The following is a 121,896-nucleotide window of genomic DNA, read 5'->3' on the forward strand; positions in this document are numbered from 1 at the left end:
CTGTGACCTGCGGCCCGAATGCCCAGGCAGCACCGGCAGGTGGTGGAGCAGGAGGCTCCCAGCCCTCAGCCCTCAGTGCCTGTGCACAGGCCCGCCTCAGGCCGCGGTTCCAGGCCCTGCCTTCTCTTCTGAAAGGTGGTAGTTTGACTTGGAATGAGATGCGTCTGCACCTGCCAAGTTCAACACATAGTGGAGACAAACACAGCTCTATCCCCAAGAGGCCCCGCCTAAGGCAAGGCACAGACAGGGCAGTTCATCTGGCGAACAGGGCGAGGGGGGGCGGGGGACAGGCTCCAGGGCAGCCGGAGGGAGGTGGTTGGAGGGCCCGCCTGGCTGCAAACTGAGGCTCTGTGCGAGGGGCAAGGGGCCAAGTTTCCACTGCGGCCCACCTCCTTTCTCCAGTTAAGATACTTTCCATTTCGCCTTAAAATCACCCCATAAGGCTTGATGGATCTCTTTTGTTGTTGTTGTAACTGGCTCTCCTCAGGGAGGGTTTTCAGCGGTTCCAGGAGCTGGCGCAGCCTCAGAGAGAAGCAAGCTCTCCCACACCCACTGGCTTCCTCGGAGCACCAGGCCGGCCCTGGGCCACAGCTCAGCCAAGTCCTCCCAGGCCCCCTTCTCTGCCACCATTTCGCCAGGCGGGAAAATCACCACTAGTGAGAGATTCAGCCCAAACCAGCGACGTCCCTGGAATGGAGAAGAGAGCCCTGCCCTGTAAGATGTCCAGCAGCTCTGAGTCTGTGGCCTGGGGAGAGCGAGGAGAGAGCAGATATACCTCCTGGATCAGCAGTCGCCAACCGGTGGTCCATGGGCCACTGGTGGTCCGTGAGGTCCGAAAGGTTGGCGACCGCTGTCCTGGATGGCTCCTACCCGCCCTGGAGAATCACCAGCTCTGGCCTCCTTGGGGAGCTGTTTAAATCCGTCTCCACCTGGCTGATTGGCGTGTAGGTGCTGTTCTCTAACAGAGATGAGTCAGAGACCCCAGGCCATCGCCCACCCTGGTGGCAGGCACCTCCCTCACAGGAAGGGTCTGGAGGGTCCATGTCTAGACGGGGCTGAAGCTGAGCTGAGACAGTAAGGGGCTTTATAGTTACAGTTGCACTTGGTTAGCTGTTATAAAAATTACTCGTTATACCAGTTCTGACACTTCTAATAGCAACTTAATGGTTATTTATTAAACTTTCTCCAATTATGGCTGCTTAGCATATCAAAGGCTGGGAAAATACCTCCCAGATAACCTTGGGAAGAGGAGACAGGCACAAGTGTAATGGGTGGACTTGGCTGGGCTGAACAAAGACCTCAGGAGGACAGCAAGCTCAAATGAAGGTGAAAGCCATCCTTTAAAGAAACAAACCGAGGATTGAGGGGGGGGAAGTGCTAAAATAACAGACATGCAGAGGAGCCGCTGTACAGTTTTCAACAACTCCCCCTTCTAGGTCATTTAAAATACTGCACCATATGTTTTGCACTTGGACTCAGCATCATGTAATTGCCACTGTGACAAGGAAACTCTCATCTGACAAGCTTCTGAACACAAAACCCATGTCCCGTACCCTCTGGGCAAGCGAAGTGATTTTAATCCCTAATGCACACCAAGCTTGATCCTCACCTGTCGTTAGAATGTGCAACACAGTTGAATAGAAATGGGATCCCACTGTGCTACCAGCAATATTTCAAATTAAGATTGTACTGTGTGTCAGGCACCTTGCATACATACTCATTTCACCCTTAGAACATGTCTTGGAGCCAAAACCGGTTTGGCTCAGTGGATGGAGCGTCGGCTTGTGGACTGAAGGGTCCCGGGTTCGATTCCGGTCGAGGGCATGTACCTGGGTTGCGGGCACATCCCCAGTGGGAGATGTGCAGGAGGTAGCTGATTGGTGTTTCTCTCTCATCGATGTTTCTAACTCTGTATCTCTCTCCCTTCCTCTCTGTAAAAAATCAATAAAATATATTTTTTTTTAAAAAATAACATGTCTTGGGTTTTGTTATTATCCCCATTTTACAGGTGATGCACTGAGGTTCGGAAATGATCATGGAACATGCCAAGGTCATGGAGCTAAAGTGGCAGAAGCCAAGATTTAACCAACGGGCAGCAAACGTCAGATCCCATGGCTTAATCACGGTGTATACTCCCCTCAATGTGATAGTCAACTAATCTGTTGACCACTGATTTACCGTGTTAGCTCTCTGACTTAGCTTTCTAATTTGGAGGGGACAGACGTAGCTGGGACACCCTTGGATCCCCATCAGATCCCCTTTCATTAGTTTCCTATTGCTTCTGCAACAGATGGCCACAAATGTAGTGGTTTCAAACACCATACATGTATTATCTGGAACTCAGAAGCACGGAGGGTTTCATGGGCTAAAATCAAGGTGTCACGGGGCTACATTCCTTCCGGAGGCTCCAGGGGAAAGTCCATTTCTTGCCTAGAACCAGGTCGTGGGCAGAGAGTGATACGACAGGAAGGGACAGCTCAGCCTAGGTGATGCAGGAGCAGGAAATCTCAGAGTCAAGCCTTGAAGAATCAGGAGGAGGCTTCGGCCTCAATAAAAATAGACAATGTAGCAGGAATTCCAAAAAGGGCTTTCAGAGTTGGAAACTAGAACTTCTTTTTAGTGTTTGTTTCCCTGTTTTGCCAAAACAAAGCAACAAGATCACTAAAAAGTTAAATGATATGAAATCAGGTATACACAGAAGAGCCTCTGGAACATCCCTCCAGGATGTCGGCAAACTGTGGCTCGCGAGCCACATGCGGCTCTTTGGCCCCTTGAGTGTGGCTCTTCCACAAAATACAGACTTCTGCGCATGGGCCACGAAGTTTCAATCGCACTGTACGTGCGCACCCGCACGTGGTATTTTGTGGAAGAGCCACACTCAAGGGGCCAAAGAGCCGTATGTGGCTCACGAGCCGCAGTTCGCCGACCACGGCTCCAGGCCAACTTGATCTTCCTCTTTTTCTAAAATGGTACAACTAGTGGCTCATTCTCTTGGACTAAGTGCTGCTGAAGGAGAGAGGGATTGCCTTTTGTGTTTAAAGGCTTTGCCTTCCCATCCTAGGCACACACATAATATGCATAGAACAAAGGCAAGAGGAACACACTCTCAGATGTTCATTGTCATTTTTTGAGTTCACAAGATTACAGCTAACTGATTTGTCCTTTCTGCTGCTCTGTATGTTTTCAAATTTTCTGCCCCAGTCTTTAGTTTTGTCATTTGGAGGGGGAAAGTTCAGACCATTCGTGGTTTTCTGGGCTGTCCAAAGTTAGATTGTTCTCACTTTCGCCTCGTCAAGGAGGGAACTTTATGAGCCAGTGCCCCTCAAGCTCTAAGTGCTTGTGAATCACCTGGGAATATGGTTAAAATGCAGGTTCAAGGTCAGCAGGGCTGGGGCAGCGCCTGGGAGTCTGCATCTCTGACAAGCTCCCAGCTGATGCTCATAGGCGGGTCTGTGGACCACACTGTGAAAAGCCAGGTTTCAGTCTAATGCCAGGTAAACTCAGCCCAAACATACACAGGAAACAAAAGCAGGAAGAGAAGGTGTGCCAGTGGGCACACAGGCACCTGCTGGGAGCCAGTCGATCCTTGCTGCTTGACACAGTCGCTGCAGGGAAGAAACATCTGCACAGCATATGTTTCAAGGGACCTGGCATATATGGCATACTGTTCTTAATATGTTTGCTCCCCTTCTTGGCGCTATGTGTTTTAACCAAGGTCACCTCTCTGAGAAAGGTTGTTTCCCCAGGTAGAAATTTTCTCCTGAAGTTAGGGAGGGAATAAAACCCCTTAACTAAGTGCCAGGCAGGTAGTTAATCACTTTAACTACAAACAATCACGCTTAAGCTACATAATCTTTACTCCCTGGAATGGAGATAAGAAACGCCCTAACCTTTGGAATAGAGATTGATAGGATTGGAATCAACTGGTATAAATACAGATGTAACAAGACAACAGGACACAGAACCTAGCGAGAGAACATGGCAAAAGATCCTGGACAGAACCTAGAGACAAAACCTAGATACAGAACCTAGAAACAGAACCTAGGGACAGAACCTAGAGACAGAACCTAGCGAGAGAACATGGCAAAAGATCCTGGAGAGAACCTGGCTGGAGAACCACCAGAACTTCGCTGGAGATCCTGACCAGAACTTGGCTGGAGTTCCTGGCTAGAGATCCTGGCTAGGCTACTGATCAACTGAACGCTGTCTCCATGTCATTCCTTCATCACAGACTCCGTCCACACCTTTGGGGACCCCTGGACCTGCTGGGGCTGGACCTCAGCAGGCACCTCATCCTGAAACCAACTCGACTTCTCTCTTGCATGGTGCATTCCGCCCTGAGGAGTCTACTTTGCTCACCTGGTCCATCTGGAGGCTGTACTGCCCCAAAGAAGGTATTAGAATCTCCTGAGACCCTGGGGATACTCATATTTTCTCAACAAAAGGATGGGCTGTGGCAGGCCTGGCTCATTTTTTTTGCTCGGCCTTCCGTTAAACACCTTCACGGCTGTTGTCAGTTGAGTTCTCTTTAGATTAATGTCTCCTAAATTAATTTTGTGTTCAATAGACCTCCTTAAATATGTTTGTTCAGCAGACCAAATTGGAGCCTTCGATTTAACTGAGGGCGGAAGCCCAGCCACGTAATGCTCCTCACCGTTCACACGCTGTTGGCCCTGCTCTTTCATTAGTCACTGTCACCGCCTTGCTCACTGGTTCCCGGCCCCCAAAGCTCCTCCACAGAATCAGATGTTGCTCCTATTGGAATATAATCCTCCCGGAGCAGAGAGGGGTATCTTCTTAATTGGCTGAAGAGGATTACAAAGCACCGGAGAAGAAAATAAGTGAAGGGAGAGGCAATTCCTTCATTTCAGGTTTCCTGACAGCAGCCAAATCTTCACCATTTTTTAACCCTCAGTTTCTCCCAGGAATGTTTTTTTTTTTTTTTTTTTTTTTTTTTTTTTTTTTTTTTTTTTTTTTGGTTCTCAATTTATTTTTTTTTTTTTTTTTTATTTTTTTTTTTTTATAATTTTTTTTTTTTTCCTTTTTTTTTTTTTTTTATTTTCCTTTTAAAGTATTACAAAGGGTATTACATAAGTATCCTTTTTCCCCCCCCCGCCCTTGACAAACCACTACCCTCCCTTACCCCCCAGTGTCTTATGTCCATTAGTTATGCTTATATGCATGCATACAAGTCCTTCGGTTGATCTCTTACTCCCCTCCCTCCTGCCCCCCAACTCTCTCTGGCCTTCCCACTGCAGTTTGACAATCAGTTTGAGGCAGCTCTGCCTCTGTATCTATTATTGTTCAAAAGTTTGTAATGGTCTTTATTATCCATGAATGAGTGAGATCATGTGGTATTTTTCCTTCATTGACTGGCTTGTTTCACTTAGCATAATGCTCTCCAGTTCCATCCATGATGTTGCAAATGGTAGGAGTTCCTTCTTTTTAACAGCAGCATAGTATTCCATCGTGTAGATGTACCACAGCTTTCTAATCCATTCATCTACTGATGGGCACTTAGGCTGTTTCCAGATCTTAGCTATGGTGAATTGTGCTGCTATGAACATCTGGGTGCATATATCCTTTCTGATAGGTGTTTCTGGTTTCTTGGGATATATTCCTAGTAGTGGGATCACAGGGTCAAATGGGAGTTCCATTTCCAGTTTTTTGAGGAACCTCCATACTGCCTTCCATAGTGGCTGCACCAGTCTGCATTCCCACCAGCAGTGCACAAGTGTTCCTTTTTCTCCACATCCTCTCCAGCACTTGTCGTTTGTTGATTTGTTGATGATGGCCATTCTGACAGGTGTGAGATGGTACCTCATTGTTGTTTTGATTTGCATCTCTCGGATGATTAGTGACTTTGAGCATGTTTTCATATGTCTCTTGGCTTTCTGAATGTCCTCTTTTGAAAGGTGTCTATTTAGATCCTTTGCCCATTTTTTGATTGGATTGTTTATCTTCTTTTTGTTAAGTTGTATGAGTTCCCTATAAATTTTGGAGATTAAGCCCTTATCCGATATGACGTTGGCAAATATGTTTTCCCACGAGGTGGGTTTTCTTGTTGTTTTGTTGATGGTTTCTTTTGCTGTGCAGAAGCTTTTTATTTTGATGTAGTCCCATTTGTTCAGTTTCTCTTTAGTTTCAACTGCCCTAGGAGCTGTATCAGTGAAGAAATTGTTTTGGCATATGTCTGAGATTTTGTTGCCTTTGTATTCTTCTAGAATTTTTATGGTTTCCTGTCGTACATTTAAGTCCTTTATCCATTTTGAGTTTATTCTTGTGTATGGTGTAAGTTGGTGCTCTAGTTTCATTTTCTTGCATATGTCTGTCCAATTTTCCCAACACCATTTATTGAAGAGACTATCTTGGCTCCATTGTATGTTCATGCCTCCTTTGTCAAAAATTAATTGAGCATATTGGTTCGGGCTAATTTCTGGACTCTCTATTCTATTCCACTGATCTATATGTCTGTTCTTGTGCCAGTACCAGGCAGTTTTGAGAACAGTGGCTTTGTAATACAGCTTGATATCTGGCATTGAGATCCCACCTACTTTGTTCTTTCTCAGGATCGTTGCAGCTATTCGGGGTCTTTTTTTATTCCAGATGAATTTTTGGAGAGTTCGTTCTAGATCTTTGAAGAAGGCCATTGGTATTTTAATGGGAAGTGCGTTGAATGTATAGATTGCTTTGGGTAGTATGGACATTTTAATGATGTTGATTCTACCAATCCAAGAACATGGTATGTTCTTCCATCTGTTTATGTCTTCCTCTATCTCTTTTTTCAACGTCCTGTAGTTTTCTGAGTAGAGGTCTTTAACCTCTTTAGTTAAGTTTATTCCTAGGTACCTTAATTTTTTTGGTGCGATGGTAAATGGGATTGTTTTTCTGATCTCCCTTTCTGAAAGTTCACTGTTGGTGTATAGAAATGCCTCAGATTTCTTGTCTCCCAGGAATGTTAATATGCCCCCTCCCACCCACCTGGTCCCCTTCCATTCCCATGTCTATTCCAATCCTACTAATTCCTAATATTACAGGCTCTGGAGTTGGCCCCAACTCCTCATTTTACAGGTAAGGAATCTGAAGCTCAGGGAGGCAGGACAAAGCCCCCAGGGCCCACCCAGATTCCAGGGCTTCCTCCCTTCCCAACCCCCAGCTGCCTGCTTAGTTCAATTGCTAGAGACCATAGACTCGGGAGTGAGCAAATCAGGTTTGTTGTCGTTTTACCATCTGGGTATTCTGGGTAAACAGCTTTGAAAGTCAATGGCGCTTTAATAATGATAACAATAAGAACAATGGGCACTGATTTTCTAATTTTTAATCATGGATATTTTCAAACGTGCCCCAAAGAAGAGACCATGGCATGATGAATCGCCATATACCTGTCACCCAGTTTCGATGATGATCAACGTTTGGCCAGTCTCATTTCATCCTTTCCCCCACTTCACCACTTATTATTGTTCTGTAAGCAGTCACTCCTCATGCTTCGGGTTACTTTTCTCCAGGCTTTACTGCTATGTCTCAAGTGATACGCATTTGCTGTTACCTCTAGATTTGTCAGTTTTCAGCTATCACTTATTGACTTCCTGTTAAATCAAGGCAGAGCTCTCTTCCCCAGCCCAGCAGCCTATCCTGCCTGGCTCAGTTTCTCCAAAGAACAAATTCTAGGTCTCCCACAGAAATGGGCTCAGAATCTAGTATCTAACTGCTTCTTCCACAGACTTCCAAACAACTACTCTCCCAGTGCCCACTCTCACCCAGCATTTTAAGGCTCCTGGACCCCCCATATTTGAAGCTTTCCTGTATTCCACATGACAAAAGCAAACACAAAGCATGTGTTCCCCCCTACACACACACACACACACACCTTGCAACCACTCAGTTTTAAGCTTCATCCTCTCAGCTAAAAAATAAACCTTCTTCCCTCCTCTCTCTGACTTGGTGTTTGTGGTTCAGGGTTCCAAGTGATTCATGATTTCCTATTTCTTGTTCTGCCTATTGATTCTGAATCATTTTCAGAGAAGATAAAAATCAGAGAAACAACCTTACTCCATCTTCCAGAATATTCTTCTGGCTGAGATTTGAAAATGGCTCCATCAGTTATTAACTACGGCATTTTGATTTTAAATTTCCTATAGATTCCCTAGTAGAAAAGACATTAAAGACAGAAAGAACTGCACAATTCTTCAATTGTTTTCCGTAATAACATGGTTGATGGGAGTACTGGTTTTATCATCCAACAGACTCTGAGTCTGTGTATTGTTCTAAAAAGGAGGGGGTGGTACTTATGATGGTGTCATTGAGAACAGAGTGATTCAGAGGAAAGACAACACTGATGTCAGATCAGTGAGGTTTATTCTGTGATCCTAACTCTGAATGGACAGTATCGATGTAAACTAATAAGATATTTTACTTGTTTTCATTTTCTTAAACTTTTTATTTTTGAAATAATTCTAGATTCACAGGAAGTAGCAAAAAACAGAGAGGCCCCATTTCACCTAGTTTCCTCTACTTGCTACATAACTATAGTACAGCGTCAAAACCAGGACACTGACATGGGTACAGTGTGTATATACAGTGCTGTGCCATTTTATCACATGTATGCATTTTTGTGGCCACCACTACAATCAAGCTACAGAATTATTCTACCACAAAGAACTCCTTCATGTTAGCCCTTCATAATCATACCCACCTCCTCCCACTCATCATCTCCCTGACAACCACTAATCTGCCTTCCATATCTATAATTTGGTCATTTTGAGAATGTTCTATAAATGGAATCATACAGTACATAATTGGCTTTTTTCGTTCAGCATAATACCCTTGAGACCCGCCCAAATTGTGTGTGTCAATAATTTGTTCCTTTTTATTGATGGGAAGCAGTCCATGGTATGGATGTACCCCAGTCTGTTTAGCCATTCATCCATTGGAAAAATATTTTGGTTGTTTCCTGTTTGGAGCTATATAAATGAAGCTGCTGTGAACATTCCGATTCTGGTTTTTCTATAGATATAAGTTTCCTTTCTCTGGGCTAAATGACCAGGAACATGATTGCTGGGTCATTCTATAAATATATGTTTCATTTTTTTAAAAAACAGCCAAATTGCTTTCCAAAGTGGCAGTATCATTTTACATTCCCACCAGCAATTTATGAGAACTAGTTTCTCTGCATCCTTGCCAATGTTTGCTATAGTCACTTTTTAAAATTTTTCTGACAGTTCAAATAGCCATACAGTAATATCTCATTATTGTCTTAATTTGCATCTCCGAATGGCTCGTATTGAACATCCTTTCGTGTGCTTATTTGTCATCTATATATACTTTTCAGTGAAATATCTCCTCATGCCTTTTGCCCATTTTCTAATCAGATTATCTGTGATTTTTCTGTTGAGTTTTGAGAGTTCTTTGTCCTACAATATATATCCCTTGTCATATATGTTATTTGCAAGTATGTAGCTTGTATTTTCATCCTCTTAATGGAGTCTTTGCCAGAGCAAAAATTTACATGTTAATGAAGTCCAATTTTTTTAATGGATCATACTTTAGGTATTGTGTCTAAGAACTTTTCACCAAGCTATAGGTCCCAAATACTTTCTCCTATGTTTTCTTCTAAACTTCTTATAGTTTTATTAATGGTCCCAGTGCATGGATTTGTGCACATTGAAAGGAAATTATAATTAGGAGGAATATTTTAATATCACTATTTGCCCTTTCTCTATAACAGAAGTGTCAACCAAATTCACAATCGACAATGACAGATCGAAACACATGTGTCAACTGGCGCCAGTGAGAGCTTTATATGTATCATGCACGCCCAAGTCAATTTAGCCTTTTATAAATATAGAATAAATTTGCTTAACTAAACCTGCTTTCTGATGGGGCTAAACTTTTTCCAGCCAAGTAAAGCACCCCAACTTCTCTTTCAGGTAATTGTCAACAACAGCAGTAAATAGTAACACAAAGCAGATTATTATTGTAGATCACGCAGGCAGAACAAAGGGTGAAATATTTAACTGCAGCAGTGTTTAACCATATTCTGCGCAGTGAGAAAACCTGAAGTCATTTTCAAGGTCCACCATTTCTTACTTCTTTTCAGTCAGATCAAGTTTCTAAACTTTCTAAATCGATGTTTTTCGGCTAATGAAAAGAAAATAGGATTCTACGGAGTCTCCTATCTACCTACTCCAGGACTTCTGTGAGGATCAAATGAGATGAGGCACGGGAAAATGCTTCACAGACATTTGGTTAAAGTGTGAAATGTTTGCACCTGGCTATAAAGCAAGTCGGGTTCCTGGGCTGAAGAAACTCCAAGGAGGCTAGTTGCTAGGGAGAGAAAGCCGGGCGTTGCAATGTGACGTCATTACCTGGTGCCCACAGCAACAGTCTGGGCTGTGGGCCGCATTTTGCACCATGGGGTCTTGGCAGTGTTGGCTACGATTTAGTGGAGTGTCAAAAACCAATATGGCTTATTTTTGGGTTTCTATCCTATTTTATGATCTGTGTGCCTATATACCTCTGCCAATAACACTTGCCTTAATTATTGTAGTAATATAGTTTCTCTCACTTCTTCTTTTAAAAAATTATTTTAGCTATTGTTGTTCCTTTGACTTTCCATATAAATTTTAGACTAAGCTTATCTATTTCTTCACACACAAAAAAATTTTCCTGGCATTTTAATAGTGGTATCTTTTCTATGTTGAGTCTTTCAATCCATGAACATGGTACGTCCCTCCATTTATTCAGATCTTCGATTTCTTTAACATTTTTTGTAGTTTTTAAGCACACAACCTTGTACAAGTTGTTCGATTTATACATAAATATATTTTTTAAAGTAATCATAAATGATGTTTGTTTCAGTTTCCATGCAGTCATTGCTAGTGTAGAGAAATACAATTCATTTTTGCATGTTTGTCTTCTACCTTGCAATCTTACTCAACTCATGAAATTTTTTTTTTTTTTTTGTAGATTTATAGGGATTTTCTACATAGGACATCATGTCCTTTGCAAATAGAAAGTTCAATCTATATGCCTTTTATTTCCTTTTCTTGCCTTATTGCACTGGCTAGGAATTTGAGTACTGTGTCTTCCAGCCATTCAAATTTAGTGTGTTCAAATTTAAACTCATCATCTTTCTGCCCCCACCTCCCAAAATCTGTCTCCTCTGGATTTCTCATCTCAGTAAATGGCACCTCATCCAAGATGCTCCAAGCAAACCAGGAGTTCTCCTTTGACTAATCCTTCCTCCTCACCCCCCACATCTAATTAGTCATCATCACCTATCAATTCCATCTCCCAAATAATCCCTCTATCCACCTCTTTCCATTTCCACAGTCACTCCCATAGTCCAAGGCATCATCTTTTCTTGCCTGCATCATGGAAATGGTTTCCTAACTATTGTCACTGCTTCTACTGTTATTTCCTTCCAACACATGATCCTCTTCTTAGCCAAAGGGATTCTACTAAATATGCAAATCTCATCGTATCACTCCTCTACTAAAAGCCTCGCTGGCTTTTCATTGCTCCTTATGGTAAACTATATGATATGGCTTCTAAATTCTCCATTACCTGACCCCATGCTAGTTCTCCAGTTCTGGTTTTGTCAATCCTCATCCCACCCTCTATAATGCAGGCATATTGAACGTTAGTTCATTCTTCCCATACCTACCCTTTCTTCCCTTATTTAACTCTTACTCAATCATCAAGTCTTAGCTTTCATATCTGATCCTCCAGGAGACCTTTCCTGACTCCCTAGACAAGAGAGACTTCCTAGCAACCTCATCAAATGTATCACAGCATCCTGCACTTCCCTATCATAATAGTTATCATACATTGCTGTGCTGAAAGCTCCTTGAACAAACACATAGCCACAGCCACTCTCCTCAGTGCAGCCACTGAAGCAGTGGGTAAACTATATCCTTCCAGAAGTGGTAAGTGGCCGAGTGTCCCAGAGACAGTTCTTTGCTAGATCTAGCATGAGAGGTGTCACAAGAAATGAATTCCCTCAGGAATAGAGACACAGTCACTAGGACTTGAGCAAACAGAGAGGTTTTTTCCTGAATGAAATATGATTTTAATTTGCACAATATGCACATTTGTAATAATAATAGTTGCATGAGACATGCAATAATAAGTCCCTAATGCTAACCTGGGGCAAAATATTTAATACAAATTAAACTGGCTCTGTTCCTAGGAATTTTAGTATATTGCATTGTGGATTTCTGGCCAAAGTTGTGCAGAGAATAGCTGATTAATATTCTAATTAAAATCAGAATAGGACAATAGGAAATTATTGGTTTTCCCCAGTAATGAATAAATAAATGCCTTCCCAATAAAAGTAGACTTCCAACAGACATTTGGCTGGACTAGGCCAGTGATGGCGAACCTTTTGAGCTCGGCGTGTCAGCATTTTGAAAAACCCTAACTTAACTCTGGTGCTGTGTCACATATAGAAATTTTTGATATTTGCAACCATAGTAAAACAAAGACTTATATTTTTGATATTTAGTTTATATATTTAAATGCCATTTAACGAAGAAAAATCAACCAAAAAAATGAGTTCACATGTCACCTCTGAAACACGTGTCATAGGTTCGCCATCACTGGACTAGGCTCTGTCTTCTGTGGGAAACCATACGGCAGACCTACCTAGAAGGTTGTAAGGCCTTGAAATGCTAATGTCTCCAAAATCAACGCCATTATTGCCCTCTTAACTATGGCGGTATTTTGGCCTATGGAAGAATTCTAGATACATGCAGTCATTTTCTTCTCTCTTCTATCCCAGTACGGAGAAACTGTCTCACTTACAATCTTGAAGAGACAGCTCACTATACAATGTGATTTTGCCTTTGGCCACAGATGGTTGAAACAGATGTGGATACTTGTACCAAACTGGGTCAGTCCAAAGGGTCCGTGAACACAGGGAGCTGAGCTGGAAGGCCAGTGGCCTTGGAGTCTGCGGGAAGTCCTTGAGGGAAGTCATGATGGCTCAGTAAACCCCAATGAATGAGCAGAAATGCAAGCCTGCACAGCCTGGCAAATGCAGCAGTCACCACAGCAGACATAGAAAACTATGAGGACCCAAATGGCAGAAAGAAACCAGAGTGCATGAAATTTCCCACCGTGCTTAAAATAAATCCTCCTTTCCTTAAGCTAGTTTGAGAGGTTTTCTGTTCCTTGCTATCCAAGACCTCCCAGAGCTCCTGAGATAAAGGGAAGCAGTGTCCCAGGTCCCATGATTCCTGCCCAGGTTCTTAACTTCACTCCCAGATAAGAACTGTGCCAGTGCCTTGGATGAGGACAGAGACGATGTCCTGAAGAAAATTGTGGAGGATGTGAAGCTGGGTGGAGCAGCAAGAGTAAGGTAAAAGGATCAGCACCAACAGAACCCCAGTAACTGGAAATATAGTAAATCTAACAAGAAAAAGGTCAATATAGGTGAGAGTAAAGACCTGCACTTGGACCGGGGAAAAAAACAATCAATCAGACAGTTCAGGATGAACGGTAGGGTGGAGAACTGATGCCTGCTGAAATGACTGAGGGGACTTAGCTGTCAAACACTGTCTGACACATCCATCCTCACGAATTCAACAACTACTATATGCACCTACTATGTGCCAGGCACTCTATTAGATGCTATGCTGCCATGCATGCTTTCTAGCCTATGGACAATAAGAATAAACAAATAAATATTAAGAATGAATAAGTAATAAAAATAAAGAAAGCATATCCTTAAGAAAGCATAATAGTTACGACTATGAAGGCAGGGTTCTCTCTTCAGGCTTCCGATGCACAAGATCACCCTACAACGTGTGTGCTCAGATCTGCTTTACAAATCCTGCTGGGTAGCCAAGGGTGGAAGTCAGTTGGCAGCTGAGCACACCTTTGTGTCTTCTCTCAAAAGTGGAGTGGGTCATTGCCTTCAAAAGGACTGAGCAGGGCTGCATTTAACTGCTGACAACGTCAGAGTAGGAGGCGGGGCTAGGGCGCAGGGTAAGGGCAGAGGCCACTGGAACTGGGCCCGTCCTTGGAGCACCAGGCTTGTTCACCGACTTCCTTCCTGTCCCCGTCCTCACCAGTGACGTGAGATGTCCGACAGCAGTGGGGTAGGTTGAAGGTTAGGCTTATGGCTAGGTTACTGATTGGGCTTCCTGTGTTTTATTCTCATTCCTATTTGGTGCTGCTTTTTCATACCTGAATCAAAGCAGGCAGAAAATATTCAAAGCTGCACTTTCGAAAGTCGGTAAGGATTCTAGAGCAAAGTTGTTACAGAGCCAAACAACTTGTGACCTTTCAAACCCTGCCAGATGAAAATGTTCTCCAACTGAAAATTAAATAAACAATATAGAGCATTGGCGCCTCCATATGCCCATCAGCCCTGAGCACTGGGCCTTCACGCAGTCAGCACTCAAAACGTACTGGCTATTATATAAAACCAGCTCTTGGCCAGAGGAAATAATGACCTGTGAAGTAAAGCCAACAGTGGAATGAAAACTAATACTCTCCATTGGTTCATTCATTTCTTCATTCATGTTTATTGAGAACCTACCATCCTTTGAGCATACTGTTAAATTCTGAGGATAAAAAGATGATCTTCAATGAGAACCTGAGGTTATAGCTCCTCTGAAAATGACATGGACCCCGGAATTATAACAGCGGCGAGATCATCCACCATGGACACCCATCTACAAAGTCCATCTGTCTAAATCAGATGTGCCAGAAACTACTGGCTCTCAATTTTCCTCTGTGCTGTATAAATGACACTTGGTTTAGCCAAATTAGAAAACAGCTTAGAAGAGGGAGGGAGCATTTGTTTATGAATTTATCATTCTTTTGAGTTATGAGTTTATTTCATGTTTGAGTTGATGACTTTCAAAGCAAAAGCCTTCACTTGAAATACACCAAGACTGTCCTAGATCAGTCTTTTATCAAGAAGAGTTGATCAAAGGAGTAAGTATGACAAAAACTAGGAACTTTCTGATGGCCTATAATTTAACCATAGTTGTCATGAAGAGAGTTATGAGGCCAGGAAGAATGCAGATTAGGAGAATAAATCATGCTTACTGACTCGTCAAGATCATTTAACGTTATTTTGAGTAATGTGCGCCATTCACTGTACTAACTGTTTTACCTACATTATCCATAACCCTCACAGCAACTCTGTTATTGTCTTTCCCATTTTATAGCTAAAGAAACTAAGGTTTTCTCAAAAAGTTAAATACCTGCCCAAAGTCACATAGTTAAGAAAAGATGGAGCCAGGGATCAAACCCATCTAGTTCAAGTCCGGAGCCCCAGCTCTGAACCACAGTTTCTGCAGCTGTCATACACATCCATCACTTCACTTGAGCGTCACGACTAACCCTGTGGCAGCCAGAGAGCCTCTATTCCCCATTGAGAGACGGGGAACTACAGCTCAGATCTCACAGCTCTAATGGGCACCAAGGCCAAGAGCACAGAGCGTAGATGCATCACCTCTGGATGGCAGAGACCTCATTTACTCTGAGCCTCCATGTGGCCCAGGATAGAAAACAGAATCACCCATCTCTTAATTCTCTCATCAATGTTTCCTCGTTCCCCTCAGGCTTTGTCTTAGGGCGCCATCTGTTTAATGGCACCAGGGCAGCTTCAGTGACCAACCGTGTGTTGCTTTCTTGACGCACCTGACTCCAATTCCAGCACACATCTCCACAGATTGCCCGGTCTGTCCAGTGCCTTCCCGTGTGCTTACACATGCATGCACGCCTGTGTGCACACATGTGCATGCACTGAGGCTCTGATGTAGCTATTCCTGTGCCCAGACCCAGGGAAGCACAAGGAGGAGGATGCAAGGGAAGAGAGAAACACATCAACAGGTATCTGAGGAGCAACAATCAGGGATAGGTTTGGAGCTGAAATATCTCTGCCAAGTACCTAAAGCAACACAGATGTGCTCTAGTCCATGAAATTTAGCAGGTGGAAGCAACAGATGCAGATTTTGGAGGCTGCTGCATTAAACTAGAGCAAACAAAAGCAAAATTCAACCGACCATGTAACTCCAGGAATTACTCACTTTTCCACCACCATGCGCTTGTTTAATTATTTACATACATCACGTGGGCTCGTGTTTGCAAAGATTTTTCCTCCCAGAGAAATTGCATTTATTAGACGGTGACATTTTCATTTCCCCTGTGTCTTATTAAGCAAAGACACATGCAACTACCAAGCAGGGTTTCTGATCTTTCATTTGTTCATTCAACAAACACTTACTGAACCCTTACTGTGTGCAGGCACTGGGGATACCGTGGGGAACATAGACAAGGTCCCTGCCTTCCCATTCTTACCACGGATGCAGAGGTTCATCAAATGATCATAAACATATAAACACCAATTAGAAAGGAGAATAAGGGAGAGAGCGCGAGGTGAGATTTGCACGAAGTGGGGCTTCAGGGAATGCATTGTTGCCTAAGGGACCCCCGAGCTGGGACCAGATTCTCAAGAGGTGTGACCCTAAATTCAGTAATTCTCTCTAAAACAGACGAAGACACTGAACTTATAAAGGAAGCTGATGTCTGCCCTGTGCCACATACAGAGCTGGGCCATCTCTCTGCAATATTTCTTTCTTTTTTTTTTTAATCCTCACCCGAGGATATGTTTTTATTGATTTCAGAGAGAGAGGAAGGGAGAGAGAGAAACATCAATCAGCTGCCTCTCATACGTGCCTCAACTGGAGATGAACCCCCAACCTAGGTATGTGCCCCATCAGGAATTGAACCCATATACAACCTTTTGGTGTATAGGATGACACCCCAACAAACTGAGCCACCTGGCCAGGGCTCTCTGCAGTATTTCATCTTTCCTCTGCCCAGCACTTCCTGCTCCCCAATTTTTGCACATTAAGAGCGAGGCTCTCAAAGTTTCAGTAGCTTGACTGCATCTCCTGGGGAGTAAGAGGTAGATCAGAGAGTCAAACCTGGATCCAGGCCCTAAGCAGCCAGTAGAAGACAGGGATGCTTGTGGGGATCCCACTTTACCACTGGAATGAGAGCCAGAAAGAGTCACCCATACCTGCAATGAAGGGTGAATGGATGCACCCAGGTGACACGCACGTTCTTAAACCCCCAGAGGGGGCATGTCTAACCACACAGGCCCCTCCATCCCTTGGACCTTCACATCTGCTTCCCAGGCTCTGCGGACAGGTCGCCTATGAGAGTAGCCCAGCCAATGACAGAACATTGTCCTTTTGTACAGATTTCTATAAATGAAGTCTTTGCTTTGACAGAATTTGACCTCTCATGCAGAGTCCTTCGCAGGTCCCATCATCGTTTCGGGCAAGACTCCCAACCTCCCATAAAAAGGAATGTGTGGCCTATTTTAAAATTCCTCCTGGGAAAGAGTCAGTATGTTGCCTTGGCAACCAATGCAGGCCCTTTCAGGAGTCCCACTTGGTTCTTCCTTCAGTCTAACCTACTGCTGCCCTGATGTAATTCCAAGCCCATTCACTAAATGCTGGACTTCCAGAGGTGGATGGGCAGACAGCAACGATTCCCTAGGGCCACACCCTCCCACCTAGCCCTTGCTCCGTGAGAGTTCTCAGGGATGGAGAAAGAGAAGGAGAAGACAGGAGAGGGGGAGGGGGAGAGGGGGAGGGGTGGGGGGGAGGGGGAGGGGAGAGGGAGGGGGAGGGGGAGGGAGGCGGAGGGGGGAAAAGGAGGTCATTTATAGGAGGACCCTCTCACCCAGGAATGGAGGCAGGGCTCTAAGGCCTGGGCAATCTTGTGGACACCACCTTCCCACCTTCCCCTCCACTGCCCCCTCTTCCCCAGCTTTGGAAGCCTGCCTCAGTTCCCTGTCTGAACTCCTATAACCCTGACTGACCATTTAGTCTCCCACCAGGCCTTGCACTTGGGCTTGTCTTTAGCTTTATTACACGTGCGTCCTATCACCCTTTCTCCAAGTCCCTGGAGTTAGAGCCCATGTGTGATGCCCCTCCAGCCCCCACATCTCTGCACGGTAAGACACATTTCTGCTGACTTCAAGGGGAGTTCTGAGACGCCGTTCCCCTGCTCTGAGTTGTTGAGCACATGCCCACTTCCTCTCCACCCACTGTCTCTACGGAGAAGAAATGCTTGGCATCAGTAGGTATCAAGACCTTAATGGACCACCACAGAGCAAAGTCCTTCTCTCAGGAAACAGATCTGTGTTGGAAGGAGTGAGAGATCCACATAATTGCATCCCCCAACTATTTTGGCTGCAAATGACAAACGCTCAAATCAAACTGACTTAAGCACAAACAAAGGGGGAGAGAGGAAATGTATGGACTCATTTAACTGAAAAGGCTGGTCCAGTGGCCCCAACAATGTGCTCCCATGTTTTAACTTTACTGTATTTTACCTTCATTCTCAGCAGGTAGGTCTTCTCCACATGGTGACAAAGCTGACCACCAGCAGAACCAGCTGTCTACCCTACCAGGGTTGCAACTCCAGCAGAAAAAATAAACATAAAAGCCACCTTCCCCAGAGTTCCAACCAAGTCCCAGGACTGACTCTCCTGGGTCCTGTGTCCAGTCCTGACGTTCCCCCTGGCCAGGCCTGAGAGGTGTATCTGCTCCCTGGAGTGGGCGGGGTCATCTCCATGAACCTCGTGGCCTTGAATAAGGGAGAGTCCAGTGCCATCTGCACCCTCTCTTTTTTCTTCCTTTTTCTTGTTCAGAATAGTTAGAAGTGGATTTGGAAGTGTCTCTCTTTAAGAAACATCTTTAGTTCTGAAGGATTGGGTGGGGCCAGAGAGAAACTGGGTTGAGGAAAAAAAAAAAAAAGTCACCTAAAATTGGCACTGACCCTACATTTACAGAGAGAGGAGTGAATGGGGGTCTCACTTATTCATTTTCTCATTGAAATCCCAGCTCTGTTTCACCTTGAGGCCTTTCTCACTGGCTGTCCGTTGCCAGCTGGACTTTGCAGACATCAGAACGTTTGGCTTAATTGTATGTCTGCATTTTAAAAAATAAATGGTGGTGCTTATCACTCTGCCTGCACATGGGGACCTGGATGAGCCGCTGACGCAAAGCAGTTTCTAGGCAACTTGTGAGCTGGTGCCTAATGCAGCAGCCACAAGATTTGGAGGAAAAATAAAATAAAGCCCATGGAAACTCAATGTGGAACCAAGAGTGATTGGTGCATGAAGGCTGCCCAGGGTCCTCTGGGAGGTTAATTCCATCTCAGGCTGATGGAAAGAGCCCTGTTTCCGGAGAGCTGGGCTCTCTGCTGTGGGGCGCTTGATAAGTGGGCTTCTGGAGGATTCCAATCAGCACTCTGTCCCAGGGAGACCGGGGGCTGATACCGTGTGATGGCAGAAACGCTGACAGTCAGAACCAAGGAAGGCTCCGAGCATTGCCAGCAATTCTAGGGAAGAAGGTGAGGAGAGGAGGGCAGGGCAAGGTTTCCTTGTACCCCTACTGCCCCGGGCCCAGTGCGGCATTACTGGCAGAGAGAGAGAGAGAGAGAGACAGAGAGAGACAGAGAGAGACAGAGAGAGAGACAGACTCTGACTGAGAGAGCGTAAGGACTCACCTCTATAGGACTAACCTCACAGCGTACAAAGAAAGTGGATAATCTCATGCCAGTTGGCGGCATGAAAAAGTGCACGTGGTGCTGGCCAGGTTGCTAAGTGGTTAGAGTGTCCACCCAAGCACCAAAGGGTCACGGGTTCGATTCCCAGCCCCAAGGATGAGAGAGGCAACCAATCTATGTGTCTCTCTCATGTTGATGTTTCTTTCTCTCTCTTTCTCTTTTCTCCCCTCCCCTTTGCCCTCCCTTCCCTTTCACGCTCTTTAAAAATCAATGGAAAAAAATATTCTTGGGTGAGAATTAACAAAACAAAAAACACCAAGAAGTGCATGGGCTTTCCCGTCAGTGACGCCAACACTTGCAGCTGGCGATGGCGCTCACCATCCGCGTGACTCTGGGAGAGTCCTTGAACCTCTCTTGGGTCGTTTTCCTGGTTTTTCATGGGAATAGTAACAGGATTGTCATGGGGATTCAATGAGGTAATGACAAGAAAGCTTCTTGTTCCTTGTAGGTGCTGGGCAAATACCTTTCTCTCACAACTTTCCCTTAGTGATGAGAAAATGGCTCATACAGATCAGTGTTAGAATTGGCCTTAGAGATGACTTAATCCAGTGGTGTTCAAACGTGTGTGACTTGGAACCAGGGGGTTCCAGAAAGGTGATTCGTGGTTCCCTGAGGGGAAAATCAGAAACCAAACAGCACGGAGAGGACATCTGGGCCTCCCCACCCCTGCTTCACTCAGGGCACCCACAACTTTCTCTAACAAAGAAGCCATTAGCCACCTTATTGCAAAAGTCCCTCTACTCCTTGTACAAATCTTCTCCTAGAATAGACCTATGTTTATTTAGATTCATTCTATTTTTATTACTTGGCATCTTTGGGGGAACCAATATATGCTGAGGGCCTACTGGACACAAAGCAGGAACTTCAGTGGGAGTCTGATCCCCTCTGCCACGAGGCTCAGGGGTCTTTCAAAGGTCTTCCCCATGCCTGCCTTTATTCTTGACAGCTGCTTGTCACTTCACCTTCTGGTCAAGCATCTGCTCCGGCCCAAGTTCCCAGTCTTCATCACCACCCCACTCGAGGGCCCTTTCCTCCTGTGGTGAACATCAACCTGCTTTTTGATCCAAGGATCACCCAGTTTTATACTGTCAGTCAGCTCTAGCCCACCCAAGTCTCCAAGAGCTCCCAGTCTGAGGAGCAGGAGATCCTCAGTAAGTCCCCTGCTCCCACTGTCTACCTGGAATCATGGCCCTTCTTTCCTAACACCTGCTCCAGGCCAACCTGGTATTAATAACATACACCCATCTAGGAGGCAGTACCATTTCTCTTTAAGCCTGGTATGCTCGGACTCACATGACGTCACCAAAATCTTTATTTTGATACAAACATCTCACAATGCAGTGTGAGGTCAGTTGCTATGAGACAGACTTGTACCATCTGATCATCTAAAGTTCAATTCTTGGCTCTGCCATGGACCTGATCAGAAGCATTAACTGAGTCGCTTTATCCCACTGGGCCTCTAGTCCTTCTCTCCCTGCTCAGTTCCCCACATCAGATGGAAGAGGGCTGCCAGCTGCCCACCACCTCCCTAGATCTCCAGCTCCCAGGCCAGGTGGTGGGAGGTGCTGGTGAACAGAGATTCTAAGGGTTAACAGGAATGTTCCCATACCAAGAGAATGCTGGAACTGCTTGACCAATTCTAAGGTGAGAGACTGACATGCCTTAACTGCTGATGCTCCATCAAGGTCAGAAGTTAGTACCCAGCCCTAGTTAACGAGCAATAGGGTAGTGTGTCTAGCTGGTCAAATGCAATGGGAGTTCCCACGTGCATTAATAATATCTACCTCCCAAATGGTGCTAACTGTCATAGAAAACAGTATGGAAGCTCCTCAAAAATGTTAGAGAGCGAACTACCATACGATCTGTGTATTTATCCAAGAGAACTGAAAGCAGGATCTCGAAAAGACATTTGCACTCCTATGTCCACTGCAGCAGCCTTCACAATAGCCAAGCGGTACCAACACAGGCTTTGCTCACCATCAGCTTTGCGTGACCCAATGTTAGCCACGCTGCCACTGTGAACTTAAAGAACGATTTTCTACAAAATTATCCCCTCCTGGCGGATGATTAGGAAAAGGCATCTGCTCTGGATTGGCACAGCCACGGCCCACAGCCAGGATCCACAGCTTAAACGCCAGGGCCTACTCACCCCAGGTACCTCTGTGCCATGCACAAAGTGAACAACTAACCTAAGTGGCTCTGATTAGTTGTACGATGAAGCAAATGCTATTAACACGGGAGGAGACAGAATGTGGCTCCGTGGTTTCCCAGCCTCCCTTCTCCAGCGCCGTTTTGGGCTCGTGAATCAGGCCATGGCAGCCAGTGGCCCTAGCTGAGCACACAGAGGTGTTCTGGGAAAGGGCCAACCTGAGCTCATAGAACCAGAGGAAAGAAATCCTGTGAAACCTCTACCCAGATCAAGATAAACAACATTTCCATTACCCACTGAGACAGCTCCCCTGCCCCTTTCCTGTCAGTGCCCCCACCCCAGCTCTCTTGGCAACCATCATTGTGACCTCCATCACTATATTTCCACTTTTATCTGTTCTTTCATAAACATGGAATCACAGCCTGTTCCCTTTTGTGTCTGGCTTCTTGAACTCAACATAATGTGTTTGAAATTAATCTGTTGTGAGTAGCAATGGTTCATTCCTTCTGGCTGGAGGAAGGGATTCAAACGGCCAGACCACATATGAAAAGGTGTTCAAGGTCATTGGTCCTCAAGGAAATGCAAATTAAAACCACAATGAGACACTCCAAACAGCCAGAAACAAAGACTGACAATACCAGGAGCTGGTGCGGACATGGAGAAACCAGAACTCTTGGACATCACCACGCGTGGGAGTGCAAACTGGTCAATCACATGGAACGCTGTTGGGCTTTCCAATAAACATTCACCTCTTCTACGACCTGGCTAGTCCACCTCTAGTATTTACTCAAGAGAAATGAAAACATAAATCTATGAAGAGACCTATACAAGAATGTTCACGGTAGCCTTATTTACACAAATCCTACGTGGAAAGAGCTGAAATGTCCATCAATAAGAGAATAGATAAGTAAATTGTGGTATATCCATACCACGGACATGTCACTCAACTGTCTGAGGCTCAGTTTACGGGAAGAATAATGTTTATTCCATACACAGAATTGTTAGAGGAATAAGGTGGAAAGCAGCTTACAAATACAGGATTTGTTTTTGTTGCATAAATAAGAGAAAAACAAAGAAAAAATAGGTGAGAAGAAGCCACAAATCAACATGCTTTTGGCTGCCAACTCCTAAATCGATTTAAATTTCTCATCTTCCTGGATTAAGCTGCCATTTCTCTGACTTACTGCAAGCAAGAAATAGTCCGGAAATAACACCATTTTTGTCAAAACAAAAACAAGGTAATTAGAAGGGTTTGTTTTAGAACCTCAACTTTCAAGAAACAGCCAAATTTCCTGCACATGTTTAGACTGTTCAACTCAGAAATCTTAAAGTATTGACTTCTGAATCCTTCCCATAATCTTTATTCTATTATTTATCTTTATTATCAAACAACTCCTCTTCTATTCTGCTTTAATCGGGAAACCACCTCAAAACTATCTGGAAACAAACGGGAAATTAATCACACACGCACACTCAAACATGGACATGCACATATGTGACCTTCTCCAAATTTGTATATATGAGGTCTTCATGTTTTCTACATCTATGTACAATAAGCACAATATGAAGCAGTGAGTCACTTCGTAGCAAACGTGCCAGAACATATACATTCAAATACGGTTCCCAAAGTAGAGAACTTCTTTCCTTATTCGGCCTACGGTGTTCTTGCTCAGAACATCTTTGGCGTTTGAAAGTTATGTTATATAAAGAACTGTGAAAATGACAGAGCCCAGTGAACCGGGAGGAGAAAAGCCTGCCGTTCACTATTTGAAGAGCCACTGTGCAAAAAAGGGAGTACATTTATTATCCCCATTTTACACATGAGGAAACTGAGGCTAAGCGATTTGTCCAAGGTCACAGTCAATAAGGGGTGACGGCTGGACGGGAGCTCAGGCCATCGGTCCCTGATCTGCTTTATGATCGGCCCTCTCGGAATAGCATGGGACAGACTAGTGGTGAAGAGTGATAATGCATCCCAGGTGAGCTGGTGGAGGGGACTGGACACAGGGGGTGCTTCAGGGCGAGAGTGCTCATCAGGCCCTGGGGGGAGGTGGATGAGGGGTTGGTGTCGGGAAGGACTTCATGGAAAAGCTGCCACTCGCAAGGAAGGAACTTTAAAAAGTGGACTCAGTTCTTTGCAGACTGATGGGTTTGTATTTTCTCACCTTTTTCCAGGGTCGATTCGGAAAAAGCCAGGTGGGACTTGGAACATCCTGTTCCTCAGTCACTATCCACTTGCTTGTCTGGTCTTCCCAGGGGCATTTTATGTCTCTCCTACAGACAGGACCTTGAGGAAGCCTTTGGAAGGGGGACGACAGCAGGGATATATGTGCCCAGCCAATACCTTCTCCCCTCTGCCTCCCAGACTCCGGAAGTTATCATCTGATCTTTCCTGAGCAGTCAGGGGGTGGTCCAAGGAGTGCGCATGTGCCTGTGTGGATGCGGGTGCTCTGGCATGGTTCATGTGCATGTGGGTACGTGTATGTGTGTGTGTGTGTGTGTGTGTGTGTGTGTTGGGAGACAGGTGAGGAGGGGGCGGAGGCCCAAGGCCGTTGCTCCCCCACCTCAGAGCCTCCAGCGCCTGCACAGGAAGATGAGCTGCCTGGCCCTTTGATCCCGACCTCATGCTGTGCCTTGTTCAGGGAATTTTTAAATTCTCTTTCATTTTATTGAGCGGCTTCCCTCCCCACCACCCATCCTGGAATCAGGTCTCAGAATTATTGGGTCCTTCTCCTCATTGATTTGTTTTCCTGACCTTTGTAGCAGATACAGAAATACACTGATGGAACAAGGAAGGAAGGAACGGAAGGGGAGGGGGCCTGGCGGGGGCGGGGGGGTGCATGGTGAGGGCCTGGGGTCTGGACACATTTTACAAAAAAGAGGCCAGTGGGGTGGCATGGTACCCAATATGGGGAACCGCTGGCCACTGAAGGCCAGGCTAAGGCCACCACCCCATGGTCCCCCGCCAGTGCCAGAGACTGACGCTGTACCTCAGCACCTCTACGCATTTGCTTCCTGCTGCAAAGGTTCCTGTATCAGCTCATTTTTCATTCTTTCAGTGAATCGAGGCTCTGCACTAGGAGCCAGAAATGCACACGCCCTTTCCTTCCCCTCTCTCTGCGCCCCTGTGTGCATTAAACCCGCCACCCCGCCTGGTGCATGTTCCATCCGCGACACTGGGAGGAGAATATTTATGGAGGACCCACTGCCCAGCCCTAAGAAAGTCGTTCTATTTATATTAGAAGGTGCTGGATGAGACTTTTCCTGCGGCTCCCGAAGTTGGAACTCACGGCAGAGCCACCAACTGGAAGGCGGTGCTGGGTCTGGGAAATGTGATTCCTCCCAACGGTGTGAGTGCTGTTCCCACCTCAAAGCCAAATGTTAAGGCTCCAAGAGTCAGTGGTCAAGATCTGGGATTCCGGCAAGAGTCTGCCCCTCAAACCCCAAGGATGTACTCTGTCCACCTGAGCAGGGACGCGCTGGACGGGACACGCATGGCAGGAAAGGAGAGCCTGGAACAGCCTGTGCTCAGCTGTTTGGTGAGGCTGACGATGTGGGGCCCCCAGAAGTCAAGCAGACATCCCGGAAAGGGGCTGGACTCGTCTCTCCTGTGCTCTGCTCAACTGGGCTGCCCGCCCAGCAGCGGGAAGCTGGGGGTAGACTCCACAGAGAAAGCTGAGTCGGGGGTGGAAGAGGTCAGCCTCCATCAGGCAGTTCTCACGGGGCCCTTTAAGGACCTAGACATGCACCCTACAAGAAAGTCTAACCTTTGGACTCAAGTCACGGAGACTATCAACTGCCAGTCAGTGTTGGCCCACAAAACACCAACACCCAGCAACGGGAGCATGACGGAAGGGCACGGTTACGTAAAAAGATGCTTGACTTCTCTTCCTTCTACAGCAGCGGTTCTCAACCTGTGGGCCGCGACCCCTTTGGCGGTCGAACAACCCTTTCCCAGGGGTCGCCTAAGACCATCCTGAATATCAAGATATTTACATTACGATTCATAACAGCAGCAACATCACAGTTATGAAGTAGCAACGAAAATAATTTTATGGTTGGGTCACAACATGAGGAACTGTACTTAAAGGGCCAGAAGGTTGAGAACCACTGTTCTACAGGGATAACATCTGGAGGAACTAGGTCTGAAGACAGAGGAAGGGAAGTGATGTAGATGAGATTTAAATTGAGTTGGAGAGTTAGCAGGCCTGTGAACCTCCCTCCTTAGATCCCTTCATCTCTAAAAGCATATGTCTGTACATGTGTGTTAGAAACTGATGCGAAATTCATTTCTTACTGTGGGACAGAGCTAACGTTTTGAAAGCCGTTGTGGTAAGCACTACAGGACTTAAAGAACACGAGTTGCTTCATTTGACCCTGATGAAATGTAGAAAGACTAGGCCTTAGAGGAGATTAGAGAGAAGAGGAGGAGGTAGAGAGAAGGTCAAGAAATATGGAAAGTTGGAAAGCACATTGTAATCTAGAAACTGACATGTAAACCTGGGCTGTTATTTCTTGAGTTAACTCCTCACTTATCTTCCCAAGTCACATTTGTATTTCTACCTGCTCATCTCTTCCTTCAATGGAAGCCTTGTGTCATGGCCCATATTCCGCCTGAGCTCCAGCCAAGCCTCATGCCTAGGAAATACCTTATACTCTCATGAGGGAGACTTGCTCTATAACCAAATTGTAGAGATGAAATGCAAAAAAAAACCCCCACAATTCTTAGTATTAGGGGGGTGATGGGGATTCCCAGGAGGAAGCTAAGTCACTTGAAACAACTGTACATTTTCATACATTTTTCAAAACTCACTTTGAGACTGACTTTAAATAGACAGGTACCAAATGACTCTTGACCTCTATGTACCCCCAAAAATGCCCAGGAGAAATCAAGGCCTTCCCATGCACTCAGTTGTAGGTCTATCAAGGGCTGGCTAGAGAAGCTTAAGTCCAAATTAATTACCCAGACATCTCTAGTTCAGAAGCTGGGCCACAGACACGCTCATCAGCATGCAAACGCCGCACCATTCCCACGGTGAGAAGAGAAGGAAGCGGGATAATGAGGACAGTAGATAAAAGGGAGACCATGGAGGAGGATCTTCATTGTATCTTAATTGAGTCACACACTTTCTCCCAGCCCTCAAGACAAAAAGAGATTGGCCTCTCGGCTGGGGTGCTTCCTGTGCCCTTGCCATGTCTGGTGTCCAAGGTCAATATACGGTGGCATTCTATTAGAAGACGAATGTATCAGTTAACTGTTGCTGCAATAATGCCGTTTAACCTTTATAACAATCATGCATTTTTCACTTCTGTGTCTGTGGGTCAGCTGAGAGTTGGCTGGACCAGGAAAGATTTGGCTGGGCAGCTCTACCTCAAGCTTTGGATGCATCTCGTTTTGGCTCTCACTGAGGTTTGGTTCTTCTCTACTATACAGCATATTCATTCCAGGGCCCATACCTAAGAGGGACACTGATGCCTAGAAGATGGTCTCTGAACACAAGAGAAGAATCAAAATCCTCTGAGGGCTCTTAAGGCCCAGGTTAGAACTGGACTTTTATCATTGCCCAGATAATTCTGGCCTAAAGAAGTTCCATGGTTGAGCCCAAAGTCAAGAGGTGGGGACTTCATCCCACCTGCAAGGGGGCCACAGCAAGGACGAAGATAGAGGGCAAGGTGAAGGACGCAGAGCCAACAATTTCATCTACCAAAGCCTGGGTCTTGCCTTCAAGCTCAAATTAAAGCCATGCTGTTGATGAAGACTGGAATTCCCATCATTTGTGGTACTAATTAGGAAGTCTGAAGGTGCAAGTGACATGTTCACACACCTGACCACCACCCAAACTGGAGGACCATAATGGAGCACACTGCCCACGTCATTTGTACTGCAGGACCAGTCAATGTAGAATTGCACTCAGGGGCCTGCATCGTCCAGCTCATCCCCTCTCACCTACAGGGATCCCCTGTAATCACCTCCCAGATAACCTACCCACACTGGAACCCTGGTCTCAGGGTCTGCCTCTGGGGAACCCAAATCAAGACAGGCTACCTTGCAGTTAAAAGTAGGGCTTTAAAAAAATCAACTACCTCCCTTTTCCCAGGTGTTGCTGCAGATTTATGAGACCAGATTCTTAAAGGCAGAGGAGAGAAAGGTGCCCGATTAGGGGCAGACACCAGCTGTATTCAAAATCCATGAAACATGCTACATCCCATACAAAATGTTATGTGCGGCCATCTTCAAAAATGAGGAAGATCTCAATATATTGATATGAAACCATATCTAAGACATATTGCATAGTGAAGGAAGCCAGTGACAGAACAGTGCATTTAGGATGCTGCCATGTGTGGATGTAAAGGATTTATATATAAAGTAGAGACCCAGTGCACAAAATTCATGTACTGGGGTGGGTGTCCCTTAGCCCGGCCTGCGCCCTCTCGCAGTCCAGTCCGGGAACCTCGTGATCGATGACCCCAAAGAGGGCAGAGGGAGGCCCCGCCCACCCACCACAGTGCAGCCACCGGCCAGGTAGCCTGGGCCTTCCTCTGTGGGGCAATCATGGGGCGATGGTGGGCCTCCCCCCAACCAATCGCATCGCACCTGCCTTGGCTGGCCTGGCGCCAGTGCGTGTCATAGCATGGTTGCCCGGACAGTCCTTTTGCTGTTCAGCTGTTCAGTCAATTTGCATATTACACTTTTATTATTATAGATGATGCAAAGAACATCTCAGGAAAGATACTTTTTAAAAATGACCAGGTAGGAGTGCCTAAGGACAGAGTCTGAGAACTAGGGACTATTTCTTCACTATATTCCTATATTGCTTTTTGGCGGGGGGGGGGGGGGGGGGGGGGGGAGGAAGCACTATTAAATTAAACAAAGAGCCCAGCCAGTGTGGCTCAGTTGTTTAAGCATCATCCCATGAACCAAGAGATCATGGGTTACATTCCTGGTCAGGGCACATACCCGGGTTGCAGACTCAATCCCTGGTGGTGGGAGTGCAGGAGGCAGCCAATCCATAACTCTCTCTCATTGATGTTTCTATCTCTCGCTCCCTTCTCCTTTCCTCTTTCTAGAAAAATCAATAAAAACATATTTTTTTAAAAAATTAGAGGTTTACCAAAAAATCTACGTGCATTCTCTTTACCAGAGGAACTTGTTGAAAATGCCTGCTCCAATTGGTCAGGGGACTCTCAAATCTGTTTCTAATCAGTCCCCAGGCCAGTCTCCGGTCATTGGACTGTGCTGAGAAAACCTATCACAAGAGGCTAGCCTGCCACTGGGATGCAGTGCAGGCTGCCCAGGGCTCTGGAGGGTCCGGATTGGGGATGGGCAGTTCTGGGGCCCTCTGTGTACCATAGGCAACTCCCCTGCTCACCGTGACACGAAGCTCAATAATAAAACCACATGCCATCTCCTTTCCCCGACCACCACTCAGGTCCACGGCCACCATCCACTGGATGGCACACTCAGCAGCGGTTGCCTTGTTTGCTTCCTCCTTTCCCTTTGTAGAGGATGCTCTCCTAACCCGAACAGTGAGCAAAATTGGAAACACCTTAATTTAAAGAGAACGGGGAGGATGAAAAGCACAGGCTGCATGAAATCCAAACTTGAGCCCCAAGGACCTCCGCAGTGATCTATAAAAGACCCAAGCAGAGAGAGACAATGAAAGGAATGGCCAACAATCTCCAAATTGATTTACAATTAACTGGACATCTGGTCCTCAAGTGCGTCGCCAGATGCCCAAACCCGATGGTGGACTTTCAATGTGTCTCGGGGGCGCACGGGATTGTACTGACCCCTGGGAAATAAAGAAGTCCCCATTAAATGGTGGTCACGATGCAAAGCTACTATTTGGTCCTTTAGCTTGGTTTCCCCAGGCACAGACTGGGCAAGAGAAACAGGTGCAGAGGAAAGAGAGGAAGTGATGGTTTTCAGGCTCCTCTGGAACTATAGTTCACGCAGGCCCCAGCTGCCTGGGCCAACACAGTGCTCAGGCACTAAGTGATTCACAGGCTGTGGCAGACTTAGAGTGGGCAAAGGCAGCAGGAGCCCTGCCCAGCCCCGTCCTCCTGTATCTGCCTTCCTGCTCCCCCTCACCGCCCACCCCCACCCCCCCACCAGAAGGGCAGGCAAGGAGGAGAGAGTAACCAAATAACAGGTGCATGCTGGGAGTCAGTGATCCAGCTTGGAGCTGGAGCTTGGGACCCCACTGGACCCCAGGCCCACAGCAGAAAGGAGAGCAAAAGCCAACTTCTCCTCAACCTGATAATGAGCCAGCCTCATTATAAGATTAGCGGCTGGGATGAACAACACTCTCTTAATAATGCACACATCGCTATGACAACCACCCACTTTGGTTCCTAAAGATAACTTCATTGGGCAGCCATGTTTCCTGGTTTGAAAAGAAATGCTGTTTACCGAGAGTTCCACCATTCTGCTCCTCCTGGCTTCATGCCAAGTGTGTGCCTGTAAGTGTGTGTAAGCAGGCCCATGTGCACATATGTGTGCATGCATGTGGGCGCACTGCGGGGAAGCCCAGGCCCCGTGCCAGTCCTGGGTGCAGAGATTCTATCCAGTGCTCAAGGTTGGTAAGATTTCTATTGGGCCAGCCACTCGAGCGCGTTGACATAATTATTCAGGCAGACAGGCTTGGCCAGGATTAATACTGTACTATGATTAATTATGGTGGGAGCCTCAACAAGCAAGTGCATGCTGGGGAGGGCTGGGGAGGGCCGTGACAGCCCCTGCTCGCCTGCTTGCCGGCAGGACGGCTGGGGAGGGTGTGGAGCGGGGAGCCGCTTGGGCCTGACTGTAATGAGAAATGAGAAAAGTGCTGAAAAATTGATGGCGCCTGCAGATTGCGCAGGCTGGCACACAGCAGGGGGCCCCCTGCAGCCGGCTCGGTATGCTAATGCGGGCGCAGGGGCCAGGGGAAAGGGAGGAAGAAAAGCCGGCACAAAGGAGAGAAATGCAAATGACAGGCACAAAGATCAGTGCTGAGAATCCCGGATTAACTGCAGGAGCTGGTGCTCTCCCGAATTTAACCCTTTCTGGACTGTGGCTGGACTGCGGGGGCGGGGTGTGGGGGCGGGGAGGGGGGGGAGGACCTGCCCGGAGCTCTGTTCTGGATCTGGGTCCACCCTGAAGCTGAAGGGAAAAGGCCGTTTCCCCAGGGTGGTGACTTCTTTGGAAAAGTCCTGGGAAGGGATGGGGAGTGTTAGGAAGTGACATCTGGGGAGGAGATGCAGTGGCCCAGCTGTGCGCTTCTTGGGACCGGTGGCCTGACAGACAGCCAGACCTTCTGCAACATGGGCCAGTGGAAAAGGCAGCCCAGAGGAGAGAGAGGCGGGTGCTGGCACGTCCGGCACTCTGACCCCGGTGGGCGGTGGATTCATGGATGGTTACCCCCTCATCTATGTGATGCTGTAAATGACCGATGTGGGCACTGTCCTGCATCTGTTAGACTCCAGTCCACGATGACATGAGGAAGAAAAGAAAAGAAGGCCAGAGCAGAGGAGCAGACACGGGCTCCGAGCTCTGCGGACTTTTCTTCTCTGGGAGAGAACAAGAGAGGAAGCGGTTCATGGCTGCGGAGACCCCCAAAACACAAGTCAGGGTCTCGACACTGTGCGGGGGGGACCTTCCTGCTCTGGGGCGTGCACTCTTTCTTAGAACGTCCACCCTGGTTTGTACTTGGGGAGAGGAAAACATGTGCTCAACACAGATACACCTGTGCCAACCATCCTTCTTAGGGAAGCTTGTTGGGGTAAGACGTCAGCAAGAACCCCACAAGGAAGCCCCACTGCAGGTGGGACCTCAGGTCCTCAGACCAGCGGAGGAGGGAGGAGGACCCAAAATTCCAGACCAGGGAATTCCACATGGAGATGGGCAGACCTGAGAAGATGCTGGGGCTACAGGGTCAGCCCGACACAGGGGAAACGGAAATCTGTACATAGCGAGAGAGAACGGAATAAAAGGGATTCCATGCGTGTAATACAATTTAAGTCACTGACATGTCTACATATTTACTGCTGAAGTCTGAACGACTGTACATCCAGCTGTGAACGTGGTTCCCTCCGTGGGATAAGAGCATTTGAACTTTCTCTGTAGTTTTGAATTTTATTTTATTTTTTTACAATATTCAAGTATTAGGGAAACATGAATAAATCGATTTCCTTGTGAAAGGAAAAACATGGCAAAGTAAGTGGGAGTCAGGGGAGCCATGAGCACTGCCTTTCTGGTGCCTCATGCCCAGGACGGGATTCTGGGTAAAGCGTCTTCTCCAACGGCTTCCCAATCCTGAGGTCACAGCTCCTCCCTGCTGGGAGCACTAGGCTTCCTGTCTGCTTCCCCAAGCAGCATTGCGCCTGATCCCCAATCTCACTCCATTTACACGGAGCCGTGGGATCCTAGAATGGCCTGCGTGGGGGCCTGGCTGGTGAGAAGCTGGTATTTATATATCAACAGCCTCACTGTGCCCAGACCATGCAAGACACTTAGCGAGCAGGACTCTCCCCAGCTCCCCCTCATCGTTTTCCTGGTAAGAAAACTTTCGGTGAGCAGTTGTGTCTTACCTACAGAGGCTCTCTGGGGAAGTGTGGAAATGACCCTCCACCCCGGGGATGTGGCCACACCATCTGCATCCCAGCCCCACAGCTCCGGGCCCAGCCCAGGGTCCAGGACACAGCAGAGGGCGCACCCCTGTGTTGAGAAAGGAGCGAGATCTACATCCCTGGAGGAGCAAGAGAAGGTGCAGACTGATGCACCCCCACCAGGGAAGGAGGCCACTCTGGGGTGTTGGTTGTTACTTGATCCCTGGGACAAGCAAGGCAGAATGCTTATGCTTGAGTTCCTCTGAACCAGAAACTGCAAACTTGGCTCCAAGAGATGAGAGGATTAGAAAACATTTTAAATGTCCTCTTTTTCTCCTTTCCACTGCAAAGCTCCAGCGAACTCCAAACCCAGGGGTATTCACTGTAACACCACAGATTAACCAAATAGGACTGGAGAGTCATTTGCAATCTTTTTCCTTTACACAGTCCCATGTGAGACAGGGCTTTGGGGGAGTGCGGGGGCGTTGAGGGGGGCTGTGCTAAGGCAGACACAGCAATTATTCTAGGAACATCTGGAGCATAAAATTTTAAACTGCCCGAATGGCAGTGGGTCAAGCTGGCGGCCAGGATATCTATTCTCTGGGCAATGCCACAGGAGCAGGGGGCGGCTTTCCCAGGAGGCGAGGTCTGCCTCTCCCTCCACCTGTCCTGAAGGGAAGGCTTGGGGTTTGAATCCATTTGGTGCAGGACCCTCCTGTCCTGACTCCCAGACAGGAAGAAATCCGGGAAGCACAGTGGATGGCTTATGCATCAGTCCCCTTGAAGGGCAGCCGGCTCTTTTTGCTTTCTATTTCTCAAATATGTTCAACTGATGATTAAGAAAACAAGCAACAAACAAACAAACAAACACAAAAAAAAACCTGACCTGTGACACCTGTACCAACTCCTTACCCTGAAAATTAACAGAGGGGAAGAATTAAGCAATTCTCTGCTGCTTAGGAATAATAGTTTACATCTAGTTGATGATTTTAAAAAATAAAGAAAGAAAGAACTTCTTTACAGAAGAATTCTAGCTAATCAATGTGGAAGGAATGAAGAAATTAGAAAATCTACCAGTTTGCAGCCCTGAGTGAAATGTGATTCACGCAGGGATGATCAATGAAAGTTAAGGCCGCCAGAGGAGAATAACGTCATTTTTAGTGATGTGGAAGTGAGAAAAATTACCTCCCATCCGTCCTTTCTTAGGAATCTCTGGGATGTGAGCACCCCCCACCCCCAAAGGGAGTAGAAACCTGAGAGTCAGCAGAGAGGGTGGGGGAAGGCCTTGGAGAGACAATCAGCTCGAACAGGAACCCAGGGTGGAAGCCGTGGGTTGGGGGTGAGATTTCAGAGAACTTACACCTTTCCTGAGATTTTGGACTCAAGGAGACAATGAAAGCAAACAATTTTTTAAAAAAGAGCCCAGCTGGGGTGGCTCAGTAGTTGACTGTCAACCTATGAACCAAGAAGTCACTGGTTCCACTCCCCGTCAGGGCACAAGCCCAGGTTGCAGGCTCGATCCCCAGTAGGGGGTGTGCAGGAGGCAGCTGACCAATGATTCTCCCTCATCACTGATGTTTCTATCTCTATCGCCCTCTCCCTTCCTCTCTGAAATCAATAAAAATATATTTTTCAAAAATTTTTTAAACAGAAACCAAAAAACATTGATTTTTTTGTTCCACTTATCTGTGCATTCATTGGTTGCTTCCTGTGTGTGCACTGACCTGGGATCAAACCCACCACCTTGCAGTATGGGGACGATGCTCTAACCAACTGAGCTATCGGCCAGGGCTATAATTTGATTTTTTAACCAAGAACATATATTACCTCAATTAAAAGACCTATGTTAAAAATATAGTTAAAGACCATTAATTGGGGGATTACTGTCATCCATTAATATGTATCATGTTGACTAAAAAAAATATTGACAGAGTTAACAGAATTGCAACTCAACAATAATATGGGAATTATTGACACCTACACATAGTGGGTCTTCCCATTTTTGAGTAGTTATGTCTCTTAAATTGTTTTCTTTTATGTCTCTCGTTGTAGAGCTGAGTGTAGAACATCCTTTAGTTGGTTCTTCCTGCCTTCCCCATCTCTCTGAGTGTCCCCAACCACTCACTCAAGCTAGAGACCTAGGGACACCCTCAGAACTTTCTTTGTCACCCCTCTATTGAATTGATCAACAAGACTGTTGATATCATTTTCTAAATCACCCCCAAATATGCCCACTTCCTTTCCCCTCCATCTTCAATGCCTCCTGAATTACAACTGGCTCCTGCTTGGTCTCGGTGTCACAGTCTTTCCCTCTCTGATCCATTTCCACCAAGTAGCTTAGGGGATTGTGCATTTCCATGCCACCACAAAGGGTACATTCCAAATCCTGAGCATGATATACAAGGCCCTGTATGATCTGCCTCCATTCACCTTTCCCTGCCTTCCTGGTGTCCCCAGGGCCACATCCAGCCAGGTTGAGTCTGGTCCAGCTCTATAGCACTCATCACCTTCTCCCTGACTGTCCCCACTTCCTCTAGCCAACCCCTCTGGTTAACTCCCATTCACTTCAGCTCAGCTCAAGTGTCATGACCTGGGGACACCTTTCCTGGCCCCACCCACACTGAATGCTAGAGCCACTGTGCTGATACCCACCTTCCTCTAGCAATTGTTCAGGAGTGTGGGGTGACATACTTCCTGATTGTTTAAGCCAGTTAGGGACACGTGTTCAGATATTTCCTGAAGAACACATCCCAAAAGATACAATCTCTTTCCCAATTACCTTTCATTACCCTTAGGGGAATGGCATGGGGACCCAGAGGTGAGAGAAGCATAATGAAACCTGAGCATCTTGGAGGGCAGTAGTTAACAACGTGGACTCAAATTGTGTTCTAACCCCAGCTAGGACGTTCGCTAGCTCTGCTACAGGGCATGTTACTTAACCTTTTGAAATTTCAACTCCTTTAACTGTGAAACAGGGATAACTCTTAGCTCATTGGATGGTTGTGAAGAGTAAATGAGATAATGCATAAAAAGAACTTTGTGCCCTAACTGGTTTTGCTCAGTGGATAGAGCATCAGCCTGCGGACTGAAGGGTCCCAGGTTCGATTCCAGTCAAGGACATGTACCTTGGTTGCGGGCACATCCCCAGTAGGGAGTGTGCAGGAGGCAGCTAATCGATGTTTCTCTCTCATTGATGTTTCTAGCTCTCTATCCCTCTCCTCCCTTCCTCTCTGTAAAATATCAATAAAATATATTAAAAAAAAAAAAAAAAAGAACTTTGCACAGTGCCTGGTGCGTAGTAATAGCAGCTGCTACCATTTAGTAATAGTGGTAGAATGGAGGTTAGGGGTGGTGTTTAGGAGTAATAATTATTCCGAATGTATAAAGCACCCCATGAGACCTCCAAAGTCATCCTATGCATTGTTCTGCCCTGGAAGTGCTGATGGAATTTAGAGTGGCTCTGACTCAGAGTTTGAGCTCATTGCCCCTGACAGTTGAAACTCCAGCTCTTTGCAAACAGATATTAATCTCCAATGAAATATTGGAGAGCTTTAATTAAGGCAATAGGGCTGATTAATGATCCCCTCTGGGCGAGTGCTGAGGCACCCAGAAGGAAGCAAGGATTTTTTTGAAATATTTGTACTTATTTCCAAGAGGAAGGCAGAGGGAGACAGTAACATCAATGATGAGAGAGAATCATGGATCAGCTGCCTCTGGCATGCCCCCTACTGGGGATTGAGCCTGCAACCCTGGCATGTGCCCTGTCCAGGAATCTAACCATGACCTCTTGGTTCACAGGTCGACGCTCAACCACTGAGACACAGCATCCAGGCAGGAATAAGGACTTTATGAAACAGAGCAATCCATCCAGCAGTTTACAAATGACACCAGGTCTTCCCAGGCTTTTGGCTCTCGAGGCTGTATCTCCATCCGGGGTTCTTGTGGCTACTTTTACAACGAATGATAAACACTGTTGACCTAAAATAGACCGCTAGATATTTTCCCAGCAAAGTGAGTTTATTCAGGAACAACAAAGAATTGCAATTTGAGACGTAGGTAGGGAATGGGTAGAAAGGCCCCGCTTAACTCTCCCCGGGCCCAGTGTCCTGTCTCCCTTCACTGCTGTGGCCACAGGTGCTCACTCACACCTGCAGTCCCTCCCACCCCCTCTTCCTCCCTGGTCTCTGAAGACTCCCTTCACTTTCTTGTCAGGTCATCCATGCATTTACGATTCTGTTTCTTAGGTTTTATCTAGCATTTTCCATTATTTGCAATTAGAAGGGTTTTAGAAATTCTAACCTTCCATTTTGCCAGGAACTGAAATTTCCTCTTGTTCTAAACTCGCAGGGCTTAGGAAAGATGATGAAGTGTCACACCCACCACGCAGCAAGCAAACTACCAAGGTTGTTTGCCTTGTTAAACGGAATAAGAGGTTGGCTATTACCCACATTAAGGTGTCTAGGGGGTAATACTGCTCCCAGAGCTTCCCCAGTAAACACTGAGAGGAAAAAGGCATCATCGGGAGAACATTCCATAAAGTACATTCCTGGGAGAAGTTCCTTCTTGGAACTGTGACAAGAACTTGCATCCAACTATCACTGGGAGGGTTCTCTACACTCCATTTGAGATGAATAAAAACACTCCACTGAAGATCAATGTAATGGTAACTGTTACAACAGCTTAAAGTTGCATACAGGGCATTGCTGACAAAGTACTTTGATGATACTTATTTTTTTCCCCTTCTGATAGCTGACCCCAAAGGCAAGGAGCTCTGATGGGAATACCAGGGCACGTCCTCTGGGGTCAAGAGGCCCCATATCGACAACAATACATTGAAGGCTTTTTGAAGAAGGCTTTGGACAAGCCACCTAGAGGCCAAGAACCTCTGCTTCCTCCCCTCCCTGGGGGTAGCTCCATCATAGATGCTGAGATATATGGGGAGGCTGGGACCCTGTCACAGTCACTGGTGTTTGCCCAACTCAGAGTTCCTAGGGTCCTGGCCATTCGTACATTTTACCATAGATTCAAACCAGGAGTTCATGTCCAGCACCCTCCCATTCCCATTAACATCCATCCCCAAGGCTCTCAAAGCAGGACGGGCTACTGGGAGACACTGTCTAAGAGGAAACACAATGAGACTCCCCCCGTCTCCCCACGAGCCTACCTCCTGTGAAGGAATCTCAAACAGCGGGCTCTGCACAGCTAGGACAGCCCCGGGGCAGGGACAATGACTTGTAGAATAAAACTAGCCCCACGCAGACTGTAGTACCCGGCCACCCCACATAGAACAGCAAGGTTTGGGTCAGATTGGTATTTCCAGGACTGGCAAGAATGACCTGTGGCCATGGGTCTACACTCCAGCGAGTGTGGTGTCTTTATTCTGTCAATGCTCTGATTCTAGACATTAAAAATGAGTGTTATTCATTGGTCTTTCCTTATTCCAAAATCTTCAGTTCCTCTCCATCTTGCCCAATGTAAAAACCTCAGGAAATTGTTGGCCTTTTCCCTGACACCCCGACATGAGCCAGACATTCCAAAATATGATTACAAATAATCACCTAACATTTCAAAATGGATGTTTGGTTTTTATTCACCTTCAAGACGTATCACAACTCCCGTTTCAACCAGAACATAAATATTGCAGAAGAGTGAGGCACATGTGAAAAGTGAGCAGAGCAAGGTCACGGACACATGGGAGGACACTGAGGCTCAAAGCAGGTGAGTCATTTCCTCCAGGTCACACAGCCCCAGAGCTCGGGGCAGGACACACACTCAGGCCAACTGTGGTCAAATCCATCGACTTTGCCAGTACTCCCTGCTATGCTCTCACCCCAGGCAGCTCATCCATCAAAACAACTCCATCCTATGAGGGAAAATGACCCTGTTATAACCTTCATGGAGAATATAGCAAGGCCAAGATTTTACCAAAACAACAGAGACTGAGGGAGATGGAGAGATGGAGAAAGAGAGAAAGAAAGAGAGAGGGAGAGAGAGAATATTTCTTCTTAAAGTTATTATTGCCTTTGCTTCTTTTTTTGTTTTGTTTTGTGTGGAGTTTTTGGAGGGATCTCCTACTAAATCAGATCTCCTGCTAATCTGATTTAGGTCACACACACACACACACACACACCCCACACCCTGAGTCATCTAAGAGATATGGGGCCATAGAAGTCTCTCGGAACAGCATCGTTAGGGGCGCAGTGCCCTGTCCAGAAGGGAGGGTCCTGAGCCAGGGACACTGAGGCCCCATCCAGTTACACCCAGGACCCAGATAAGCAGAGGTCAGATCAACAAGGCTGCCCCGTGCTCAGCTTCCTCTCAAAAGCAAGGTGGTTGAGGGTCAGAGAACAAAACACACCTATCCCCAGGGCTAGCTGGGTTTCCCCCAGTATTCAGGCAATGGCTTATCAAGAAGCTGGCTTTTTAATGAAACTAGCCAATGCACAGGCACCAAGACCTCCGTTCTCAGCCCTGCCTTTTTCTTCTTGTCTCCCTTCCCCAGGGCCCTCACAGAAAATGCAGATGGCTGTCCACTGGCCTTTGGCACAAGGCGGCAATCAGGTGTGTGATCAAAATAAAAACAGCTACAACCAGCATTTATGAAGACCTACTATGCGCAGATTCTTCACATACAGGTCTTAACCTGCCAACGGCTATCTGAGGTCATTGTTCTTCTCTTTGCCCGCATGAGGAAGCCAAGGCTCCAGGCCCGAGGACTGGCCTCAGGTCACATGGCTGGTAAGCAGTAGGACCTGGATTTGAACCCAGGCCCTCAAAACCTCTGTCCTGGTGCCAAACTGTTGCTCTTGCCTTCTTCACATCAGTTTCTCTCCCCAGAGAAGGGCAGTGGCTCCACTGGGAGATGGGCACAACCACTTTCTTCTTCCTTTCCTCTCCTTCCTCTATTCACCACCCTACCCCCTCAAGTGCGTTTTGATGTTGGATGGGGGGGGGGGGGGGGGCGCTTAAGACCCAAACATGGGGAGTCAAGCCCATCGATGCCTCCTCCTTCCATTGCGGGCTTAGGAGACCATTTTTAACATTATTTTTCAGAAGATGCCCCTGTTCCCTGCAGGGGCGCAGACCGAAAGGGATTCCTAACAGGGTTTTCGGAGCCTGTTTGCTGTCGCTGTTTCTGCAGTGGGCGGACTTCAAGAGCATGGGAGAAACGGGCCCCCCTGCACAGCGGCCTCAGCCCTTCTCCCAGCTGCCGGTTCCCCAGGACTCAAAGGTGCCTCTGCCCAATCGACAGACATTGCAAAATAGTATGATGGGAAGGAAAGGGTCCCGAACTCAGCTGCTGTGCAAACGGCAGCGCCTGGAGTGCCTGGCACAAGGGCAGGCTGTCGTCCCTCTCACTTGCTCTCCTGGCCTGAGACCTTTCCCATAAGCCCTTGGGCTGTGAGTTCAATGTTAATGAATCAGTAACGTATATCAGATAAGGTGTCTTTAAACAAAAACACATGAAACAAAGTCATGTGTTTATTGGCTGATGGAAATGTGGCCGGAGCTTTGCAGGAACCTCACCCAGGGAGCAATGGCTCAGTATTTGCTGGTTCAGTGTTTGAAGTGACTTTATAGAACAGAACTACCTTAAGCAGAATCAACTGTACTCAGTACTGGCCTCTGTGGCCAGTGGACAGAGCCTCGGTTTACACTCCAAAGGGTCTTGGGTTTGATTGCCAGTCAAGGGCATGTACCTGGGTTTGCAGGTTCCATTGGCCCGGTTGAGGCACATGCGGGAGGCAACCAATCGATGTGTCTCCTTCACATCGATGTTTCTCTCTCTCTCTCTCTCTCTCTCTCTCTCTCTCTCTCTCTCCTCTCTCTCTCTCTCTCCCTCTTTCCCTCTCCCTCTCTCCCTCTCTCCCTCTCTCCTTCCCTCCCTCCCTTCTACTCTTTCTTAAAGTCAATGGAAAAAATACCCTCAGGTAAAGATTAACAAGAGAAAAAGATTCAACTGTACTCAAACAGTTGTAGATTATACGTGGCAAAAACACTGTGCAATGTCAATCAAAGATGTCTGAGGGCCTGGATTTGACACACAGGACCCGATGTTTAGCCCCTGGTCTAGTTCATTCTCCTTGACCTCTGCACAGTACAGAATTCCTCCGGAGTTGCGTGGTTTCCAGTCTCGCTGCTCTGATCCGTGTTGCAGTGAACGTCTGCACATGTGCACAAGTTCCTCCCGCGGAGACACGGAGCAGTGTGACGGCTGAGTCACAGGGTCTGCACATGCTACACTTGCATAGATGCTGCCAAACTGCCTTCCCAGCCGCTGCACCAATTAACACTCCCACCAACAGTCTGCGCGAGTCTGGGTCTCCCACGCACTTGCCAACACTAATTCCACAAGTATTTTTGGAATCCGGATCCTGCGTGAGGCACTAACGAGGTTGTGGGGGTGGGAAGGAAGCAGAGCAGGATAGAAACCGAGACGTGGTGTCACAGGCCCAGAGACAAAACGCTGGTCCTCTCCAGAGTCACCAGAGATGCACAGAACAGGAGGGCGGAAGTAAACAGCAAGCAACGATGCTCAACTCTTACCCAGTGGCCCACTTATCTTACACAATAATCCACAAAAATATCCCCTTGAAATGTAAACTACCCAACTGTTCAAAGGTAGGGCATTAAGTAGTTCTATATATCAAAACAATTTTGAGCTGTTAGTAAAGAGTTAAATAAATTGAACTATGAGGAACTATTATGCCACCATCAGAAATAATGTCTGTTGTCACGGGAAGACCTTTGGAAAACAGTATTGTTGTTTTCAAAAAGCCACCACATTTTCAAAAAGCCACCACCGTGTGTCCATTTGTTCATTCACTCACCACGTACACGCTGGACACCGCTGTGTGTCAGGCACAGTGCTGGGCTCCGGGGACAAAGTCATCTCGACGCAGGCAGAGTCCTTGCTCTGGGGGGCCACGCCGTCCTCTGTCCCTCCTGCCTGCACTGTGAATGACACAGATGACAAGTTTCTCAGGCCTGGATCTGAGCAACCCGCTTGCTCTCGGCTATTAAGCTTTCTGTGGTTACACAAGCATCGATGGGCTGCTTCTAATTCTTAACGCCACGTATGACGATGCCCCACTTGCTTAAAGTTGTTCCTTCCCAATATCACAGGACTCAGACCAGGGGGAAGAGTCTCTCTTATCCACAGAACCCACAGGTCAGACTGCCCTCTCCAACACCATCTCCAAAGGAAGCATCTACAACGGTGGAAACACCATGGCCCAGGGCCCAACAGCCCGGGCGCCAAGCCCCTGTCCTGCCTTTTTCAGCATCTGAGGTAACACCTCCCAGACTCAGGGGAGCAGTGCCCGGTTGACTTTAAATGGATCACAGTGGCCACGCTCCAGATATTAGCTCCCTTCCCACCTTCTATTTTCTTGTCAAAGACTGGTTTCTTCTACAGAAATCACTAGTCGGAAAAGCAGAGGGATGCACTACTTCAGCTGGGATGTTCACTTTCCTTTTACCTCATAACGTGGCGGGGAAGAGTGGTCTGGCTTACCCACAGACACTGAAAACATTCACCAATGTCGTCTGAAGGTCAGCAAGGGATCCCATTCTAGAGGTTCAGGTAAGTTCAAGGCCCCTCCCTTCTACAGCTGGGCATCAGCACGTGCACACGGGCAAGCACCTGCCCTTAACTCCCTCCAGAACACGAGTCCCGTCCCTGCTTCCGGTCCCTGCAGGATATGCAAAGGAGTGGGCGGGAACACAGAATGGGAGTGTGCAGAAGAGGACCTGAAAGGGAACCACAGGCCCAGGACTCGGGACTGGCCAATTGGACCATTCCACCCACCCGGCCTCAGGGATGGCTCAGAGATGTGCAAGTCGGGATGGTGATTTGCAACTCTATGATTTTCATGGAACTACCAGCAAAAAAAAGTTCTCCTTTTATTCTGCCACAGTGGTTTAGTTGGGAGAGTATCAACCTGGAACTGCTGGAGGCCACTGCGCTGAGAATTTCTGACTCAAAAGAAAGCAGAGCCAAGTGATGTGAAGAGAGAAATCAAGTCCTAATAGTATTTGAGTCTGCTGGGTCCAACCCTACCTGAAGCCAAATCTATGCCTAGATTCGTTATATGGGGCTAAATCAATCTCTCTCTCTCTCTCTCTCTCTCTCTCTCTCTCTCTCTCTCCCCGAAGGCTTCCCCTAAAACATTCATTTGCAAAGAGTTTATTTGAGAAGTGATGCCAGATAACCCAGCAGGGGAAGAGGTGAGACCAGGAAGACAAGGTGCATTACTGAGCAGGTAACAGCGCAAGGCCAACTTGGGCTGAGTCCCACTAGGAACTCCGGGAGACTGTCCAGGGCACACATTTCAGAGCCAGCCTGCCTGAGGGGCAAGAGAGCTGGGGCACTGACCCACTCCTCCTGCCTGTCACTGTCAGGCTGGGCCTGGGGGGCAATGGGTACCCCTTCATTCCTGGACGGCCATGAGAATGGGCGAAGCAAGCTCCTTAGGCAACCATGGGGGCTGGCAGTGGGCAGATAAGCTGGTGTGCCCTGTGCAAAGGAAAATGGGTGGGGTACTGCTGTTTTGTTCTGTATTTTTATTTCATTTTGTGAGGGGTGCTAGGTTTTCTACCATCTCAAAGGAAAGGCATCCTGACCTGACTAATGTATGTGATACTTCCACCCAAGTTAGAGGTGATCCTAGAATATCCCTGAGATTTAAAAAAAGCCCTGGGCCCAGCTGGTGTGGCTCAGTGGTTGAGTGTCGACCTATCAACCAGGAGGTCGTGGTTCAATTCCTGGTCAGGGTACATGCCCAGGTCTCGGGCCTGATCCCCAGTAGGGGGTGTGCAGGAAGCAGCTGATCAATGATTCTCTCTCCTCATTGATCTGTTTTTTAAAAAAGGCCTGGATTTCTTCCTTGACTTAACCCCATCCTAGACATGAAAGCACCCTGGTTACAGGAGAAACCCCTGCCGATGGCATCTTCTGTGCCCAGCACTCACCCTGGCAGGCCAGCTTGTCCATCGGGACACCCCAGAGCGGTCAGAGTGGTCAACCCTGTAGCCTTCCAGAGCCAGCCGGGCTCCAGGAGATAGCGTCACATACTCAGGCTCCCTGCTCCAGCCGAAGGCCTGCTCCCCAGCCCTGTCCAGGCGCGGTGACCACCCACAGCAACCACAGCGGGCAGCCCGCAGGCCCAGCAGCCCCTTGGCAGCTTCCCAGAGCAGCTGTCATGAGCTTATATCTTCAACATGCGCTGGAGGAAGCAAAAACACTCCCACCAAGGGAGCCCAGGCGGGGCAATGCCGGTTCCCCATCGTCCTGCCCCGCGGCAGAGGTGGGGACCAGGCCCCCAACCATAGTCACAACAGCTCTCTCTGCCATCACAGAGGGGTGCCTGGGACAGAGGGAGGAGGGTGTCGCCCTTGTGTCTTCTCCCAGAACATGGCCTGGAGGTGATAAATATCTTTTGTTTCTATTGTGAACGAGATCTTTCTTTTCCATTATTTTTTTCCTCAGTGGTTACTGTTGGAAATAGGAAAGCTATTGATTTTTGTACATTTGTTTCGTGACAGGCTGCCTTACTGAACTCTCATTATTTCTAATAGTTTTTCAGTTCAATTCTCCCAAAGGGGAAAAAAAACAACAGTCCAAGAGCGGGTGAAACCAGCCACCGTTCTGTTTGTTCCGAGACGTGTGAAAAACAATAAAGATAGAAACAAAATCCCACTCTGGCCAGATTCGAGTCCTCTGCTCCCACCCCACCCCCACCCCCAACATTTCCGTGCCCCACTCCTTCACCCCACCCCTGGGGAAAGGCCATTGCCCTGTGTGGCAAAGAAAGTATTTGAAACCCAGACTCAGAAAAGTCCTTTTTGGGGGCAAACGCTCAAACTCGAAACCTTCCTGGATGTCAGGTGTGCGCAGGTGTCCCAGCTGTGAGGAGAGGCCTGAGGCAGGCTGGCCCTCTGCCTCTGATCCCAGCCTGTCGCCCATCCTCCCAACCCCTCCCCAATCATCCACTCAGCCACTCTCCAAGCAGCCCTCCAGCCTAACTGAGCACCTACTGTGTGCCAGGTCTGGGAATGCAAGAATGCAAAAGGTTTAGTCCCTTCCTCAGAGGACTTCACGCATTCCTGCAGATGTGCCAAATCCCATTCTGCCAGATTGCTCCTGGGCACTCTTCATATGCATCTTGTTACTGGCTCGGGCTTTCCTTTGTGGGATGTAGTCCCGCAGCCAATGCCCTGCCCGGATGCCCTCCTGTCCCTTTTACAGCTGCTGTGTGGCCCTCCCTCCCCATGCTGGCTCCTGCGTGATCTTGCAGCTCCCGGTGAGGGACTGTGCTCAGGCCACTAGAGCTGCTCTGCCCACACCTGCAGAGATTGGAAATGCCGGGGACTTACTGTCCCCCCAGGGCAGCCCTTAGGCAGTGACTGACAGGTGCAGGTGTCTCAGGCTCAGGAGATGGAACTCACACTCCAGCCCTCCCCTGCAGGGTCAGGATGAAGCCACCCCCTGCGGGGACTCGCCTGAGCTCTCACCTTGCCTCTCCCTGACTCCCAGTCCCCCACGAAGCACATCTCCAGTGCATCACTTGCACATAAGTCCTCATCTCAGGGTTTGCTTCTGGGGAAACAGTCCTAAGGCTCAGAGCAAGCATCTGACCACCTCCTCTCCCCCCCCGCCCCCCCCCCCCCCCCCCCCCCCGCCAACACACACACTGCCTTAGCTTCCCCATCTGTCCTGTTGGCATAATGAGAAAGTCTCCTGAGAAAAGGAGTAAGGTTCTGTTATGGACTGAATTGTGTTTCTACCCCCGGCCTCCCCACAAATTCATATGGTGAAATCCCAACTCCAAGGTGACTGTATTTGGAGATGGGGCCTATAAGGAAGTAATTAAGGTTAAACAAGGTTATAAGGGTGAAGCCCTAATCCAACAGAATTAGTGTCCTTCCTTGTAAAAAGAGCATCAGAGAGCCAGCATGTAATCAACTCCCTCTCTCCCTCCCTCTCCCTCTCTCTCTCTCTCCCCACACACACACATACCAAGAAGAGACCATGTGAGGCCACAGTGAAATGGCAGCTGCCTATGGACCAAGAGAGAGACAGAATTTGCTGGCATGATCATGGACTGCCAGGCTCCAGAACAGGGAGAAAATAAATGTCTATTGTTTAAACCACCCCATCTGCGTATTTGCTATGGTGGCCGAGCAGACTAACAGAGTCCTTCACCGGCTCTCCGGCTGGGATCCTGGAAAGCCTCCTCGGCCTCATTCAAGTGCCTTGTCACCGCAAAGTATAATTACAGTCGCTCTGGGAGCAACTCCGCCTCAGTCCAGGGGAAATAAATAAGACTGAGCCACGGAGCAGAGTTCGGCAAACTCTGTGGAGAACCAGGTGGTAAAACCTAGGGCTCTGTGGGCCGCGCAGTCAGTCCCTGTCACAACCACTCATTCTGCTGTTGCAGGTGTAGACAAAGGCAGCCACAGGCAGTGCGTCTGCGATGGCGGGGCTGTGTGCCAATAAAACTTTATGTAGACAAATAGGCCGCTGTGGACAATAGCTTGCTGGCCCCTGCCACAGGCAGTTTGAGCTGAGAGTTGAGCGAACCTCAGATCCAAGCTGAATCCTAAAGATGAGGACAAGCACAGAGGGGGGGAACGGACTCGCCCAAGGTCCCACAGGAGTTAGGGGCAGTCAGACTGGAAACAGACACCCACTCCTTGTTTGCATTCTGCTGTTCAGTGGGTGGGGCTGAATCCTCAAGGCTTCTAGAATGCTGGCAATAGAGGGTGCCATGATGCATCAGGGGGAGAAGGGAAGGGCCAAGGTTCGAAGACACCCAGGCATGGGGACAGCCATCAGCACCCCTGCCTGTGGGTCACCTCTGGGCCGTGCAGCTCGGGGCAGGGCCCACAACAGCCCTAAGATGGTGCCCCAAGAGATCCAGTCCCCTGCTGCTCGGAGGAAAATGAAAGGCCGGCCACGCCCACCTCCAAGGCCAAGGTGAGTATGAGGGAAAAGATGAAGAGATGCCCCGGGTGGCCGAGCAAAGGGTAGGGAGGGACTCCTCGCCTGCAGTGCTCACCGCACAGGTGTGACTGATTTGTGCTCTCTGCTTCAGGCTGGAAGCTGTGGGCCCGTTTGGAGACACCAGCTGCACAGACTTCAACCTACAGCTTTTCATTTCACAGAGGCAGGAGGGCCTGGGGAGAGGCAAAGGCGAGAGGCAGCTGTCAGGACCCGCGTCCTCCTCGCTCTCTCCTCCGTTGCCATGGACCCCTGGGCCCTGACGACAGCCTCTCACACCTTCAGGGGAGGGAGCAGCTGGCTCACAGCAATGACCCTCCTCGGGCCTCCAGGCTCCCTGCAGCCGCCAGGGGTGCCTGAGGCCCCCTCAGCAGCCTCCATCCTTAAAATATCCCAGGTCACAGCCTCAAGTTTGAGAGAAGGAAACGTTCAGGTTTGGAAAGAGAAGGGCAAGGGGACATCAGGGCCCCCCACCGAGGATTGCTTCCATTCGGAATTCTGTTTGACCACCTCAACGTCAAGGAAAAAGGAACCAAACATGCCACCAGCACCCTAGAAACAGGTCTTTTAAAATCTCCCTCTCAACAAGACTTCAGTCTCCAATCATCTCAGATGAAATAAAACCTCGGCAGCAGGAGTTATTGTAGATACGCTCGATAGAGAGAGGGGAAGGGGGTGGGGGCTTTGTCACGTGACTGCTATGCTGCAGAAACTTAATGAGAAACACACCACATTTCCAGAATCCTCTTTCTAGTCGGAGCTCCCGCTGAGATAAAAGGTCACACGAAGAGAAGGAGGGAGGGAGGGCGGCGGCGGGAGCAGGGAGGCAGGGAAAGGGGCCCGCATTTCAGACAAGCTGCTATCGGCCGGAGCGTCTAGACGGGTGGTTTTCTTTGAATGCCAGATGTGGAGGGCTTTCAGAAAGGAATCTCAAACATCACCCGTTTGAAAACAAATCCACCCAAACTGCATTCACTGACGCAGAGAACTTTCTATCCCAGACTGCGAGGGACGCAGCCAGACAGCCTGGGCCGTGCGTTGCGTTGCTGCCCCCTGCAGGCCACCAGCTGCAGAGCGGCCGGAAAGCGGCCCAGGCTGGGGTCCCTGGGCGGAACCAGAGAGGCAGGAGAGGCTGGAAGAACTGAGCTGGGCCTCGTCTCATTCAATGTTTAACCCTGCGAGGGGAGGCTGGCCCTCTTTATAGATGAGAAACCACAGGTCCCAAGGAGTTGAGCGAGATGCCCAGGGATGCGCCTCGTTTATCCGGCACTGGCATTTGACACCAATGCCTCTTCTAGGACCCTATGAACTGTGCTGGGACTCCCTTCTTAGGGAAAATCAAGTGAGCTCCGTTACACAAGCTGGACCAGGCCAGCGAGGAGGCCGCCCTGCCCTCGAGGCCCACAGGGCCAGGCGGGGGCCTTGCACCCCAGTGTTCTCACCCTGTGAGTGGCCCAGGATTCGGGATGTTACACCTGCTGTGAGGCCGAGGGAGGCTCCTGGATTCCCACACACCAAGCAGGGCTGCGGAGGGTTTGCAGAGCAAGGAGCATCCAGGCCATCCTCTGGCCTCCGGGATCTCCTGACGGCCCTGCATGTCTTCCCCTGCCTCGCTGCCTTGGGCTGCGGCACCCTCGCAGGGGGCCGACTGCAAATAGGACGCTGACCCCTGACCAGGGACTTCCCACCGGACCAGCGGCAGCTACAAATTCTAATGCCAGACTCTGGGGGACCCGTGACCTTTAGAAGGGGCCGGGCGTGGCAGGACCCTCCGAGTGATTCATGTCTAATTTGGCGTGAAAGGACCTCTGGCCCCTCCGCTCCAGCAGCCCAGCCTGCTCTGCGGGGCTGCCTGCTCCCACCGGCACGGGGGCAAGACCAGACGCCCGGCAGAGCCTGTGGCTTTCTGCCCGCTGGCGATTTAAGACTCTGTCCTGGACCCCGGGTATTCCTTCCTTTTCTTTCTGTTTTTTGTTAATCCTCACCAGAGGATATTTTGCTATTGATTTTTATTTTGTTTTGTTTTTGTAATTATGATTTCAGAGAGAGGAAGGGAGAGGGGAAGAGAGAGAGAAACATCAATGATGAGAATCATGGATCGGCTGCCTCTTGCACGCCCCCTACTGGGGAAGGACCCTGCAACCTAGGCGTGTGCCCTGACCAGGAATTGAACTGTAACCTCCTTGTTCGTAGGGTCCATGCTCAACCACCCAGCCATGATGGCCTGGCTCCATTGATTTTTAGAGAGTGGAAGGGGGGGGGGGGGAGACAGAGAGAAACATCGATGTGAGAGAGACACCTTGATTGGTTGCTTCCTGCACGAGCCCCAACCACGGCCGGGGGCAAGCCTGCAAGGGAGGTAAGTGCCCTCTGCCCGGAATCGAACCCGGGACCCTTCAGGGCACGGGTCGACGCCCTATCCACTGAGCCAAACTGGCTAGGGCTATTCCTTCCTTTTCTGAATCTCCCCGAAGTGGCCACTCACCTCTCCGACCCCCACCCCCAACCCCACCCCCCAGGCAAAGCCGCCTGCCCAGCCCAGCCCAGCGCACGCGCCTGGCTCCCACCTCTGGGCGTTCGCACAGGCCGCTCCTCGTGGGAGCCCGTCTGCCCCTTCATCGCTTGCCTGACTCCGACTCGCCCCCGAGCGTCGCCCCTGCACAGATGGCCCTTCCATTTCCTCCCGTTTCCCCCAGGCTGGGCCCCGCCCTGACCCACCACACCTCGCACCTGCGCGGTCGGCCCTCCCCGGCTACGTCACCACGCAGGCCCCTGCGGGGTCCTCCCCGGCTACGTCACCACGCAGGCCCCTGCATCGTCCTCCACGACCACGTCACCACGCAGGCCCCTGCACGGTCCTCTCCGGCTACGTCACCACGCAGGCCCCTGCACGGTCCTCTCCGGCTACGTCACCACGCAGGCCCCTGCACGGTCTGCCACGGCCACGTCACCACGCAGGCCCCTGCGCGGTCCTCTCCGGCTACGTCACCACGCAGGCCCCTGCGCGGTCCTCCACGGCTACGTCACCGAGCAGGCCCTTGACCTGGGCTTCCCCTTCCCGCGTACAGACCACCTGGAAACGCTTAGCAACGGTGGTGTGGATTCCTGGCCTCTCCCACCTGGACCTGACTGCCCCGTGGTCACGGACCACGCTCGCTGGGTTGGAAACGGACCTGGGATCGGACCGCGGGATGAAGTGATGGCCTTGGGGACGGTCCTGGGAGAAGAGGCTTCCTTCCGGCCCTGAGCCCTCCCAGCACCAGGCGGCAGGGAGAGGCGCCAGCTTCGCCATTTCAGTGGAGTTGGCCAGAGGGACCCGTCCGGCCCCAGGGGGAGCGGCCACCCGGGGGGCTGTCCCTGAGCCCCGGTTCCAGGGCCACCGGCCTGCCTGACCCGGAGCCAGCCCCTCTGGAAGAGGTGGCTGAAGGCCCTTGCACACTTCAGCTGGGGGCCGGCGGGGCAGAGAATCTCCCGGCGGGGCAGCTCCCTGTGCCCCCGGATCTGCTGTCCCGAGAATGTGGCCGAGAGCAGCCTCGCTTATAGCTCCTGTGAAAAATCGAAGGACGGTTCCCTACTGTATCAGCCATTCACACTGTAATGAAGACAAATGAATACAACTGGGTCATTGATCCCGGAATCGGAGGACAAAGGGGGCCTTAACCACCGGCGCCCGCTCTGTCTAGCTGGCTTCCTCCCTTTCAGGCAGCGATGGCGCTGCAGCCAGAAGCCTGTACAAAACACATCTCCTACCCTCCCTGCGCACACCCTCCTTTCTTAACGAATTTAAGTCAAACGCCACCCGGGAACCTTGTTAAAACAGGCATCCCTCCGTGAAATGACAAAACCTGAAAAGGTACCAGGTCCAACGCCCACCGGCACAGACCCTGCCTGGTCTCCTAGATGAAGCCCTTGACCTGGGAGGGACCATTACCGGCCGCCTCACTGGCCCCAGGTGGGAGGTACCAGCTCTGCCAACATGAGGGGAAATGCATTTCCTGATTGTGCATGTCCAGTGTGACTCCAGTCAGCTGGGCCTGGACAGGTCAGTGACAAATACGCCCTGAAGTGTTGCTGTCCCTAACAGAAGCCAAATGGCGCCTGGGGCTGGGGGGGCCCCCTCGCCTGTTGGAGCCTCGGCCGCAGGCAGGACACACAGAGAGCTGCACCCCCATCCTGCTTTCCCAGCTCTGCCCTCCACCCTCCTCCTGTCTCCGGCTCCATCTCGGAGGCAGCAGGAGACAGGGAGTGAAGAACAGCTGGGCCCAGGGAGGGGCCTTGAGGCTGCAGGTGTGTGCAAACAGAAGTGAGAGCCGCAGGGGACTCGACTCTTAAGCCTTCGCCTGGAAGTAAATGAAAATGTGGAAAATAAGGCACGTGCCTTTTGCATCGCAGCGACTTGACTTTGAGCAGGAGAGGCCCTCTGGGGTAGTGGCGAGGGGTACATTTTAAAGCCACAGCCTGGGTCTGAAGGGCCCCTCTGCCACTGACTAGCCTGCTGGGGTTACAGAAGCACCGCCTTACAGGGGTCGACACCCGTGTCTGGCCTGTGATGCATGCTCTCCAGGAGTAGGAAGAGGAGTAAATGCCATAGAGAGACAACGAGCATATAGGGCACTTTAGAGTTGGCAAAGCTCCCTTGGTTCTTCCGTTCTTTCCTATGATGCTCACAGAGCATCTCCACTAGGAGGCGAAAGCTGTAATTATCCCCACATCGCAGAGAAGAAAACTGAGGTTTCCAAAGGCCAAGAGACTTGCTTGGCATCCACAGGATTTCCCAATGGACAGAACATCAGGAACAGAGACTACCTCTGATGAGGCTGTCCAGAATTTCCCCATCAGAAAACCTAGAAACACTCCTTGCCATTTTGCACCATGCATATTGGGGCTTGTAGGTCCAGGGTTGTATTTACATGTGTGGGGGAGGGGATCTGTCCAGTGTCCAAATCCAGCTGCCTGTGGCTCCCTGCAGGTAAATGCAGATAGGGCAAGGATGGGACCCCACCCTCCCACTTCTGGCTCCCTGCTAGTGTCAGGGCCTACAGTCCTCCTGAGGCCAAGGACATCAGCCCTGGGCTTGTGAATGGACCGAGACAGATCTTGGCAGCCCCGCAAGTGGAGATTGTCACCTTGAAGGTGTCCAATTCTCCCTGCCTCCATCACCGTTTCTGTTAGAGACACCAGCACAGTCACCCACCCTCCACAGGTGCAGCCACTGCAAAATCCTCAATGCCCTGTATGCCTGCATCCGAGCTCCATCTAGTGGCACAATTTGGGTATAGCATCCAAGTGTGCATTTTCTTTTTTTAAAAAAAAATATTGTTTTAAATGAGAGGAATGGAGAGGGGAGAGAGAGAAACATCAATGATGAGTCATTCATTAGTCAAGCAAATGCAAATTAAAAACCACAGTGAGATATCATTTCGTGCCCATTAGAATGGAAAATCATGAAGACTGGCAACACCAAAGATTGTTGAGGATGTGGAGCCAGCAAACTCTCACTCACGGCTCATAGGAAATAAAAATATGCAACCGCCTGAAAAGTAGCTTTGCAGATTCTTCAAAAGTTAAATGTGTACCGACTATCATCTAGCCATTCCATTCACAGATAGTTATCCGAGGGAAATAAAAACACAGCCCACTGTGTTTGTTATCTATTGCTATGCCACAAAGCTCAGACTTGGCAGCTGGCAAAGCATGTATTGCTTATCTCAGTTTCCGTGAGTCCAGAGTCTTGGCATGGCTTAGCTGGTCCTCTGCCTCAGTATCTCTCACAAGACTGCCATCAAGGTGTCGGCAAGGGTGGAGGTCTCATCTGAGGCTTGACTGGGGAAGGAACCACTTCTGAGGTCACATGGTTGTTGAAAGAACTTGGTTCCTTGAAGGCCCTCAACTGAGGGCATCAGTTATTTGATGGCTATTGGCCAGAGGCTGCTCTCTGTTCCTTGCCATGAGGGCCTGTCCAGTGGGCAGCTTGTTTCATCATAGGCAGCAAGAAGGTCAATAGAGTGTGCTAGCAAGACAGAGGACACAATGTGACGTAACAGTCACAGGAGCGACATCCCATTACCGTTGTCATAATCTATGGGTCAGAAGCAAGTCATGGGTCCTGCCCACACTCAAGGGAAAGAGGTTATACAATGGCATGAATGCCAGGAAGGGGAATCACTGGTCCCATTTTACAGTCTTCTGCCACATTCATGCAAAGGCTTGTACACGAATGTTCATAGCAACTTTGTTTAAAATAGTCCAAAACTAAAAACAACCCCAATGCCCATCAACAGATGAATGGATAAACAAATTGTGTGGATATACAACAGAACATTCAGCTATACAAGGGAATGGACTAGAGATACACACAGCATGTGTGGATCTTACAGACATGATAGCGTGAAGAAAAAAACCCAAACACAGCCCTAGCTGGTTTGGCTCAGTGGCTAGAGCAGCAGCCTGCACACTGAAGGTCCCAGGTTCGATTCTAATCAAGGGCACATGCTCTGGTTGTGGGCTCAATACCCAGTATAGGACGTGCAGGGGGCAGCCAATCAATGACTCTCTCATCATTGATGTTTCTCTCTCTCACTCTTTCTCCCTTCCTCTCTGAAATCAATAAAAATATATTTAATAACCCAGACCAAAAGCATTCATAATGTATTTATGCAATATTCAAAAACAGGCAAAACTAAGGTGTGGTGATAGAAATCAGCATAGTGGCTGGCTCTGGGTGGTGGGTATTGACTGAAGGAGACAGGAAGGAACAGTCTACCATGATAAAAATATTCTATATCTTGTTTTGATAATGGTACATGGGATGGGTATATATAATTGTCAAAACTCATCAAGTGACTCATCAAGTCACTGTATGCTAATTATATTTCAATAAAAACTAGGTCTAGTCTCTTGCCATCATAGTAGTTACATTTTTTAGCTTGAAGAAAACCATGGTTGAGTGTCGACCTATGAACCAGAAGGTCATGGTTCGATTCCCGGTTGGGGCACATGCCTGGGTTGCAGGCTTGATCCTCAGTAGGGGGCCTGTGGGAGGCAGCCGATTGATGATTCTCTCTCATCATTGATGTTGCTGTACCTCTTCCTTCCTCTCTGAAATCTATTTTAAAAAAAGAAAACTTATTCTGGCCATCAACTAGAACAATTCTAATTTTTAAATACTCTTTTCTCTTGAGAAGGGAAATGATTCAATACATAATAGCAAATAAAAAAATGTTAGAACAAAAAAATGTTAGAATATAACACTCACAATATAATCTATAGACCTTTTTGAGTATTGTTGAAAGATAATATATTGCCAAGGAAGAGGGGCTAAAAGTTTGTGCTTTTTCTATTATTATTATTACTATTATTATTATTATTCTTCCATACAGAACACAGATAGCACTTCATTATTGGTATGGGCTTTTGCACCCAAAGCAGAATATGTCATTCAAGGCACCATAAGAAAGACATCCTAAGCTCATCTTCATGCCACAGAAAGAGACGGCATTCAGTGGGGGCTGAAAAAGAGTCCAATCCCTGAACGGCCCAACCACAGTGCAGAACCACAGCCCAGCTTGAAGGGCCAGATGCGACGGGGAGACCAAAATGAAAGCTATCATCAGAATGAAAGGACACACGGGCAGGGAACAGCAGGAGGGCTGCAGAATGCGGGCCAGCCTGGGGAAGCATCCCCAGAACACGGAATGTGCTGCGCCGGATTTGCATGTTGGGTTGGCTGATACACAGCATTTTTGAAAGAGAAAATTGAATTGAAAGATTTTTTTTTTAATGCACAAGAGAAGACAGTATGCAGGCAGATTCCAAATAACCTGGGAATGAGACCAATCTCTTCTAGTCAAAATTAAATTCCAACAAAAAGAAGGGGTGGGTGTGTGAATAAAGAGCCATTTTAAACAAAGAAAAGGTATTTGGAGTTGAGAGATACTGTGTGTCATAAGGCAGGCTAGTTGAATCTTTAAGCATAACAAACACACCTCAGACTAAATGCTTCTTAAGGTATATGCTCAGTGGCTGGGAATCCCAGAATAAAAATCAGAAAGAATAGAAAATGGTGTTTTGCCACCCATGATCCCTGATGCCATCCATGGTCACTCACTTATTCCATATACATTTAGCAAGCCCCAAGTCCCCGGTGTTCCTGGCTCAACCTGGACCACAACCCCCAACATCGCCACCAGACAGAGGACTAGAAATACATCAGAGCCTTTGTGCTGATTTCTTTTCAATGTGACAACGTAGGGTCTTTTTATTTTTAAAAATATATTTTTTTATTGACTTCAGAAAGGAAGGGAGAGGGAGAGAGAGAGATAAAAACATCAATGACGAGAGAGTATCATTGATTGGCTGCCTCCTGCACGCCCCACACTGGGCATGTGCCCTGACCAGGAATCGAACTGTGACCTCATGGTTCATAGGTCAACACTCAACCACTGAGCCACACCGGCTGTGCTGTAGGGTCTTTTTAGACTACCTATCTTTTAGAGTTGCCTACTGAATATTTATGGATGGAATGATATGATGTCTATAATTTGCTTCAAGATAATATGGGGGAATATTACACGGCAATTTTTAAAACGTGACAACTACATGGATGAATCTCACAAAAAAATACATAGTCAAGAAACTAGATCCCAAAAAGAGTACTTATTGCATGATTCCCTTTATATCAGTGGTTCTCAACCTGTGGGTCGCGACCCCTTCGGGGGTCGAATGACCCTTTCACAGGGGTCGCCTAAGATCATCGGAAAACACATATATAATTACATATTGTTTACAGTAGCAAAATTACAGTTATGAAGTAGCAACAAAAATAATGTTATGGTTGGGGGTCACCACAACATGAGGAACTGTATTAAAGGGTTGAGGCATTAGGAAGGTTGAGAACCACTGCTTTATATGAAGATCAAAAACAGGCACAACCAATCTTTTGAGCTACAAGTTAGAACAGTGGCCAGCTTGCAAGGAAAGAGGGCGATGGGAACCAGAACGGTCCCTGCCTCTGGGTGCTGGGTGTGCACTGGAACTCTCTGGGTGTTTGAAATGTTCTCTATCTTATGTTGGTGACAGTACACAGTGTATGTAATTGTCAAAACTCATCACATGCTCAAGATATGTGCATCTCATTGGATGTTAATTCTTTTTCAGTAAAAACTAGGTTTGGCCTCTTGCTGTCATAGCAGTTCTTTTCTTAGCTTGAGGAACATATACGCCGGCCACCAGCTTTCTTGACGACTAATGCAATGAAGTCTCTCCTTGAACTTGAATCTTTGTACAAGCCCGCAGGCATTGATTCTCCCTGCTGGTGACTAAATGAATAACTGCACTGCTGTTTAGCTGTGAGAATAACTCCATCCGGAGCCACAACTACTTAGAAAAGCCCAGCAGGACTTTGTCACTGACAAATCACCCCATTCGGGACCTTCTGTGGGAAGCACCATTTTTCATTATGCTGTGTATATCGAGGAACCGTACCGCCCAGGACCAACAAATAGAAAGCAAAGGTTCGCTTTTGAGAGGAGTAAATGCACCATATGCAGGGAGCCAGGGGAAGTCCAAGCCCCTTTTGCCCCAGTGAAGCCAGGGACCCTCGGCCCTTCACTGCCTGGCGCCGGAGGGGCAGGTGGTACGACCAGTACATGTTCCTTATACGTCCAAGGATTCTTCGTGAAGACGGGAAGCTTGCCCAGCCAGTGAGGCTCAGTGGTTGAACGACAATCTACGAACCTGGAGGTCACGGTTTGATTCCCAGTCAGGGCACATGCCCAGGTTCTGGGCTCGATCTCCAGTGTGGGGCGTGCAGGAGGCAGCTGATCAATGATTCTCTCTCATCAATGATGTATCTATCTCCCTCTCTCCCTCTCCCTTCCTCTCTGAAATAAAAAATCTATTTTAAAAAAAAGGTGGGGCGGGGGGAGGTGAAGCTTCTCCCTAGGAAACGACCTCACCCTTAGAAACTAAGTAGAATTTGAAAATAAATATTCAGGAATTCAACAGAGGGATGAAGGGTCTTCCCAGTCCTAAGAATAGTGGCGGATCACCTACAGGGGCAACCTGGCCCCGCGTCACAGGAGAACCATCACCTGAGGACTCAGAGGCCCCAGGCTCAGCCTGAATTTATTCTGTCTTCCCCTGCGGTTGTTTATAGCTCCGTTTAAAAATATCTGGCAGCTCTCACCTGGCTGGCTGGGCTGCCAGTCTACTGAATAAAGAGTGTGAAGCATGCTGGCGCTCTGCAGCCATTTCACCTGCCAAGGATAATTTAATAAAATCATGAAACTGGATCCAGGTGCTGTCTTCTGCTTCACAGATGATGCTGATAGATCCATACCATCTCCATTTAGAAATCAGGGTATGACTCAGGCAAGACTAGGTGAGAGTTTGCTAAGGAGTATATTTACATAAACTCAAAATACCTCCCACAAAAGTACCTATGAACCACACAAGGGAAAGGAGTAATTTGACAGTGGAAAATCTAATCAACACAACCTTAACTAAATGGTCAACGTCCTTATTTTCAATAATGAAATCAACCCACAAGGTATGCCTCAAGATGTACTGAGGACGCATTATCCCTTCTGGGATATTGGGGCCAAAATGCATAATCTGAATCTAATAATGAGGAAACATTAGACAAACCCAAATTAGGTAAAGTCGAAGTCATGCAAGACAAAGGCAGGCTGAGGACGTGTTCTAAATCAAAGGGCCCCAGAAAGACATGAGAACTAAATGTAATCTGTGATCCTGGATTAGAAATACAGATAGCTGTAAGCAACATTAATGGGATAGTTGGCAAAATCTGAATATAAAGTAGGAAATAGTATTAGATCGGTGTTAAATTTCATGAATATGATAACTACACTGAAGTTACATTAAGATTCTTGTTCTTGGATATACCCATGGAAGTATTTAGAGATAGCTAGATAGCTAGCTAGATAGGGTAGAGGAGGAGGAAGAGGAAGAGGAGGAGGAGGAGGAGGAGGAGGAGGGGAGGGGAAGGAGGAGGAGGAGGAGGAGGAGGAGGAGGAGGAGGAGAGGGGGAGGACCACCAAATGTGGAAACCAAACAATTGGGGACTGTGTGAATCTTTTGTCAAATGGGGTGAAAATGAGGGTGGAGACCTGAACAGGGCTCAATCCCCTCTCTGGATTACTAACATCCCAGAAAGGTCAGAAGACCGCTCAAGTCAATCTCAATAGAAACAAATTGAACTATTTGAGGAGGCGGGGTATATATGTATCCAGCTAGGAAATGAAATAACTCCAACCATCTTTTTCTTTTCCCTTTGCTTCCATGGCTAATGCTCGCTGTGCTCTCTAAGATGACAATTTCACTCTTTCTTAGAAATGCCACTTTCCCACCTGGCTGGCGTGGCTCGTGGTTGCGTGTTGACCTATGAACCAGGAGGTCACGGTTCGATTTCTGGTCAGGGCACATGCCCAATTGTGGGGTCAGTCCCCGGTGTGGGGCATGCAGGAAGCAGCCAATCAATGATTCTCTCTCATCATTGATGTTTCTATCTCTGAAATCAATAAAAATATATTTTTTAAATGCCACTTGCTTAAAATCTAGGCACAGGTAAAAGTTTATAAACAATGCTGAATTTTGCCCCTTTCTGCACTAACAAAGACTAAACTTACTGCTTCTCACATTGTTCACTTCCCTCTTGCTAGTGACAAACATTTATCTACCAATATACACTAATTATTTTAAGATCACTTTTGTTGTAATCCTGTAATTATGACAATAACTTCTTCAATTTATAAACAAAGATCCACAGATATTATGATGTATTTTAATACATAATAAGGCCTCTTTTACAATTTATAGCTCATGACTCTCTATATTGCTTAGCCCTCTGGTGACATTAAACTACATCTCAATAGAAACAAATTGAATTATTTGAGGAGGTGAGGTATATATGAATTATGATGAAGGCAATAACTATTTATACAAAGATGCTTTGGTAATTTATTTAAAAAGCACTTATTGAAGCTTTCAACATTCAGGCACTCTGTCAATTATTTGGAAATCGAATGAATTAGACATGGCAGCCAATCATAGATTATTTACTCTTTTCTTACACACACACACAGACACACACACACACACACACACAATGGCGACAAGTTCAAATAAGAACCAGAAATCAATGCCTCTTGTCATATTTTAGCACCAAGATCGCAGAGATCCATCTGATCATTCATTTTGCATTTTCACATGAAAGCCAGGTCAATGTCCAACAGCCCCCCAGCCCTGAACTAGCTGACATGTGCAAATCCCAGCCTCGGGCCACGCATGTTCAAGATAGCACATCTGGTCCCCAGCTCTTGGTTTCTAAGTACCATGTCCCACATCAGGACTCCTTGGAGAAATGGTTGATTCCAGGGCCAGGGCTGGGAAGTAACAGCTAAGCATGGACATCATATTGTAACTAGAAAGCCCAAAAGCACTTTTTAAAAATAGAAACTGTTGTCCAGACAGTGTGGCCCAGTGGTTGAGCATCAACCTATGAACCAGGAGGTCACTGGCCCGGTCAGGGCACATGCCTGGGTTGTGGGTTCAATCCCCAGTAGGGGGCATACAGGAGGCAACTGATCAACGATTCTTATCTTGATCTATCTCTCTCTCTCCCTCTTCCTTCCTCTCTAAAATCAATTTTTAAAAATTTTTTTAATAAAAAATAGGAACTGTTCATAAAAAGATTTATGGAGACAGGAAGTAGATTAGTGGTTGCTTGGGCAGGAGGGACCTTACTGATTTATGGTCATGTTTAATGTTACTAAAAAAATCATTGAATTGTATACCTGAAACGGGAGAATCATTTACATGTAAAATATACCTCAGTATATGTAAAGCAACTTTTAAAAAGTCAGTATCATTTTGTTTTTAATCAGGGGACTGTTCTAGAAGAGATGTAACAACCAAATCCATAGGAAACCTTCATTGGATCTTGGATTGGGGGGAAAAATCAGCTTTAGAAAAGGTACGGAGGAAATCAGATTTTTTAAGGGACTGTAAATGAGATGGTACCCCCACATTGTGGTACATTTTCTTGGGTGTGAGAGTGCTATTGTGATTATGTGGGAGGATTGCCTTAAATTCTCAGGAGATACAGCTGAAGAAGGCAGGGGCGAAGTGTATGATGCCTGCAACTTACTTTGGAATGAGTTAGGAAACTATATGTACGTACGAAGATAGAAGATGCAAATGTGAAAACAATGCTAACAGTTGTTTAATATATAGGGAAGGTATACAGTTATTCATTGTACCATTCTTTCAACTTTTCTACAAGTTTAACAATTTCAAAATAAAATGCTTGGGTAAAATATTTGGGCCACATTTATTTGCTTTAGGGTGGACCTTGAAGAATCTCTGTGTAATGAGTGAGTGAGTTGTGCTAGTAAAACAACTGGGTTATACAGTGGGGCCTTGACTTACGAGTTTAATTCGTTCCGTGACGGAGCTCGTAACTCAAATTACTCGTATGTCAAATCAAAAAGTGAACGAGTGAGACACGTGATGCTGGGCTGATGTTGTGGCGTTCACTGTGACGTTCGCTGCGCCAACTAGCGGTGGGGTATCTGAAGCTGGCTCGTAACTCGAATTTTAGCTCGCAACTCAAAGCAAAAAATCGGCCGAGAGACGGCTCGTATCTCGAAAAACTCGTTAGTCGGGACACTCGTAAGTCAAGGCCCCACTGTACTATTTTCTCCATCCCTCACTTATCACCCCGCCAGATTGGGTTTCCTTTAGCATCTGAGATGAGCCATGTGTCTTCCTACTCCAGGACCTTTGCTGTTCCCTCAGGCCCTCCTTTTTCCTGGATTCTCGCACAACACCCCACACATTTCCTTCACATTTGAATAATCTGTTAAAGTATCTGTCCCACTTCCTTCCCCAAATAACTGTAAGATTCAGGAGGGTGAAGACGTCCGCCATCATTTCCCTGGTTTTCCTACGGTGCCTGGAACACAGTAGATACCCAATATTTTTAAGAGAATGAATAAGTGGTCCCACCAATGTGGCATCCACTGTGGTGAATCTCACTATTGTTAGGGAAGCACCACTTTATCTTAGAATAGCTTTGTCTCTAGGGAACAGTTAACACTTTAGATTCGGGTCTGCTGATGTCCCCTGGAGGTCTCTGCCAGCCTGCTTCTCAGTCTCTCCACCACGGACACTGGTTTGGGGGAAGGCAGAGAATCAAACTGGTTATCTCACACGAGCTTTGGCATAGATGTATGAGATCCTCAATGATCCGAGCCAAGGACAATGCAACTTCAACTGCGTTACTACACCATCTCGAGCTATTCTCAACAATCTACACTCATTTCTAAAGTCTGTTGTTGCAAATTTACTACAATTCTCTACTCTCCTCCATTTCTCTCAGGTTGCTTCTCTCTAATGGCCTAACACAGGGATGTGCTCTCCCAAACTTCTCTAACACCCCAGTGTCCGACCAGCACCCCCACAGATACAGCCATTACTATTCAAGCCAGAAAGGGGCCAAGGCAAAGATCAAGCATTTCCATCCCCCGAAGAAAAGACAACATACTATATAAACACAATCTTTAAATATATAGATTACAATGCAGTGTGTGCTGAAACAGCTGAAACACATGTCAGGTGAAGAAAAAAATACAAATGAAACTCCAATTAGGTTGGAGATTTGCTGGCTGTGAGCGCCATGGGCGTGGCAAGATAAAGCTCACGAGAGGCGAGATGAACCGGGGAAGGCTTGACAGTGGGAGCAAGGCCCGGGAAGACCTGCACTATTTGGACAGGTGGCGAAGGCATTCCAGATGTGGGCAGCAGCACGAACAAAGGCCCAGAGGTAGGAAGGAGCACAGCCTGCGGGAAGGTCAGCGAGGGTGTGGCCACAGCAGGAGCCAAGCACAGGCTCTGGAGAGGACCCGGCGACAAGGCTGAAGAGGGGCACTGGGGACTCGCCAGGACGGGCTTTTTCTCCACGGGGTGCAATTTCTGATGCTGAACAAAACTGCTGTACCATCTGAAGGCTTTCCCACACACCTTACACTCATAAGGCCTCTCTCCAGTGTGCACCCTCTGGTGCTGAATGGAGGCTACCTTCTGTGTGAACGCCTTGCCACACTCCTTACACTGGTAGGGCTTCTCCCCAGTATGAGTTCTCTGGTGGACAATGAAAAGTGACCTACAACCAAAGGCTCTCCAGCATTCCTTGCACTTATAGATTTTCTCCCCTGTGTGTAAGCGCTGATGCTGAAGGTAGGCTGCATTCCTGCGGAAGGCCTTGCCGCACTCCTTGCACTTGTAGGGCTTCTCCCCTGTGTGGATCCTCTGATGCTGAGTCAAGGCTGTGTTGGAACTCAAACCTTTGCCACACTCCTTGCATTCATAGGGCCCTTCCCCAATGTGATTCTTCTCGTGTATAATGCAGTCATAGCTGGACTTGAAAGCTTTGCTACATTCCTTACATTTGAAGGGCTTCTCCCTGGTGTGGCTCATCTGATGCCGAATGAGCCTTGAGTTGTACCTGAAGATTTTCCCACATTCTTTGCACTCATAGAACTTCATTCCCCCTCGAAGTATCAGATTCGGATTCAGGCTGAAAGTGGGCCATGTGGCCTTGCTTTTAAATTCAAGGCGCTGAGAAACATTTCTGATTCCACCTCCCGGCACTCTGAGCCGCTCTGTTTCTCCGGAGGCTTCCTGCTTTACGGCAGGCTCTTCATCCTTGATCCAGGACTCGTCACCTGACCAAAGCAACCATGAGCACTCCAAATTACTGAGCTGGACAGAAAGCAGAATCCAGGGGTCCTAATTCTCTCTTGTAGGAGGCGATTTTTTAAAAATATACCCATGAAATGGCTATTAGCATCCATAGAGGAGGACAAGAGAGAAAAAGAAAAGTAGTAAAATACAACTGTAATGACATTGGAAACAGGATGTGCCTCCTGTAGGGAAGGCTGGAGTTGGGGGTGGGGGGCACTAAGGCAGGTGAAATGGGCAGAATGAGAACTTCAAGAATGAGAGGGAGCCCTAGCCGGTTTGGCTCAGTGGATAGAGCATCGGCCTGAGGACCAAAGGATCCCTGATTTGATTCTGGTCAAGGGCACATAACTTGGTTGCAGGCTCCTCCCTGGCCTGGGTCCTGGTTGGGGCTCATAGAGAAGGCAACCAACCAATGTGTTTCTCTCACATCAACATTTCTGTCTTTCCCTCTTACTTCCACTCTCTAAAAATAAATGGGCTCTTGCTGGTTTGGCTCAGTGGACAGAGTGTCAGCCTGTGGACTGAAGGGTCCCAAGTTCCATTCTGGTCAAGGGCACATGCCAGGGTTGCCCATTAGGGGGCATGCAGGAGGCAGCCAGTCAATGATTCTCTCTCATCATTGATGTCTCTATCTCTCTCTCCCCTCTCCGTTCCTCTCTGAAATCAATAAAAATATATTTTTTAAAAATCAATGGAAAAATAGCCTTGGGTGAGGATTAAAAAAAAATCAGTAAAAATAAAAAAATAAAAAAAACGGGAAGGAAAGAAGGCATGAGCGGGGACAGAGAAAAGAAAAAGGACAGATAAGAGGGATCAGCAGAAATGGAAAATTTTTTAGAGAGAGAGACTCGGAAGAGGAAAAAGACCAGTGAGACTGCTCTGAGGTCAGCTCTAGCATGACGAGGCGGAGCAGGCTGGGAACACAAGTGAGCAAACAACAGATCATAATGCCCCCCCGCCCCCATAGGCCAGGAAACCACCCAAATTCTGAATTCTGAATAATGGCCTAATAATTCCATTTTTGAATGTTCCACGTAATATCCTGAGATAAAAGATTCCTCCAGAAAGTCAGCTGGAACAGAAGTTGGAGATGCCATAGTGGCATCATTACTAAACGAACCATTACTTACAAAATCACAGTATGTGTGAGAAGTGAGGCCTGAAACCTTCTTTCGAAAGAAAAGAAAACCAAGTAATGAAAAGCTCCCAGGACTGGGAAGCAGTCTCGGGGAAATTAGAGGCTATGTGTATGTGCTGGGTGCCATGGTGGGGGGAATGTGCCTTGCCTTCTCCTATGCAACCCCAAATAGGACAAATACAATGTAAACCCAAATATTATGGCATAGGAATCTTTAAACTGCACCAATAAAGGCAAATTAAAATAAAACCCATAGCTGTGGCATAAAGAAATCAGTTTGACCCACAGAATCAAATTTTCCTTAAAATATGGCAAAAACCCTACTCCTCTGCTGCCATGAAAACTGGCATGAAATTAAATATTTCCACAGGAGAGAAAGAAAGTGGTTCAGGAGCTCCTGGGTCACAGCTTTCAGCAGGAGCACGGCCACATGTGTGTGCAGACAGTGTGGCCACGCACTCCGGGGACTGGTCTCTCTGGGCTCGGGGCTGGAACTCAGTGGAGGTCAGAGTGCACCGACTACTGCCTGATGGACAACAGGGAGCTTTGTCTTCTGCTGCAGAAGAAACATTTCCAGTAAACCGGGAAGGCCAAGCCAGAAACTGCTGTATTCTCTTACTCACCTGGACAGATGCCTCGCAAAACCTCTGCTTCCCAAGGATCGGGGCCCCAGGGTGCGCTCCCTCTCTCCAGCTGGGAGATCAGATCAGGCTTGGGGGCTGGAAATGCCACTTCAGTAAGAAAAAAAGACAGACAAGTTGAGGGAGACGTCCAGACCTCTTCCTGAGATCTCTCTAGGCCCAGCTCCTAATGGGCTAGTTGGGAGGGGAGAGAAATGGACCGCCTCGGAGACCAAGGGAGCCAGCCAAGGTCTGAGGATGGGCTTAAAGTGCATGGGCCCTAAAAGGAATGACAGGGAGACAGCCGTGCTCCAAGGAAATTCCAACCTTGCCCTGGCTATTAGAAAGGAAAGCCCCTCAGGAAGGATATATGCACTGATATCCTGGGAGACTCTCCTCAGAGAGGAGGACCCACAACCCCAGGACAAGGGAAGGATGGAGGAACAGGTCACCTAGGGCACCAGGAAGTCCTTCCACTCAGTGCCCAGAATCTCACTCCTCCCTGAGGTGTAAAGAAGTCCGGTTTCAAAACCAAAGGGCACCAGGATCTCCCCACCCAGCATCTCCAAAGGCTGGGACTGCAGAGCTCCCCTGCAGAGTCATCAAACCCAAGGGCTACTAGGGTCCCCCCAAATATCTGAGAAAGATGTCAAACTATCACGAAGAGCCAATGAGAGGGACCTACCCAGGGCGGCCACATTTGCATAGTTCTCCAGCATCACGTCCCTGTACAGGGCCCTTTGCACAGGGTCCAGGCTGGCCCACTGATTCTGGGTGAAGTACACAGCCACGTCCTCAAAGGTCACGGACTCCTGAAACAACAGGTTCCTGCTCAAGCTCTGAGTGAGGGGCAGAAGGTGGCAGCCTGAACTGCAGGTCCCCAACTCTGAGCCCCGTGGAAGGTCTGCTCTATCAAGATCGCCTTAGCCAGTCATTCCACTTCAAACATGGAACCCCAACGCACTCCCATCTGCTCAGCTCTAAGTCATCCTAATCTCATAGCCTGGCATCTGGGGCTCTCTGCCTGGTAACTGCATCAACCCCTGTGGATCTGTCCCTCTGGCACCTCCTATCTCAAGTACTCCATAATCTGGTCACCTTATTTTCTATACACTAACCATTACAGGTAGCTGCCACTCACCCCGTCTCCGCCCATCTAAAGTACGCACGCACAGCCCTAGCTGGTTTGGCTCAGTGGATAGTGCATCAGCCTGCGGACTGAAGGGTTCCGGGTTCGAGGCCGGTCAAGGGCATATGTGCTCAGGTGGTGGGCTCGATTCCCCCAAAGGGGTCGTGCACGAGGCAGCTGATGGGTGATTCTCTCTCATCATTGATGTTTCTCTCTCTCTCTCCCTCTCCCTTACTCTCTGAAATCAATAAAAAAAATTTTTTTTTAAAGTTTTTCCAGCATTTTGCAAATTTCTTTTCATACCTTCTTACTTTATCAAAAAGCTAGCTCTGTTGAAGAAAACCCACAACCTGCCTGTTCCAGTCTCTTCTCTGAACCACCTGTATTCAAACAAGGTTGGCAGTGCCCTGTCTCTGGGCACAGATCCACTGATGTTCCTATCTCTCTCCTTTCCTCTCTTAAATCAATAAAAATATTATTTTTTTAAAAAACACACAGATGGCAAATAAGTTTATGATAAGATGTTTAATATCATATGTCATCTGGGAAATGCAAATTAAAACAGTGAGATACACATCTATCGGAATAGCCAAATCTAGAACAGAACACTGACAACCAAATGCTGGAAGAGTGGCCGAAACCGGTTTGGCTCAGTGGATAGAGCGTCGGCCTGTGGACTGAAAGGTCCCGGGTTCGATTCCGGTCAAGGGCATGTACCTGGGTTGTGGGCACATCCCCAGTAGGAGGTGTGCAGGAGGCAGCTGATCAATGTTTCTCTCTCATCAATATTTCTAACTCTCTATCTCTCTCCCTTCCTCTCTGTAAAAAATCAATAAAATATATTTAAAAAAAATAAAAAAATAAATAAAAAAAAAAAAATGCTGGAAGAGTGGAAGAGGAACTCTCTCATTGCTGGTGGGGGTGCAAAATGGTACAGCCACTTTGGAAGACAGTTTGGCAGTTTCTTACAAAACTAAACACACTCTTACCATATGATCCAGCAATCACGTCCGTGGTATCTTCCCAAATGAGCTGAAAGTTTATGTCCACACAAAAACCTGCACACAGAAGTTTACAGCAGCTTTACTCATAATTGCCAAAACCTGGAAGCAACCACAATGTCCTTAGTAGGTAAGTGTCTAAAACAAACTGTGGTACATCCAGACGAGGGAATATTTATTACTCAACACTAAAATGAAATAAGCTATGAAGCCGTGAAAAGTCATAGAGGAACCTTAAATGAATATGACTAAGTGAAAGAAACCAATCTGAAAAGCCTATACAATATAATTCCAACTATCTGGCATTCTGAAAAAGGCAAAACAATGTCAATAGTTGAAAAGATCAATGGTTTCCAGGGAGGGAGGGATGAATAAGTAGAGCCCAAAGAATTTTTAGGACTATGAAAACACTCTGTATGATGCTATAATGGCGGATACATGTCACATACATTTATAACCCATAAAATGTAAAACACCAAGAATGAACCTGCTCAGCAGGTGTGGCCAAATGGTTAAGCATCAACCTATGAACCAGGAGGTCACAGTACGATTCCTGGTCAGGGTATATGCCGGGGTTCCGGGCCTCATCCCCAGTAGGCGGCTTGCAGGAGGCAGCCAATCAATGATTCTCTCATCATTAATGTTTCTATCTTTCTCTCCCTTTCCCTTCCTTTCTGAAATCAATAAAAATGTATTTTTAAAAAATAACAAAACAAAAAAAGTGAACCCTAATGCAAACTATGGACTCTGGATGATTATGATGCTTCAATGTAGGTTCATCAATTTTAACTAATGTACCACTCTGATGGGGGACAATGATAATGGGGGAGGGTATGCATGTGTGGAGGCAGGAAGGGCATGGGATCTGCTTTTTCTGCTCAATTTTGCTATGAAACTAAAACTTCTCTAAAAAATGAAGTCTAATTACAAATGAAAAAGACAATACTTGCCGAAACTGGTTTGGCTCAGTGGATAGAGCGTCGGCCTGCGGACTGAAAGGTCCCAGGTTCGAGTCCAGTCAAGGGCATGTACCTGGGTTGCGGGCACATCCCCCGTAGATGTGCAGGAGACAGCTGATTGATGTTTCTCTCTCATCGATGTTTCTAACTCTCTATCTCTCTCCCTTCCTCTCTGTAAAAAATCAATAAAATATATTAAAAAAAAAAAAAAGACAATACTTAATCTTTTACCTGATCTACAACATGCAACTGACCAATACCCTTCCACAAACAACTCACCACCACGGAAAACCTTTTAAATAGATAAATCTAACCATGTCACCTCCCCTTTTTAAAATTCTTTAGTGCTTTCCCAGTGAACCCAGAGTAGAAATCAAAGTCTTCATAGTGACCTACCAGACATGTGCCTATATCCCCCATCTCACACTGAACAACTTTCTCTGACTTCCCCATTTCTAAAGTACACCCAGCTTCCCTCACCCCCACCCCGACCCCCTACAGGGGGTTTGCATTTGCTGAACTTCTCTCTGGAAAGTTCTCTCTTCTGCAGTTGCCAAGACCGTTTCTATCGCATCCTTGACATGAGATCCTACCTCTAGGAGACCTCCCCTGGAGAGGTAGCTTCCTTGAGGTGTCTCAAATTTGAGAAGGTATATAAAAACCCCCTGAAGGGCTTTCACAGCAGATGCCCGGCCCGCTATCCTCCTGCCCAGTCTGATGGAGTCTAGGATGGGGCCCAAGACTCTGCAATTCTAATGAGCTCCCAGGTGATGCCCACACTGCCAGTGGACCACACTCTTGAGAAGCATTGTGCTTTCGCAACATGTAATTATGTTATCTTGTGTATCTGTTTGCAGACTGTCCATTTGGCTAATGAGAAAAGGGAACTTGTCTGCATTATTCAACACTATGCACTCAGCATTTGGAAAGTGCGTATGGGAGGAACAATGCTGGTCTCTCTGGGATACGTCTCCTATTTGTGGGGCAATCTCTTCAATGAAGAATTTCTCTGACCTCAGCAGGTGACTTTTCTTTGTAGAACATGATCTAGATTTCCACAGTGGAGGAGAATTTCTAGGCTTGGGTCCCCCTTTTACACTTAAACCTACACATCCAAATGCATCCCTCTCTATACACAAAAGTCTCATTTCCTCCCCCGAGTATTTACTCAAAGAGAAAACCAGAGCCTGGCCACCTTAGGCCTTCTTGGTCCTTTCCTGATCAACTGAGAGCTACTGTGATTTTTTTAAAAAAAATAAATTTGTATTGATTTCAGAGAGAAGGGAGAGGGAGCGAGAGGCAGAAACATCAAGGATGAGAGAGAATCATTGATGGGCTGCCTCCTGCTCGTCCCCCACCAGGGATCAAGTCCACAACCCGGGCAGGGCTCTCATCGGGAATCCAACCGTGACCTCCTGGAGCCTGACCTCCTGGTTCATAAGGCCCGCGCTCAACCACTGAGCCACACCGGCCGGGCGCTAATGTGATTTTTTTAACAGACGGAAAGGAAGCTCGGCTCACCTGAGGCCCAGTTGTTTGGCGCATGGCTGGTGTCCCTGGCTTCGGGCACTGTCTTCTGGGTGTGGAAAAGCAAGAACCTTAGAAGCTAAGAGAAGACGAGCCGTGAGTGCGGGAGCTCAGGTCTGCACCCCCCGCGGCAGCACGGGCAGGAGGCTCTACAGGCCCCTCCGGCTGGTCGCCCCCATCTCCGCATGCAGTGCTCGCCTGGACCTCAGCCAGGCCCGCCCAGTCCCAGGGCTGCGGAGCCCCGCACGGCGGGCGGTGAGATCCGAGACGAGGCGAGCCCCTAGAGTCACCTAAAACCCCAAAGCAGCTCTTGCAGGGACCATGACATGGACCCACAAACGGTGCCTGTGGAAAGGCGGGACAGGGTGCTTGGCTGCGGATAAAGAGTAAAACGGCGTTCTAGGGGGTGATGCTGGCCGAGACCCCGAACACAGAAACGTCAGGGAAGCAGGGACCCCGACACGGACACTCAGCAGCGGGCGCCGGGGGCTGTTGGGGTGGAAAAGAGGGTCGCGCTGCGGCGGGCAGGGGCTGGCCCGGGCTCCGGAGGCCGCGCAGACCCCTCGGCGGCGTCCGCGAGGCCCGGACCCGGGTCAGGGAGGCGCGAGCCACCAACGGGACCGAGCTCGGGGCGCCAGGGAAAGTGAGGAGACCGGCACCGGGCGGACCTGGCACGGAGAACTCGCTGGGACGCACACGCCTCCTCGCCGAACCGCGAAAAGCTGGCGGCTAAACGCCGACGCGGAAGCGAGCGCGTGCGCCCAGCGCCCCTCTAGGCCGCCGGAGGCCGCCCGTCTCGGTGGTCCTGGCGCCCGCCCCCACGTGACTGGGCCGGCCGCGGAAGGGGTGGGGCTGGGGGCGGGTCCCTGCCTTCGCCGCCCCTCGCTGGTGGGGGTCGAGGGGCCCCTGGCAGCTGCGACTCTTGTTGCAGGGTTGGGACTGGGGTGTCGCGGCTCGGATACAGCCTCGCTGCGCTCAGACCTCAGCCTCTAGGCCCAGTGGGGCCGCAGGTGACGGACTGCCCCACAGGCTGTCGGCCGCGGTTACTCCGTGGGTCACCTGGGCTGTGCAGGTGTGGGGGGATGGCTCCTGTTTGTCATCTCTTAGGGGCCTAAGCCAAGGATCCTGCTTGGGTCCTAGGCTGAGCAGCCCTTAGGAAAACCATGGTCCCCACCTGCCTTTTTATTTTTATATTTAACTTTATTGATGAAAGTATTACAATGTCACCCTTTTTTCCCCCATTAACCCCCTCCACCCACACCTCCTCCCAGGCCTTCACCACACTATTGTCTGTGTCCATGGGTTATACATGTAAGCTCTTTGCTTAATCTCTACCCACTTACCCAGGCATCTTCCCTCTGAAATTTGTCAGTCTGTCCTATGCTTCTATGTCTCTGTTTCCACCTGCCCCCTCCTTCCTAGGACCTAGACCTGTGGGGGACCTTTGGAACAGATTCATTTAACAACAAAAATAATGGTGACTAAGGTTGCCAGGCGTCCTGTGTATACAGGACATGCCCTATATTACATGGCTTAGTCCTGTTCTTTCCCAGAACAGCTTCACCAGAGGGACAGCGTGCAGGTAGCACTGACCCGGGTCAGAGGCAGCTACATGGCAAGGTGAATCAGGAGAGATGGCAAACGTTAGTCTTTGCAGCTGTCAAGGAATCTACACATGGATCAAATTAAAGTCTGGAACAGAAAAGCACACTATCCCCAGCCACTAGCCCATGCAATAAGTCAAGAAAAAGAAAATGCATCCAAAATGGGAAAAGACGTAAAAGGCTTTGTCAATGTTACAAAAGCCTATGGAATCTACAAATGTCACTAGAACTAATAAGTGAGTTGTGCAAGTTTGCAGGCTAAAAGATCAAAATACAAAAATTAATTATATTTCTGTATACCATCAATGAAAATTAGGAATTTACTATTTATTAGAGCATCAAAAACATGAAATATTTAGACATAAATCTGAGAAAACATATAAAAGACCTAAACAGTAAAAGAAATTAAGATCTAAATGAATAAAACACTGCTAAAAGAAATTAAGATCTAAATAAATGAATACATTTACAATGTTCACGAGTCAAAAGACTCTCTAAATAGTTACAATGTCAGTTATTCCAAAACTGATCTATAGATTCAATACAAAATCCTAGAATGTGCTTTGTAGTAATAGACAAAATGATTCTAAAATTCGCATGGAAATGCAAAGGACCTAAAATGGCCTAAACAACTTTGGCAAAAACCAAAGTAGGATCACTGACACTACATGGCTTCAATTAAGGCAGTGTGTTCATGGCATCAAAATAGACAAATAGATCAGTGCAACAAAACAGGATCTAGTGCTAGGCCCACACAGACAGGGACAACTGATTTGTGACAATGGTGCAAAGACAATTCAGAAGAGAAGGAACCATGCTTTCAAAAAATGGTGCTACAATAGGTGATCCATTTAAAAAGGGAAGGGGGGAGGAACTTAGGTCCATACCTCACACCCTGTACAAAATTTAATTCAAAACAGATGATAGATCTAAATGTAAAACTTTAAACTATAAAAACAGGAAGGAAAAATAGAAAAAAGCCTTTATAAACTTGGGTAAGGCAAATATTTCTTACATATGACACTGAAAGCACAATCCATAAAAGAACTGAAAAACTGGACCTCATCAATATTGAAATCTGCTCTTCAAAAGCTACTGTTAAGAGAATGAAAAGACAAACCACAAGCGGGAAGAAAATATTTGGAAATCACATCTATGAAAGAGGACTTGTGTCAATAGTATATAAAGACCTCTCACATATCAATAAAAAAAAAAACCAATTAAAACAAAGGCAGAAAATATGAACTTTACCAAAGAAGACATATGGAAGGTAAGTAAGACATGACAATATACACGATAGCATTAGTCATTAGGGAAATGCAAATTAAAACCTCAATAAGATAGCGTTATACACTTATCAGAATAGTTAAAATGAAATATCAAGTGTAGGCAAAGATGTATTAGGAGTGGAACTCTCATACAATGGGGGAATGTAAATGCCACAACTTTGTAGAACAATTCTGAAGATTCTTAAAAACCTAAATATACCTATCTAGGACCTGGCTATTCCACTCCTGGCATTTACCAGGATAAATAAAAGCATATACATTTACAAACACTTGAACACAAATGTTCACGGAAGTTTTATATGTAACAACCAGAAACTAGAAACAACCCACATGGCCATCAAGAGATGAATGGACAAACTGTGATATATCCATAGTGCAATACTACTCAGAAATAAAAAGGAATGAACCACTGGTGTATGCAACATGGGTGCACAGCAAAATAATTATTCCAAGTGAAAGACACTGGACCAGAGAAAAGTACCTAGTGTGACAACATCCATATAAAATCCTAGAAAAGGAAAATGAAGGCAAAGTGACAGAAAGCACATCAGTGGTTACCTGTGGGGAGCCAGGAGAGAGAATTACAGGGGCATAAGCAAAATTTGGGAAGTCTGGCCATTTATTATCTTGTGATTGTTTCATTGGTATATACGTAAGTCAAAACATATCAATCACATTCCAATAAATAGCATTTTTGTTTATTATGCTCCAGTCACTGTGCTAAGCACCTCTACATGTATTAATGCAGCTAATCCTCAACACAGAACTATGAGGTAGATTGTCATCCCTATTTTACAGATAAAGAAATTAGCATCGAGTTTCTATAACTTAACCCTCTGCTTCCTGCAGTGGGCCGTCAAGCTGTCTGCAAAAGTGGTAGCTAATTCCCTGAGTGAAAAAAAAAAACTTGATGAAGTTGCTAAGAAATGTTCCCGGCTGTGAGGTCACTTGGAACAGCAATGAGATGGATAAATTTAAGACAGATAGCATCTTGCATCTGATTCAGAGTACACACACCCCAACTTTTGCAAAGGCACAGACAGCAATTGAGTGGTCAAGAGTAACTTCGGAGTAATAAGTAGTGTGGGTGGGCTGCACCCGAGGTAGGTCTCTGAAAACTTGAACTCTCTTAGAATGTCCTAGATGCAGATAGCTCCAATGGACAAGGTCCCTGTGTTGGTGAGTTTGGGAGACTTCTAATATTCATATTGTAATAGGTGTCCATATATCTTTATCTTTCTGGTTTACCCCTTGTTTAATGTTGCACATCTGAAGGGAGATACATGGGACATATAAGTTTTAAGATTTAAAGGGTCTGAAATGTCTTTAATTCTGGACGAAATGATATTCCCTTAGAATTTTGAAGGCATGCACCGTAGTCACCTAACTTTCAAGGTTACTACTGAGAAATGGGATGCCATTTTTTTTTTATCCCTGATTTTTTGTTTTCTCTCTCTAGATATTTTTTAGGATCTCTTCAAACCTGGTATTCTAATCCGTCTTGCTGGGCACTTAGTATAGCCTTCCAGTCTAGAAACTTACATTCCTTTCATGTTTGTAAGTTTTGAGGTTTGTTCTTTTGTCTTTCCTAACTGTAAAGAAAGTTCATGTTGGGGAAACAAGGGCTCAGAGAATTTGGGGAAGCCAAGAGTCTGAATTAAACATCTTACTGGGACAGGAGAGAAGTGGGCATTCCAGTTACCCAGAGCTGTAGGAACAGAGGCATACAGTTAAGAATTAGCACAGTACAGTACAGCCCTGGCCAGGTGGCTCAGTTGGTTGGAACATGGTCATATACACCAAAAGGTCGTGGGTTCAATTCCCAGTCAGGGCACATAACTAGGTTGTGGGTTAAATCCCAGTTGGGGCACATACGGAAGGCAACCGATCACTGTTTCTTTCACATCGCTGTTTCTCTCTCTCTCTCCTTCTCCCTCTCAAATCAATACACATATCCTTGGGTGAGGATTTTTTTTAAAAAAGAATGAGCACAGTCCAGGAAGAACAGTGATGACACTGACAAAAAACATGAAGACGGGAGACACCAGGAAAGGCAGTGAGCCCAGCTGTGGCTAGTCCTCCTTCTGGACAGATGCCTTCTGCGTGTGAAGTTTCTTATGTAGAAAGAATCTTCCACACCAGCTAAAGGTTTTCCCACATACCTTACACTCGTAAGGTCTCTCACCAGAGTGCACTCGCTCGTGCTGAACCAGGGTGAATTTCTGAACGAATGCCTTCCCACACTCCTTACATTCAAAAGGTTTCTCCCCGGTGTGAATGCGCTGATGCTGAGTCAAGGCTGTGTTGGAGCTCAACTGCTTCCCACACTCTTCACACTCATAGAGTCTCTTCCCCGTGTGGAACCTCTGGCGCTGGAGGAAGACGGAGCTGCTACTGAAGGCCTTGCCGCTCTCCTCACACTCATAGGGCTTCTCTCCAGTGTGGATTCTCTCGTGCTGAATCAAGGCTGTGTCTGAACTTACGCCTTTCCCATACTCTTTACATTTAAATTGTTTCTTTCCAGTGTGAACTACCTGGTGCCGAGTAGGTAGTGCGTTATATGAGTTACATCTGCAGTCTTTCCCACATTCTTTGCATTCAAAAGACTTTTCACCAGTGTGACATCTCTGATGTCGGTGGAAGTCGGCCATTCGACTGAAGTATCTGTGACATTTTCTACATTCATAAGGTATCTGACCACCAGGGACTGGCTGATTCGCAGTGAGTTGTGTGTTGACGCTAATGTTTTTTGCTAATTTCTCACACTTCTCCCCACTCTCAATAGCCTGGGCCTCATGATACTGGAATGACCCACCAGTGAAATTTCTCCTCTCTGACTCTGCCTTCGTAACTAGCCAGTGGCTGTGCTGCTGCCCTGGGCTGCTCCCAAGATCAAGGTCCTGGGGAACATTCCCTGGCAGCCCTGCCAGTGTCAGTCTGCGGGACTCTGGTTCTTTGGCAACGTGTTCCTTTGGAGTGGATTTTTCCTTCTCAATTCTGGTCTCACCCCCTGGAATCACAAAAAGAAAACACAGCCATCAGCCCCTGATGTTGCAAACAGAAGACTTGTGCTGCAGGGGAAACAGGAGCAGGTGGATCTAAATTGCCGAGCGTGTGGCTATTTTCCAGTCTGTGCAGAAAAGGGCACCAAAGATCACCACCCAGCAGAGCCCCCTAGAATGAAGACTCCGGGGGGGAGAAGCAGGTGAGGCCAGGCAGCATTCCCATAAAGAGCATCAAGACGGGGAGACAGAAAAGACTGTTAACTAGGGCAAAAGACCAAGAGCTTTCCCCCAAGTGACCGGGATGGATAAAAGGGCAGACAGAGCGAAGTGATGAACAGAGACCCTCGGTGAGAGGAAGACCGCCGAGACGGGAGAAGAAGGGGGAGAGTCCTGGAATCATCCCTCACTCATTGGAGGACAGGGACACAAAGGGGCTCTGCTGAGCTCCCAAGAAACCTTCATTTCCCACCGTGCATAAGGCAGAGCCCCTCCCAGGGCTGGAGGGTCAGCCGACTTCAAAACCTGAGAACCCAGGGCTCTCCCCACCCAATAGCTTCTGGGGAGCTCAGCCTTTAGAGCAACTGCCCATGAGGGTGTTTAGAGACCCACAAAGTCTAAGGAAGAAAGAGGACAGGATGCTCAAAAGGTAGAGGCAGACAATACAGGGAGAATAAATGTCTTACCCACGAAAGCCACATTTGCATAGTTCTCCAGCATCACCTCCCTGTAGAGGGCCCTCTGCACAGGGTCCAGGATGTCCCATTCATTCTGAGTGAAGTACACGGCCACGTCCTCAAAGCTCACCGGCTCCTGAAACAACAGGTTCCGGCTCAAGCCTGGATGAGGGCAGTGGAGCCTAAGTACAGGGGCAGAGGCCCACTGGGTCAGGTGGTATAGTCAAGGACAGCTAGCCAGCACCCTCCCCCACCACAGGGGCCAGCCCTCAGCCAGCAGTGCCCTCCTCACTGCACCCCCTGTGGTCATCCCCTGTGGATCTCTGCGCTGACTCTGCCATGCCCTGCTCTGTGTACCTGTCAGTCCCTCTGGCTCCTTCCCTCTACCTGGGCCTTGTGTGCACGTGCACAGGAACATCTGAATAAACACAGCCCACACACAGCACTTTTGTACTGATCTCCACTCCCTCCTCGATCCCACTAAAGTGATAGTAACATCATGGCCCACGAGGAGGTGTTAACAAAATGTTAGAAGGCAGAAAATAAAGGATGGGTGGTATCTAAGTTAGAAAAGCAGAGAAAGCTGAATCTTAACTGCTAGCAGAGGGGGAAGCAAACCAAAAGGAGATCAATTCACACCACAGGACCAAGGATGAGCTCAGGATATTTTGGTAAAATATTCTCTCTGTTTAAAAGCACCAGGGAGGAGGGAGGGCCCACAAAGTATTTAGGACAATGAATGAAAAACATCTATACAAAGGCACTGCATTGAGAAGTCTCAGGAAAATGAGAACATGAAAAGGATCCTAAAGGCTTTGGAGAAGGAAAAACAACACACACATGAAGACTGGAGAGTCACTACATGGCAAAAGTAAGGGAAATGGTTTTCAAAATGCTAAGGGAAAACTTCCATTTCTCATCTACAGGGATTCAATGATCCGATTAGCCTCCAGCCTGAACAAAATTACATAAACCAACAGTTTTTAAGATACTGGTTATCAAGCAATGAAAGACCACTCCTGAGACATGGGAAACAAAGAGGTGAGCCCCATGATTCCCCAAGCTTACTACGCTGGAAGTTTCCAGGCTATAATGCAGGGAGGGCAAACTGAGACAGATACTGGCAGATCGTGATAGAGTCTGAGGGGACCAAGACAGCTGGAATTTATAGGACAGAAAAGCAGAGAGGAAAGAGCTGAACAGGAAAAGAATACAAGTCACCTGCAGACAGTTCCCCTAGAAAATTTAACAGAGTACTGATCAAGGCATGGCTGTAAGTAAATGACCCAAAGCCAGGGAAAGGATCCTTTGAAAGGACTGAAGGGAACAATGCCTGGCATTCACTAACAGAGAACATTAAAATCCTATATAATAAACCCCTAATATGCAAATTGACCAAACAGCAGAAGGACCAGTGGAAAGACTGGTCGCTATGATGCACACTGCCACCAGGGGGCAGACGCTCAATGCAGAAGCTGCCCCCTGGTGGTCAGTGTGCTCCCACAGGGGGAGCGCCACTAAGCCAGAAGCTGGTGAGCACAGCAGTGGTGGTGCGAGCCTCTCCCGCCTCCGCTGCAGGCAGGCAGTAAGGAGCGAGGGTTCCCAGACTGCAAGAGGGATGTCTGACTGCCAGCTTAGGCTCGATCCCCAGGTATTGGGATTAAGCCGGCAGGTGGACATCCCCCGAGGGGTCCTGGACTGTGAGAGTGAGACGGCACAGGCCAGACTGAGGGAGCCCCCCCCCTCCCGTGTACGAATTTCGTGCACTAGGCCTCTAGTAGTTATTATAAATGTATACCATATGTTTAAAAATTAAATAGATACAAAATATATTTCTTTAAAAAATCCAAATCAAACTTCTAGATACGAAAACTCCAATGTCCGAGATGAAAATTAACGGCAAATCAGAAATTGCACGGGTTGGGGCGGGGAAGGGAGAAGTGCATGTAAAGCATAGCAATACCAAATGAAACAGAGAGAAAAAAGACAAAGGCAAAAAGAGCAGCAATAATGACAGCTGCTCTCACCACTTCTTCTCAATACTGAACTGGAGGTTCTAGCCAGTGCAAATAGGCAAGAAAAATAAAGGCATCCAGACTTGAAAGAAAAAAATAAAACTCTTTATTCATAGATGGCATGTCTATGTAGAAAATCCAATGGGATCTACAAAATAATTATTAGAATTGTGTTATCCAAGGATAACAATCTTGTGGATGGGGTGAAAGGGGTCTTCACTGTATGCAGTGTTGCAATTTCCACTTTTCAGTTAATTTCTACTTTTCAGCCTCAATGCCAAATCTATCCCAGTCAATCCCTCCATACTCACTTTTTTCCCATTGCAATTATCTTACTTTGGGCATTCTCATCTCTCCAATTGTGACAGATTCAAAATGGAAGCCATTGGCCCAGACAACTCAAGGTCTGGATGCAGAGCTGACACCTACTCTCCTGACATCTGTGGACAAAAAGGGACCAAATACTAAACCTGACAAGCTCAGGGGAGGCCTGCGTGGCAGCCTTTCAAACTCAAGTAACCGCATAGGGATGGTTTTAAATTAAGACTTTTGAACTAAAAGCAGTGTATGGCATAGTCATGCCTAAGGCATTTTTCCCTAACAAAGGTCAATCCTCACCTTAATTAAGGCTGTCTCTGGTCTTTTTGCATCTAAGATAACACACCAGAAAAACATGCCTTTGCAATAACAAAGTAATTGCTCTTTTTCTGGAGTCCTCAAAGAGCGGACACCAGTAGAGACAACAGATCCCCTCATAGTTATCATGTTAAACGTAGACCTTAACTTGTACCCACCTACGTAAAAGAAGTGTCTATCACTTTACTTTTTATCCAATCCGCCCCACCCCCCGCCCACCCCCCCACACACACCCCTTGCTTTCTGCTGCCTCACTAATCTATCACCCATGGATTTCAATTAGCCCACATAAGCCTTCTCTTTTGGCTGTAATGTATAAAATAAGATGCAAAACTACCATTTTCCAGAGCATTTTCTCAATCTGTTGAGGTTCTGCTTCCTGTCAATTATCAGTTTGGCTTGAGTAAACTCCTAACAGGTCTGAACGCTTCTGACATTGACACATCGGAAGGATGGGGATCCACAGAGGCTGAGAGGATGCTGGCTCACCCGGTGCCACGTGGCCTGGACCATGCCGCCCTCGAGGTTCTAGAGGTGAGACTGAGGAGAAATAAGGAGGCGCGGGTAAAATTCATGCTGCCTCGCACCCTGCGACTGTGCTCTCTTCGCCTCGGGCCCCATTCCTCCCGCCACCTCCTCACCCCAAAGGCAGAGCTGGAAACAAACCTGTTCGCCAGCCCGGGAGGCGAGCCCCAACTTGCCCCGACGGCTAACCCGAGCGGCGCAGGCGCAGGAGCAGGGGAAGCGTGGGAACGAGACCTCGGTCCTCTAGGGAAGCGCGGCCGGCCCAGCCGGAAGTGCGTGCACCGCTTCCTCTCTAGAAAGCTGGGAAGCCGCTCGCCTCTATGGTTCCCTATCCCAGCCGCAGAGACCACTGTCCCTACTTTCGCAGAAAGTTGCCGGCCCCAGGCTCGGGTCCTGCAGGGCCACCCTCCGGGGACCTCGAGCCATACAAGTTACAATCCTGTGATTTACCCAGCGTTCTCTGGCGTTTGCCACTACGGGCTGCTCTGCCAGGCAGCGAGGGGATCATTGCTCCGTGTGCCAGAGCTGCCTGGGTGCTGTGGCTGCGCCAGCCCGCCCGCAGCGGGAGCCTTGGAAGTGGGAAGAGCTGTTAAGTTTTAACCTTTCTAATAAACTGTTAACAGGAAGGAGTTCTATGATGAGCTGTCCCTGTCAATTATCAAGCCTCAGAAGGCAGTCCAATTTATAGCTGGTTACTCAGAAGGCCTGGGACTTGTGATTGCATCTGAAGTGGGAGCAGACCTCTACACCTCTTGGTAGTCAAGTGTCAGAATTGCACTGGTTGCTGTGGAGTATAAAACCCATACATTTACTATGAGAAATGCTGTAAGAAATAGTTCATATAAGGACAAAAATAATACAGACAAGTAAGCCAAGTCTATCACTCATGAAGCCTAAGTGGAAGAAACACTAGAGGATGCAGTAACTGAAAACCAGAAAATGAACCCAAAGGCAGTAAAACCAAGAAACCAGTAAGATGGCTTACTTAGGCCTAAGTGGCACTACCACCACTTAGTTGGTTTAGACCAGTGATTTTCAACTTTTTTCATCTCATGGCACACATAAATGACTAAATTCTGTGGCACACACAAAAAAAGGGGGTATAATTTTAATTCTCTAGACAACTCCTGAACCCTCACAGGCCAGGTACCCCAAAACTGACTGCATTTCCTTTACCACAGAAGCTATTACACTATTATCACTTGACTATTAATACCAAGCCAAAATGATTTTGTCCATTTCCCAGTCAGGTTTAGGAAATCAGCTTTTGATTAGAAATGATAGGCAACCGAACTTAGAATATATCTTATTAAACCCTCACGCATCCAAAGCTGCTAGAATTTTGTGTGTTTGTATGGAAAATATATTTGTACAAGAAAAAAAAATCACCTGATGTTCTAATCATCATTTCCCATGAGAACATTAACTAGTTATCCACTTAGTGTGATGGCTTTAAACTACCTGAAAGCAGGCAGAATGAGACAAAGGAACTGATTTTCTAACAATGACATCAACCTTCCTACTATCAATATCCTTCGCAATCCCTGCCCCGCAGCAGACGTTCACCCACAGCAAGCAGATGGGCCAGTGTGTTAAAAAGAACCTTTATTATACGTTTATAGTAGCCCCTCGTGTTCTCATGCTTTCTTGCCAGATGCCTTGGGAGCAGCAGGTGCTTTCTGGGCTGGGGCTTTCGGACCCTTTTGAGCTTTTGGAGGCGCTGCCTTCTGGCCTGCAGGTTTCTGGGCGGGAACCTTCTGGCCTGGAGCCTTCTTGCCTGCAGCGGTGACCTTTTTTGCTGGAACCTTTGCAGCAGCTGCTGCAGCTGCAGCGGCACCTTTAGCAGCAGGTGCTTTTTTGGGAGAAGCTTTCAGGAGAGCTGCCTTTTGGAGCTTCTTAACTTCAAGCTTGATTATTCGGTTCCTCTGAAAAATGCCAATGTAAGTATATTTACAACATGCATACAGGAACTATTGTCATATATGTATATATGTTTAAGAGAAAACCCTAATGTTAAGACCCTCATATAATCAACTTTGCTCTACTAAGCATGGGCAAACAGAATTACCATATAAATAAGTTTAGGGTTAAAACATAATCCTGTACTAATTTTAAAAACTTACCATTTTCTTTGCCTTCATTACTTTGTATCGATCAAAATCTGTCATCTTGGCTTTCTATAAAAAACAAAACACAAAACTCTCTTATACCACCTTCCAACCCTCCAAAAAAGGTCAGAATTCAAATGACTAAGTTATTACCTTTTCTCTGGCTTCAATCTTCTTGGCCCATCTTGTGGCTGCCCATTTTGTATTGATATCTGCCTTCTCCCAGGCTTGTCGAACATACTTCTGGCGGGCACTAGAAAGAACCAAGACTAGAGATGAAGAAATCAGCTTTGAAGCAACACAAACCCAAGGGCAGCTTTTCATCCTCTGAAAAGCAGAACTGATACCCCCTCTCAGGTTAAAAAAACATACGCAAAATAATCCCGAAAGCACCCTTCCCATTTGTTGTACTTCTAGCTCTAGTTGTCTTTAGAGAACAAATGTCACCCGGCACACCACATCTTTGGATGTCTTATAATCTCAAACACACAATAAACCCAGTAAAACCCAGTACACTTCAAAAGTAAACTATTAGTTACAGTGGGTGTCCCACTACAACTGTCAGTGCAGTTGAGATAACTGTACAGCAACACAGCAGTTAACGTCCATAGTATACATCAAGCATGTCAAGAAAGAATGATTTTCTCAATTCCTTTTAAGTAACTGTCACAAAATGATGCATGTTACTTTTTAAAAAAATCCTCACCCGAGGATATTTTTGCCATTGATTTTTTTAAAAGAGAGACTGGAGGGGAGGGGTGGCAGTAGAGAAACACTGATGTGGTTACCTCCCGTACTTGCCCCTACTGGGGCCAGGGGTCGAGCATGCAACTCAGGTCCATACACTTGACTGGGAATTGAACCCAGACCCTTCCATCAGCAGGCCGACACTCTTACCACTGAGCAAAACGAGCTAGGGCTGTTAAATACTTCTGACACATAGGAAACATTCAACTACGGATAACGAGTATTGGAAGAGACAAGAACTCGTATTTTTGTTTTGGAGCTAAAAGTGATTAAAATATAAACAGGAAACCAGAATTCCTTAAAAAAAAAAAAAAAAGGTCTTTGCTGTAAATCCTGAGAGGTACAAACAAAAGAGGTTGGCAAACATGCACACAGGCAAAGCCAGAGAACGAAAAGATCACAGCACATTTAAAGGGAAACAAGGCCCGCCCACTACACTGGAAATTCTTCTTCTGAATTGCTTCCATTCTTCAAAACTGTTCACTATATTCTCAAGGGAAAACTAGTAAAATAACAAAAACTTTTTTTCAAGTAAACCAAGAAAATGTTCTCTAGCACAGTGGTCACCAACCAGTGGTCCACGGACCAATGGTGGCCCATGAGGTCTGAAAGGTTGGCCACCGCTGCTCTAGCATAAGCAAAGCTGGGAGGTGGGTTTTACCTGTGTGGGAACTTAAGGATGAAGTCAGTGAGCTGCATGCATTTGAAAGGCATAGCCTGTCTCCTTACTCGAGTGCAAGGTCCATCAACCAAAGCCTAGAATACATAAGATCAAGACCTCAGTGCAAAACCTAACCGCATTCAACAGGATAGTCTGCATATAACATGTCCTTTCAAAATCCAAGCCCTACTATTTAAATGCTTTTTTTTTTTAAAAAAAACGATTAATTATTATTAGCAGTTCAGTCTGTTACCTAACTACATATAATTTACTTGACAATTATATGTCTTCAATCCTTACATTCCCAACAAACAACTTAATGTTCATTCACAGCCTCTGGTCAATCCCTTAAGTTTGTGGTTCTCAATACTACATGCCTGGCTTGTTCTAAACTCCCTTTATACATATATAGTAACTCATTTAACCCTCACCAATGTTTTAGCCATAGTTCAAGGTGCTGGCTAGTGTAAGCGGCAGAGGCAATACACAAACCCGGTGGCACTGGCCCACTCAAAGCTGTGCCTGAAAACGCCTACAGCGCCCTGCCTGCTTTCCCCAAACTAAAATACCGCCATCGCCCACCCACAGCCCTCCTTCCTCCGGGGTCATTACAGAGCACCACCCACTGCCGCGGGAAGTTGTGACTCTTTCCTTACACTTACCCTGTTCTGATCGATAACATCTACGATCGCGACCAGCTTCCCGGCATGAGGCCCGAAGGAGACGTAGGCCACCCGGCCAACCTCCACGAAGCGCCTGAACACCTAAAATGGGCCGGGGGGGGAGGAAAGCGAAACTCATTAAAATCTCTGCACATTTACAAGGTCCTGCAGTTTACAGGCAAAGAGGCTCAGTGCAGCGAAAAAGACCGTAGAGGGAAACACCCCGCCAAGTGCCACGGGTCGACCTGGATAACAAACTCGCAGAGGCGGGAACGGCGGCAAAAGCCGGGGTCTCGCCGGCTGCCACGGCCCGGTCCGCCAGTCCCAGCCCCGCCAGGCCGCTGGCCCTCCAGCTTCGGCGGCGGCTGCGCGCACGCGTAAGCCCAGGCGCGCCGGGCCTGCCGGGCCCTCCACGCGCTCATCGACCGCGGGTCCGGGAAGCCCGCAAACTACGTGCTCCATTCGCCCGGGAACCCTCACCTTGCGCTACGTAAGGCCCGCTGGGCGCCATTCCCGCCCCCGCCCAAGCGGTGGTGCAGCTGCGGGGCGGCCTAGACCCCGGAGCCCGCAGCAGTGATACTCACCATGTTGGCGGCGCTCGGCGAGAAGGAACGAGGCCCACCCAACCGTGCGCATGTGCAGAAAGTCGCCCCGCCCCTGCGCTGAACGGAACGCCGACGTGGGCGCTGATTGGTTAGAGCTGGTGCGTGCGTGCGTGCGTGCGTACTCGCGCGCATGCTCACTGGGAAAACATGGCGGAGCCGGCGGAGCCTGGGCGATTTTTCGCTGAAGCCCGCAATGAGCTCGCCCTCGGTGGTCCGGCGCTGAGTGGCGGGAGGGAAGGTCATCGCTTAGCAGTTTAGAGTGAAGAGCACAGAGGCTTTGACTCCCGTGTAGCTTTGTCCACATTCCACTTGGCTCTTTTTTAACATTCTTCCGTCTTTCTTTCCACTGCTCACCCTTCTCCCGATTTTTGTCTAAACGTGGTTACTCATGGTTTAGTGCTAGATATGTTTTTTCTGTCCCTGAGTGACTCCAGTAATTTTGTTAACGTTTTATTTTAGAGTAATTCAGACTTACAGAAACGTCGCAAAGCTAATAGAGGTAATTCCCATAAATGCTAAATGTTGACATTTTATGTTTGCGTTCTCTGAACGATTTGAGAGAGAATTGCAGCCATGATGTTTCTTTATCGCTACACGATTAAATGTGTTATTTCCTAAAAACAAAGACATATCTTACATAATAAAATGATCAAAATCAAGAAAATAATACGAATAGTCCTTTAATTTGCAGTCCTATTTAAATGTTATCAATTGCCCCACTTACAGTTAGAGTAAATGCAGTATATATATATATTTTTTTTTCCTGGTCCAGAATCTAAACAAGTTGTGTTTAGTTACCATGTCTAGTTTTTCTGTTTTGTTTTTTTAATCGGTAACTGTTCCTAACCTTTTATCTTTGGTAATACTGACATTTTGGCATTTTAAAATACAGGCTAATTGTTTTGTGGAATGTCTCTCGATAGGGAATTGTTGTGGTTTTCCTCACGATTGCACTCAGCTTATGCCTTTTTGGTAGAAATGCTGAGCCCTTGATGGCATCGTATCAGGACGCACGCGGGATATCTCCTTAGCAGTGTTACTATTCACGACTTGATTAAGATGGTGATTACTTTGCTGACAATTCCCAAATCTATTTCAGTCGTTTCCTCTAAGATCTACACCAGCATATACTCCTGGGACTGTTCCAAGCCGCCTCCTAAAGTGATCTGCTTTTCCATTGATCCATTTAATCTATTCTCTGCTCAGAAGTCAGAGGGATCTTTTCAAAAAACAAATCATGCCCTGGCAAGTGTGGCTCAGTGGGTGGGCGTCGGCCGGTGCACTGAAGGGTTGCCCCTGGTTTGATTCGCTAGTTCGGTTGGACCCCTGGAAGGGGGTGTGCAGGAAGGCAGCCCATCTAAGTTCTGCTCTCACATCGATGTTTCTCTCCCTCTCCCTCTCCAAAAATCAATAAGAAATTTTAAATCAATAAATAAAATCACATCTTTCTGTTTAAAACATTTCAATGGCTTTCTACACTATTAGAATAAAATCAAAACTGCTTATTCTGGCCTGCATCGTATGCTCCTACATGCAACCTCTTGTTCCCCTTCATTGTGCTTCAGCCACACTGGTCTTGAATAGGACAAGCTCTCCCCTTCTCCATGACTTGTACGTGGTATCTCCCGTGCCAAGAATGCTCTTGGGATGGAGGGAGGGAGGGGGGGGAGGGGCGCGGGGCGTCAATTGGGGAAAAAGAAGACAAATGTAAAACTTTAGACAATAAAAAAAAAAGAATGCTTTCCCTTTGTTCATACAGCATGATTGCCACATAAAAAAAGTCAGTCCCCTTGTCCCTTTACTAGATCAGCTTTTTGTTTTCCTCAGAGTTCTTACCACAATTGTTTGACTCATCTTTCTGTCCATTTAGCTGTAGTTTTGTACCCACTAAAGTAAGTTCTATGAGGGCAGGACCTTGACCGTCTTCTTAGCACAGTGCCTCCTAAGGGGCTCAACAAGTGGGTAGCAAATGATTTCGTCTTTAGGCCTTGGCATCCTGCTTTATAATTTACAAAGCAAAAGAGATGAATAAGAACATTTGCTGGGGTCCAATCCCAGTGGGTCCAGGGGTCCCCAAAGGTGTGGACGGAGTCGGCGATGAAGGAATGACACGGAGACAGCCTTCAGTTGATCAGCAGCCTAGTCAGGACCTATAGCCAGGATTTCCAGCCAAAGTTCTGGTCGGAGCTCTGGTTAGGAACTGATGAGGTTCTGATGATTATTGTCTTGTTACATCCATATTTATACCAGCCGATTTTAATCCTGTCAATTTCTATTACAAAGGTTAGGGCGTTTCTTATCTCCATTCCAGGGAGTAAAGATTATGTAGCTTAACTACCCGCCTGGCACTTAATTAAGGGGTTGTATCCCCTCCCTAACCTCAGGGAAAGATCCCCACCTGGGGAAACAACCTTTCTCGGAGAGGTGACCTTGGTTAAAACACATGGCGCTAAAGAGAGCAAACATATTAAGAACAATATGCTATATATGCCAGGTCCCTTGAAACATATGCTGTGCAGATGTTTCTTTCCTGCAGCGACTGTGTCAAGCAGCAAGGATGGACCGGCTGCCGGCAAACATTCATAGCAGTCTGGTTGTGGTAAGAGCCCCAAACTGGACACTATCCAAAGGCCCATAAACAAGAGAATGGATAAATCGTGGAAGTCTTTATAATGGAGTCAGCAGCATCTACACGGAACATGGACGCATTCACACATAACAGTGAAATAAGTCAGACACATAGGGTGTATGCCATGTGATTTCAATTATATGAAGTTCAAAACAAGCAAACTAATCTTTGGTTGTTAGAAGCAAATGAACGTGTTTACCTTCGGTGTAGGCAGCGGCGGCTGGAGGTGAAGAGAGGAGACTGCTGAGCTGCTGGTGGCCAGTTTCCTCTGCGCTTTGGTTACCTGAGTGTGTTCAGCTTGTGGAAATTCAAAGCTTTACCTTTAGGGCTGGTACATTTATTTCCCCCAAATAAAGGTTAGCTTAAAAACGTACACACAAACAACTTTTAAAATGGGGTTTTCTGGCTTTAACACCAGAGACTCTGATTTGCTGGTCTGAGGAGGGGCAAGAATCAGCATTTTAAAAAACAAGCTCCCCCACCTGGCAGGTGTGGCTCAGTGGTTGAGCACCAACCTATGAACCAGGAGGTCATGGTTAGATTCCTTGTGAGGGCACATGCCCAGGTTGTGGGCTGCATCCCCAGTAGGGGGCGTGCAGGAGGTGGTCCATCAATTATTCTTTCTCATTGATATTTCTCTCTCTCCTTCCCTTCTTCTCTGAAAACAATAAAAATATATATTTTAAAAAAAAAACAAAAAAACTCCCCAGTGATTCACTGAACACACTTTGGCAAACACTTTCGGATTCTCCAGTTACAAAATTATTTTTCTAAAGTTCATCATCTGATTAAGTCAACTCTATTTAAAGTCCTCCAAATGTTCATTTTCATTCTCTGTTCTACAGAATCAAGTCCAAACTACCCAGCCTGGCATTCGAGGCCCTGCACAACCATTCTGCAATAGCTACAGGTCTCACGGCTTTTCATATACTTGGTGTCCCTTTTCCTGGAATGTGCTCCTCACTCTACAGCTCTCCTTGAAGAAGCATCTGGAGATCCCTTCCCAAGCAGCCCCAGGCTGTTTTCGGATTTCTCTGATAATGGCAAGGTAACTCTAAGTAAGCGAAATGAGCAAGATAATCATTAGCAGCTACTTACATCAGAAACCAAAGTATCAGACCAGACCAAGCATAAGCAGAACTCTGATAGGCCGGCTACACCCAACTGACTCGTCCAATCATTGGGAGGATTGGCTAGTCCTGTCCCATCCACATCCTCTTTTACAAATCATTTTGAATCAATTCATAGATGTGATGGTCAATTTTATGTGTCATTGTGCTAGGCTACAATCTTCAGTTATTCATTATTCTAGGTGTTGTTGTGAAGGTAAACAAAAATTATCGGGAATGCTTGATATCAAATGTTCAGATTTCCGATTGTCTCAGTATTTTATAATATTAAAAATATTTTTGAACTGATGATTTCTTTCAGCATCGTTAGTGAGGTAGAAACAAAAAGGACCCAGCCTGGGAAAGATTTTCTCCATGGCTCCAGCAGAGGGCCTTCGTGTCTCATGTGTTTCAGGAGTCCTTACTTAGCTTAGAGTAGACTTTTGGCAAATGTATGATGAATGAATGAATGAATGAAATACTTTTTAAAACTCTTATTCATTGCCTGTACTCCCTGCCAGACACTGGCTAAATGCTACATTTTACTTTTCTCAACAATCCCATGAGGTACTAGTAGATATTAGCCCCAGAGATTGAAAGACTTTATGAAGATCATAGAGGTAGCAAATTCTTGAGTTAACCCAGGCCTATAATTTTCTCTTTTAAATGTCCTATAGGACATACAGAAAGTACATGCATGGTTGAAAAAAGGGAACACCTGTAACTACTACCTAGTTATAGAATATCAATCACCATCACCCCAAAAGTTCTGTTACTATAGACTGAATTTTTGTGTGCCCCCGATATTCATGTTAGAAGTCCCAACCCCCAATGGGATGGTATTTGGATATGGGACTTTTGGGAGGTGATTAGGGTTAGATGAGGTCATGAGGGGGTGCCCACTGTCATGATGGGATTAGTATCCTTATAGAAAGAGACACCAGAGAGCTCACCCTCTCTTTCTGCACAAGCACAGAGACAAGGCCCTGTGAGAACTCCGTGAGAAGGCAGCTGTCTACAAGCCAGAGAGCTCTCACCAGGAACTGAATCAGCTGGCACCTTGATCTTCGGCTTCCCAGCTTCCAGAACTGTGAGAAATTAGATTGCTGTTGTTTAAGCCATCCATTGTTATGGCAGCCCTAGCAGACTAAGACATCTGTTTATTCCTTTCCAGACACAACCTCTGTTCCCCCCCACCCCAAATTTAAGAGCAATGATTTTCTTGCTTTTCTTTAGAGTTGATCTTCTGTGTTTAATTTTGCCAGTTTTTGAGCTTTACATAAATGGAATTAAACTTGCTTTTTACCCTATGTTTGTAAGATCCATCCATATTGAACATATTTGTAGTTCTTTTGTTTTCACACATATTCTCATGGTTAAGGTCTTTTTGTGTGTGTGTTAAGAATCCCTTTCCTTATTCAAGATCTCAAAATCTCAAAACCCTTCAGTCCTCGGGCCCACACTCTACCCAAATTGGCCAGGGTACCTTCTGTCTATATTAGAAACAAGCCATATGCACACACAAAGACGGATAATGATATAAGAATTTATGATGTAATTAGTTTTGAAAAGGTGATCCAGGAGACAGGCCATAGTGTGTGTAAGAAAAGCTTTGTGAAAGAAGTAGAGCTAAAATTATGCCTTGAGAAATATGCATTATTTGGATGGATTCGAGGATGACCCAGTCTAGGTAGGGAGAACTGTGAGCAAAGGTGCATTTTGGGATGGAGCAGCCATTCTGGGTGGGAATCAAGATCTAAATGGTGGGGGTGGGGGTGGGGAAATATCTAAATGGCAGGCTGTGGCCTCACGGAAGCTTTGACTGTCAAATAAGGTCAACACAACTACTAGTATCTCAAGGAGCCAAAGGTTTACCAAAGGGAAGCCTTTTGAACTCTCTGAAATAAGTGATATTAATGCATCATTTTCTTAATTCACTAGGCAAGTCTTCTTAAGAAAATGTTCTCAATTTTTAAAACTTCTCATCAGTACTACCTTGGGACCTTAGGAGGAGGAGTACCATGTGCAAGGTAACAAACACACACCCTGCAAGTCAAAACAAAATCCGAGTCCTTTATTCCACACTGAGCTACCAAACGACCACCTGCAATCATGTTGATTCGTAGCCTGTAGCCATCGGACATGCGGAGTCCTCCCCCATCCCGCTTAGGAGTTAAACGTCCCTGCAGCTTCCTCTTCTTTCTCCAAAGTCAGGAACTATGGCCGCTACGCAGGGAGGTCTACCACCCAGGAAAGGAACTGGTAAGCCAATCATAGAATAGGACGTCTTGTGGCAGCATCGAGCATACCTGTGGGATGGTGGAGAGAAGGTGCACACCACGCTAACGATTTCTGGAAAGATGGCCCGAAACAAAAGCCTCGCCAAGGCAAAAAGATCTGGGACACCATGCCCTCACTGGGAGGAAATGTTTCATAGGATGACAGGAGCAACGTGAAGGGGAGGTGAGGATAATGATACAGACACCAGCTGCGATCTAATGACCAGAGCCCTGAGCGGGAGGGAATCCCACTTGGGGAATGGCCAGCTGTTTTCTGGGAGACTTGCTGTGCGTCCATCCTTCAGGTTCTGCCTGCACGACAGAAGCTGGCTGTGGCCACTGTCCTTGGGCGTAAAGCAGTCTTCTCCCCCAGATACTATATTCTACCAACCTGAGGGAGCTCAATGTTTATGGGATTGCTAAAGGACAGTCTCAGTTAAGGACCAGTGGGCGGAAGCCATACGATGAGATAGCTGATCGGGTCAAATGCTTAGTGGGAATCTGCCAGGAGGAATAGGGCGTTTCTAAGGGAGGACAGGATGCAAAATGTGCCCTGAGGTCAATTCTTCAACATGGAACTGTCATAATCTCTGCTTCCTCTTCCTCTGGGGCCCTGGAATAAAGAGTCGGCCTTGAGGGCCTGTCTCTCCTGTTCCCCAGGGGTCAGCATTGGGTGGTGGGATCTCTGAGGAGCAGTGTGCAAGGAACAGTTGAGGGGCTCCCCAAGAGGTGCTTTGGCATACTTCGTATCTGAGGGGCGCACGACCTAAGTATTTGACTGTGGTTGTGTTTCCCGCAGGTGGGCATTTCACTCGCATTGTCTGGTGTCACCCAGGCTGGACCTGGGCAGCCCTCGAGCTCCTGCAGCTGCTCACTCGGCTCACTCGGAATCCACTGCATGGTCCAAGGCATGCTGGGAGCGCCTCTGATTCCTAGACAACGCATACAGGTACACCAGGAATGCCAGGCACAGCAAGGCCACTCCCGTGAAGAAGGCGAGGACGCTCATAAAGGTAGGTGGCTTCATGGGCAGGCGGATCAGGGAGATTTCAGCTGGGATCTGGTTGGTCAGGGTGAGCATGTAGCCAAGAGACCAGGCTATGCTGCTATTGTCCACCTGTGAAGTAGAGGAGATGGTTGAGTTCTCAGGGCAGGGGCTGAGGTGGGAATGCCATACCCGGGGCACACCACTGCCACCAGCAGGAAACACCCACTGGAAAAGAGGTCAAAGGACTTGCCCAAGTTCAGACACTGCAGAGGCTGGGCTACAATCCAAGTCACTGGGATCCCCAAAGGCTCGAGGGCCCTAACTCCAGCATCGCAGAGGAAAGGCAGAACTAGTCCCCACAACCTCGCCACGGCCAAGTGGGAAGAGGCAGAGTTGATGACAATGAACCATTGTCTGTTGCCGGCTGTACAGTGTCTGCGGCTAAAGAAGGAAGGTAATGTGCGTTCGCTAAGCCGAGGGCCAGTTTCTAAGAAACAGGGTTTGTCAGTTTCTTCTGGTAAATTCAATCAATTTTTGGTTTGCACATTTTTAGGTTGTTTTATTAGATGGATAAATATTTCAAATTTGCAATCTTCATGATGAATTGAACTTTTTGTCACTCTGTTGTAATCCTCTCTACTGTGAATGATGCTCTTTATCTTAAAGACTATTGTTTTCAGATATTAAATAGCTACAGCAGTTTTTCTTCTGGGTGATGTTTGCCTGACAGTTTTTAAAAAAAATCTTTTTTTTTTTTTTTAACTTTCAATCTTTCCAAATCCTGATGTGTGAAGCCTAAGTGTTTCTCTTATAAATTACATATATTTTATTTTTAAAAATCAGGTCTGACAATGTCTGTCTTTTAACTGGTAGGTTTGGTCCATTTATGGATTATTGTAATGGTTGATATATTTGGACTTCTAATACCCTACTTTAAAATTTTCAATTGGTGCTTTTTTCCTATATTTATTTTTTCCCTTTCTTGCCTTATAAATTGTGTGCATGTTCCCTTTAAAAAATTAGCATTTTAGGCCACTCGAATATGCCTGTATCCTATGACCCCCTGGCCCCATCCCCATCACACTGAATTTTAGCTATACTTGAATTCTGGGTTGCTCTTTTCCTTTTTTATTTGGTGTTAATTTTCTTTTTTAAAAAACATACATTTTAAGCCACAACACTATTTATTCTTACTCAACATATTTTTATAACATCTGGATTTATTTCTAGTCTTATTTCATTACTTCCTCCAAATGTAGTTTTGATGTTCAGTCTTTGTGCAGCCAGTCTTCTGCAGCCTTTTTAGGCCCTCACATTCGGATACTAATTTGGCTGGATATACGATTCTTTATGAATAAAGGAAAGGAACTTGACACCATAAATCTGTGTGCATCCAAGCGGGTACTCAGTGGGAAGTCGTTCTCCATTCTCATCATGTACTTTCCTGATAATTAGATCATGAAGCCAAGCCGGGAGAGGACATGCCCACAACAATCCTTATATGTTCCCAGACATCCTTATTTCTTGTAGATGATTCAATTTCATTGATGTAAAAATAGCCAGTCACAGGCCTAATGCCAGATGTTGATTGGTTTAATCTAATTAGCCAAAGCTCATACCGAACAGACTGACTCCAGATATACTTCAGGCTTTACACCAGCTCTTCCTGAACCCAGACGAGCCTCCCAGAACCCGGGAACATAGTGCTGGATGGGCATGTCAGCAAGGCTGCCGCTGCCCGAAAGCAAGGTCCGAGGCCCCGTCACCGCAGTCACCTGGGAACAGCTGGGGCTCCAGCTTTGGCCCATGCTGGACTCTTAACAGTAAACACAGTGCCTCAGACTCATTCCGAGAGAAAATTCTATTTAACCCCTCAAGCTCTAAAGCCTGTATCTTACTCTGACATCTGCGTAAATGGAGAGCGATTAGTTACTACCCTCTTTTTAAAAAAATTTTAAAATTGATTTTAAAGAGAGAGAGGAAGGGAGAGGGAGAGAGAAACATTGATGAGAGAATCATCAATTGGCTGCCTCTTGCATGACCCCTACTGGGGATTGAGCCCATAACCAGGGCTTGTGCTCTGACCAGGAATAGAACCAGTGACCTCTCAGTACATGGGATGGCGCTCCACCAACTGAGCAACACCAGCCAGGGCTTTGTTTTAAAAACCATCCTCTTTTTTTAAAGAACAAACTGTTCTATTTGAGGCTTCTTTTTAGAATGAAAATATGTTAGGATGAAATCCTTAACATATTTATTCATTCACTCAACATTTACTAAGCATCTTTCAGGTTCTTGCCCATGTGCTGAATGGAGTGCTAGGAATATGAGGATCACACAAGTCCTGCCCTGGAGGAACTCAGAGCCCACGGGTCCTTGGCTTCCAATGCTTTGCTCAAGGGGAAGGGTCTGGGGTGAACTCCGCTTCCCAATTCTTCCTCATCCCTCCTGGGAGGCCCTGGGGATCAAAGGAACCTCTCTATTTTGAGAGGAAGAGGAGGAAAAGACTTGTGCTCTGACTTACCTCTTTTTTAAAATGTATTTGGGGCCAGGTGTCCTCGGTGAATTTGTACCCATTCACGAGCAAGTGGTAGATATAGTGGGCCGAGAAGCAGTAGGAGCGGGCATACACCTCATCAAACCGGGGCAGCAGCAGCGGGAGCTGAGAAGGTCAAAGCAGGGAGGGGAAGGCAGGCAGGCAGGTTTTAAAATGCACATTTTGGAACACCTTAGGACCAAAGGACTAGCTGAAAAAATTGTATCACCTAGCATTTCATATTTATTTTAAAATTTTAAAAAAATTTTAATGTTTTTTAAAAATTGATTTGAGAGAGAGAGAGAGAAGAAGGCAGAGAGAGAGAAACATCAATGAGAAAGAACCATCAATCGGCTGCCTCCTGCATTAAGAAACGCAATGATATAATATTAAAAATATCCCTAGAACATCATCATGTAAGAACATTCTCTAAGTGTACAGGGTGCTTATCATGTGCCCGACACGGTTCTAACCACTGCACCTGTGGTCAGAACATTAGTTCATGGCACAGATATGGCTCCCTGATAGCCCCATTTTGGGGGTTAAAAGCAGAACAGCATAGGGCGAAATTCAGAACATATGTACTCATGCGCACAATGGCGTATACCCTGCTCTGCTGTGGGTGTCGCTGTTGCTCCTTTCTCCTTACACACTGACCTGACTCCAGTCCTGTGAGCAGAAATCCCAGGTGCTGGAGTTGAAGGCGTTCAGGGAAAAGCTGCCCGAGAGGTTTAACGCGTTGGCTGTGTAGAAGAATCCCGCAAAGGCCTGGGAGGAAGCGGAACAGAAGGACAGCGTGTCTCAGAATGGGGCAGACCATGGAGGTGTTAGGGCAGGTAATAAAAGCAGGAGACAGGTCAGCGGAAGAGAAACGGAAAGGTGAGAAATAAATATGCAATGGGAAAAAAACCAGGAATCTTTCCGTGGTTTCTGCTCTTACCACAAAAGATCCTTTAACTTCCGGCTGATAAACCCCGTCAAAGCAGCAGATCTCTCGGTCGTGGCAAGCTCTGAAGGCAAAGAGGGAAGCCACCTTCACCCGACAGAGTAATGGGTCCCCGGTTCCTTCAAAAGTGATGGTGTCATCGGGGTCATAACCTCCAGGCCTCAGCTCCTCCGTGCACAGGCTGTCAAAGAGGTGGCCCGCGGTGAAGGTGGTGCTGTAATTCCGAGGGTAACAGGGGTTGGTGACATTGGTGTTGGTGGTGGAATTCTGTAGGCACAAGAGTGACCTATTAGAAATCACTCTTTCGTGGAGGACAAAGTACTTCCCTTTTGCCAACTCTTGTTATCGCTACACTCTAATGCCAAGAGGGAAATGGGAAAAATGCCATTCTGTGTCAGTGGGTACTTGAAGGCAACTCCCAGGTTGTCTAGATAACTCAAGTGGCAGTGGGGGGACAGTTACCTGTACCAGGTGCAATGCTAGGCTCTCGCTCACATGACCAGATCTAGCCCTTACGGCAGGCCTGTGAGGCAGGATTTATGAACTTCATTTTGATGAGAAAACAAGATAGGCTTAGGTTAATCAACCATGTTGACTGGAGTATTACCTATCCACCTAATAAAATAATCCCAAAGGGACAAATACATGAATTATGAGAATTTAGCTTCCATCCCCCTCATTGACCCCCACCTGACCCCCTCCCTGGAAGTAACCTCTATGGCCAGTTTTTGTGTATTCTACCAGAGATTTTGTCTGTACTTCTTGTGTGCATATGTGAATACATTTTCTTTTCTTCCCTCTTTCTTTTACTAAAACCATAAATGGAAGTACCCTACACACTATTCTGCTCCTTCCTTTTCTTACTTAAAAATCCATCTTTGGCCCTAACCAATTTGGCTCAGTGGATAGAGCGTCAGCCTGCGGACTGAAGGGTCCCAGGTTCAATTCCGGTCAAGGGCATGTACCTTGGTTGCGGGCACATCCCCAGTAGGGAGTGTGCAGGAGGCAGCTGATTGATGTTTCTCTCTCATCGATCTTTCTAGCTCTCTATCCCTCTCCCTTTCTCTCTGTAAAAAATCAATAAAATATATATTTTTTTAAAAATCCATCTTTGATATATTGTACATGTAGAGCAGCCTCTTTAAAAAAAAAAACTATGTTTGTTTTTTTAAATTGATTTCAAAGAGAGGAAAGAAGAGGGAGAGACAGAAACATCGATTGGCTGCCTCCTGCATGCCCCTACAGGGGATGGAGCCCACAACCCCGACATATGTCCTGACTGGGAATACAACCGAGACCTCCTGGTGCATGGGACAACACTCAGCCAACTGTGCCTCACCAGCCTCTTCTTTTTAGTAGCTGCACAAAACTTCACTGTACGAATAAACTAGAATTTATTTAAGAAATCCCCTCAAGATGAAAATTTAGGTGTTTTCCAGTCATTTTGCCATTACAAACGGTACCACAATAAACATCCTTTTTACGTATAGATCTTTGATCTATTTGTAATTTATTTGGATTAAAATTGTAGTAGGAAGCTGACTTTATATCTTTTCCAGATGACTATCAAGTCTTTTATGTCCTGATGAAACAATGTTCCCTTTATCTTATGCTGAACTAGAGGCCCGGTGCACAAAACACATGCACTCTGGGGGGTGGGGTTCCCTCAGCCCAGCCTGCACCCTCTCGCAGTTAGACATCCTTAGCGCTGCCATGGAGGTGGGAAAGGCTCCCCCACCAACCCTTGCACTCTCCAGCCGTGAGCCCGGTTTCTGGCTGAGCGGCACTTCCCTGTGGGAGCACACTGACCACCAGGGGGCAGCTCCTGCATTGAGTGTCTGCCCCCTGGTGGATGGTGCACATCATAGCAACTGGTCATTCCACCATTCAGTTGATTTGCATATTAGCCTTTTATTGTATAGGATTCCTAAATTGGTTCTGTTTATGAGTTCTCTTTTCAAAGGAGCAGGATTTGAACTCTACTTTCAAAGCCACTAAAGCATCATATTTTCCCTACAGTAAAATCTTGACTGAAGTAAAACACTGAACATGTGTTACTTAAAAAACAGAAGAGTCTGGAGCGATCAGTATTAATGGTTTCACCTGGTTTTAGAAGCTCATAATACACCGCACCTTCCTGATCCCACCAAAAAAAAAAAAAAACAGAAGAAAAAGATCTGGAAGGAAGGGAGGGAGGGAGGGAGGGAAGAAGGGAGGAAGGAAGGAAGGGAGGAAGGGAGGAAGGGAGGAAGGGAGGGAGGAAGGGAGTCCCTAATGTGTAACAAGTTATCAGAGTGAGACCTGAGCCGGGGATGGCTGGGGACTGGTTAATAAGAGGCTAATTGCCAAGTATCTACCCAGGTGTCCTTCTCACCACACTGTGCAGGCCCTTATGGTACAGAAGAGGAAATGAGACGCAGATTCAGCCAGTGATCATGATGTAATAATCTGCGTGAACCTTCTCAGTCGGGCTTGCTAGCATGTCCTTGGCACATGAAAGTGCTGGTCAGGCAGGTCTGGGCATGCATTTGTGGGTGATCCTCAGCACACCTGGATCCTTTCCCTCACCTGAGTCAGAAGGCTCGGGCCAGCGCCACCCTCTCAGCATCCAGAGGTTACCAGGCAAGTTGGAGAGATGGCTGGTCCCTGTGAGCTGACTGTCCACAGCAGAGGCTGGGCTCTCACACCTCTGCCCCCAGTCCTGGACTCACACCTGGAAACTTGTGTTTTCATATGCAAATGAGACCTCAGACAGGTGAGTATACTCAGGGCCAGCTGACTTTACAAGGTTAGAGTCCCGGACCCCTACTCACCCTGGGAGGATGGTTTCACCTGCCCCCTTCTGTGGAGTTCCGAGGAGCCCTCCCCCCCCCTCCCCCTGCCAGGGCCAGAGCTGGAGGAAGGAGCATTAAGCTTTGCCTGAAATCACAGGAGGTTGAGAAAAGAGGATTTTCCAGGGCTTTTCTCTTGGGAAGAGGCGTGTTGGCTGAGACTTAATGCCTTGGCAGGGCCAGACCAAATGATTTCAAAGGCCTTATATAGCCCTGTGGGCCGGACGTTCCCCACGCCTGCCATAAAGGGATCCCGGGACTTGAATCATTTATAAAATGTCTGGAGCTCTGGAATTTCCTTGGAATTCTGACTCAAATACACTGGATGTGGTCAACACAACAGAGAGAGAGAGAGAGAGAGAGTGTGCACGCTTGGACCCCCACAAGTAAACCGGAAAATGCTGTTGACTTCACCCACCTTCTAACTGGAGCTGAAAGGACAGACCCCGGAAGGCAAGGTGCCCTCCCCTCAGCTGAGACCCCCCAGGAAACACCTGCTCCCTGCCCCCCACTCAGGTACCTGAAGGAGCATGGCCAGAAACCTCTTCTCGGCCTCGTTTCGCCCGTAGCACTGGAAGCTGCGCGTGTAGAGTGTGTACACGTAGCCGTACAGGGACACCTTTATGATGTCACTGGTGTTCAGCTCCGCCTTCTCTCCCACCGCGAAGGATATCTGGGTGGAGGCGCCGCCTAAATCCAGGGCACCTGTGGTCTCCACTCCATTTGGATGCACCCACATGTGCCACAGGTCCTTCTGCGCCGCGGGAGAAGAAAGCATGAGAACAGGCCGGAGACGCCATTTCTGTTTGCCCAGGGCTGTCCACCTAAGACCCGTCTCTGACTGCTGAGAACTAGGACATATGGGGAAGCATTCAGGGCCAAACCTCTCCTTTATGTCGGGGTGGTGAACTCAAATGCTTACAGGAGCTGGGCAGGCAGCAGAAATGAGCACAGTAGGTTAGGTGTAGACAACAGGGAATGGTGAAGACTCTGGCCAACTGGGGAGTGCGTGTGTGACACTGTCCCAGCTGGCTGTTGCATGCAGGAACGTGCGTCCACTGTGACCAGCACTTCCAGCGTGTGGGGGGTGGGGTCAGGAGAAGCTATGAATTTTTATGTGAACTTTTCAAAATATTAACTGTTGGCAGTGATCTAAACATTTAAAAAATATATTTGAGGAGGAACAGAATAGGCGTGGGGCTGGATATGGTCTCTGTAACACGGTGATTGTCTCTCGGAGTCCGCCTCCCTCTGCACCAAAGAAGGGCGCGTGGAGACTGGCGTGTCACGGAGACCTGGGGACACAGGGACCTGGGGAGCGGGCCGCCCGAAGGCTCTGTAAATTCCAGATGGCTATGGGCCAGCTTAGAGGAGTCATTCTCCAGCTGCCTTTCCTGTTACCCATAGACCAGTGTTAGAGTCTCAGCCCCTCCCCCAATGTCTTATTTGCTCATAAAGGGATGCTGTTCCCTCTCCCCCGTGCATTTGCTCCTGCTTGTGAGCCAAGGTTTTGCACCAGCTAGCGTGTCTTTTCTTAGCTATTGTCCCAGGTGTTTCCCTGATGCGTCACACAGTAGGAATGACCCGGGACAGATGCCCCTGTTGGCATGCACCTCTGCTGAAGCTACCACCCACAAGGGAAGGGGTCAATAGCAAGATTAGAAACCATGCATTTGTTTTCACACACCTCCAGGAAATTTCCCATTAAATAGTTGGCTGTAATCCATCCATATATCCCTTCCTCTTGCCCAGAAATGATTTGAGCACCCCTAAAATCAAAGGGCTGGGACTTGAAGTAGTTTTGGATGCTTGCAAGGACTTCATTAGCTGCTGTTTCATTTTGCAACCTATGCAAGGCACAGAACACACAAGGCTGAGTGCCCAGACAACAGAGCCTTAAAATACCCTCACTCAGGTGAACAGGAGAAACCTCCCCGCCCGCCCGCCCGCCCGCTGCTGACAGGGACCATTTCCCAGACGTGTGCGACACAAGGCAACCCCTCCTGCCAGCTCCGGCTTCCTGGGTGACAGGAAGGGACGGCAGGGAGAACTAGGTACCTGCCAACCTGCCAAGCAGGAAAACAGATTCCAGGAAAAGCACCACTTGTTCTCGCCTCCCCTACCTGTGCCTGCCCCGCCCTCCAGCCACCCGCTCGTCCAAAGAGCCTTGTGCTGCTCTGACTCAGGTCAGCAGAGGAAAGGAGACGGGGGAGGCACAGAAGTGGTATGAGTCATCTTTTGGGGGCACCATAAAAAGGAGCCCTCATTAAGCCAGAAGGAAGGGGCGCTCAGGAGGGGGCGGGAAGGAAGAGGGTTGACTCTCCAGCTCCACCAGGGGGACATGAGGACGCTCGGGCGTCACTGGGTGGAATCCATTCGTGTGCTGCCCTCGGAGGGGTGGCTACATAGTAGTTTCATGTCACCTAGGACATGGTGTGATCATGCCGTTCACCCGCTGCCATTTCACCCGCCGGGAGAAAGCTCACCGGGGCATTATCTTCCCTTCCATCCCTGTGTTAAGAAAGCCAGGGCCACGGGCTCCCTCTTGGCTCGCGAAGAAAGAGCAGTGCGACAAGCCGTAGCAAGCGATCAGTGCTTGGAAAAGAATTCAGAGTTTCCCTGGTTTCATCTGTTCTCATCCAGGACGATTCCCATTAATTTTAAAAAATATTTGCCTTTTCTAGCAGCTAAAATGTCAGCTAGTTGCTCCGAAGACATGGCTCGCCATCAGAAAGTTTCACAAGGAGGAGTTAATATTTAATGCATTCAGATGGAACACTCATTCACTTTCTTCCCCAAGCGATGACCTTTCTACCCCATGGTGCTGGTCACGGCTATCAATTACAGAGCCTTGTAGTTATTTCTCACTCAGAGGACTGGGATGGGAAAAAAGCAGCGAAGTAAAAGTTGGGTCTTTGTTTCCATGTGGAAGAAAAGGCAGGAGGAAGGGATTTCTATATCATTTCTACTTCAGGTAAATTCAATGACTTTAAAACACGGCAGATCCTAAGAAATTCCACATTCCTCTTGGTCAACCAGGACACAGGAATAGGAACCAGGGTAGGAATACGGCAAGAAAAAGGCCCACTCCAACTAAGATTTTTTTGGATGGTGATGTTGAAGAGGCCGTGTTTGCTTGTTCCTTTGTGTTTCCTTCATGCCTACATGCGATCTGACATTCCTGGGATCACAGACAAGGGGGCTTGGGAGGAGAATGAGTGTCATCTTTTGGGGAGAAAGCCTGATTTTCAAAGTTTGGAGCAGCTTCTACCCTAGAGAGATTTGAGTTCGATGTTGTTGTTTTTTAAAACTATTTTTTTCTTTTATTTCAAGGCCAATGAAATACTACAATGAAGAAATGGAGATAAATGGCCTTCAGAAACAATGCAACTGGGCGAGGCATGGCTGCAAGTCTAGAAGGAACTGCTTAGTTGGATGAAATGAGATGTTTGTTTCATAATAACTCCAAAGGCTTTGATGGGGTGAGGGGAGGTGCAGACATTTTGTGACTCTGAAGTAGATTTCAGTGTCGTTTTGTACATGGGTACAAGCTACATAGCTATGGGTGGCCCTCAGTGGAGCTGGTTATGCACAGGTGTCAACATAGGAGGTGTCATAAACAATTTCTACTTTTTGCCCAGCTGGTGTGGCTCAATGGTTGAGCATTGCCCTATGAACCAGGAGGTCAGTGTTCAATTCCTGGTCAGGGCACATGACCGGGTTACAGGCTCGATCCCCAGTAAGGGACATGCAGGAGGCAACCGACCGATGACTCTCTCTTCATCATTGATGTTTCTATCTTTCCCTCTCCCTGCCTCTCTGAAATCAATTTAAAAATATATTAAACAACAACAACAACAAAGTTTCTACTTTTCTAAAAACTAGAGTTAACCCCGTGAACAGATTTCATGTCACCTTCCCCTTTCTCAGAGTTCTCATTCGAATTGCCAAGGGCAAGGGAATCGATTTCAGAACTGTTTCTTTCTGGGTATTAAAATAAAGACGAAAAGTTTCCCAACTTTTTAAAGTCTACATTTATGGCAGAATATGGGCTTCTGTCTTTGGGATTTGTTCCCAGAAATAGAGTTACGTTCTTGGCAAAGTCCAACACATTCTTGGCTATTTTGGTCACAGGGGCTGCTCCGTGCCCGTCCTGCCCTTACCTCAGCAAGCGCATCCCAGCGGTGGCGCCCAGGTAAATGTGCGTGGACCCCTGCAGGTGGGCGGGAATCTGCTCCTTGACTTTTTGCATGCAATCCTCGAAGGCTCTGGGGGCATCCTGGGGGTTTTTCCCGTAGCTGGAGATCCCAGAGCCTAAAGAGCAAGCAGTCAGCACTCCTTAGCAACCTCAGGAACCAACAAGAGCAGCACAACTTTCAAATAAAAAACCAATCAGCTTTGGAAATGAATAGGTTTCAGTGGGTGGATGTGCTAGGTGCCGTGGTGAGTCAACTCCCAAAATAGGAAGGAGGGAATTCCAAAGGTGAAAACACTGAGCCAGGGTGAAAAAATTAACCTGCTTAAAAAAGTTCTTGAATTGGTAAAGGGGTCACATATACGGTAATGGAAGGAAACGGCTTTGGGTGGTGAGCATGCAGTAGAGTCCACAGATACCAAACTATATTGTGTACACCGGAAATTTATGTCATGTTAATAATCAATGCTACCTCAATAAATTCGATTTTAAAAATATACCCAGACCTCACCTTCTAGAGAGCCTCGGTCTACCCTTACAGCAGGCTGCCTTAATAAATGCACTTTTACAAAAAACGTTCTCATTTTAGAAATTTCAAACGTAAATGAAAGTAGGGAGAATAATGCAGCGAACCCACGCACCACCTCCCAGCTCCAACAATGATCACCTCTTACTGCACCTGCACCCCCGCCCCCATTCTCTCCTCAGAAGCAAACCGCAGACATGGTATCTTTTCATCCTGCGAATATTTCAGTGTGCATCACCAGAGACAAGAGTTCTTTTAAAGAGGCATAGCCACCACCCACTATTATACTTATAAGAACTTAAAGTCAACCTTCAACACAGTCAAATATCTAGTTAAGGTTCACATTTGCTCTTTGGTGATATTTTTTCTCCCCCCCACCCCCACCCCTCTCTTTCTCACTTTCTTTTTTTTTTTTTTTTTTAATTAAATCTTTATTGTTCAGATTATTACATTTGTTCCTCTTTTTTCCCCCCATAACTCCCCTCCTTCCAGCTCCCACCCCACCCTCCACCCTCACTCCCCACACACTGTGTTTATCCATAGGTGCATGATTTTTGTCCAGTCACTTCCCGCATCTCCCACACCCCTTTTCCCCCCAAGAATAGACAGTCTATTCCCTTTCTATGTCCCTGATTCTATTATAATCACCAGTTCATTCTGTACATCAGGTTATTTATTCACTTGATTCTTAGATTCATTTGTTGATAGATGCATGTTTGTTGTTCATAATTTGTATCTTTACCTTTTTCTTCTTCTTCCTCTTCTTAAAGGATACCTTTCAGCATTTCATATAATACTGGTTTGGCGGTGATGAACTCCTTTAGCTTTTCCTTATCTGTGAAGCTCTTTATCTGACCTTCAATTCTGAATGATAGCTTTGCTGGATAAAGTAATCTTGGTTGTAGGTTCTTGGTATTCATCACTTTGAATATTTCTTGCCATTCCCTTCTGGCCTGCAAAGTTTCTGTTGAGAAATCAGCTGACAGTCGTATGGGTATTCCCTTGTAGGTAATTGAGCCTCTTTCTCTTGCTGCTTTTAAGATTTTCTCTTTGTCTTTTGCTCTTGGCATTTTAATGATGATGTGTCTTGGTGTGGTCCTCTTTGGATTCCTTTTGTTTGGGGTTCTCTGCGCTTCTTGGACCTGTAAGTCCATTTCTTTCTCCAGGTGGGGGAAGTTTTCTGCCATTATTTCTTGAAATAGGTTTTCAATATCTTGCTGTCTCTCATCTTCTGGCACTCCAATAATTCTGATATTAGACCGCTTAAAGCTGTCCCAGAGGCTCCTTACACTATCTTCACACTTTCGGATTCTTTTTTCATTTTGCTTTTCCAATTGGGTGTTTTTTGTCGAATCTTTGGTTTGATTATTGTGCTCCTCTGGTCTGCTATTGGGTATAATATTCTTTATTTCAGTCCGTGTATGCTTACTTTCTAATTTCTTTATCGTAGCATCGAGGGTCTCATTAGTTTTCGTGAGGCTCTGCACAAATTTATGGCAAGCCCTCAAAATTGCGATTCTTAGCTCCATATCCTCCATTTCTGTCATGTTTTTTTGTCTCCGCATCTTTTATGCTTTCTTGGTGCACCCCCTTGTGGTCTCTGTGCGCAGTCTTGTTCTAGCCAAGCCTTAATTGTTGTAGTTAACACTAGAGGGGTTTGACCACCAGGCCGACTGGCTATAGGAATCAGCTGTATGGAAAACGTCTGCCTTCTGGGGAGGCGCTAATCCAGCCTTTGCCTGAGGCGATCGGCAAATGGCTGTGCGCAGGGTTTGGGCGGGGCGGGATCAACAGGGCGGGCGGAGGGAGCAGTTATGGCCACGCTCAGTCCCGTTCCCAGAGGCTCTGCTTCTCAGAACCCCGGCAGCCGCTGCAAACTTCGGAGAGAAAGCTGCCCTCAGGTTCCAACTGATGCCAGATAATCCCGCTTCTCCCGTTTGAGTCTGGGTCCCTAGAGACTCGCCCGGATCTGGAGCCCAGAGTCTGAGACTCACTCCCGACAGAAAACGACAACCGCGCCCTCAGCCACCAGCCCGCTTTGCGCGTGCACCTCGGTACCTTTGTATTTTCCACACTGTGCCGCCTCTGAGCCTTGATTTGCTGTTCTCTTTCCTTCTAGTTGTAGAGTCTCTCTTCAGCCAGCCTTCCTGTGGTTCTGGGTGATGTCCATTCAGTCTTTTAGTTGTATTTTTGAAATGGTTGTTTGCGGCAGCGGTCTCCGGTGTTTACCTACGCCGCCATCTTGGTCTCCCTCACTTTCTAGTTTATTTGAATTAGAGTCCAAATAAATCTCACCCATTGCAGTTGGTGGGTAGATCTCTAAGTCTCTCTTAATCTAGACCAGTGGATCTCAACCTTGGCTGCACATTAGAATCACCTGGGAGTCTTTTTAAAATCCTCATTTCTGGGCCTCATCCTCCGGAAATTCTGTTTCTTTGTTATGGGGTGGGGCCACAACATTAGTAACAAAGAAACAGAATTTCCGGAGGATGAGGCCCAGAAATCAGGATTTTAAAAAGATTCCCAGGCGATTCTAATGTGCAGCCAAGGTTGAGAACCACTGATCTAGAGGCTGTGCATCTCTATTTTTTCTTGGTAATTCAAAATTTCCCCCCCCCTCCCAATTTAATTTGGCTTGTAGAGTTCCCCACAGCCTCGAAGTTGCTGACCGAATCCCCATGGTTCATTTTTACATGGGTACCTGCCATATTTGGTCCTGGTTTTTCCTAGAAATTGGTAACTGAATGCTGAGGCTTAATCAGATTCAGGCTTGAAACAAGAATTCATAGGAATTAGTGCGTACTTCCAATCAGAGGCGCCAGTGATTGGCTGTTTCTCTTTGGGTGCAGGCACCAATGATCGCTGCTGAGACCCGTCGGCCCAGGAGGGCCTGTAAAATGGTGATATTTTCTACCTAAAATGCTGTCATGGGAGAAGAGCTACCCCACCATTAACTATTTGGTTACCCTACAGTACCGTTTGTCCAGAGAAGACAGGATAAGAGCTTGATTCTGTTCCTTTATTTACCAGCTTAAAAATACAGACTGCCTCTCCAATATCTTTCTAACTTAGTCAAAGAGGGATTTTGCTTGTTTGTTTTGTATGTTAGGAGCATATACTGGTAAAGTATATTTGATGCGTTTCAATTCATTGCAGTTATTCTTACTGAGCCTTCTTCTGTTGGCCCCGAGTTCTCTGAGGTTTTCTTTGCTTTCTGACACCGTAAGATGTGTCAATGACCTTAAATACTTCCTGCCCCAGATCTGGACTCAGCCATTTCTCCAAGGAGCCCTGGTTGCTTTTACTGAGTAATGGTATTTAGCACCCAGAGTTTGGGAGCTACGGTGCTCACTGTAAGTTTTCTCAGAGGACAGACCTCAGGAAAACTTTATTTCCAGAGAAAAATATATCATGAATTCCTGTTAGTGCTTCTAATTCAAAACTACAGGTTTTTACTGAAATTCTTTAATTTTTCTACCCTTATCTTCTTTTTTCTATGCTACCAATCCTGTTTGCTAGCACTCCAACTTAACAACTCATTTGCTTTATTTCACAGTCCACACACAAGTCTCAGTATGACAATACCGCACTACCACCAACTGTATCATCATTGAAAACAGTCTAAGATTGTTTTAAAATTCTTTCTGTCCTTGGAGAATATCCCACTAGGCATGTACAGTGTCCAGAAATAAAGCTTTCTTGAAATACATATTTCGTCTGCCTATTGGCTGTGGCTGCTTTCTTGCTCACATGGTAGAGTTACATAGTTATGTCAGAAACCATGTGGCCAACAAGTAAAGAGTATTTAGCACCTAACTCTTTACAGAAAACGTTTGCCAGCTTGACTTAGGCCCCTCCATCCAACTTCCTGTGCCCAAAATCAAATTCCTCAATCCCTGCAAGTCCCCCGCTGACTGCACAGGGAAATGGTGCCATCACCTGCAGTTACCAGCTCAGAACTGATGCTCAGGCACCATCGACCCGGATGCCTCACGTTGAATCTATCCTTCGTTCTTGTTGGCTCTCCTTTCACAACAGCTCTCCAATCTGAGCCCACCTCACCCCGTCCCCCAGAGCCATTCCAGACCAGAGTTTCTTAACCTCAGCACTGCTCACATTGGGCCGGATAACTCTTGCGGAGGCTGTCTTGTGCCTTGTGCGATGTTTAGCTGCATCTCTGTCCTCTACCACTAGGTGCCAGCACCATCCCCAACCCCAGCTGGGACCATGGAAAATGTCCCCAGAAACATGTTCCCAGGGGGTGGATGGAACAGGGGGAGGAGGCAAAATCCCCCATGCTGAGAAGCACCTGTCCAGGCCAGACCATCACAGCATCATGTCACCCGCACTGTTCTAATAGCCCTGGCTTCCCTGCTTCCAATCTTAGCCTATCACTACGTGTTCTCTATCAACAGAGGGATCCGTTAAAATGCTAAGTCATAAGTTGGGAGGGTTGGGGCTGGGGGGGCGGGGGGGGGGGTGGTTTAAGAGATCACCGAAGGACTTGTATGCATGCATATAAGCATAACCAATGGACACAAGACACTGGGGGGTAGGGGAGGCCGGGGGGAGGTCAAGGGGGAAAAAAAGGAGACATATGTAATACTCTTTGTAATACTTTAGGCAATAAAACAAAAATTTTTTTAAAAAAGGTAAGTCATAGCATGTTAGTTCCCTGATCAGAACTTCCTAGTGGCTTCCCAATATACTTTGCAGAAATTGCACTGGAGTCGAAGTCAGAGCCCTACTGTCTCTCAAGCCACGAGTTGGCCTGACTACAGCTTTGGTCTCCTCTCTCCCTTTCTCTTCCTCATTCTGCTCCAGCCACCCTGGCCCCTTTGCTTTTCCTGGAAAATGCCAAGCAGCTTCTACCCTTGGCCTTTTTTCTTGCGCAGTGTGTTCTTCCCTCAAAAACTTGCATGGCTCACTCTCTTGTCCCACTTTTGTCTCTGCATAACTGTCACCTTTTTTGTTCTTCCCCGAAGATCATGTCTAAAATAGCATGATCACTCTCTATCCACCTGCCTGGCTTGATTTCTCTTCGCAGAACTTCTCCCTGACACATCACATATCTGTTTATTATCTATCTCCTTCACTAGAATGTACGTTCTGTAACAGCAGAGCCTGTATATTTTGTTTGTTTTAGAATTCCCAGTCTCAAGAAATGTTACTGGCAAATGGCAGGTACCCAGTAAACATTTATTAAATAAAAGAAGGAACTAATGAATCAATCAATCAATGAGTTTTTCAACCAGCATGCAACTCCACGGGAAGGGGGTCGTTTGCTCCCGGCTGCAGCAAACAAACTACATTCTGCTAGAGCTGGCCTCCGGATGGGGACTGGTTAGCAGCCTTGCTAGGATGTCCACACTTGGAACATCCGAGCATGTTACCTGTTTCCATAAGGTCCCGTAAGCCTCCTGGAGGGAAAAGAGACCTGGCTCATGGGATACTGGGGTTCTCAACCCCAAGAACAGAGTTAAAACTATATTCCAATCTGGGGACGGAGGGGCGGGCAGATGGCACAAAACTTACTCCAGGTGGGACAGCAGCATAAGACACACGTGTCTGAGCAAAGGGTGCTGTCAACACTGTAGTGACTGGTCCCTGGGGCAACTCCTGAAGGGGTTTCCATAGAGGAGAAGGCTCCAGTGGCGTTTAAGCGGGTTTTAAGCTCCGGGGTAGAGGGAAAACATGAGTGTCCCTGTGGGAGAAGGCAGCAGCAGGCACGAGTGCTGCCCACAGCGAAACAGAGGAGGGGTGTCAAGGAGGCAGTCCCCCCAAGAAGGGCTCCACACCAGCACGGGGACCAGCACCCGGGGAACTCCCAGAAAAGAGCAGCAACCTAGACTGACACACACCAGGGCGCCCCTGAGAAAGAAGTTCCTGAGGGCCCAGGCATTCGGGAAACACAGCAGGGCAAGCAAGCATTCAACATCCCCTCGGATTGCCTAAGACAGGGGAGTCCTGGGGAAATTTGCAATTGAGAAACCAGAAACCCAAATTATCCTTGGAGAAGCCACATGTCCTCGAGGGGGTGACACTTAACCAGACTTCAGCTCTGTAATTAAGCTTTCCTTCATGGTCCTTGGGTCGTTCAGGGTATATATGGATCACTGAGGCTACCGTGATCAAAGGAGGGAAGACCCATTTCTGGAGGTGGTGTGGGCTCCATGACCCCGCTCCTCCCCTCAATCCCGCCCTGGGTGGGCCAAGGCCCCCGCCCCTGAGAGACTGCCCGTGTTCCTTCCCATGACAGTCTCACATCTCCCTACAAGTCAGAGGGACGTCAGGGCTGACTTGGCTACATTGCTCTCCCGGGTCGAACAGACCTTATAACCCTGGCACAGGAAACCCAAAGGGTGATGCCCCGTGAGCAGTAATAGCTAACACGGTTTGAGTGCTTAGTGTATGCCAGGCGTTTGCTACCTGCTTTCCATATATTATGGCATTTAATCTTCAAATCTCTCCTATGGGGGAGGCTTTACTATTGTTATGCTTTGTATTTGAGAGATGAGGGGGTCAAGATGCAGAGAGGTTCGATCCCTTTGCAGAGCTCACACAGCCGGGATGAGGGGAAGTCTTAATCACTATTCTCCACTCTCCTCTCTTCTTGAAATGGGTGGTCTCTCTTTTCTAAACAAGCATCCTGGGCTCTCTTTCCTGCCCGGAGGGGAGAGCAGCTCAGATATCAGGAGAACAGAGATGGGATTTCTGGCTCAGGTCGGAGCAAGGCTACCGCTGCCTGTGCCATGTGGACAAGCAGCACCCAGAAAACATGCAACTTTCTTGTTGTAATGAGCCCAGAGAGGGGCCATGCAGATGCCCTTCCAATAAAGACTTACCGTCCCAGCCGCCAGCAACTTCAGGGTTTGCCTCAGCCGTAGAGAGCTGCCTTGCTCTTTCCAGGGTGGCAACATCCAAAGACTGGAGGTGACAGGGTATGGCTACCCAGCCACGCCAGGCCATTTCAGCCCAAAGAAAACTACGATCGGCTGAAGCTTTGCCAGGCCTGCGTTGCACTTTATCGCTCTTCTGTCTGATCCTTCTCCCTACCCCCTCCTTCAACAGGTGGGGATCTCCAGTAACTACCTGGTCTCCTTAACTTAAACTTAACTGTGACACCTATGCATCATGGTAGACGAGGCCAGGGTGCTCTCCACAGCAGGTCAGGCGATCGGCATTCACCCTGGTCTTCAAAAGAAGACTGTTAGGAAAGGTTAACTCTGCCTCTCAACTTTTTCTTTTAAAAAATATTCTTATTGATTTCAGAGAGGAAGGGAGGGGAGAGAGAGAGATAGAAACATCAATGACAAGAGAGAATCATTGATCAACTGCCTCCTGCACACCCTGCAATGGAGATTGAGCCCGCAACCTGGGCATGTGCCCTGACCAGGAATAGACCTGGTTTGTAGGTCGATGCTCAACCACTGAGCAATGCTGGCCAGGCTGCCTCGCAACTTTTTCAATGCCATGACCCCCAAGACATTCAAATACTTGAGCAGCTCACTGAGAGAAATAAAGGGCCGGAAGGACTGATCTGGAGTCTCTGACCTATGAGTATATCTGTAACGCAGACAGGACACACTGATTGGGAAGCTCTAGCCACCTCAAGATCAGAGTGCGCTAAAGTGACCGGTTGTTAAAGAGGCTCACACAGACGCACACTCCCACACTGGGCTTGACTATGCAGACTAAAGATTTCATTGTTTAAGGCAAAATTATAAAATGTCTGAGAGAAGAATATCTCTAGGACTACAGGATAGGGAAGAATTTCTTAAAATATCCCAAAGAGAAAGCCATAAAGGAGAAGGCTGATAAATGCACCTCCATAAAAGTGAAGAATTTCCACTCATCAAAAGACATCATGAAGAAACTAAAAGGACAAACCATAACCTGTGAGATGATATTAGCAACAACATAATAACAGCAGAAAAGCATTCATATTCAGGATGTGAAAGATGAGCAACAGCCCTAGCCGGTTTGGCTCAGTGGGTAGAGCGTCAGCCTGCGGACTGAAGGGTCCCAGGTTCAATTCCGGTCAAGGGCACATGCCTGGGTTGCTGGCTCGGTCCAACTGGCAGGAGGCAGCCAATCAATGATTCCCTCTCATCATTGATGTTTCTATCTCTCTCTTCCTCTCTGAAATCAATAAAAATATATATATTTTTTAAGTGAGCAAAAGACATGAACAGGCATTTCACAGAAAACAGAAGTGGTCAGAAATATCTAAGAAGATACTCAACCTTATTAATAACCAGGGAAATACAAATGTCCATCAACAGGGAAAATGATTGAATACTGCTACTCATATCAACAGAGATGAACCTTAAAACCCAGTGTTAGTGAACAAAGCAAGTTATAGAGGAATAAATGTTTGATGCTATTTAACTAAATATGTGTTTGATTCCATTTTTCAAAAGCAGGAAAAACCAAATACATTAGGACAAAAGTATGTAGAAGAACAAGGAAACAGTTACTGTAAAGTTCAGGATACGCTGGGGGAGGCAGGGAGTTGTGTGGAGGGTCATTAAAGATGCTAATAATGTGCTGTTTCAGGGGTGGCAGCTCATGGGCCAAATCAAAGCCATCATCTTTTTTTTTTTTTTTGTACAGCCTGTAAGATAAAATAGTACTTACTTTTTTTATTTTTTAAGAATAGCTTATTGATTTTGAGAGAGAGAGGAAGGGAGGAGTGAGAAACATCCATGTGAGAGTACATCCACCGGCTGCCTCCTGCCCGCTTCCAACGGGGGATTGAGCCCGCAACCTGGGCATGCGCCCTGACCCGGAATTGAACCAGAAACCTCGCGGTGCACAGAACAACATCCGACTGAGCCACACGGGTCAGGGCAGTTTTTACATTTTAAAATGGCGGGCAGAGGAGTTAAGAGAAGAATAAAGAGTATCTTGTGACTTGTGAGAAGTTCAGGGTCCATCCATAAAGCTTTATGGGGAACAGAGCCATGCCTGCTTGTGTCTGTATTGTCCATCTCCCTCCACCCCCCTCCCCTCACCCCATACACCTGCTCGGAGACAACTTGTCTCCCGTGTTCCTGCATGTTTTATGAGCACAGACACTGATTGCCTTTGTTCTGGATTATTTTTCAAGGATGTTTGCAGAGCAAACAGGCTCCGAAGACAGAGAAAAGTTGCACCCCAGAGCAAAAGGCAGGCACGCTCAGTGCCCCTTATAAATGTTTCAGATTCCCCAATCTCAGGTTTCTCGTCTGTAAGACAACCCACTGTGCGAGCAGATACTGCCTGGCCCTCTTTGCATCATCCTCAGAGAACCCGCCTATGAAGAGGAGCTGACACTCTGGCTGCTGCTATTGCTGTGCATAACAAACGGCCCTTTATTTGTGACCCAGGAATCTTGTGTCTCCCACCAGCATCCATGAAAGAGCGGCAGGTAACGTCTCGGACCACTCGCAGTTCTTGACATGCCCCCCAAACCTGTGTGGGTTTTGTTGTTGTGGTTGTTCCACTTATTTATTTATTTAAAAAATTCTTTATGGTTGAAAGTATTACATATGTCCTCTTCCCCCCTCCCCGTTGACCCCCTCCAGCCCACTCCCATCCCTTGCCTTCGCCACCCTATTGGGTTATGCATATATGCATGCAAGGTCTTTGTAAACCTCTGTGTTTTACAGATGACAAAACCGTGGCCCAGAGAAGGGCAGGGACTGACGCAAGGTCACTGTTACTGATGAGGAGCAGCACTAGCATGAGATCTCGTTTCCTGGCACCCAGTCCAGGCAGCTTCTCGGGACCCCTCCCGGCCTTCAAGGACACAGGACTCTCCCTTGGCCTCCCTCTCTGGGCCTCACCTTTCACACTGCATTTGGAGGTTTGGCTGACCACGCCGGTATTGTTCTCCTTCTCCGCTGGCCACTGATACACGTAGACTGTGGTTCTGGAAGACCCGGCATCGAGCACGATTCCATACTGAAGAACAGGGCGGAAAGGGGTCAGAAATGGACTGGGCTTCTCTGAAAACTCCTTTCCCCAGTGGCCCCCGAACACTCTCAAGATCTTAGTCCACACTGCTTCACGTAGGTAAGGGCCGGCTGAGGAGAAAAAACTATTTGCTCCAAACCAATGCTGTCTCCTGGGACTGTGGGGGGAGAAGGGGACAGAGGGAGGGAGGGATGATGTTCTAGGGCACGGTTCTCAGCCGTGGCCACACGTTAGAATCACTTGGGGAGCTTTGGGAACTCCCAAAGCCAAGGCCGTGCCCCACACCCGTTCGGTCAGAATCTCTGCAGTCCTTAAAGCTCCCTTGGTGACTGATTCCTTATGCAGCCAAGGCTGAAGCGTAGTGCTCCAAGGACCCTGCATACAAAGACAGGCCCGGGAGTCCCCTTCATCCAGACCTCTGAGGTCGGGGACAGAGCCACCTGGGGCTCAGGAGGGAAATGGATAGTCAGTCACCTCCTGCTCTCTACTCTCCAAACTTGCAGGCCTGTCATCCTGGAATAAACAACCAAAGGGAAACTATAGGTGTGCACAAGGGAGACACATTCCTTATCTAATCAGCCCTCAGAATTAAAGTATTCATATTTTTTTCTTCCTTAGACGATATTTCTATTGATTTTTAGAGAGAGAGGAAAGGAGAAAGAGAAACATCGATGTGAAAGCAGAACACCCATCGGCTGCTTCTTGCACGCCCCCTACTGGGAGTCGAGCCTGCAACCTGGACACGTGCCCTGACCGGAACCGAACCAGCAACCTTTTGGTGCAAGGGATGACACCCAACCTACTGAGCCACACCGGCCAGATCTAGACATATGCCTTTAAAACAACACAGGAACATATTGTACATAGTCTTTTCCAATGCTTTTTTCTTACTTAAAATGATATGAACATTTCTCCCTGCCAATAGAGCCATTTTCAGTACAGTCCGCACATCCACTGTGAGATTTGCAATAATTTATTGAACTGACTCCAGACATGTAGGAGGTTTCCAACTTTCTACTACACAAATTTTTGCTTCATTTGAAATGGGCCCAAATAATAAAAAATGCTGCTCCGGCTCCTGAATCCCAGCTTCTCTGTGACATGAGTTAGAACATCCTGTGTTTACTGGTATTTGAACTTGGACAGCCCTTCAGTCTGATAAATGTTGGTCAGGATCCTGACCTGACACCTTCCACGGCGAATAAGAGAGGCATTGTTCACCACCTGTCCCAGGCAGAGGCCGGCCGAGAGATTAAAGTGCTGGTGGAAACCCGAAGGCAAGAGGGAAAGCAGGCACTCAGGAGGTCTGAGCTCCACATTATGTTTGCTTCCTCTCCTCCTCCCACTGTGGAGCTGATCAGCACCCCCGGACCAGCCCTTCCATGCCTGGTGCTCCCCATGAAATGGAGAGAGAGAATAGGGAACAGTGACTCCCTCCAGGGGGTACCTGCCTTTCCCCAAATCTCTGTTCCAACCCTTCACAAAGCAAGCGTTTCCCTGTGTATGAAGCCCGGGACCGCTGGGCCTGGGTCAGAGAGAAGGAAGAACATCCATTCTCATGTGTAATCCAGCTGGAATCCAGTTCTCATGGGGTGGGGGTGGGGGTGGGGAGCCAGAGACTCCACTTGGTGAGCCTGGAGAGATGGCAGCCCCCGGGGCACTGCTGATGCGGGGACAGGGGTCAGCCTTGAGGCCCAGCGCTACTGCTAGTACCACCCAACCGCCCCCACCACGGTTCACTGACATTTTCAAAAGTGGGAAAATGGGTCTTTGACCAGCTTTCAGAGCTCATTTGCTTCGATCAGTGGAACTCAATGTGGTTCCAGGGAGGCGGGGAGAGGGAATGCATTTCATTCAGTTCAGCCAGGTGGGTGACGTTGGGATGAGAAAGAGTCAGGAATCCGCTGTCTAATGTAGATTCAGAGAGAAACCGGGCTGGAATATGGGTTAACCCACAGTGAACAGTCTTCCTCGTGGACGCCATGGTCCAAAACGTAAGGACTGTGTGAGCTTCTGGCAAAAGCAAAAGCAGAGGTCATGAGTTCAGCTTTCTCAGATTGTTTTATTAGTAGTAGCAGTAGTCGTATTACTATATCATCATCATTACTGTTACTGTAAGAGAATAATAGTAGTAGTAAGTATTTATTTAGTACTTATTATATGCCAGGCACTGCACTAAGTGCTTTCACATGACTGTGCTCATAATGCAGGTGTTTTCACATCCCCATTAAACAGATGGGGAAACCAGGGCTCACAGGGTAACTGCCCAAGGTCACAGAGCTGGGGTCAAGGCTGGGTCTCATAGACTCTCAAACCTGTACTCCTAATCCCCACGCTTTCATGGAGTTCCCAGGAAACCGAGTCTAGCAGGTGCCTGTTTAGTCAATAGGTGCCTGAGCCGGCCTGGCAGACAAAAAGTCCCCGAAAGCGAACTCCTGGCTGAGTGGGATGCAGGTCTGGCTGGAGAGGAGGTGGTCCGAGTTGGACAAGGAGCCCAGGCTTTCTGGGAAGGAAGAAACCCACGATCCATCCCTCGCTCTCCAAGGGGCAGAGCAGGTGGGCCACAGGCACCAGAGATGCAGGCTGCCGGTCCCAGCTTGATGGGGGTTAGAAGGAATGGTTTCAACGCAGAGGGGCCCAGTGGCTGTGCTTCCGAGGGTAATGGCCCAACGTGTCACAGCAGAAAAGCCGCGCCCTGGAAACCCAGAGACTGTGCGGGCCCCTCCCTCTCCAACGGTGACATCATGCGGCTGCATGGGCGAGGCCTGGGGTATTGATCACACGGGGCTGAGCAACTCCAGGGCTTCCGGACAGTTGCTGATGGGAAGTGGGGATGTGAAGCCTCAGGAGGAAGATCCCGGACTTGATACTAAAGCCAGCGGGGGCGGAGTGAAAGGAACAGTGATGTCATCATGTTTACACTTCGAGCTGGTAGAGCAGGTCAGACCAGTAACAGTGAGAAGGGGACTGGGGGACATTTCGACCCTTAACTAAGTTTTGCAAGTTCCGCTCTTAAACTCAGGCAAACCAAGGTTAGGAAAGCCCTGGTTGGATTGAATTGCCAGACACTATGACCTTTCACGAGGGTCTTGAGAGCATCCCATGCCCCCGCCCCCCTCCCCCCCAGGCCACGGTGGAGCTGGCCCCTCCTAACCAACTGTCAGGAAAAGGGGGCTCCAGGTATGACAACATAAACATGATAATGAAAAAGCCCTCATATTCAGTCAACCCTCTCCCCACACCCCCCACCCACCCCCACCCCCAGCACACACTGCCAGAGGAAAGAGCTCTGGCGTCCTGAGAAAAGCTGCATGTGGACGTTCTCTTCCGGGCCTGTCCTCCTCCTCCTGGCTCAGCTGGCCCAGAACGTGTGTCTTTTCTCACGTTAATGGGCCCGGTGAGCAGAAGGGGCCTTCTGAGCCAATATCCCAATGTTACACAACTTCCTGCCCCTGACAACTGCGCCTGGGCCTGAAGCAAGACTCTGCAGAGATTAAAAAGCCCCTCTTTGAGCCCTGGCCGGGTGGCTCAGTTGGTTAGAACATCTTCCCTATACGCCAAGGTTTTGGGTCCAATCCCCAGGCAGGGCACATAAAGAATCAACCAATGAATGCATGAATAAGTGGGACAATGAACTGATGTTTCTCTCTCTGTCTCTCAAATCAACAAATTAAAAAAATTGTTTCTGCCCTAACCGGTTTGGCTCAGTGGATAGAGCGTCGGCCTGCAGACTGAAGGGTCCCAGGTTCGATTCCGGTCAAGGGCATGTACCTTGGTTGCGGGCACATCCCCAGTAGGGGGTGTGCAGGAGACAGCTGATGGATGTTTCTAACTCTGTATCCCTCTCTCTTCCTCTCTGTAAAAAATCAATAAAGTATATTTTTTAAAAAAGATAAATAAAAAAATAAAAATAAATAAATAAATAGTTTCTAAAAAAAGCCCCTCTTTGAACTGTGTGCTAATGGGTGAGGGTGTGTCTTCCCATCTTCCCAAACCCTTGCATGAGGCCAATGCTCTACTCTTTTCTTCCTGCTATACCAGTCCTGCTGTATTCCCCCTTTGTAACTGCGGGGCGCTATTTGCCCTTTCTGTTCTTCTATTTCCTCCTCTGCAAAGGAGGGTAGTAATTATTGTATCTACATGGAACAGTCATGGAGGTTCCTGTCCATGGTCCCTCAGACCTTACCACCGTGATGGCCAACCATGTGCTTTCCACCTGCCTGCAGACACTCTCTCTAGTGGCCTGAGCCAACCCGAGCGCATTATGTACCAGAAATACTAGAGTTAACGCTCCCCAGGGAGCAGTCTCTCAACCGATAAGTGATGGGTGTTGGTGTGTAAATACGCCCAAGAGAGGGATAGCTGGGAAGCAGGTGTTCCGTATGCCCCTCCCCCTCTGTAGAGGACAACCCTGAGGTGGGTTCTGCACTGACTTCCAGGCATCCCCAGCAGGACTGAGCCCCAGGCGCCCAAGGGGTAACCTGCTGGGTCCCCGGCCCTCCAGTGGCTCCTTTCCTCCTGTCTCACTTCCCCATCCCCTCCCTGTGCTTCCTGGGCCATCCTCAGATGACCTGCTTGCACTCAGATCTTAGGTTAGGGGGATCCACCCAAGACAGTAACATTTAACGTGGGTGGCCCTCTCCTTCCATGGTGCCCTCCGTATGCCTCGGGCTCCACTTTTCAGTTCACTCTTCCAGTCTTCTAACTCCTCATGTCCCTCAGGCTGAACAGAGGACTTACCTCTTACCTCCAGAATGAGTGGAAGCCAGCAGCTGGCAACCACCTTACCCAGCCCATGCCTCACTTTTGAAGGGCCCGAGGGGCGATTTTACAGATGAAGGCTTTTGCCCTGCCCACCCCATCCACCTGTCCTTTTCCCACCCCTGGCAATTCCACGAAGTACAGAGCCTTGTGCATCTGTAGGTGGACTGTAGGCGGTGGGACAGTTCAGACCCACCTCCATGCTCTGTCTACACTCTCTGCAGACCCCGAGCCAAGGCGATAGTAGTTTCTTATCTTTAAAAACTTCTACTTCAAATATAGCCATTGACCAGTCACTAACAGTAGGAAGATGCAGAAGGACTTGTGAGGCAAAGTGTAAATGCTAACGGGGATCAAATAGCCCCGGTCGGTAGTTCAGTTGGTCTGAGCATCATCACAATACACCAAGGTCTGATCCCTGGTCAGGGTACATATAAGAACCAACCAATGAGTGCATAAATAAGTGGAACAACAAATTGATGTTCTCTCTCTCTCTCTCTCTCTCTCTCCCTCAAAACAATCAATCAATGAAATTCAAATAACACAGTCGAACTTGACCCCTGTCTCTCTAGCTAAGAAGGGCTTTTACATTTTTAACTGTTTTTTTTAAAGTATGTTTTTATTGATTTTAGAGAGAGCGGAAGGGAGAGGGATAGAAACATTGATAAGAGAGAGACATGGATTGGCAGCCTCCGGCATGCCCCCTAACAGGGCTTGAGCTTGCAACCCAGGCATGTGCCCTGAGCAGGGATTGAACCGGGGACCTCTTGACTCATGGGTCAATGCTCAACCACTGAGCCACACCGGCCAGGTGGTTTTGACATTTTTAAAGAGTTAAGAAGACAAAAACAAAAGAGGGTATGTGTAACAGAGGTTATAAATGGCCCTCAAACCCTAAAATATGTACTATTTAGCCCTTTACAGAGAGTTTGCTGGCCTCTCCCCATGTGGCAGAAAGGCTCAATGACTCTGCCTGCCTTTCATGTGACAGGCCCTTGTGGGATCACCTCCCGTCATCCTTACAGCCAAGGCTGGGGCGATATTCATGATTCTCAGCCTGCCAGAAGTCACCCAGGAGGCCATCTAGGATGGACTTATTTATCAAGGGCTGAGAAAGGTCTCTGGAAGAGAGCATAAGGTCCTGAGAAATTTTTCCGGGGGGAGAGTTAGAGGGATCATGGCACATTTCTAGGCCCAAATACAGTTCCAGGAGATCTTTTCAAGTCCTTGAATTTTTGTTCCTCCAGGCCAGGCCAGAGGAGGAGCCTGGGTCTCCTGGTCTCCACTCATGATCAGGGAGAGATGTGTGCTCTGGGGAGACGGACAAGTTGGTAAATCTTTGGTAGCCATTTATTATTGGCCACAAAGTCTAGCTTTGCTTCCAATAGTCAGGGGTCAAAGCAAAAACCACACGGTCCTTGGGAGCCTCAAACATCACAAACCCAGCATGTCCGGACCTTCTCCCTTGGGTCTGACACTGTCTTCCCCGGCTCCAGCTGGAGGCGGGAGAATGCTTTTCTTCTCTTCCAACTCATGGCTTTAGAGTAAGTGATGTCATAGCCCATTGCTCCCCTGCCGTGCCGATCCCTTCACGCTTACCTTCAGTCCGGGAAGGAGGACCTCTTTCTGGTGAATCTGGATGAGTGTGATGGCCACAAGTACCACCACGCTCAAAATCAAGACCACCAAGGCGACGACGACTGGCGTGCGGGAGAGGGCCTTGAAGCCTGAAACGGGAAGACCCAGAAGACTTACGAGGGGAAACGCAGGAACAAGACACTCGTCTTCTTTGCAGAACCCAGGAACTGGGTGCGTAGCCGTGGGCACCAGTCACTCTGGCTTTAGTGAGACCCACACGCTTAAGGTGGAGAAGCAGCTGGGTTCTAATACCCACTTATCTTTCCTCCAAAGAGTGGACTTAAACCGTGTTTGCATGGCTTTAGTTTTCTGGTATTTAGTTTTCTGTAGTATCATATTAGTCATATATGTATTAGTTTTTAATATATTTATACATATGTTATATTTATATATTTTACATTACATATATACATATATCTATATGTTGTATACAGTATTATCTTAGTTTTCGGTATGCATAGTTTAGTTTTCTGGTATTTCTCAAAGTATGTTATGCATATTACTGGTTGTCCCTGAGAAGGTTTACAACAACATTTGTATCAGTGCAGATTAGAAAAATATATATGGGTTTTCCATTAAAGCAGGTAATATTTCAGTTAAAATTAATCTCAGATAAATAAGAAGAAATTAATATGGTACTTCTGATATAATTAATGATTCACTACACGGTGACTTATTGTGGAGCAAATGATAACATGTCTAAATTTCTACAGCATTTGGGTTCCCAATAAGAACTCACACTCAGTTATGCTTGCTGTGTCTACAGTGAAGGCACTAGGTCTCCCTACATCTTCATCAACAAAGACAAACTAGACCCCAATCCACATGTCTAGTCCAAAAGGGATCATGTAATCGCTGGGATTTGTATTTTAATCATAACATGTAAACTCTATCTACCCATTTAAAAGCAAAAAAAATGAATAAGTAAGCACGTGAATACTCTTAAATTAAATATATAGACACTAAGTAAAGATCATGATATAATTACATATATAGTATAATATATGATGTATATACATATCTATAATAATAAATGAGTAATATGCTAATTAGACCAGACAGCCGAATGACCTTCCAGACGTCATTCCAGACATCCTTCCAGACAAAGCTGCCATGGTGGGGGCCGAGGCAGAGGTGGTTAGGGGCAATCAGGCAGGCAGAGGCAGTTAGGGGCAATCAGGCAGGCAGGTGAGTGGTTAGAGACAATCAGGCAGGCAGGCAGGCAGGCAAGAGGTTAGGAGCCAGCAGTCCCGGATTGCGAGAGGGTGCAGGCCAGGCTGAGGGACCCCCTGTGCTCAAATTTTGTGCACCAGGCCTCACTTTTGAAAATCAAATCTGTGGTGTAATATATATGTGCGTCTTTATTAATATATATGTGCATCTTTATTATGATACATAATGTATCATAATGAACTATGTCTATTAAATTTAAACTAATATTGCTTAACTGAATGATTACAAGCAGATTAGGTCTTAACAAACTAGTGTGGGTTCATGAAAGTTTATAGCTGCCCCATCTGATCCCCCTGCTGTGTAGACACTGCCACAAACATTTCCTAACATCAAAAGTAGTTACTTAACAGCCTCATTCTTCTACCTTCTCACTGGGAGTGAAAACTGACACAGCATCAATGGAAGGCAATGTGTCAGTATTTACTGACAATAATTGCAAATAGGCATACCCCCTGACTTGCAATCCCACCCCTGGGAATGTATTCCACAGAAGGAGTCCCATGTGTGTACAATGACACGCAGTTACTCTATGCTGACTCCTTTGTAGTAGCATCTGAAGGGGGCCCACCACCATGGATGACCTGCAGGTCTTGGATCACTTTTCTGGTGCTGGAGACCGCCAGGAACCAGTTTATCCACAGAGACAGACTCTTGTATCAACTTTTAAAGAAACCACCTGTCAGTGTCAGCTGAAGGGATTTCCCCCCTAACAAGACGTGGTGGAGGTTTAATCTGCCAGGTTAAATTTGTCCTTTGGGAGGAATGTAACAAGTTAGTCTGTACGTGTGATGTTACCGGATCTGTGTTAACATTTCCAAGTGTTTCGGGAAAAACCTGGAGATCAAAGTAAATCAGCTCCTTAGATACAATTTCCCTTTAAAGAAAAAGAAAAAAATTGGTATAAATTGCCCCCACTAGCCTACCATCGTATCCTTTTGGAAGACAAGAATACCCAACGTAGGGGCACAACCTCTGGCCACCGGAGGGAGGCGGGGTGGTAGGTAAGCAGTCTCCTGACCACAGCCACACGCTGGCCTCCCCAGTCCTCTGCGCTTCAGCAGATTTGGGTAAAAGGCTATGATTACCTTCAGCAAACACTTGCCCCAGCAGAAAAGTCTATCACGAAGCAAAATGGACTAGACCAGGTCTCATTCATTTAGGGAACAGGGCCCACGGCTGTGCTATCATTAGGGCGGGACACACACTGTAATTATCAAGTGCCGACCTGGGAGAGGAGAGGCCAGAGGCTCCCGGACTTTCATATGAGCAACAACGGCAAAGAGTGCTCCAGGGCAGGCAGGTGGGGCAAACTTGGAAGTGTGTGTGCATGTGTGTGTGCATGTGCGTGTGTGTGTGTGTGTGTGTGTGTGTGTGTGTGTGTGTGAGAGAGAGAGGGGAGGGGAGGGGAGGGGAGGGGAGGGGAGGGGAGGGGAGGGGAGGGGAGGGGAGGGGAGGAGAGGAGAGGAGAGGAGAGGAGAGGAGAGGAGAGGAGAGGAGAGGAGAGGAGAGGAGAGGAGAGGAGAGGAGAGGAGAGGAGAGGAGAGGAGAGGAGAGGAGAGGAGAGGAGAGGAGAGGAGAGAGAATTCCGCACATGTGCCTGCGGGAACATCAGCAGGAACAATGCTGACCATGCTGGGGGCTGGAGGATGCTGTAGGCGCTGCCAGCAACAACGCTTGAATGGGAATAGAGCAAAGCTCCAAGCACTTTGGAGTTCCTCACAAAATCCACATTATTCTACAGCAAACCTTACACACCGTTGGGTAAGGGAAACCACAAGGGCCAAATGAATGGATTATGCAAACCGGAAAAACCATTTAATCGAAACATGCATGTTAGCCCTTGTTTGGTGTCGCTTGGATGAAAAGCATTACTTTTCTGCGAGGAATGCCTGTGGTGAGAGCCGGTGAGCAACTCTAGCATCAAGCTCAAGAGGATACACAGCCGTTTGCCGGCCCGGGGCCGGGGATGAGAAACCCGAGCGGGCGCGGGGTTCTCTGCGATGCGATGCGATGCGATGCGATGCGATGCGGGGAAATCCCGCGGGCTGCCCGCTGCGATACTAACCTGCATGCTCGCAAGGCTGGCGGGTCAGCACAGTGAACATCTTTCCTCGCAGCTGCAGGCGAGAGAACACAGATGGTCATGTTTCCAGGGCCCCTGGCTCAAGTTCAAAACCCTCGCACACGGTTAAAACACAGACCCACTTCCTCCCCGTCAAAACCTCACGGCGGGGGTGAGGGTAGAGGTGGCGGGGGGCGCAGCGGGGGTGGGGGGTGGGGGGGGTGAACCTAGAACTTCAGAGGTAGACCCAAAGCCGGGCCTTAAATTCCAGCGTCGCCTCCCCAGATGCAAGGAAAAGGATGACAACGGGCTTGCTGGATTTTCACATTGAAAACAGTCAGAACGGAACCTGTCTTTTCCTGCAGAATTCCCCACCTGTCCGCAACCCCCGGGCAGGACAAGTCTCTCCAAAGCGCGCCGCAAGCAAGGTTTCTGTGTGGTCGCAGCCCGCGAGCCTGGGGTCCTCCTTTCAAGACCCAGAGGCGTATCCTTAGCTCCGGGCTGGGAACAGCTGCGAGAGGATGTGGGCCCCCACCCCCCCCGGAGCCAGCGCCCCAGGATCCGGGAGGCCCCAAGCCCCACGCAGTCACAGGCACCTGAGCGCCCAGCGCATCTCCGGACGCGTAGAGGCGCTCGGCTCGGTGACGGCGAGCCCGCCTCTCGGGGCTTGGCAGGGACCCCCTCCCAGCCGCCCGCCCAGGATTTGGAGTTCGGGTCCCTCGGTGCCCCCTTCCGGCCTCTGCGGAATCCGATTACGCTTCCTTCCCTCCCGGCTCTCAGCCTGACAAAGCTTCCCGCTCCTCCCTCCACGGATCAGACGCGGGGCCCCCAGTCCTCACCTGTGCGGGGCGACCCGAGGAGGCGCCGGGGCTGCCGCAGTGGCAGCCGGCGGCCAGCGTGCAGGCTTCTGCGGAGGCGCCGGGGGCGGGGCGGGGCGGGGCAGCCGCGGCCGGGGCCGCCCCCTCGGCCGGGTCCAGGCTGGGCGCCTCTTCACCTTGGTCTTGCAGCTCACTCCATCACCAGGACCCAAGTGGAAAGGAGTGGGGCTTGCGAGGCCTCGGGGGTGAGGGTGGGGGTGGAGGAGGGATGGGGGTCGGGGGTGAGGGTGGAGGTGGAGGAGGGGTGGGGGTAGGGGGGAGTACCCTGATCGCGCCGGGGCCTACACTGGGAAAGGGAGGAGGTGCCAC

The 121,896-nt window shown here is 47.6% G+C and overlaps 4 protein-coding genes and 1 long non-coding RNA gene across 5 annotated transcripts; 1 reads left to right on the plus strand and 4 right to left on the minus strand.

Annotated features, from left to right (window-relative positions):
* Positions 1–58,324: 58,324 nt before the first annotated feature.
* On the minus strand, positions 58,325–69,212 carry ZNF621 (zinc finger protein 621). Its single transcript, XM_070391546.1, has 6 exons — positions 69,154–69,212; positions 68,480–68,564; positions 65,988–66,056; positions 64,555–64,681; positions 63,873–63,980; positions 58,325–62,092 (listed from the first exon to the last, which is right to left on the minus strand). Exons 3-6 carry the CDS (start codon positions 65,988–65,990, stop codon positions 61,014–61,016), a joined length of 1,317 nt encoding a protein of 438 aa, XP_070247647.1. The 5' UTR covers positions 65,991–66,056; positions 68,480–68,564; positions 69,154–69,212; the 3' UTR covers positions 58,325–61,013.
* A 2,114-nt stretch (positions 69,213–71,326) lies between these two features.
* ZNF620 (zinc finger protein 620) lies at positions 71,327–78,221 on the minus strand. Its single transcript, XM_070391446.1, is given in 5 exon segments — positions 71,327–74,449; positions 74,914–74,953; positions 75,042–75,219; positions 76,126–76,144; positions 78,198–78,221. Coding segments are annotated over 5 exon segments (1,260 nt in total). The 3' UTR covers positions 71,327–73,450.
* Positions 78,222–79,821: 1,600 nt separating this feature from the next.
* RPL14 (ribosomal protein L14) lies at positions 79,822–83,056 on the minus strand. The gene is made up of 6 exons (XM_070391547.1): positions 82,996–83,056; positions 82,412–82,513; positions 81,750–81,844; positions 80,495–80,594; positions 80,357–80,410; positions 79,822–80,158 (listed from the first exon to the last, which is right to left on the minus strand). The coding sequence occupies exons 1-6, from the start codon at positions 82,996–82,998 to the stop codon at positions 79,871–79,873; spliced, it is 642 nt and encodes a 213-aa protein (XP_070247648.1). The 5' UTR covers positions 82,999–83,056; the 3' UTR covers positions 79,822–79,870.
* Positions 83,057–83,224: 168 nt separating this feature from the next.
* LOC138992684 (uncharacterized) lies at positions 83,225–89,223 on the plus strand. Its single transcript, XR_011468120.1, has 4 exons — positions 83,225–83,515; positions 86,491–86,693; positions 87,726–87,844; positions 88,696–89,223. It is a non-coding gene; the product is annotated as an uncharacterized lncRNA (long non-coding RNA).
* Positions 88,808–121,621, minus strand: ENTPD3 (ectonucleoside triphosphate diphosphohydrolase 3). Its single transcript, XM_070391548.1, has 11 exons — positions 121,549–121,621; positions 120,713–120,764; positions 117,376–117,503; positions 110,886–111,003; positions 100,498–100,648; positions 98,022–98,181; positions 96,855–97,088; positions 93,498–93,770; positions 93,215–93,325; positions 92,546–92,683; positions 88,808–90,150 (listed from the first exon to the last, which is right to left on the minus strand). Exons 2-11 carry the CDS (start codon positions 120,750–120,752, stop codon positions 89,914–89,916), a joined length of 1,590 nt encoding a protein of 529 aa, XP_070247649.1. The 5' UTR covers positions 120,753–120,764; positions 121,549–121,621; the 3' UTR covers positions 88,808–89,913.
* Between the last annotated feature and the right edge of the window lie 275 nt (positions 121,622–121,896).

Source organism: Myotis yumanensis, unplaced genomic scaffold (genome assembly GCF_028538775.1).
Source record: "Myotis yumanensis isolate MYYU_CA2020_CCGP unplaced genomic scaffold, mMyoYum1.0.hap1 SCAF_14, whole genome shotgun sequence".
Classification (NCBI taxonomy): domain Eukaryota; kingdom Metazoa; phylum Chordata; class Mammalia; order Chiroptera; family Vespertilionidae; genus Myotis; species Myotis yumanensis.

What these genes read in the sequence shown, in the direction of transcription:
- RPL14 (XM_070391547.1), bottom strand. An exon ending in ATGTTATCGATCAGAACAGG is followed by an intron (nt 81,845 to 82,411) that starts GTAAGTGTAAGG and finishes TATGTATTCTAG; the next exon opens with GCTTTGGTTGATGGACCTTG. An exon ending in TAATGAAGGCAAAGAAAATG is followed by an intron (nt 80,159 to 80,356) that starts GTAAGTTTTTAA and finishes GGCATTTTTCAG; the next exon opens with AGGAACCGAATAATCAAGCT.
- ZNF621 (XM_070391546.1), bottom strand. An exon ending in TGCAAATGTGGCCGCCCTGG is followed by an intron (nt 63,981 to 64,554) that starts GTAGGTCCCTCT and finishes TTCTTACTGAAG; the next exon opens with TGGCATTTCCAGCCCCCAAG. An exon ending in TTTGCGAGGCATCTGTCCAG is followed by an intron (nt 62,093 to 63,872) that starts GTGAGTAAGAGA and finishes TGCTTTGGTCAG; the next exon opens with GTGACGAGTCCTGGATCAAG.
- ENTPD3 (XM_070391548.1), bottom strand. Translation starts at nt 120,752, where the DNA reads ATGTTCACTGTGCTGACCCGCCAGCCTTGCGAGCATGCAG. An exon ending in CTCCAAATGCAGTGTGAAAG is followed by an intron (nt 100,649 to 110,885) that starts GTGAGGCCCAGA and finishes CTTGCTCTTTAG; the next exon opens with GCTCTGGGATCTCCAGCTAC. An exon ending in AAATACATTTTAAAAAAGAG is followed by an intron (nt 90,151 to 92,545) that starts GTAAGTCAGAGC and finishes TCTACTTCACAG; the next exon opens with GTGGACAATAGCAGCATAGC.